General features: G+C 39.7%; 2 protein-coding genes and 1 pseudogene across 17 annotated transcripts; 2 read left to right on the top strand and 1 right to left on the bottom strand.

The window, feature by feature from the left end:
* Nucleotides 1-31,288: 31,288 nt before the first annotated feature.
* On the top strand, nucleotides 31,289-46,128 carry LOC112672029 (zinc finger protein 248-like). Of its 13 annotated transcripts, none has more exons than XM_049103588.1 (7): nucleotides 31,354-31,487; nucleotides 32,026-32,112; nucleotides 32,255-32,540; nucleotides 33,318-33,376; nucleotides 38,089-38,215; nucleotides 38,690-38,785; nucleotides 43,801-46,128. In XM_049103588.1, the coding sequence occupies exons 3-7, from the start codon at nucleotides 32,459-32,461 to the stop codon at nucleotides 43,872-43,874; spliced, it is 438 nt and encodes a 145-aa protein (XP_048959545.1). In that variant the 5' UTR covers nucleotides 31,354-31,487; nucleotides 32,026-32,112; nucleotides 32,255-32,458; the 3' UTR covers nucleotides 43,875-46,128. The 13 variants fall into 13 exon arrangements, 8 of the variants coding, with proteins under 8 accessions (XP_048959542.1, XP_048959545.1, XP_048959543.1 ...); XM_049103586.1 differs by lacking the exon at nucleotides 43,801-46,128 and adding an exon at nucleotides 40,221-42,090 and having other exon boundaries at nucleotides 38,693-38,785; XM_049103587.1 differs by lacking the exon at nucleotides 43,801-46,128 and adding an exon at nucleotides 40,224-42,090.
* A 7,044-nt stretch (nucleotides 46,129-53,172) lies between these two features.
* LOC112672627 (striatin-3-like) lies at nucleotides 53,173-69,197 on the bottom strand (annotated as a pseudogene).
* A 329-nt stretch (nucleotides 69,198-69,526) lies between these two features.
* On the top strand, nucleotides 69,527-126,715 carry BMS1 (BMS1 ribosome biogenesis factor). Of its 4 annotated transcripts, none has more exons than XM_025466470.3 (23): nucleotides 69,527-69,664; nucleotides 71,216-71,425; nucleotides 72,231-72,421; nucleotides 74,390-74,469; nucleotides 77,732-77,920; nucleotides 78,554-78,696; nucleotides 79,623-79,744; nucleotides 80,052-80,245; nucleotides 82,327-82,466; nucleotides 83,807-84,573; nucleotides 84,764-84,865; nucleotides 85,585-85,742; nucleotides 91,995-92,076; nucleotides 112,448-112,521; nucleotides 113,173-113,349; nucleotides 116,566-116,754; nucleotides 116,843-117,023; nucleotides 117,227-117,285; nucleotides 118,434-118,556; nucleotides 119,490-119,637; nucleotides 119,989-120,164; nucleotides 125,500-125,661; nucleotides 126,183-126,715. In XM_025466470.3, exons 2-23 carry the CDS (start codon nucleotides 71,250-71,252, stop codon nucleotides 126,411-126,413), a joined length of 3,864 nt encoding a protein of 1,287 aa, XP_025322255.1. In that variant the 5' UTR covers nucleotides 69,527-69,664; nucleotides 71,216-71,249; the 3' UTR covers nucleotides 126,414-126,715. The 4 variants fall into 4 exon arrangements, with proteins under 4 accessions (XP_025322255.1, XP_025322256.1, XP_025322254.1 ...); XM_025466471.3 differs by having other exon boundaries at nucleotides 69,530-69,664; nucleotides 71,211-71,425; nucleotides 112,451-112,521; XM_025466469.3 differs by having other exon boundaries at nucleotides 69,530-69,664; nucleotides 71,211-71,425.
* Nucleotides 126,716-144,179: the final 17,464 nt, after the last annotated feature.

The raw sequence follows: 144,179 nt of genomic DNA, 5'->3' as shown, positions 1-144,179 counted from the left end.
CACAGCAAATTTTTTATTAAAAGATCGTTTTTGAGAAACCATAACCAAGTTAGAATAAACAAAGTACCCCATCCCTTTCCAGGAGATGAGGATTTTCAAATTCAAGGAGCAAACATTGTTATTAGGCATGCAGAGAAATAAAGGCAATTTCTTTCCTGTATTGTTCTTTGTTTAATTAGTTCCCAGTGTTTTATTTTTTTTTACAATTTATTTTTTGTATATTATTTTATTGGAGTTCAATTTGCCAACATATAGCATATCACCCAGTACTCATCCCATCAAGTGCCCTCCTTAGTGCTCATCACCCAGTCACCCCAACCCCTCGCCCACCACCCTTTTCACCACCCCTTCTTGGTTTCCCAGAGTTAGGTGTCTCTCATGTTCTGTCACCCTCACTGATATTTCCCACTCATTTTCTCTCCTTTCCCCTTTATTCCCTTTCACTATTTTCTATATTCCCCAAATGAATGAGACCTTATAATGTTTGTCCTTCTCCAATTGACTTTCTTCACTCAGCATAATACCCTCCAGTTGCGTCCAAATGGTGGGTATTTGTCGTTTCTAATGGCTGAGTAATATTCCATTGACCACATCCTCTTTATCCATTCATCTTTCCTTCTTTTTTTAATAATAATTTTTTATTGGTGTTCAATTTGCCAACATACAGAATAACACCCATTGCTCATCCCGTCAAGTGCCCCCCTTAGTACCCGTGACCCATTCACCCCCACCCCCGCCCTCCTCCCCTTCCACCAACCCTAGTTCATTTCCCAGAGTTAGGAGTCTTTATGTTCTGTCTCCCTTTCTGATATTTCCCACACATTTCTTCTCCCTTCCCTTATATTCCCTTTCACTATTATTTATATTCCCCAAATGAATGAGACCATATACTGTTTGTCCTTCTCTGATTGACTTATTTCACTCAGCATAATACCGCCCAGTTCCATCCACGTTGAAGCAAATGGTGGGTATTTGTCATTTCTAATGGCTGAGTAATATTCCATTGTATACATGAACCACATCTTCTTTATCCATTCATCTTTCGATGGACACCGAGGCTCCTTCCACAGTTTGGCTATTGTGGACATTGCTGCTAGAAACATCGGGGTGCAGGTGTCCCGGCATTTCATTGCATCTATATCTTTGGGGTAAATCCCCAACAGTGCAATTGCTGGGTCCTAGGGCAGGTCTATTTTTAACTCTTTGAGGAACCTCCACACAGTTTTCCAGAGTGACTGCACCAGTTCACATTCCCACCAACAGTGTAAGAGGGTTCCCTTTCTCCGCATCCTCTCCAACATTTGTGGTTTCCTGCCTTGTTAATGTTCCCCATTCTCACTGGTGTGAGGTGGTATCTCATTGTGGTTTTGATTTGTATTTCCCTGATGGCAAGTGATGCGGAGCATTTTCTCATGTGCATGTTGGCCATGTCTATGTCTTCCTCTGTGAGATTTCTGTTCATGTCTTTTGCCCATTTCATGATTGGATTGTTTGTTTCTTGGGTGTTGAGTTTAATAAGTTCTTTATAGATCTTGGAAACTAGCCCTTTATCTGATACGCCATTTGCAAATATCTTCTCCCATTCTGTAGGTTGTCTTTGAGTTTGGCTGACTGTTTCTTTTGCTGTACAGAGGCTTTTTATCTTGATTAAGTCCCAATAGTTCACTTTTGCTTTTGTTTCCCTTGCCTTCATAGATGTATCTTGTAAGAAGTTGCAATGGCCAACTTCAAAAAGGGTGTTGCCTGTGTTCTCCTCTAGGATTTTGATGGATTCTTGTCTCACATTTAGATCTTTCATCCATTTTGAGTTTATCTTTGTGTATGGTGTAAGAGAATGGTCTAGTTTCATTCTTCTGCATGTGGATGTCCAATATTCCCAGCACCATTTATTGAAGAGACTGTCCTTTTTCCAGTGGATAGTCTTTCTTGCTTTGTCGAATATTAGTTGACCATAGAGTTGAGGATCCACTTCTGGATTTTCTATTCTGTTCCATTGATCTATGTGTCTGTTTTTGTGCCAGTACCACACTGTCTCGATGATCACAGCTTTGTGGTATGACTTGAAATCCAGCATTGTGATGCTCCCGGCTCTGGTTTTCTTTTTCAAAGTTCCCCTGGCTATTCGGGGTCTTTTCTGATTCCACACAAATCCTAAGATGATTTGTTCCAACTCTCTGAAGAAAGTCCATGGTATTTTGATAGGGATTGCATCAAATGTGTAAATTGCCCTGGGTAGCATTGACATTTTCACAGTATTAATTCTTCCAATCCATGAGCATGGAATATTTTTCCATCCTTTTGTGTCTTCCTCAATTTCTTTCAGAAGTGTTCTGTAGTTTTTAGGGTATAGATCCTCTTTGGTTTGCCTCTTTGGTTAGGTTTATTCCTAGGTATCTTATGCTTTTTGGTGCAATTGTAAATGGGATTGACTCCTTAATTTCTCTTTCTTCAGTCTCATTGTTAGTGTATAGAAATGCCACTGGTTTCTGGGCATTGATTTTGTATCCTGCCACACTGCTGAATTGCTGTATGAGTTCTAGCAATTCGGGTGGAGTCTTTTGGGTTTTGTAGGTATGGTATCATGTCATCTGCAAAGAGGGAGAGTTTGACTTCTTCTTTGCCAATTTGAATGCTATTTATTTATTTATTTATTTATTCATTTATTTATTATTTTGTTGACTGATTGCTGAGGCTAGGACTTCTAGTACTATGTTGACTATAGCAGGGGTGAGAGTGGCCATCCCTGTCATGTCCCCAATCTTAGGGGAAAGGCTCCCAGTGTTTCCCCATTGAGAATGGTATTTGCTGTGGGCTTTTCATAGATGGCTTTTAAGATGCTGAGGAATGTTCCCTCTATCCCTACACTGAAGAGTTTTGATCAGGAATGGATGCTGTATTTTGTCAAATGCTTTCTCTGCATCTATTGAGAGGATCATATGGTTCTTGTTTTTTCTCTTGTTGATATGATCAATCACATTGATTGCTTTACAAGTGTTGAACTAGCCTTGCATCGCGGGATAAATCCCACTTGGTCATGGTGAATAATCTTCTTAATGTACTATTGGATCCTATTGGCTAGTATCTTGTTGAGAATTTCTGCATCTGTGTTCATCAGGGATATTGGTCTATAATTCTCCTTTTTTGGTGGGGTCTTTGTCTAGTTTTGGAATTAAGGTGATGTTGGCCTCATAGAATGAGTTTGGAAGTATTCCATCTCTTTCTATCTTTCGGAACAGCTTTAGTGGAATAGGTATTGTTTCTTCTTTAAATGTTTGATAGAATTCCCCTGGAAAGCCATCTGGCCCTGAACTTTTGTGTCTTGGGAGGTTTTGGATGACTGCTTCAATTTCCTCCCTGGTTATCTGCCTGTTCCGGTTTTCTATTTCTTCCTGTTCCAGTTTTGGTAGTTTGTGGTTTTCCAGAAATGCGTCCATTTCTTCTAGCTTGCCTAATTTATTGGTGTATGGCTGCTCATAATACGTTTTTAAAATCGTTTCTATTTCCTTGGTATTGGTGGTGATCTCTCCTTTTGCATTCGTGATTTTATTAATTTGTTTTTAATAATGCTGGCTAATGGTTTATCTATCTTATTAATTCTTTCAAAGAACCAACTCCTGGTTTTGTTGATCTGTTCCACAGTTCTTGTGGTCTCTGTTTCATCGAGTTCTGCTTGAATCTTTATTAGCTCTCTTCTTCTGCTGGGTGTAGGTTTTATTTGCTGTTCTTTCTCCAGTTCCTTTAGGTGCAAAGTTAGCTTTTGTATTTGAGTTTTTTACAGTTTTTTGAGGGATGCTTGTATTGCAATGTATTTCCCTCTCAGGACTGCTTTTGCTGTATCCCAAAGATGTTGAACGGTTGTATCTTTATTCTCCTTAGTTTCCGTGAATCTTTTTAATTCTTCTCTAATTTCCTGGCTGACCCGTTCATCTTTTAGCAGGATGGTCTTTAACCTCCACGTGTTTGAATTTCTTCCAAATTTCTTCTTGTGATTTAGTTCTAGTTTCAAAGCATTATGGTCTGAAAATATGCCGGGGACAATCCCATTCTTTTGGTATTGGTTAAGACCTGATTTGTGACCCAGTATGTGGTCTATTCTGGAGAAAGTTCCATGTGGACTTGAGAAGAATGTGTGTGTATTTAGTTGCACTTGGATGTAAAGTTCTGTAAATATCTGTGAAATCCATCTGGTCCAGTGTATCATTTAAAGCTCTCGTTTCTTTGGAGATGTTGTGCTTAGAAGATCTGTCATTTGCAGAAAGCGCCGTGTTGAAGTCTCCCAGTATTAGTGTATTATTATCTAAGTATGTCTTTACTTTGGTAAAGACATTAACTGATTGATATACTTGGCAGCTCCCACATTAGGGGCATAAATATTCATGATTGTTAGGTCCTCTTGTTGGATAGATCATTTAAGTATGACATAGTGTCCCTCTTCATCTCTTACTACAGTCTTTGGGACAAACTTTATCTGATATGAGGATGGCTACCCTTGCTTTCTTTTGAGGACCATTTGAATGGTAAATGGTTCTCCAACCTTTCATTTTCAGGCTGTGGGTGTCCTTAGGTCTCAAATGAGTCTCTTGTAGACAGCAAATAGATCGGTCTTGCTTTTTTATCCAGTCTGAAACCCTGCGTCTTTTGATGGAATCATTACGCCCATTCACGTTCAGGGTTACTATTGAAAGATATGAATTTAGTGTCATCATAATACCTATTCAGTCCCTGTTTTTGTGACTTATTTCTTTGGGCTTCCTCTTTCTTTTACAGAGTCCTCCTTAATATTTCTTGCAGAGCTGGTGTGGTGGTCACATATTCTTTCAGTTTCTGCCTACCTTGGAAGCTCTTCATCTCTCCTTCTATTCTGAATGAGAGCCTTGCTGGATAGAGTATTCTTGGCTGCATGTTCTTATCATTTAGGACCCTGAATATATCTTGCCAGCCCTTTCTGGCCTGCCAGGTCTCTGTGGAGAGGTCTGCTGTTAATCTAATATTTCTCCCCATATAAGTTAGGGATCTCTTGTCTCTTGCTGCTTTAAGTAATTTTCTCTTTATCTTTGGAATTTGCAAGTTTCACTATTAAATGTCGGGGTGTTGAACAGTTTTTATTGATTTTAGGGGGGCGGATCTCTCTATCTCCTGGATCTGAATGCCTGTTTCCCTCCTCAAGTTAGGGAAGTTCTCAGCTATGATTTGTTCAAATATGCTTTCTGGTCCACTGTCCCTTTTGGCGCCCTAGCCCCAATTAAACGTAGATTTTTCCTTCTGAGGCTGTCACTTATTTCCCTTAACCTTTCCTCATGATCTTTTAATTGTTTTTCTCTTTTTTCCTCAGCTTCCTTCCTTGCCATCAACTTGTCTTCTCTGTCACTCTCTTGTTCTACCTCATTAACCCTCATCGTTAGGACCTCCAGTTTGGATTGCATCTCATTTAATTGATTTTTAATTTCGGCCTGATTAGATCTAAATTCTGTAGTCACGAAGTCTCTTAAATCCTTTATGCTTTTTTCCAGAGCCACCGGTAGCTTTATAATTGTGCTTCTGAATTGGCTTTCTGACATCGAATTGTAATTCAAATTCTATAACTCTGTGGGAGAGAGGACTGTTTCTGATTCTTTCTTTTGTGGTGAGTTCTTCTCTCTAGTCAATTTGCTCAGTGCAGAATGGCTAAAATCAAGTTGTACTTGTTAGAAGCACAAACTCTTCTCTCTGTAGTGTTCCAACTGTTCTCTCTTTAAATCTCAGGTCGGATTCATAGGTTTTCAGGATGATTTGAAAGTTGTCTAGGTAAGTTTTTAGGGATAGGTGACTTGGGGACCATACCCTACTCCTCCTCCATCTTAGTTCTCAGTGGTTACTTTATTTTATTTATTTTTCTTTTTTTGTAACGAGAGGGGAAGATAAATTCTTTCCATTAGGAAATTAGTAGGAAATGTTTACACTCATCAAATAAAAATTTTTATTGTAAGCTATCTTTGACCCATCAGAGTCAGCATAGACAGTGCTCCTCCACAGACTCTGTGCTGCCCTTGGGGGCTTTGTATGTAGCTGCTGTGTGAAGCTTGCTAGGCAGGTAATTCTGAGAGCTGCACAGCTCACCTGGTGGCATAGGACCTCATTTTCTTTCCTTTTTTCCCAGCTGTACCTTTACAGTTCTCTTCAGTTTTCCAAGAGCAACAGGAAATGAAAAAAACACAGATGAGTTGTTTATTCCTGCTTTGTTTTACAGTGGGTTTTGTGAGGTTGGTGAACAAATTAAAATAGAAAAATAGAAATAGATGAAAATTGACATCACAGATATATAGACTTTCAGGTCAAGAGCTGAGCAAAGTTAACAGATAGATATATGCTGGTCCTATAAAGTCCCAGAGTTATCAAAGGTGAACTGCAAGTTTGCCTCTGATCTTTCTGACAGCAAAGGAGAACCAGAGAAAAAAATCTGTTAGGGCACTAAAACACTGACACTGCTGTAACAAATTATCAGAGACTGGTGTCTTAAACAACAAACACTAATTTCTTATAGTTATGCAGTCTGGGAAGTCCAAGATCAAGGCACCAACACATTTGGTTCTTAGTGAGGACTCTTACCCAGTTCCCACATGGATCTCTTCTCACTGTATCTTTGCATGGTGGAGAGAGAGGCTAGGGAGCAAGCCCTCTCATGTCTTTTTTTTCAGGGCTCTAATCTCCTCAGGGCTCTATACTGATAACCCAATTACCTCCCAAAGTCCCCATCATCAAATATTGTCACATTGGTGCTTAGGGCTTCAATAAATGAATTTTGGTGGGGCGACACAAGTGTTCAGTTCATAACAGAGTTCGGGTACACAGTTTTCTAATGTCTAGCTTGGCGCAGCAGTATAGAACATTTGGAAGAAGGCTCAATGGTCTACATGTCCTTTACATGGCTCTGCATGAATTTCCCTCACCTAGACGGCTGCAGTATATTTGTGACTGCTACTTAACCCTGCTTACCTGTCAGCACTTGGTGTTGTCAGACTATGGACTTACTGCCAGCCAATCTAACTTCTGAGAAAAACTCATCATTTTAATTTGCTTTTCTGAGATTATTAATGAGCTTGTACACAATATATTTATTGGCTCTTCGTTGCTTTTCTGAATGACTTCATTTTTAATCATCTTTTTATATTTTTTAGAATATGTATTTTCGACAGTAATTCTTTGTCTGTTGTATTTGTTGCGAATGTTTCCTCCAAGTCTGTCCCTTGACCTTTACCTCTACAGTGCCTTTGGCCTTATTAGAGTTTTATATTTTTACATAGACCAATCTTTTTTATCTTTTCCATTTTCTTTTTTCTTCTTTAATTTTCTAAAAGATTTTATTTATTTATTCATGAGAGACACACAGAGAGAGGCAGGGACATAGGCAGAGGGAGAAGCAGGCTCCACGCGGAGAACCTGATGTGGGATTCAATCCCAGGACTCCAGGATCATGACCTGAGCCAAAGGCAGATGCTCAACCACTGAGCCACCCAGGTACCCCTTTCTTTTTCAATTTTAAAATTCTTCCCTAACTTAAGATAATGATATTTTAACTTTTTGTTTAATTAATATTAATGCTATTAAAACTATCTAAGCCTTGAATCAATATAGAAATCATTGTTGTAGATAATATGAGGAGAGAATCTAATTTTAGCTTTAAATGCATAAAGCACCAAGTCTTTACTAATGTTTTTCCCAATGAATTATAATGCCACAGCTATCCAGTATATTACTATGTTTGCATGTATCTGTTTCTGGGTATTCTAATTCATTTCATTAGTCCTTCATTCATTCTTCTTTAGGTTCATCTTGTCCTTTCTAACCTTTTTTCCAGTTTTGATGCACTTAGCATTCTTCCTTTGTGCCTAATTTTCAGAGATTACTCAGGAAGTGTTAGCAAACACCAGAATAGTCTCTGTGGGTTTTGGTACATGCTGATTATCCCATTAAGTTTCTTCCTACAACTTAAGTTGTGAATATCCATTATATCTAGTGGTTTTTCTACACCCCTTAAGGATAGATTTGATTACTTATATGATTTCTTGGATGGTTTATAGATTTTTTTCAAGTTTTCTGAACTTTTTGGTTCAATTTTGGACACATTTAAAAAATTGTACATTTTTAAAAGTTCTCCAATTTCTTTGCATAAGTATGTTTAAAAGACTTAACTTGAAATCTTTAATGAATGCTTATTTTTGTATTCTAGTTTTTATCAGTTATTAAATTGCACTTTGATGTAGAAGCTGCTGACTAGAAGTGGAAAAACTGTGGTCTGGCTGGTCATATATCTGGAAACCTACAATTATAGCATGTGGATATAGGATTGATATATTCAGATGGTAATAGCATTCTCAAAATGTTTTGCCAGGAGAGGACACATAGAGTTGCCATAGTGATGCCAACCATTAATGCATCCCAAGCTATTATGTTTTTATTTATTTTTTATCTGTGTGTGTGTGTGTATTGTGTAATGTATTAACATTACAAAATCAGTACAACCACAAACAATACAAATAGAAGTCAATTCTTACTCCCATGTCTGTCTTTCACTGCAACTTCTTCTTATAATTGCAGGGAACAAATTTTGTGTATGTGTATTTTCTCCATTTTTTTAAAATGCAGAATCAAGTGAATATGATTTTATAGCTATCTATCTGGGTAGAAATATATAAATACATATATAAAATATATACACCTAACTATGCATTTCATTTTCAAAAAAGAAAAAGCATACATATTTGTATGTATATATTGTGAATGCATATGTATATACATGTATATACATGTATATATATATGCATGTATTTATTTTTAATCCTTCTTACCCAAAGGATATAAGCATATCATATAATAACATGTTATTCACCTTAATTTTTGCATTTAGGAATATATACTGGAGATATTTTGAAATTAGTATATAGTAAAATTTATATAGTTAATTTAAAAATGTTTTATAGACATAGAATTCACATATCATAAAATTTACCTTTTAAAAGTGTTCCATTCAGGAGCACCTAGCTGGCTTTGTCTGTAGAGCATAGAGTGTGCAACTCTTGATATCAGGGTTGTGAGTTTGAGCTCTACATTGAGTGTAGAGATTACTTAAAAATAAAATCTGAAAGAAAGAAAGAAAGAAAGAAAGAAAGAAAGAAAGAAAGAAAGAAAGAAAGAAAGAAAGAAGAAAGAAAGAGTTCAATTTAGTGTTTTTTAGTATTTTCACATACTGGTGCAACCATCACCAATATCTATTTTCAAAACATTTTCACCATCCCAAAACAAGATACCATACCCATTAGTTGTTACTCCTCTATTTTACCTCAATCCCAGGCAACCACTGATTGGCTCTTTGTATATATTTTCCCATCATGGATATTTCATACAAGGGGAATCACAAAATCTGAGGTCTTGGGGCACCTGGGTGGCTCAGTGGTTGAGCATCTGCCTTTGGCTCAGGTCATGATCCTGGGGTCCTGGGATCGAATCCCACATCAGGTTCCCCAGGGGGAGTCTGTTTCTCCCTCTGCCTATGTTTCTGCCTCTCTCTGTGTCTCTCATGAATAAATAAATAAAATCTTTAAAAAAATCTGAGGTCTTTTGTGTCTGGTGTCTTTGACTTAGCATAATGTTATCAATGTTCATCCGTACTGTAACATGTATTAGTATTTCTTTTTTTTAATGGCTGTATTACGCTGTGCAGATATAGCACATTTGGTTTATCCATTATTAGTTGATAGACATCTGTGAATTTCCCACTTTTGTCTATTATGAACATTTATAAACAAGCTTTTGCATGAATATATGATTTCAGTGCCATGGGTATGTACTTGAGAGTGGGAGTGGAGTTGCTGGGTCATATGGTAACTTTATATTTAACTTTTTGAGGAACTACCAAACTGTTCGCTACAGGGGCTGCATAATTCTGCACTCTAACTAGCGATATATAAGGGTTCCAACTTCTCTATATCCTTAACACACTTGTTATTGTTCGTCTTCCTTATTACAGCCATTTTAATGGGTATGGAATGTAATATCATTGTGGTTTTGATTTGATTTTCCTGAAAGATTAAAATTGTTGAACATCTTTACATGCACCTGTTGGCCATTAGTGTATCTTCTTGTGAAATATGTCTATTCAGATTCTTTGCCCATTTTTAATTGTTTATTGAGTTATGAGAGTTCTTTATATAAACTGGATATAGACTGTTGTCAGATACATAATTTATAAATATATTTCCCATTTTGTGGATTGCTTTTCACTTTCTTTTTTTAAAGATTTAATTTATTTATTCATGAGAGACACACACACACACACAGAGACAGAGAGAGAGAGAGAGACAGAGACAGAGACAGAGACACAGGCAGAGGGAGAAGCAGGCTCCATGCAGGGAGCCTGATGTGGGACTTGATCCCAGGACTCCAGGATCATGCCCTGAGCCAAAGGCAGGCGCTAAACTGCTGAGCCACCCAGGGATCCCTGTCTTTTCACCTTCTTGGTAATTTTTTTTAAAAGATTTTATTTGCCCATTTGACAGAGTGTGAGAGAACACAAGCAATGGGGAGGGGCAGAGGGAAAGGGAGAAGCAGACTCCCTGCTGAGCTGGGAGCCTGATGTGGGGCTCAATCCCAGGACCCTAAGATTATGACATGAACCGAAGGCAGATGCTTAACCAACTGAGCCACCCAGGTGTCCCTTGGTAATGTTTGAGGCACAAATATTATAATTTTATTGATGTACAATTTATCTTTTCTTTAGTTGTTCATGCTTTAAGTGTCATACCCACGAAACCATTGCCTAATCCAAAATCTTGAAAATTCAACCCTGTTTTCTTCAAAACGACAATTGTTGTCTTAAAGTCTCTTTTACTTGATATTAATACAGCCGTTCTAGCTGTCTTTTGGTGACATGTTGAGCAGAACACCAGGCACAAATTACCAATACTGGGAAGACTGACTGTGTTGGAGATAGTAAATACCATCATTATACTAGTCTGAAGGACTAGAAGTTCAAATACTTCTGCCCCGCTGCATCTTGGTATTGAAGTCACCAAGGAAAACTGAAAAAAAGTGTCTTCTAAATCAGGAGAAAAAAAGAATTACAGATTAAAAAAAAAAAAACACATTTAGACTATTTTTTGCTTAGATAGTATTACCTTTACCAGTGCTCTTTGTTTCTTTGTGTGGATTTGTGATACTCTCTAATGTCCTTTCATTTCAGCTTGAACAACTCCCTTTAGTATTTTTTGCGAGGCAGTTGTGGTAGCAATGAATTCTCTTAGTTTTTGTTTAAGCCTCTGAGGTTTCTGAAGCAAAATGACCTGTTAATTTTATTAAAAATCCATTATACACAATGATTTGCTTTGGTTTTTCTGCTTCCAGGATTCTGTCTTTGACCTTTAACAGTTTATGATGTATGTAGTTAATTGATGTTTTTGAGTTTTATTTGTAGTTTGTTCAACTTTGTGGATGTGCGGGTTCCTATCTTACATTAAATTTGGGAGATTTTTGGCCATTGCTTTTCAGCTGTTGTTTCTGTCCCTGCCTCTTTTCTTTTTCTGGGTCTCCCATTATGCATATGTTTGTACATGTGATGCTCCACAGGTCTCCAAGGTTCTGTTCAACTCTTTGCATTTTTGCTTTCTAGTCTTCAGACTAGATAAATTCAGTTGAGCTCTCTTCCATCAAGTTTGTTGGTTATTTCTTCTACCGCCTCAAATCTGCTATTGCACCCTTCTAATGAACTTCTAATTCCCAGTTACTGTATTTTTTAACTCCACAATATCTTTATGGGTTTTTCTAAAAATAATTGTTATCTCTTTATTGGTGTTGTCTGCATAGTAAGACATTGTTCTCATACTTTTCTGTATTTCTTTTTTTAAGGCTTTATTTATTTATTCATGAGAGACACAGAGAGACAGACAGAGACAGAGAGAGAGAGAGAGACTGAGACACAGACAGAGGGAGAAGCAGGCCCCACACAGGAAGCCTGATGTGGGACTTGATCCCAGGTCTCCAGGATCATGCCCTGGGCCAAAGGCAAGTACTCAACCGCTGAGCCACCCAGGCATCCCAACTTTCCTGTATTTCTTTAGATGTGGTTACCTTTAGTTGTTTGAACATATTTAAAATAACTGATTTAAAGTCTCGGTCTAGCAAGTTCAGTATCTGTACTTCCTTAGGGACAATTTGTATCAATTGTTTTTTCCCCTATTGTATCAGACATACTTTGTTTCTTTGTCTTATAATTTTTGTTGAAAACTAGACATTTCAAATAATATTGTCAGCTTTCAGAATCTCTCCTCTCTAGTGTTGGTTGTTATTGCTGTTATTGGTATGTTGCTAGGTGAATTTTCTAAACTGATTATGTAAAGTCTGTATTCTTTATCATGGGCAGCCACTGAAATCTCTACTCAGTAGGTTAGTCAGCTAATGATTTACCAGATTCTCTCAAATGCCTGGAATTAATAAATCTCCTACTCTGTGCCCAGGGGCTCTCTGTGCAGTTTTGGTGCCCACCTTCAACACTCAGACATGCTGTGGACAACTCTGCCATAGTCTTCACTCCCTGCATGTACAGAGCTTCCAGGTTAGCTGAGGATAAGAGCTGATGGTCTTGTTAGGTCTTTTCTGAGCATGTGCATGCCCCTGGGCATGCATGCGGATTTCTAGATTCCCAGGAATAAATTGAAGCTTTCAAAGCTCCTATGGGCATCTCATTACTTGCTTTTCCCTTTTCAGCTTTTAAATTAGTCTCTTGCTTGCTCCGACTGTTATTTACCACTGCAGGCAGCTGTGAAGTTAATAATTTTCCTCTAATTCTTTTCCAAGTATGTCACCTGAGGAAAAGGTTATTTGTATTGTGGAAGCTCCAAGTTAGCTTAAAGACAGTAGAGTCTTCCATGGAATAATCAGCCAGGTAAATAATGACATTTCTCTGGGAATGAGGCTTTGAAAGAGCACCATCCTTCTTCTGTTCTCTCTGCTGGCTGCCTGGTTGCTGCTTTGAACTGTGATTACAAGCTGCTCATTTTCGAGGCTTCTGTGGAGCTGGGTTGTAAAGGATAGGAATGAAGCAAGTTAAAATGCCACAAATCTCACTTCATCAGTGTTTCATGAAACTAACAGTGTTTATTACAAAAGTGCTCCCTGGATTTATGCAAGTGTTTGGTTAGTTTCAAACTTAAAAAAAAAAGCTGATTGTTACAATTTTTGCTAGTTTTCCTAATTTTATGGAGGAATTTTTGAAATCTTTACTCTTTTTATTACTTTTGCTCCTCATTGTGTATAGCTGCATGGTTTCTGTTGTGTGCATTTGTCATCCATTTTTTAACCAGTTCTCTGTTGAAGGACACGTGTTTAGAGTCTTTTGCTGTTACTAACAATGTTTCATTGAATCACCTTATGTAAATGTAATTTCATATGTGTGAATCTTAAGGAAAAATTTTCTAGAATTAGAATAATTGGGTCAAAGGTCCAAAATACGTCATTTCTTAATTTTAATAGATACTAAAAAATTGCCCTGAACCACTGTATCATTTTGCATTTCCACTGAAAATTAATTTGTAACCCTTAGTTCTTTAACTGTTAATTGAGTTTTGCTTTTTGCCAGGCACTATTTTACATGTCCAGGATACTGGCAGTGGTCTGCGGGTAAATGTTTAACAAGTAGTTCTCTTAGGAGAATTCCACCCTCTGATGTAGTGTTTTCTGATTTTTGTAGTGTTAATGCACCCATCATTCCTAGTTTTAGGCTAGCAACCTGATGGTACTGAACATGGAGTTGAGGAGAGATATACACATCAACCCTTTCCAGCTGGTATGAGCTAGTTCTAGCAACCACTGGATGCAGCCATGAATAATGTTGACTAAAAATAATCCCATTCACCTAGAGGAGAGGGCAATAGGCAATACATGTCATAAGTAAGTAAATTATACAGTATTATTAGAAAATAAATGGTGGAAATATCAAGTTGTATAAGGCACATGGGAAGTTGCAGGGTTATTAAATAGGATAGTCTGGGTAAAACTAATAAGGAAGTGACATTTAAACAAAAACATAAGGAAGTGATGGAGTAGAGCAGTGATTCTCAAGCTTTAGCAGGCATTAGAATTACCTGGAGGGCTTGTTAAAACACAGATTATGGGTCCCATTCTTAGATTTCCTGACTCAGTATGTATGGAGTGGGGCTCAAGACTTTCCTTATCCAAAAAGTCGTCGGGGGGCGGGGCAAGATGGCAGAGGAGTAGGGTCCCCAAGTCACCTGCCCCCACCAACTTACCTAGGTAACCTTCAAATCATCCTGAAAACCTACGAATTCAACCTGAGATTTAGAGAGAGACCAGCTGGAATGCTATAGAGAGAAGAGTTCGCGCTTCTAACAGGTAGGAAGACGGAAAAAAAAAAGAAATAAAATAGCCTCCAAGGGGGAGGGGCCCCGCGAGGAGCCGGGCTGAGGCAGGGCGAGAGCCCCCAGGACAGGAAGGCCCAGCCCCGGAGAAGCAGGAGCTGCACCAACCTTCCCGGGCGGAAAGGGGCTCGCAGGGAGCTAGGGCAGGATCCCAGGAGGGGCAGAGATGCACCCCGGTTCCCGGGGTCACTAACAGAGTCTGGGTGGGTCAGTGGTTGGGCGTCTGCTTAGGCTCGGGGCGTGATCCCAGAGTCCCAGGATCGAGTCCCACATCGGGCTCCCTGAATGGAGCCTGCTCTTCCCTCTGCCTATGTCTCTGCCTCTCTCTGTGTCTCTCATGAATAAATAAATCAAAATTTAAAAATAAAAAAGAATTTCCTTATCTTTGAAGTTCCCGGGCAGTACTGATGCTTCTGGTCCAGGGACCATCCTTGTAGAACGACTAGAGTAAGGCATCCCAGAGAGTTGTGTCAGTCTTAATGTATTAATAGTGATGCTGTTGGCTAGGAATACCTGAGCCACTCACTTGGCCTATGCTCATTGAATGAGACACACACACTCATTTCCCTGACCAAAACCAGTGTTGTGGCTGGCCCAGCTCTTGCTGCTATGATAGTAGGACACACTTCAAAATCCACCAGGGAACTTTGAGGGACAAGATTTATTACTTATAAGTTCTGGAAGGTACACTGCATCCCCAGGATCACACAGTAGTGAGGTCACAGGTAAAGAAGAGAGTGGACCTCGGGCTCTGCCTTTATTAGGATTCAGGGAGGGATCCCTGGGTGGCGCAGTGGTTTAGCGCCTGCCTTTGGCCCAGGGCGCGATCCTGGAGACCCGGGATCGAATCCCACGTCAGGCTCCCGGTGCATGGAGCCTGCTTCTCCCTCTGCCTATGTCTCTGCCTCTCTCTCTCTCTCTCTCTGTGACTATCATAAATAAATAAAAATTAAAAAAAAAATCTTTAAAAAAAAGGATTCAGGGATAAAGAGTCTACAGTCCTGTGGATTTACTATTTATTAGCTAATTTAAATCATAAGGGCTGAAACGAGGACACAGGAGGAATAAGCTGAGTCACTAAGACTTTCAGTAGTCTACATTACCCAGGGCTTTCTGAAACAGGGTACTTCACAGATGGGGGCAGCCTAATGCCTTATCTGGTTGTTTTGTTAGTACTGCTAGAAATACTGCTAGAAATAGGTTCATTGAAGATGAATATATTTTGAAATGGTTGCCTCAGCAATCAAAAGCTAGTATTGGGCACTTATACCAGAGGGAACATGTAGGACAGAGAGGCTGTTATGTTTAAGGAGTAGCAAGGAGGCTGGTTGAGCTGGAATAGAAGAGTGAGGAGGGCATAACAGGGAATGAAGTGAGAGTTAATAGACCCAAGTCATGTGGTGCAGTGGAAGGCATTATAAGGACTTGGTTGCCTTGAGTGAGATAAGAGTCACTACAAGGTGTAGAGCATGATCTAAGTTATGCTTTTGAGAATCAATAGTTTCAATGTTGAGAGAAGATATTCTAGGCAAGGAAGCAACGTGGAAGCAGGAGTCTTTTGCAGTAATTTTGGTACAAGTTCAATAACACATGTATTTTGGATGTAGTACATATATAAGCATATGCATACATACATACATATATTCACATATACACGTATACATACGGATAGAGAGATACAAAAATAAGTAGAATGTCTGTGCATGCATGGGTTAGTATTCACATAGTATTTCCAAGCTCTGCCTATAAAGGGCCTAGAAGTGCTGATACCCCTATAACAGTGAGCACATTTCATACCAATTGCTTTGGGTCTCAATACCATTCTCCTATAAAAATAACCAGAGTTTCCTGGAGAAGTGATTGATTGCAAGAGTGAGACAGAAAGGTACTAGATAATCCTAGTTCACCTTGTGGTGTCTAGAAAATAAGGAAAAACTCCAGAAAAGGATAAGTGCATGTTGAATGGGTACAGGGGCCAACCTGAAAAAAATGAAAAAGAAATGGCTGAAATTTGATCAAGAAGATAAATGACAATTGTATTTGATTATAGCCCACAGAAAAATAAATATCCATAAGTCCATACTGATATTTATTTATTTATTTTTTGCTTATTTTAAAGTGGAGAAGGGACCTCTCTATAGAAAAATTTTAATAAATGTAGAAGGAATGAGGAAAACTGAAAAGTCACCATTGGTAAACCATAGGAACCATTACTGAAGGAAAGATTCTTCAATGGAGGCTCAAATTAGAATGTTTGAGGAAAATGAGATGTATGTATTGTTTCAAAGTAGCTTTCCCCCAAGATATGTATTAATTACAATGGGAGCAATAGTAAGTGCACTGAAGAGAAGTCCTGCAGACATCACCTTAACCAAGTGATCAGCATTAATATTCACGGTCACAAGATGTATTGATACAAAATAGACTTTTTTCATGTACCCCCATTCTGACACACAGAGAAGAACACATCTCTTTCCTGATATTCTTGCCAAAAATGCCTACTCAATGTAATCATGAGAAAGCATCAGATAAATCTATATTGAGAGACCTTCTACAAAATGACTGACCAGTGCTATTCAGAAGTGTCAAGGTCATGAAAAACAAGGGAAGATTGAGGATTTGTCACAATTTGGAATGTAGGATTATGGATTAAATCCTGGAACAGAAAAAAAGATATTAGTGGAAAAGCTGGCAAAATCTGAATAAAAACTATAATTTGGTTAATAGCACACCAAAGTTAATTTCTTAACTTTGGTAATTATGTTAATTAAGATCTTAACTTGAGCAAAACTGAGTGAGAGTATGCAAGAATTCTCTGCTATATTCGCAACTTTTCACTGAGTCGAAAATTATTTAAAAATAAAAAATTTAACTGTAAAGAAATCTTTAACTTAGTAGATCTGGTATTGGTATTGTAATTTAAGACTACTTTGTATCAATTGAATGGGTAAATAATACTGAAGTAGTTCTGAACTAGGGTTCTATTGGAAGGGAAGTACAGATATGGGTGGGAAAATTGTTGGATATGAATTGGAGAATCATTATGAATTCATGATTTTTTAAAACATGAATATTTTCTTGCTCTGGCTTCTTGAAAGGGCCTAGAAGCACTAACCCATCTATTGCAAACCTAGTGGCCAGATCTTGGTTTCCAAATACCCTTTTCCACTAAAAGAAACCTAACTCCAGAACATGTAAGGTATAAATTCATTCTGGAAGATAATTTTATGCTAGAAACAAGATGTGCTGAGAGAATTGACAAAAGGACACAGAAGGCCATCATTGACCAAATTGGAGCAGTCTAGTATTAAAAAGAGTGACTGGTAATGGGTTATTCTTACACAATGACAAAAAAAGGTCCATGAGTTTCTAGTGATACAGAAGAGACAAAAAAACCTAGGAGGAAAGGGAAAGCTCCTCTTTATTAAAAAAAGAAAAAGAAAAAAAAAGCAACTAGCAAATACGGAAAGAATAAGACTAAGAAAATCACCATTTCGTGAGCCCTAGGATAAATAATTTGGCAAGAATCATCCTGATACTAAAACCACTGATTTAAAGGTTGAAGGTGAACAGTATAATTTTATGGTCTCAAAATATTGCTATCTCTCCATGGATTACTTACCAATTACAGGGAAAATGTGCCTTACAATGGAGAAAAGTGGTGACCACCACTTTAACGCAATGGTCATACTAATTATCACCAAGAGAAAGACAGTGGATGTTTAGTTTCCCTATACGTTGCAATAAGAGGTGTGTAATAGCATCTCTTGTGTTTTTGTCCAAAAGATAAAAAGTTGATCTGCATTTAATCATAAGGAAACAATCAGACCAATCCAGAATATGGGATATTCTCTAAGACAACTTGCCTGGATTTTTGTAAAATCAATGCAGGGGCACCTGGGTGGCTCAGTTAAGTGTCTGTTTTTGGCTCAGGTCATGATCTCAGGGTTGTGGGATTGAGCCTGCATTGTGCTCAGCAGGGAGCCTGCTTCTCTCTCTCCCTGTGCCTTTCCTCTCCACTTATGCGCATGTGAGCATGTGCACATGTGCTGCACGTGCGCGTGTCTGTGTGTGTTTGTGTGTGTGTGTGAAAGAAAATATTTTTTTAAAATTACAAATAAAAAAATCAAAGCAAACAAAAAAGATAGGGAGGCTTGTTCTAGGTTAAAGAACATCAAAGAGGTATATAACAACCAGATGGAATGTGTGATACTTGGTTGAATCCTGGGTTGAAAAACTATTTTCTTTTTTTTTTTTTAATTTTTTATTTATTTATGATAGTCACACAGAGAGAGACAGAGAGAGAGAGAGGCAGAGACACAGGCAGAGGGAGAAGCAGGCTCCATGCACCGGGAGCCCGACGTGGGATTCCGGGGTCTCCAGGATCGCGCCCTGGGCCAAAAGCAGGCGCCAAACCGCTGCGCCACCCAGGGATCCCTGAAAAACTATTTTCAAATAGTTGAGAAATTTATTTATTTATTTTTTTTAGTTGAGAAATTTAAATAAGGACTGTGTATTAGACAATTTAAGTGAATTAACTTTAGTTTCTCTAGGTGTGAATGTGATGTATGAGAACATAACCATTTTCTTAGGAAATGCATGCTGAAATGTAGAAGAGTGAAGTGTCATGATAGCTGCAACTTTCAAGTGATTCAGCAAAAGATATGATTATATAGAGTAAAGCCAATATTGCAAAAAAAGATTTAGGTGATGATGATTTAGGTGTTCATTTTATGTTTTTTCAACTTTTCTTCAGGTTTGAAAATCTAAATTAGAGAGTTGGGGATAAAAAAAAACATCATGGCACACACCTGTTGTACGGAGCTTGGTGTCTAATACCATTCTCCACTAAAAGGAACCAGTGCTTGCTCCTTGAAAAAATGGCTAATTCTAGGCCTAAGGCAGGGTATACGTGAGTGTGGAATATCATTTTATGCCAGAAAGTAAGTACTCAAAGTAATTGTGGGAGCATGTCAGATTGAAAGGGCTTCTAGGGGCCAAATCTGGGACAATGTGAAGATCAAAATAATTAAGTACAGGGATCCCTGGGTGGCGCAGCGGTTTGGCGCCTGCCTTTGGCCCAGGGCGCGATCCTGGAGACCCGGGATCGAGTCCCGCATCGCGCTCCTGGCATGGAGCCTGCTTCTCCCTCTGCTGTGTCTCTGCCTCCCTCTCTTTCTCTCTATGTCTATCATAAATAATAATAAATGAATATTAAAAAAAAAGAGAGACCCGGGATCGAATCCCACGTCGGGCTCCCGGTGCATGGAGCCTGCTTCTCCCTCTGCCTGTGTCTCTGCCTCTCTCTCTCTCTCTCTCTGTGACTATCATAAATAAATAAAAATTTAAAAATAATTAAGTACAGTAATGAATTATAAACTATTAGAAGAAAATAAGAATTCATGAGTCTACAGTTATAAACGGGGCTGGAAAGAGGCTGCTTGCTTATGGTAGAATGCTGTGAGCTAACTGGTAAATGTGGAGGGAGTGCAGGAGTTAGAAAAGTAGCACTTTACATATGTCAAAGTAGAGGCAAAAATCATCCATCAGTGCTAAATATAGGGGGCAGTCTAATGAAGATCATGGGATTTGCATAGCCTTAAAGTCTCCCCACAGATTGCTTACTGGTTCTAAGGGAAATAAAAGGGCAATAATTATACAGTGGAGAGATCAGAGGGTTCATTGCCTGGATGATCAGAATTAGCATTTCCACTGAGGGACAGATGGTAGCATATGCCCCCAGATAGGATATCTGTGAAGGAAATGACATCACCAATGGTCTTTCTAGCTTAGATCACATAACCTGAATCTAACCATGAGGAAACATCAGAAAAATGAAGAGTGAATATTCTATTCTTCTTTCTTTTTTTAAAAAAATATTTTAGTTTTTTACTCATGAGAGACAGAGAGGCAGAAACATGTGCAGAGGAAGAAACAGGCTCCACACCAGGAGCCCGATGTGGGACTCTATCCCAGGACCCCAGGACCACACCCTGAGCCGAAGGCAGATGCTCAACCGCTGAGCCACCCAGGCTTCCCTCAATATTCCATTTTTCAAAAAAGAATGGAGAACCATATCTTTCAAAGATGCCAATGTTATAAAAAGTAGAAGATGTGGAAATGCTCCAGATTAAAGGAGACTAAAAGAGACATGACAGCGACATGCATGGGCACTAGACTGGATCTGTAGTGGAAGGGAGAACACAAAAGAGATTATTGGGTAACTAACAAAACTGGCATAAGAAAGATTACTTAGACAAAAGTACCGTACTCGTGTTAAATGTACTGAATTTGATAACTGTGCCATGGTTATATAGGAAAATATTCCTATTCTCAGCAAACACACCCTGAATTATTTAGGAGTAAAAGGACATGATGTATGTAACTTTACCTTCAAATGGTACAGAAAAAAAAAGTGTGTATATTTTCTTATTTGTGTGTTTGTATGTAGAGAGGAGGAGAGAATACATGCAAATGATAAAAGGGGTCAGATGTTAACAATAAGTGAGTCTGGGCATACGGGTGTTCTCTACATATTTCATTTGTGTTCTTTCTGTAAGTTTGATATTATCCCATTTTTAAAAAATAGCATTATTGAGTCTGGTGTATATATTTGCTAAGATGATTCAAATGTGCAGCCGGAGTCAAGAACCACCGTTCTAGGAGTGCCTGTATGGCTCAGTCAGTTAAGCATCTGTCTTGGGCTCAGGTCATGATCTCAGGGTCCTGGGGCTCCCTGCTCAGCAGAGAGTCTACTTCTCCCTCTCTCTCTGCCCTCCCTCCCATTCTCTCTCTCTGTCAAATAAATAATAAAAATAAAATCTTAAAAAAAAGAACATTCTAGAATGTTAAATCTAAAATTATATACATCCAGGGCTTATTCACATCTTTTTACTGGTTTCATATTTTCTGGAATGGAGGTCTCCAGAATAGAAGGTAGACATCCCAGGAGGTGTGCAAAACTATCCCATTAGGGTCTCTGAAAAATATATTGCAATCCACATTTTATTTTTATCTAAAATTAAGAAAGCAATTATGCTTTATAAATAATACTTGGACTGTCAGTATATGTACTTATGTATATATGCACAAATAGTATCAGTTTAAATGATGGAGTGGTGATCAAGGAGTGTTTGGAGACCATAGGAACTGGTCCAGAATTATTCCATATCTGACCCCCGAATAGGTATTCAGTATTAAATAGTTAGTATTTTATCTTACTATGTTCCTTCATCGTGTCCATCTAACACACTATGCTATTTGCTTTCCCCTGTACTTTTAAAATACTTCCATGCATTTTACCACATGGAGGCTAATGCATATTCTCCCATGATGCAACTGTTCAAAGATTTTCAGCATTATAGCACCCACCTCATAACATGGAATGGAACTAACTTTTCTCTCTTTATGTCTGTACTTATTTATGTATATACCCTATGAACATTTCTAACCTAGTTCCTATGATACTTTATTGTAAAGGTGTTTGTATATCTCCTTTACTACCAGAATATAAGCTTAAAAGCAGGAACAATGTTAACACATCTTGATTTTTCACAGCAACAAGAGTGTTTCTACATACATAGTAGAAAGCTCAATAGGAACTTTTAGTTTCAATAATTAGCACAGTGATAAAATATTTCTAATATAGTATCTATTTCTCCCATAAAAATGAAAACAGAGTATATTGTACGGATCAAATAGAAAATTTTTTCTAAGCCCTAGCAATACAGGCAGTAAGACCTGTTTCTCAGACATTTTGCACATCCTCCAGTTTTTTTAAAAAAGATTTTTAAAATTTATTCATGAGAGACACAGAAAGAGAGGCCAGAGACATAGATAGGCAGAGGGAGAAGCAAGCTTCATGCAGGGAGCCTGATGTGGGACTCAATCCCCAGATCCCAGGACTACCCCCTGAGCCAAAGACAGATGCTCAACCAATGAGCCACCAGGTGTTCCCATTCTCCAGTTGTTCATTCAGATTAGACAGACGTACTGTTGTTACAGGGACTAGTATCATTCAAGGATATGTCAGTAACTTCACCCAGGCAGAGTGGCAGTGGCTGGACGTGGCTCAGAAGATCCCAAATAGGGATGTGATGCTGGAGAACTACAGCAACCTGGTTTCAGTGGGTAAGCAGAGTTTCCCATGTAACCTCCTGGAGCATGAATTTTCACTCTCAGTTAATGAAACATGCCAAACCTCTGAAGGCTTGAATTGTTTATATATATATACACATAATATTTATTTATATATATATTTATAAATATATATTTATGTCTAAATTTATAAATATATATTTATATGTATTTGAATATATCTAACATGAATTCTTTTTATTGTTAAGGGTTTGGTTAAAAAGTATTCTTAATTGCTTTGGGGCTCCAGAAAGGATGTCAGTGTCTTTACCTCCAGTGAGAGATGCTACTCTGCTGAGGTTGAAATAAGCACTGTCATCATGCATGACAGTCCTTAAGTGTCATGAAGCACAAGTGTCTGGATATGAGCCTTGTGTCATTTCCCGTTGACAGGGTGTCTTACAACCAAACCAGATGTGATTTCCCACTTGGAGTAAAGAGAAGAACCATGAATAATAAAGGTGGCATTCTCAAGCCAGAACCTTCCAGGTGAATTATTGTGTACCCAAGAGATGGAGGCTACTGGAAATTAGATCTCATGTGGACAGTTGGTTGCTTCCTTGGCATCTATATTATTTTTCTGATAATTGTGCTCAACCTTCTAGACATTTATAAAAATCTTTTACCAGTGCATTCACATTTAACAAAATAAAAGACTACTGACATACTGTGGAAAGAAACAACAAAATTTAAGAGACACACATAGGCTACTTTTCAGGCCCAAGATGAGAACTTGACTCTTTTTGTTAGAGTTGCAATATATTTATACTGTACATCTTCAAGAGCTCTCTGAAGGGAGAGCTGTTTTTCCCCCCAGAAATAAAACATTTTTTCTTTCTTTCTTTCTTTCTTTCTTTCTTTCTTTCTTTCTTTCTTTCTTTCTTTCTTTCTTTCTCTCTCTCTCTCTCTCTCTCTCTCTCTCTCTCCCTTCCTTCCTTCCTTCCTTCCTTCCTTCCTTCCTTCCTTCCTTCCTTCCTTCCTTCCTTCCTTTCTTCTTCTTCTTTTTCTTTCTTTCTTTCTTTCTTTCTTTCTTTCTTTCTTTCTTTCTTTCTTTCTTTCTTTCTTTCTTTCTTTCTTTCTTTCTTTCTTTCTTCCTACCATAAGAAGCTATATGAACTAGTATTGGATAACAGTTAATTAAAAGTAGAACTTACAGTCATGATAGGGAAGACTGTAGAGGTCTGAACATTACAGCTTTGGGTGGAAATGAACAAGATTTCATAAAATTTACAGGTGAGGAAGCCAATGCTCTTGGATTAGCAATTGGTCCTTTAGAATATGAGCCTTGACAAGTAAAATACCTTGATTATTTTTTACCATTTTTCTTTTTGGTACAATGGAAAAAAAATCAATTCCTTATAGTAATTGTATGTGGGTGATCGTTACCACCAAAATGATAGTGATCATTTAAAATATATTTTAAAGTGAATCTTGCAAGATTGCAACGGCATTTAAAAATCTTTGCTTAGTTTGAGCATTTTCATTTGCTGTCATTTCTTTTAACTAATTGCTATTTCAAACAGTTCCTGTCCAGAATACTTATGGGTAATATAGCATAGGAGCAAATTTGAAGCCAACTTGAAAGAAAAAAAGGAAGTTCAAGAGACAGAAAGCTAAGTATAAAATAGGAAAACTTCATGATAAGTTTTTTTTTTATGATAAGTTTTAAACAGCATCTTGCTACAAATTCCCAACCCAATATATACTAGCATATTGGTCCAGGCAGGTTTTAAGCACAATAGAGAAGATAAGGCTTATAGTTCATTCATTCACTTCCTACTTCAATCGTTCAAATGCTGAAAATGTCCTAGAATTTAAGGAATTCTTAGTAGATTAACCTGAGGAATTTTTCTTTGTTCTAGTGTAGAGCAAATATTTGTTTATTGAGAAATCTATAGATCTTTTCACCATTTGCATAAAATTTGCCAGCATCCACCTGTAAAGAGATGAATACAGGCTGATAGTCTGTTCCTGCAGGCTCCTAACTCAACTCAGTGGATGTTACAGAGTCCTGGCTTGAGCTTTACAACTTTACCTCAACCTTTCATGACAAACAGATGAGATTTTTTTGAAGCATAGGATATCCCATCATATACTCTAATTAATTGTACCCATCCTTTTTACTTGTCTTAGACAACTTTAGATGAGTGTGATCACACCTGAGCATTGGCAGGAGGCTCAGTCCCACTTGGAGGGAAGACTGTAGCCATATTGCCCATCCAGATCCAAGCCAGGTAAATAAAGTTGGAGATACCATTGAGATTAACTGTAAAGAGGTGCTTCTCTTTCAGGTGGGAGATTGATTTGTTTACTTTCCATGTTTTGGGAATCCAGCTAAAGCAGTCACACATACTTTTTCTTGTCTGGTCAGCCGGAAATCCTGGATAATGTGATTGTTTTTCACCACTCACACTATAAAGTTTATTCTTAGTTGTAGTGACCTCTTCAGGGTCACTGGTCTGAATCCAAATTTTACATGTCTCAAAGTTGGGATTATAATGTGAGGAATCTTAGATACCAGAAAGGATTTGTAGGAGGGAAGTATACAAAGGAACAGTTATTAAGGTTTTATCAGCACAGTCAGACTCAAGATGACCAATCCAGCAATAAATTTCAGAGCCCCAGGAAAAGTATACAGGGAGTTCTTTTTTTTCCTTAAGCAATATGGGAACTATAGAATATCAGCAATAATATAAGTCTGAGGGGACTCATGCTTGTCCAGAAAATTAAGCTTGTTCTGTCATCTTGAGGTGGGGTGGCTATCCACTTCTAAAATTTGCAGGCCTCAGTGGAAGGACACCAGTAGAATAGAATCCAGTAGTTAAGTTGAGGGCAGTGGTGATAGTCTGAGATGACAGTCCAGTCCGGTGTTCAGCAGATGAGAACCAAGAGAATTTAATTGTCCTCCTACCAATCCTAGCCTCCCAAGTTCTAAGATGTTTCTTCCCCAACAGCTGAATATGTTCTACCTGCACGACCATATGATCAGTGTAACCAATCCCTGAAGTCTCCCCTTTTTGCCCCATCCTTAATGATTTTCAACCCACACTGTTCAATCAGATATACCATGTAACCATTCAGTAGTTTCTTCCTTGTACATTTTGTACCATCCTAGAACATATCCTTTTTATGTTATGTGGGTCACAGTAGGACCCACCTTATGTATTGCTATCTCATGTCTGTGAATACTGTCATCAATATTCAGAACTTTTGAGATGCAGTAAGTATAACCACATGGTAAGTGAAACACCAAGTTGGAATCTCCTACCATCAGCTCTTCTTTACTACCCATAAGTTTCTGTTTCTCAGAGGTAGGTAAGAGGAAAATATGAGTAAGAAGGGTTATTTATGTGGTTTGGGTTTCATACAGCTAGATGCCTCTTCTTCCCCCATATCCCAACATAATTAATCCTCATAATTTTATCCGGTAGGGAGGCACCCATTTGGAAAATTGTCACAGTGAGAGCTGATACTTTGTTTCAGTGTGTGCTCCACTAGGAGTATTAGCTGTCTACTTTGCTTTGTCTCCTTTAATAGTACATTTTATCTTTTAATGGTAACTGCTTCCTGGGGGGTGATATGGAATATATGTCTAGTGAATGCTGCAGAGATTTGCCTACTGCTGAGTATTCTTGGCAATAGAGACAGCACTATTCATTGACTGGATGTATTTGGGTACTGAAGGGTGTAATATAGTCCACTTAGGAACTCTTGAATAGTATGGCCTGCATCTGCTTTATGAATGAGAATTGCTGTGCCATACCTGAATAGTCAATGCCCATAGATATCCTCAAAAGGAAGGTATAGGATATGGATGGTCTATCTGCCAGGACCTGCCAGGTCTGATGCCCAGGCTGTATGCCTGGAGTTCCTTTGCCATTTGTATTAGTTTCCTTGGGCTTCCTTAAAGAAGTACCACAAACTAGGTGGCTTACACAACAGAAATTTATTCTGTCTTTTGGAGGCTAGAAGTCCAAAATCAAGGTGTTGAACTCTCTGAAGCCTCTAGGAAAGACTCTTCCCTTGCCTTCCTAGCTTCTGGTTAGATGCTGAGAATCATTAGTTCTCCTTGGCTTGTAGGTGCATCACTCTGGTCTCTATCTCCATGATCACCTGGTGTTCTCTCTTAGTCTAAATTTCCTTCTTGCAAAGATACCAGTCATTGGATTAGGGCCCACATCTTAACTTGATTATGTCTGCAAAGGCCCTATTTCCAAATCAGGTCACATTCACAGGTACCATGTGTTAGCTCTTAAAAATATCTTTTTGAGGGACACAGTTCAACCATAACAGTCTGCTCTCTAGCTCCCCCCAAATTCATGTCCTTCCTACATGCAAAATACATTCACCAAGTCCTAACATACCCCCCAAATCTTAATTTATTACAGCCTTAATTCTTCTAAGTCCAAAATCTTACCCAAATATATCAACCCCCAAATACCCCAATCCCAACTTCTAAATCATCTAAGTCAGAAATGGGTGAGACTTTGGGTATAGGCTCTTCTGGGGCATAATCATTCTTTGTCCACAGACCTGTAAAACTTGAAAACAAATTGTTCATAAAATACAATGACAGGGGACATGCGGCTAGAGGTAAGGCTACATTTGGTGGAGAGTAGGGGACTTCAGTGTTCTAATGCCCTCAAGAAGCATAAGGTTCTGACAGACTCTAACCTCTGAGAAAATCACATCTGCCCCACAAGATCCTCATAGATTGATTACATTGAACCTTGATGGGTTGTCAGTGATGCATCACTGCTGTTGACATTTTCATGTTTGGCTCTTCCAGCCTTTGAAACCAAATCATCTTATTTCATCTTATGAAATGGACGTTCTACACACCAAGTGGCTGTAACTGGATACTGCTAAATGTATTGTAGAAATTGATATTTTAAAAGACATGTGATATTTCTCTTAATTATAAGGAATCTCCAACAGAGGTACTGGGACAAGTGTACAGCCAGGCTCTTCCAGCCTGGCCATGTAATATCAGTAAAGCAGAACAAGACAGAGGGATAGATTAACATCCTGATAAAGATCTGGTAGAGATAAGAGTACTTAACTATTTAGCAAGTTCTATAGTATGCTCTCCTACTTGGGTCAATCAGTCCTAATAACCGTCTTGAGCTACAAATGTCAATGACCAACCACTTTGCACACTAAAGCACCAGTCAGGCATCAATCAAACTTTCCACCTACATGAAGGTGGACATTTACCTCTGTAGATGTGGCTTTCTCCAAGGTTGGAGTCTGTGTCAGAACCTATGCTTCTTGGGGGCATTGGAACGCTGAAGGAGGCCTGGACTTCAATGATAAACAGATTAGCTAAGTTAAAGGCTGATAGTGCACGGAACCAACATGGCTGTGTTACCACAGAGAAAACTGTTATAAACTTTATATGCAAAAGAAAATTCCACCAATAGGTCAAGTTACAGGCTGTGGTGCTTGTCCAGGAAAAAACTCCCCTAAAATACATGTTGCTACATTTTCACTGATTCATAAGCAATAGACAACAGGATGGCAGTGTGCTTCAGTGCCTAGCAGCAGGCACACACTGTTATAACACATTGTGTAGGATCCTTTACTCCTATTGTCACCCATGTGGACTCCAATGGAAAAGGATCCTTTGACAATGAATATCACTGAAACCAACAGATGTTAGTTTAGGCTGATCAGACCTGAGCCACCCAGATAAGAACATTGACATCTGGATATACCATCACATGGGATGTGCATCTACATCCCAGTATTGAGACCAAAATCAAAGTTGAGTGATTCAGCCTATGAGGCCCAGAAGCCTGACAAATATGCCTAGAGTACCAATACCACAGTTGAATGGTGTACTAATTTCCTAGGGCTGTCTTAACAAAGCACCACAACCTGGGTGGCTTAAAACAACAGGCATGTACTCTTGTGGAGGCCAAGAAAAATTAAGGCCATCCCACCTTAAGTTTAGCATTAGCACAAGTACAGCCATCTTAGGCCCCTGTGAATAAGAACTGAACTTTACGGGAAAAACTGCAGAATGTTCTCAATGTCCTCGGCAGGGAATCCCATATCAGAAAGACAATAGAGCTCAGAATTGCCCTTGGTAGAGAATCCCATATCAGAACGACAACAGAGCCCACGCCCATGGTAGAAAGTCCCATATTAGAATGAGAACAGAGCTCAATGCCCTTGAAGTTTTTTTTTTTTAATTTTTATTTATGATAGTCACACACACAGAGAGAGAGAGAGAGAGAGAGAGAGAGAGAGGCAGAGACATAGGCAGAGGGAGAAGCAGGCTCCATGCACCGGGAGCCCGACGTGGGATTCAATCCCGGGTCTCCAGGATCGCACCCTGGGCCAAAGGCAGGCGCTAAACTGCCGCGCCACCCAGGGATCCCGCTCAATGCCCTTGATAGCCCCATATTAGAATGAGAACAGAACTTGAGAAATTCCTCCACCCCTTCTGAAAATCTCCTAGACCAGCCTATAAAAAACCCAGCTGTAACCCACTTCGGGGTCCAAGTCCCTGCTCTGCTGTGTCCGGTATACTTGGACCCAAGCTCCAGCTTGCTAATAAACCCTCGTGTGCTTGCATCAGAGTTGGCTCCTTGGTGGTTTCTCGGCTTCGCAATCTTGGGCACAACACTCTCTCACAGTTCTGGAGGCTAGAGGTCTGAAATTATACCCAAACCAAACCAGTGTTTGTCTGTCCCATACACAGCAAGCCAGTAAAGACTGACAATGAGCTTCTGCAGTGAAGAAAGATAGGCTATTTATTGGTGTGATGACTTGCAAGAGAATGAGGAGCTAACACTCAAAGTCTCAAACTTCCTGATGGCTTACCGTAGGTGAGGACTTCTAAGGGCAAAATTTGAGGCAGGGGTCTCCTGAGAAGGTAGATGCTATTGATTGGAGGCCTAGGAAGTAATGTTAACAGATAGTTACTTCTGGTGCTACTTCATCTGGTCCCACAGAGGTGTGTTCTATCTCAGGAGACTTGGAATCTGAGAAATATTTTTATATATGTTAGAGATTTCATTAGGTACATCTGGTGATTATGTGTTTAGGAGTGTGGGACCCAGAAAATCTAACAAAAATCCCCTACCCCTGGACAAGCAGAGCAGGACTAACTCCATTTTGTGCTACACCCGCCACCTCCTGTATGACCCCCACAAGACCTGTTTATTGCTTAAGGCGCTGCCCCACCCTAGTCAAACCGCTGGGCACACCCTAATCGGAAATCGGCTCATAACAATGTAACCCTGCCTTGTGCCCGCCAAAACTGCGCCCGATTCTGACCAAAGTAATAGGCCAGCTCAAGTGGATACTATAGGGTAAGATGTAATTCAATCGGCCACCTGCGTGTGGACCGACACGACTGTGCAACTTGCTGTGTATCCCATTGGCCACTGGCCCCTATAAAGCTGCTACGCGGGATCCCTGGGTGGCGCAGTGGTTTGGCGCCTGCCTTGGGCCCAGGGCGCGATCCTGGAGACCCGGGATCGAATCCCACATCGGGCTTCTGGTGCATGGAGCCTGCTTCTCCCTCTGCCTGTGTCTCTGCCTCTCTCTCTCTCTCTCTGTGTGTGACTATCATAAATAAATAAAAAAAAATGAAAAAAAAAATTAAAGCTGCTACGCCTCTTAGTCTCGGGGTCCAAGTCCCTGCTCGGCTGTGTCGGGTGCACTTGGACCCAAGCTCGAGCTTGTTAATAAACCCTCGTGTGTTTGCATCGGTGTCGGCTCCTTGGTGGTTTCTCAGATTCACAATCTTGGGCACAACAGGAGGGTGCTGATCAGCTGCTTCTATCTGCTTGTATGTGCCTAAGCGAGTGCAGTTGCTTTCTTTCATCTTCCTGAAACAAACATTCCTATCTTTGTGTTCCCTGGATGGTCCAGCTGTGCCTGGGGACAATATGACCCCTAGTGTTCCTTATTTCATCTGAAAGATGGATGCCTGCTTCAAAATCAAGGTGTCAACGGGGTTGTTTCCTATTAGAGATTCTTTTTTTCTTTTTTAGATTTATTTATTTTTATTTATTTATGATAGACATAGAGAGGGAGAGCGAGAGAGGCAGAGACACCGGCGGAGGGAGCAGCAGGCTCCATGCCGGGAGCCCGACGGGGACTCGATCCCGGGGCCCCAGGATCAAGCCCTGGGCCAAAGGCAGGCGCCAAACCGCGGAGCCACCCAGGGATCCCCACTACTAGAGGTTCTAAGAAGGTGTCTGTTCCATGCTTCTCTCCTAACTCTTGATGGTTTCCGGCAATCTTTGACACCCATTGGCTGGTAGCTATATCCCCTCCAATCTGTCTCCATATTCACATGACATGCTCCCTTGCCTGTTTTGTTTTAACGGTGCCAGTCATTAGGGCTCACCCTAATCCAGTATGACCCCATTTTAACTAATGACACTTGCGAAGACCCTATTCAAAAGTAAAGTCACATTCTAGGGCTCCTGATGGACGTGAATTTGGAGGCAAGGAGATACTATTCTACTCTGACCAACTGACAAAATGAACCATTTCATGTTGTAGCCATGTAGTTCACGGTCCCCCCCCTAACGGTCCCTGACACGTTTTTTACAGCTTACTCTCTTACACGGATGCCTTCGACAGCCTCGCGTCACACTGCATCATTTGGCAGCGCCCCGCGGTCCGGAAACGACCAGGCCCCACAAGGCCCTGGGAGAAACCCTGAGAGCGACCTCTGCCCTTCAGGGGAAACTCCTCAAACCGGGCGTGGCGCCAGGGCTTATGGGAAACGTAGTCCCAGGCTCGGTCGCCCGCCCGGCGCGGGGTCCGCCCAGGGTCTTGAGGGGCTCCGAGGCTCGCGGCGCACATGCGTACTTCGTTCTCCGCGCGTCTGCCTCGGGTTCGCGCTCCCCGCCGAGGAAATGCCGGGGCGCTCGGGAGGCTGGCGCCGCGCGAGTGGGAGCGGCGGGTGAACCCGGCCGGGTGGGCGAGGGCCCGCGGGGCGGCGGTGGGGGCGGCCTCGGGGACGGTCGGCTGGGCCGGGCGCTGGGCCCCCGGCAGGAGCCGCGCCGTCCGCGTGGGGCCGCAGCGTCCTCGTGGCTGCGGGAGGGGACGAGAGCCCCGGATCCAGGTGGAGCCGGCTGTGAGTTGGCAACTGCCGGCAGGATGCCGAGCCACGTGAGACGAGGTTTCCTCCTCTGTAAAATAAGAATATCATATGCCACGTGGGATTGTTTGGAAGATTACGTTTTTTACACACCTTTTAAAAATACGTATCAAATCTCGACGTTCGGAACAGAGCTTAGTTGATATTAGCTGTTAAGGTAACAAGGTAGCTATTTGGAAGGTATTTTTCCTTGTCACTGGCTAAATTTTATTTAAACCCAATAACGGTCTTTATGTAAATGTTTTCTGTTTTGGCAAAAAAGGAAACTGAGGCTCAGCTGGCTCAAGTGAAATACTCAAGGGCTCACAGTTCTGGTAGACAACCTTGTCTAAAACCAACGTTGTATTTCTTTAGGTTCCAAGGAAGCAACCTCGAAGTGTGGAGCAGAATCGCACCCTGTGGTCATGTATTTTGGTATTTCTTGGCATCTCAGAACTCAAGGTCAGAATTGCCTAACTGTTGCTGGGACTATTGCACTGTCCAACTTTCAGCATCCTCAGTGGCCTTAGAGTTTAGGCAGGTAAGGCCTTTGAGATTTGGATCCATGAGTCAAACTTCTAAATAAATTGTTTTGTCTTTTAAGGCCAGGTTCCAGCCCCCTTGGAAGAAAGCAGCTTTTGTGAAGTAAGAATGAAGGAAGCCCCAGGAATAGGAATCCCACCGTGAAGATTGCTCCTCTGACCTCAGATTTCTCACCACAGCTTTAGAGCAGAGGCAGGAAACTGGTAGTAAGGAGCAAGGCCTTGGTTTTCATAATCTGAAGTAGCAGCTCTTTATTCTGCTCAGAATGAGCATGGCCTCACTTTCCCCATACTCAGAGGGTCTCACGATGATGGTGAAAAGTCTGGACCAAGCTTCAGAAAAAATAGGTGAGTGGGACACTGAGAGTAGTGGGTGAGGGGCAGGTTGCATAACAGAAAATATTAATTCATTAGAGGGTTCATGTCTGCATGGTCTGTAGGGAGAGAGCACTAGGCACAACTGAGGAATTCTACCTCCAGCCTTAGTAAATATCCCTTGCCTTCAACCTCCACTCACTTTTCCTAGATTTTGACCTGCTCTTCTATGTCCCTTTAGAGGTATACTACAGCTCTATCTACCCTGACATTATAGAGGCATAGAATAGGGTCATCTGTGTCTGCGTAATTTCAGGGCTGAGAAACCTTGACTCTTATCACCAGATTCTGTTGCAACTTAGACACGGATTTTAAAGTAGGCCTGTCCACAAAACAACTTCATTTCTACAGAGTGATTTCTAGAACTCTAAGGATAAATAACTTAGCGGGAATGTAAGTAAACAATTATCTTGAGTATTTTTTCCTACAACATTGATAATGAAAAATAACAATTTGTTTTTTGATATATTTGTTAAATTAGTTTTGCATTGGTTCTAAAAGAAACATGAAATTAGTAATGATTAGGAAGTAAACAGTGAAAAATTGCTGAGCCAGGCTCTATGGTTCTTGTCAGAGTCACACATGTGAATTCTCTCTGCACGTGGTTCTTTCTCACTCTCTCAGGAGCCAAAGTACTTATTCTTACAGGGTAACATTTAACCAGCTGGTGGGCATGGGGTTTTAGGAGCTGAATCTCAAAAGTCTGTAGTAGCCAAATATCATATGACTTACTGTTTTCTTTTCCCATAGCTGTACATTCAACCTTCTCTGTACTTTACCAAAAGGAACAGAAAAAGAACAAATCCCAGGTGAGCTGCTTTTCATTTCTCACATTGTTTTCCATTGTGTAAAACAATGAAGGATAAAAATGATAAAAGCTATCATAGAGTTAACAGATCTAAAGCAAGGAAAGGTCAACATGTTAATTGTGTGGCAATTTCTTTTCCATATTATGTAAGAGTAATTTTTTTTAGTAATTTTTATAACAATAATTTTGTGCAAATTTATCTTTGATACTCTGTCCAAAAGGAAGATGCTTTGATTTGACTACAAAAATAAACAAAAGTAATTCTTCATGGAACACAAAGTTTTCCTGGCCTAAAGTCTGAAAAACTTCTTTGCCTTCCTGAAAGTAAGGTAGTTGACAACTGCAGTTAACAAGTCTGAAATGAATGCTGCCCATCATCTTCAACTCTGATTGTTCTTTTTAGTAGGTGCAGAGAGAAGGCCAAAGCATAACTTAGATGATTCAAGTGGATGATTTTTTTAAAAGATGTATTTATTTATTTGAGGTGGGGAGGCAGACAGAGAGATTCTCAAGCAGACTCCTGCTGAGCATGGAGCCTCACGTGGAGCTCTGTCTCTCAACCCTGAGATCATGACCTGAGCCAAAACCAAGAGTTGGACACTTATTCAACTGAGCCATCGAGGTGCCCCTCAAGTTGATGATTTCTTTTGTCTGCTTCACACTATTGTCCTTTTCCGGTTGCCTTTTAGCAAAGCTTAATGTGATTATCTTTGGTCCATTATAGTTCTTACCTTATTTTTCTTGACTGATTTAATCATCTGTGGATTTTTTTTTTATAGTTAAAAAAGGATGGACAACCACCCAATTTGAAATTCAAAAGCTGAATGTTATGCTTGTTTAAGTGAGAGCTATTGCTGGTCAGATGTATTCCTACTGAGCAAAGCAAACTGTTGATTTTCTATATGGTTTTTGCAAAGAGTTGGTGTATTTGTTTCCTGTGGATGCTATAACAGGTTACCACAAATTTGGTAGCTTAAAACAGCAGAAATTTATTTATTCATGTCATGGAGGCTAGAAGTGTGAAATCAGGGTGTTGTCAGGGATGTGCTCCTGCTTAAGCTTCCAGAGGAGACTCCATCCCCTATCTCTTTCAGCTTCTGGTGGTTTTGGGGAGAGAGGCAGGAGAAAGAATGGATGGAATAAAAACTAAGATGAAGAAAAATAAATATTTTGTAAGCCCTGTATCCATGTTCCCCAGAGAAACAGAACCAATAGGATGTGTGTGTGTATGTGTGTGTGTACAGGTAGCATATAATATAGATACATGAATACACATAGTATACATTTGTTTTATGGAATTGGCTCATGTGGTTGTAGGTGCTAGCAGATCTAAAATTTGAAGGACAAACCAGCAGACTGGAAACTCAGGAGTTAATGCTTCAGTCTTGAGGCAGAATTTCTTCTTTTGAGGGAAACCTTAGTTTTTGCTCATAAAGGCCTTCAACTGTTTGGATGAGGTCCACCCACATTATTGAGGGTAATCTATTTAAAATAATTGATTGTAGATACTAACCACATCTAGAAAATACTTCATAGCAACACTTAGACAAGTGTTTTATGAAATAACTGGATACTGTAGTCTACCAAGTTGACATACAAAACTAACTGTCACAAGCCCTTTAAGAAGATACAACAGTTATCTGTTATGTGTGTGTGTATGTATACATATATACATATGTATATAGATATTTATGTGGTATGTGAATAAGTAAATACATATATACACATAAAAATAAGTATATACATACTTGTGATCATGTGACTAGTAAACAGCACTTGTCTGGATTATTTTTATGGGTGACATGAGATTTCATTTTATATTGGGAATTTAACTCATTCACATTTATTGTGGTCACTGATGATGTTTAGTTTTAGTTCCTCTATCTTTATTTGTATTTTTATTTATCCCATCTTCTTTCCTTTCTTTAATATTTCTCTTTCAATTATTTATTTCTCCCTTCCAGTGGTTTGAAAATTCAGTAGTCTACTTTTTTCCATTGGTTCTCCTGGAAACAGTTAACATAGTTTATATTTGTACTTTTTCTGTAAGCATCAGGAATTTTTATTTTCTGGACAGACCTTTTCATGTTTTACTTTCCCTTTCTTCCGTATCTCATGTTCTATAGAAATGATTGGAATTGTTTTTTAATATGATAAACATTTAAAAATCCTTTATTAACAGGTGCAGTGTGTAGACATGACTAAGCTATCTGGTTATTCTCTGTAATTTCCAGCCTCCAGAACTGTGAGAAAATAAATTTCTTTTGTTTAAGCCATCCAGCATGTGGTAGTTTATTAGAGTAGTTTAATAGGCAGTTTAATAAAGTCCCATTATTATTATGGGAGCCTTAGCAAACTAATAACAATTCTATTTTTAATTTTTTGAGGACACACCATACTGTTTTCTGTATGGCTGTTCCATTTTCTGTTCCCACCAATGTGCACTAGCGTTCCAGTTTTTCCACAGCCTCACCAATGCTTTTGTTTGCTCATAGGTGTGAGGTGAAGTAATGTTCTTTTGAGTACTTTCATCTCCAGTGTCTTTAAAACTCATGGAATCATAATAATTATATAGTTTGTTTTCTTCATACTTTCTCACTTTATCTGGTGCATGTCTTTTGTTTTACTGGTTCTAAATTTCTAGTGAACCTTCATTGTCTCTTTATATTTATATGTGAAGATTTGGTTTGATTCATGTATGTAGCTATTGTGAGTTTATTCAGAAATGTAGAATGCTGTTCCTTTATGTTTTCTCTCCTCGGTGAAAGAACTGACTTCAATATTTGTAAAGGAAATTGTTAGAAAGATAAAACCTGGTGAATTTCCTTTCAAGTTATCAGCAGAGAGTATATAGGCAACTTTAAGGGATTATTGATTTGTGAAGTGGAGATTTCCTATACTATACAGTTAGACCATCATGATCTGTCTCATCAGAAACCTGTCTTAAAACAAAGTCAGTATCCATTTTCTTCCTGGCTGATTGGCCATTGCCAGAGACCCTGAAGCATTTACCTAAAATATTTTTTAAATTTGGTTTATCCTTCACCATCAGCTGTGTTTATACAGAGTGGCAAATGCCCAGAGTGTCTGACAATACTTTAGTTAATTCCTTAGCCAATCAATCAGCGCACTGCCCACTTTGAACTTAGATGAATTTGGTGGCTATATGTACTATATACTGAATGTATGCAGACACATACATGGGACCCGTAGGTAGTTCTTACTTTGCACTATAGTGTGGGGCTATAAAAATTGGCATGTACACTGAAAACATACAAAGCAATCTTAATCATTGGGGTAGTTCTGCAATCTTTAAAAATATTTGTTAAAACATTAAAAATCTATTGATGATACATATGTATACATATTTTATGTATATATTCTACATATATATATAAAAATTAAAAAATACTGTAACTAATATTTAGTACTGAGTACCTCTTCATTAAGATTTTTTGGTTGTAGATCTAGAGTGTCTCAAATGGAAGCAGTATCAACATCCCCACAGTCAGGTGTTTCTTCTAAAACTCCATTTATATTTAGTTTGAGTTTCGCTTCTACCATAATCACTTCTCATTTCTTTGCTGCTTTTTCATTTTTGTTGGCCAGTTCTCTTTTGCAAACCATTTAACCATTTTTGCAAAATGCCATATTGCTAGGAGACAAGAAGGGGACATATGTTTTGTTGTTTGTGTGCGGACTGAGTAACAGATAAGCAGTGATCAGTCACTAGCAGACTTTGAAAAAAATGACACAATTGATCGTTGTTCATGTTTGTTATTTATGTAGTGATTTGTGGATTGAAGAGCATGCAGCAAAGTTTGTACTTTATGTGATTACTCACAGATACCATAGTAACTGAAATCTGATTGTATTGTTGGGGGACTGTTGTTACTTAAGTAAATAAATTGTGGTAATTGAAATTCATGTATGTCAGGACTATGCAAAATATGGACTACCTGTAGAGAGAAACATTCAGACATATCAATACATTGCCACAAATTTGTGCCAATTTGATGCTTAAAAGTTTTCCTCCCTTGAAGGGTGAGTCATCAAATACTTTGGAGAACTCTTATCTAAATGAAAAATGCCAAAATTACCAGAGATTAGGGCATTTTGTACCATTAAAGTCCCAAATTCAGTTCTCTCTTGATCTTATGCTATCATTTAATCCAGTTTGCATACCTACTAGATTGTAAGCTTCCTGAAAGTAGAAACAATGTTTTATGTATTTTAATGTCCACAGAAACCAGGACACTTTCATGTTAATAGCATTTTTTTTTTTTTAGTTTTTTTATTTATCTACGATAGTCACAGAGAGAGAGAGAGAGAGAGAGAGAGAGAGAGCAGAGGCAGAGGGAGAAGCAGGCTCCATGTACCGGGAGCCCGACTTGGGATTCAATCTCGGGTCTCCAGGATCGCGCCCCGGGCCAAAGGCAGGCGCCAAACCGCTGCACCACCCAGGGATCCCTATAGCATTTTTTATGCTTGTGTGTGTTTGTATGTGTTTACTGTTATTATTATTATTATTATTATTATTACATTTCTCATTCTCCCACCACATATAAAACAAAAGAGGGACTGTGGTAAGTCTCCTGTAAAAACTTTTTCTAATAAACTCAGTAGTAAACATGGTAAAGAATTGGTTCCTAAATATATTTCTTCTGTCATGTAGTTTTGACTACTTTTGATTGATCAGATACATGTCTACAGGGATCAATTTCATTTGAGGATGTGATTGTAAACTTTACCAAGGAGGAGTGGAGTCATTTGGACCCTGATCTGAGGACCTTGTACAGGGATGTGATGTTGGAGAACTATAGTATCTTCATCTCACTGGGTAAACAAAGCTTTTCTGAGTAACATCAGGCTTGTCCTTTTGCTGTTACCAAAGCATGTGGACCTTTTGTAGAGTTTAATGATACTTAGGTGTGGACACCAGGAATATTGTTTGTTTTTTCACATACCCATTGAAAGATTCCAGTGGGGGCAGCCCCGGTGGCGCAGCGGTTTAGCGCCGCCTGCAGCCCAGGGCATGATCCTGGAGACCCCGGATCGAGTCCCACCTTGGGCTTCCTGCATGGAGCCCACTTCTCCCTCTGCCTGTGTGTCTGCCTGTCTACCCCCGCCCCCCATCTCTGAACGAATAAATAAATAAATCTTAAAAAAAAAAAAAAGAAAAGAAAAGAAAAGAAAGATTCCAGTGGGTCCCTTCACTTCATTTGCAGCTCCTGAAGCTGGACCTTGGTTTTTCTTCTGAGTTCCTAAAGCCAGGCAGCTTTTCAAATGTCCTTTATAATTAATTTTTCATTAGCAGGACATTGCATTACCAAACCAGAGGAGATCTTCAAGTTAGAGCAAGAAGCACCATGGGTGTTAGAGAAAGAATTTGCAAGCCAGTGTTACCCAGGTGAGTAATCCAGAGGAAATTAGATCCCAGGTGGTTTCAGGAATATGCATCTTTGGAGTGTTTTTAAGAATCCTTTTTAAGAGTCTTTGTTTGGAAGTGACTAAGGATAATGAGGCTGTATACCTAAATTCACCACAGATACACTGTCACACATGTATGTTCTCTTTTCTTGCTTGGCTTTTTAAGAGTTTACTCCCTTTTATTTGTACCTTGAAATTCATTCCTGTGTCATAATAAATATTTTATGTTGGTCAGTCTCCTTCTTCTAGCATTCTTAGCTTCATATTCCTTTCCATTATTCCTAATTTTCCATATTCCATATTCCATTCCATATTCAATTTTCCATATTCCATTCCATTATTCCTAATTTTCAAGGACTTCTTTTCTTTTCAGAAATTAGTAAATTAGTTTAACCAGTATTAATTGAACACTTGCTCCCCATGCCACTCATGTTTTGTTTTGTTTTATTTTATTTAATTTTTTTAACTTTTTTTTGTTTTTTGTTTTTTTTTAATTTTTATGATAGTCACAGAGAGAGAGAGAAGCAGAGACATAGGCAGAGGAAGAAACAGGCTCCATGCACTGGGAGCCTGACGTGGGATTCGATCTCGGGTCTCCAGGATCGCGCCCTAGGCCAAAGGCAGGCGCTAAACCGCTGCGCCACCCAGGGATCCCGCCACTCATGTTTTAAATGAAAGAGATGGAGCAGTGGTGAAATAAGTTCTTTTATCTTATGGAATTCGTATTAACTGGAGAGAGAGGCAGGAAGCAGATTGCCATGAAAGTACAGAGTAGAAGGAAGGGACTAGTAAGGAAGAATGACACCCCAAAGACTAGGTTTGAGGTAACAGAGTGTGCAAAGTGATAGAATTCTGGCTATTTGTTGAAGGTAGGATTAACAAAATCAGCACCTAGACACTAATTCATCTCTGAACACTTCATTCCTCTAATAGTTTTTTGGAACAACAATCTTGTGTACCTGTTTTCCATGGCACATTTACTATATAATTTTTTTATTGAGCATATCTTACTGTGAATTCCACTCATTGTTACTCATCCACTCTTATTGAATCCTTTATTTTCTGTTCATTTGTGGATTATGTTTATTTTCCCCCTTCTATCCATTTTGAAATGTATATGCATGAAGGGCCCAATAAATATGTGTGCATTCATTGCCAATTTTACTTTCCCCCCCTGTCCACCACAGTAGCTTAATAGCTTTGGTTGGTTGGTTGGTTGGTTGGTTGGTTGTCACCTCCTTCTCCCAGCTGCTCAGAAAAGTAGAGGGAATGGAACATACTGATTTAGTATTACTTTTATCCCAAACGACTGGCTCTGAAACCAGAGAGCTGGGTATATAAAGGGTATTTGTGTATTAGACCAATTTTTTTAGAAGTAGTTTCAGATTCATAAGGTATGTTTTTCTTATTTCTAGAAGAATTGAAAGTTGATGGCATGATAGCAAAGAAAATCAAGACAGACATTTATGGCAAGATGCATTTTTCAATAACAAGAAAGTAATTACAGAGAGAGAATGTATTAAGGAAAACATTTAATTTGTACATAGACTGTATTTCTTCTAGAAAAATCTCCGGTAAATATAATCTAGATGGAATCAGTTTAGAAAATACGTCAGAGTTAACCACTAATAGAATAGAAACTATTCAGGAAAGAAATCTGATGATGCCAATGGGTATGAGAAATTGCTTTCTGATATTATTAATCATGAGAAAACTCATACTAGTGAGAAGTTTAATGAAATTAAGAAAAATGAGAGCATCTTCTATCATAGTGAGGATTTTATTCAACAACAAAAGATTCACACTGTGGAGCAACTGTTTGAATATAATGAATGCATTAAAGCCTTCCACAGTAATGCTCTCTTCATTACACATAAGGGAACTCACACAGGAGAAAAATCATGTGATTATAATGAATGTGAGAAAATTTTCAGGTATGAGTCAAACCTCATGTTACATCAGGTAATTTACTCAAGGAAGAATCACTATACATTTAATGGATGTGGGGTAACCTGTGATAAGTCAGTCCTTTGGAAGAAACGTCCTAGAATTCATATGAGTGAGAAATACCATGAGTGTGATATATGTGGGAAAACCTTCCTCCGAAAATCAAATCTCACAGTACATCACAGAACGCACACAGGTGAAAAACCCTATAAATGTAATGAATGTGGGAAACCCTTTTACCATAAGCCAGCCCTCACTGTACATCAAAGAATTCATACAGGAGAGAGAATGTGGGAAATATGGGAAATGTGGGAAAACTTTCTACCAGAACTCAGCTCTCTGTCAGCATCAAAGAACACACACAGGGGACAAGCCTTACAAATGTAGTGAATGTGGAAAATCTTTTTCCCAAAAGTCAGACCTGACTGTGCATCAGAGATCTCACACAGGAGAAAAACCTTATAAATGTAATGAATGTGACAAATCCTTTAGTATAAAGTCAAAACTCACTGTACACCAGAGAATACACTCAGAGGAGAAGCCCTATGAGTGTAGTGAATGTGGGAAAATGTATTACATGAAGTCAACCCTCAGTAAACATCAAAGACTTCACATAGGGGAGAAAATATAGGAATGCAGTGAATGTAGGAAGACCTTCTGTGGGAAGTCAATTCTCCTTAAACATCAGAACTCATACAGGGGAGAAACCTTATGAATGTGTAGAATGTAAGAAAACCTTTTCTGAGAAGTCCTCTCTCAGTAAACATCATAGGATTCATACTGGGGAGAAACCCTTTGAATGTAACAAATGTGGGAAGGCATTCTGCCAAAAGTCCCAACTCATTCAACATCAGAGAATTCATACAGGGGAGAAACCCTATGAACGTAAAGAATTTAAGAGAACATTTTGCCAGAACGCATCCCTCAACGTACATCAGAGAACACACACAGGAGAGAAGCCCTATCAATGTAATGTAACGAATGTGGAAAATCTATTTATGATAGTTCGACCCTCATTAAGCATATGAGGATTCATTCAGGGGAGAAACCCTATAAATGTAATGAATGTGGGAAGACCTTCAGCCACAAACCAATTCTTGCCACACATCAGAGAACACACACAGAAGAGAAGCACTGTAAAGATGGATGAAACTGTTGCTGTAACTCAGAACTTTTGGCCTGACAGTATATCTAGGGAAGTAACCCTATGGTTGTAATGAATGTAGGAAGAACTACCAGAAGTCAGCCTTCAGTTTACATTATAGGACTCCTACAGGAGAGATACCTGGCAATGTTTTTACCAAACTGGTCACAGAACAAGTCGTTCTCACCTGCTGATGCACCTGCTCTTGCATCCAGGTAGATGAGATGCATGATGATGTGCATGAGAACTGGCCAATGGGATGTGAGTATAATGATGTAATTCTCTTCTGGTCTGACATATAATGGCCTCCATGTCAATTCTTTATAGTCTCTGTTCTCTTTGGGGGTAGGATATAGAATTCCTTCTGTCGAGGGGTCAGCACTCACTGTATGTTGGTGAAGTCACACAAGAGTAGAAATTTCTTTCAACATCTTGATGTTTCAAAACCTAATCCACAAATGAAATTGCCTGTAACTGGAGAAATCAGAGTTAAGAAATCTTGAGATTGCAACAAATTTAGAAAAGCCTTTACAAGAAGGCTTGTATCTTGTTCAATTCTCTCATTGAGCCTCAGGTAAATAATAAACTAAAACCTTATAAGCACATGGTTTTCTGAAAGCTTTCAGAAACAAAAACATACTTTGTTGAAACAAAGGTGAAACAAAACATACTTTGTGGTATTTCAGAGAATGATTACTGAGGGAAACCGAATTTAGAAAATACATTTAAGTTGTAACATAGGAAATACAGAGGCCAAGTATACATTTTTCACTTCTAGCACAAGTCTGAATTTAAGAAACTGCTGTGAACAGAAAGCTAATTGTACTTATCACCATAAAATGTATTCATTAAGAAGCCCCATCATTGAATATCCTGAAATGTTTAATTGGGGTATCTAAGTAGGTTTGAGTGTGCCAAACCCAACTTAGTTGTAACTTGGGAACTGTTTGTATATAACATGCCATATGTTCTTTGCCTTCCTGGTATTGGCAACCATGATATGATGCAAGAGTTAGCAAACATTTTCTGTGAAAGGCTAAATAGTAAATACTTTAACCTTAGAGGTTACATATGCTTTCTGTCACTTTTTTTTTCTTTTTTTTTACAACCTGTTAAAAATGTAAAAAGTCATTCTTAGCTCATGGGCCATTGAAAAACAGACGTGGCCAGATTTAGCTTGTAGGCCAAGTTTGTGAGCCCCTGATATCATGGTTAAAAGCAAGGACTCTGGAACTTTATTTCCTAGGCTCAAGTCCCAGTTCTGTTGCACATTAGCCATGTGGCCTGGGATAAATCCCTTAACATTTGTTCCTCAGTTTCCTTATTTGCAAAATGATGATCCTGACATTATACTACTACACGGAGTTCTAGTAAGGACCAGGTAAGTTAATAAATATAAAAGTATTAAACCACTGTATAGAATACTACAAGTGTTAGCTATTCTGTGACTAGCAGTGGATTTGTTAGAGCTTTTACAGGCTTTTGATTACCTACTCAACAGCTGTCCCTCACTCCATGCTAGTAGACCAGTTGTTTTTGTTTCATTGTCCATCTTCTATATAATTCAGGAAATGAATAATAATTGATCTAACCTGAATTTTTTCCAGCTTATTGAGGTATAACTGACAAAATTATAAGATATTTAAAATGTATAATGTGATGATTTAAGTGTACGTGTAAAAAGATGCCCCTGTCAAAAAAAAATAAAATAAAATAAAAAAATAAAAAATTAAAAAAAAAAAAAAGATGCCCCTGTCAAGTTAATTAACTAACCATCATTTCACATTTTTACTAACCTCACTCCTCTTTTTTGGTGAAAACATTTACATTCCAGTCTTAGCAAATTTCAGTTATATAATACAGTGTTTTGTTTTGTTTTGTTTTGTTTTGTTTTTATAATACAGTGTTATTAACTCCAGTTACCATGTTATACATTTGGTCCTCATGGTCTAACCTAATTTTGAAAAATGTGTCCTGATTAATGACTCATTTGAAATATGCATCGGACCCAGCTGTGGCCAGTGAAAAACTCTGAAGAATATTCAGTGAAATACAGGGAAACAGGATTCCCAGGGGCTAACAAACATTTGATTAAAAAAAAGAAGCCCTTGATTTTGCTGGATGTTTTTATGTTTGGATACGATATCTGATTGCATTTTTGATCCTAAGGTAGTATCTGGGGATGGGAGAACACAAAGCTGGAAGACGTTGGGTCAGCAGTGTCTTTTGAGCAGGTGAATCAACCCCCCTCACACCGGGGCTTCTATATATGAGATCTTTTTTTTTCTAATTATGCCATTTGAGTTGGGATTTTCTATTTCTTATTTTATTTTAATTTATTCATGAGAGACAGGGAGGCAGAGACACAGGCAGAGGGAGAAGCAGGCTCCCCATGAGGAGTCTGTTGTGGGACTGGATCTCAGGACCCTGGGATCACGACTTGAGCCAAAGGCAGACTCTCAACCACTGAGCCACCCAGGTGCCTGGGATTTTCTGTTTCTTAGAGCTAAAGGTGGTTTAACCAACTTACATGTATATCTTTTTGAAAAGGTGTTAATTCAGAAATATTAACATTCCTTAGCCTCAGGAGAGGATATGTTCTCATGAGTAACTGGTTCAGAGGTGACTGTTTTTCAGTCCTGTAAATCTCCATGATGAATTCCACTAGAAATAAAGCTATTTGCTAATCCATTATATGAAACAAGTGTCTAATTCATTGAGCTTTCGTTGCATCTAAGCAAGAAAAAGCATTTAGAAAATAATTAGCTCATGTAGGTCTTATATTTAAAATAGGTGAAATAAACACTAAGTTAAATTGTCCATTGATCTGTCTCAATGTTATTGCCTGATTAGGTAAGGTGTGAGATGGATCTAATGTTTTCCCAAATGAATAAACAGTTCTCAACACTATGATTGAAGTTTGAACTACCATCTTTATCAAGTGCTAAGTTATCATTTGTAGGGAGTATTTTTGCTCAGGACTCCATCCCTTTATTTTTTTTTAATAACTAGCTTGCCCTCATGACATAGCAACTAGTAGATCTCCCAAAGATTCCACATCCTCTTGCCTTCACATTTACTCCTGGGAAAAACATTTGATCCAATTGGGCCAGTAAGAGCCCTACCTGAGACTTTTGTAAAAGGAGAACATCATGTTCTTGGATTGGTGACCATGGGACTCCTCACAGCCAGGAGAAAGTGTCTGCATGAAGGAAAATAGTTAACGTGGAGAGGAACATTTAAGAGAGAGACAGGGCAGCCCGGGTGGCTCAGCGGTTTAGCGCTGCCTTTAGCCCAGGGCCTGATCCTGGAGACCCAGGATCGAGTCCCACGTCGGGCTCCCTGCATGGAGCCTGCTTCTCCCTCTGCCTGTCTCTGCCCAACCCCCTCCATGAATAAATAAATAACATCTTTAAAAAAAAAATAAGAGACAGAATCTTGATGTTGCCCTAGACCAGTCAGTCCTGGACTCCCTTTTTCTACGTGTTCCAAAGATATACACTGTCATGTTCTTCTGGTTTCATTATTAAACCAACACGTGTTAACATCCTTTATGTACCATGATCAGTTTGATTCTGTTTCACTAAATTCTCTATTTATGCTTATGCCAAAGGTAACATTTTAATTAGTATGGCTTCCTAATACTTTTTATTATAGAGCAAGTCCTTTCACCCATAATTATACAATTAATCTTCAGCAAAGGAGGAAAGAATGTGCAATGGGGAAAAGATAGCCTTTGTTGAAATAAGGGTTAGTGAGGTACATAATTTTACATAAAATAAAATTCACCATTTTAAAAGTGTACTCTTTGATGAGTTTTGACAAATATATGTGATTGTGTAACTACCACCATGCTCAAGACACATCTGGCAGCCACTGATCTGTTTTATGCCCCTACAGTTTTACCTTTCCTAAAAGATCATATGAGTGGAATTGTAGATTATGTATGCAATCTTTTATGTCTGTATAAAAACTTTTGAGATTCATCCATGTTCTTGCATGCATCAGTAGATTGGACTATTACTCAGCAATACAAATAAACATTGTATGGACTGTTTATCCATTCACCTGTCGAAGGTCATATGATATATTTTCAACTTCTGTCTATTATGAATAAGCCTCCTATGAACATTTCCTTAAATCTTTTTGTGGACACAGACTTTCATTTATCTTGTGTAAATACCTATGAGTAATGGCATTGGATCATATAATCAATAAATGTATGTTCAGTATTTGCTTATTTCATTCCAATTTCAGAGATAAAAAAGTTATGGAACCACTGTATCCTGGTTAGGATTAATTAAAAAGATCACGCCTGAATATATCCTAGTAAAAATTTTGAACTTCAAGATCAGAAGTCTTCAAAGCTTCCAATCAAGGAAAATCAGTCACTTATAAGGAATGATGAATCATAGTGGTGTTTGATTTCAAAATCAGTAGGAATACTACAACATTTAAAGATATATGGCAGAAATGGACTATATGTGAGTGACTCAGTAACTGTTCAAAAGTGCCTGTAGGAAGGGAAAATATTTGGAAAGTGTACTTTAAAAATGTAAATTTCAGAGGGACAATCTGAGTAAGCTGTTGTATAGAGCCCAATTAAGTTATATCAAAAACATTAATAGGGAGAAATTGCAAGAGAAAATGAATGTAGTAAAAATTGTAGGTCTCAAAGGATGATAATAATGATTGCATTATATTTGTATATAAGTGTTAAATTTATGAAATAGAATTTAAGGTGTATGTATTAGACAGGATTTTTGTTGTGTGCAGCTCCTTTGAACAGAACAAGAGCTAAGTTTACAGATAGAGAAATTGGAATAAATACTGTGGTGTTGGCATTGTTAACCAACACGAATTTATGGCTTCCAGTATTAATAGATAAATATAAATATGCAAAAGTGCATATGGGGAGTGTACAAACACACAAATACTGTGGTGTTGGCATTGTTAACCACTGAATTTATGGCTTCCAGTATTAATAGATAAATATAAATATACAAAAGTGCATATGGGGAGTGTACAAACACACATTTCTTGGCTCTGTAGAGCTAAGTAGAGGTGGTACACACACACACAAAAAAAAACCAGTAGAAATAGACATGGCTAGTTCCTACATTTTGGTTTCTTTCTTCCTTTTCCTTTTCCTTTTCCTTTTCCTTTTCCTTTTCTTTCTTTTTTTCTTTTCTTTTCTTTTCTTTTCTTTTCTTTTCTTTCTTTTCTTTTCTTTTCTCTTTTCTTTCTTTTTTTAACATTTTGGTTTCTAAATCCATTCTTCACCAAAAGGAACTAGAGAGTTCTTAAAGAAATAGCTGATTCCAGGAGTGGGTCAGGGAAATTACAAGATAAGCCTGAACATTTTTTGTGTAAGAAAAATTGCTAAAGAATAATGGGACCATGTCAAAAGGACATGGCTTAAAAACAAAGAGACTTCTACTAGTAGACTATGGGACAATGTAAGAATTGAAACAATTGTACAACATTGAACAAAATAGGAATCCAGGAGTCTATGCTAATATAATGGGTACATGGGGAAAAGAATGTGTTTTTTCTTTTAGGATAACATCAATAAATGTAAAGGGAAATAATGGAACTGAGAAGTTACCATTTGGTTATCACAGTAATGATTACTTCAGGTAAATATCAGTGGATACTAAAACTAATGGATGAAAATGGATGAATTGTATGGTCTCAAAGTATCTGTACAAAATAATTACAAAGGGTGAAAAAATAATTCAAAGGATAACATGGCAGACATCCTCTTAATCAAGTAATCAAAGTTAACCCTCTCAGTAATGGTTTAACCACATCATGGGCCACTTGTAAGCAACATCATGTACACCTGGGTGGATACAGTACAAAAACCCAGCATTTCAATGACAATTCAGCCAATAGATCGTCTACTCATGAGAAAGTATCAGGCAAAGCAAAACTGAAGTACATCCTACAAAGTAGATTATAATCCTCAAAAATACCGAAGTTATCAAAATCCAGGAAATTGAAGAACTGTCTCAAATTGAGGGAGACTAGAAAGATCGGACACCTGAGCAAACCACGTGACCCTTGAAGGATCCCTCTCAAAAGGGCATTATAAGAACAATTGGTGAAACTTGAATTTGGTCTTTAAGTAAAATAAATGCATGAGTTTTTATACTGTACTTTCCTGAAGGTTCAAAATTTTTTCATAATTCAAAGCAAGAAAAAACACAAGGGAGCAAACATTAACATCATGGCAGCCTAAGACCTCCCTTGTTTTCATCCCCCCCTTTCAACACCTAAAATTCAGCATCTAGCCATGGCCAAAAGTGCCTTTGTGGGAGCTGTGAGATCCAGCACAATCCTCCCAGGGATCCAGGAGGAGTTTTCCCTGTCTGTATCATGCAATAAGCAGACAGATCCCCATATAGTCTGTGGAACTGACAGGAACCCGTGAAGTGATTCTAACACCTCTTGGCTGCAGTCCAGGAACACCTAGAAAACACTAAATTTTGGCAGACACCCACTGACGAAAAAGCCTTTGTAGAAGCCCAGGTCTCTAGCGGAGAAATCCAGTACTCCCCTGCACCAAAACCAAAATAAAATGAATTTGGACATATTTGTGAGAGGAACTTGCCTGCCTCACCCTTTTCCTTAAGGCAGCACAGCTTGGAGAAAGGATGCTGGGGGTCCCTCCAATGGGAGAAGAGGGAGAGGAGTGAGTCAGCAGCCCGCACAGCTGCTGTTAAACCCATCTCTCCAGTATCACCCAGAATATTAAAGCAGAGCTCCCAGATGGGGAGGAAGGAGATCTGGAAAGATGCAGATAAGAATATCAAAGGACATTAAAGAGATGCAGTTTCTACTGACTGCACTCTAGACTTCAACAGGAAGCCCACTCATGAATCGCTGGGAAAATGTCACCTGAGAGTCCCTCAACTGGTGCATGAGCACCACCAATGCTCCAAGTGCCAAACCCACATCTTCCCCCAGTTTGCAGCCGGCTCCTTGTGTAGACTTCCAAGGGCAGTAGTAAGAGCAAGATCAGGTGGATGGAGTATGTGCCGAAAGCAAGCCAGTGTCTGCAGGTATGGGAGAAACCACAACTTAAGCACTTTTGCCACATTTGGGAAAACAAAAAAAAATTACCATCAGCTGACTTGGTAAGTTGTAAGATCAAAAGAAGATCTGCCACAAGAGGGAACAAGATGAATGGAGCAGGTGTATTCATACAAGAGCAGGGAAAGCCCCCAGAACATAAACAGGATCAACAAAAGGTATCTCCCATCTAAAGGCAGCTAGTAAAGACTGGAGGAGATGTCTGCTATTTGAAATGTAAACACGGCAATGCAAAACCCCAAGGAAAATGAAGAATCAAGGAAATGACATCACTAAAAGATCATAAGACTCCTCCAATACCAAACCCAAAGACATGGAAATCTGCGATTGGTAAAAAAAATTCAAAATAGCTGTTTGAGGAAACTCATTGAGCTAGAAGAAATCCCAGACAATTCAACAAAATCAGGAATCAATACATGAGCAAAAATAGGAATTTAACAAAAATCACAAAGAAGGACCAAACAAATTCTGAATTCTCTCAATGAATGAAATAAAGTGATAGAGAACATCAACAGAAGAATAGGTCAAACAGAAGCTAGAGGACAGGCACTTCGGGATAACCCAGTCAGAGGAGAACCAAGGAAAAAGGATGAAAAGGCGCCAAGAAAACCTATGTGATCTGTGGGAAACCATCAAAAGAACGAATAACAGAATTGGAATTTCAGAAGGAGAAGAGAGGGAGAAGGGGGCATTTAAACTAATTTAATTAAACTAATTAGTTTAATTAGTTTAATTAAACTAATTTAAACTAATTTAAACTTTAAACTAATGATGTTTAAAGAGAATAATGGCTGAGAACTTGCCAAACCTGGGAGAGACTTAGATATCCAAGTTCATAAAGCTAATACATTAATCCATTATTTCAATTCCAAATGATCTTCTCCAAGACACATTAAACTGTCAAAATTCAAAAAGACCCTACAAGATCCAAAAAGATTAGGCTATCAGTAGATATATTCAAAGTCCTGAAAGAACAAAGTTACCAGCTAAAGAATATTATGTTGGGCAAAGATATCCTTCAAAAATGAAGGAGAAGCAAAGAATTTCCCAGACAAAAGCTCAGGGAGTTCATTACTACTAGACCTGCCTTATAAGAAATGATGGAAGGAGATCTTCAAACTAAAATGAAAAGACACTGAGTAACATGAAAACATGAAACTGATAAGGGTAAACATATAGTGAGATTCAGAAAACTAATTCTATAATATGATGTTGTGTTACTTTTTATAGCATAAAGGTTAAAGGAAAAAGTATTAAAATAACTATAGCTACTATAATTCGTTAATGAATATACAACATAAAAAGGTAAATTGTGACATTAAAAACGAGAGTAAAAGGGTAGAATTTTTATATGCAATTGAAGTTATGTTGCTATCAGTGTAAATGAACTATTATGCAACTATTATTGCATACAGATGTTTTATGCAAGCTGTATGATAAGCACAAAGCAAAAACCTAGAGCAGATTCACAAAAGATAAAGAAGGAAATCAGCATACCACCACAGAAGATCACCAATGCATAAAGGTAGGGGGCAAGAGAGGAGAAAAAGAATAGGAACCTATGAAGAAAGTATCACCATGTTAAATGTGAGAGACCAAATGCTCTTCTCCAAGACCAGTACAAAAAAAAAAAATGGGACGCCTGGGTGGCTCAGCAGTTAAGTGTCTGCGTTGGCTCTGGGTGTGATCCTAGGGTCCCAGGATTGAGTCCCATATCAGGCTCCCTGTATGGAACCTGCTTCTCCCTCTGCCTGTGTCTGCTAGTCTCTCTCTGTGTGTCTCTAATGAATAAATAAATAAGATCCTTAAAAAAAAAAAGTTTGCTCTCATCACTTGCATTGAACATTGTACCAGAGATTTTACGTTAACCATTGAACTAGAGTTAGTACAATAATGCAGAAAAGAAACAGAAAGCATCCACATTGTATCGGTAAAACCTATTCACAAAAACATGATCATCTATACAGAAAAATCCAGTAGTCAACAACAACAAAATCCAGAATACGTAAGTTTCACAAGATTGCAGGGTACGAGATCAATGTACAAAAATACAATTTCTCAATATCCTTGCAAAAATTTATCTTCTATTTTTAAAACTATAGCCATCCTAGTAGTGTAAAGTGGTATCACATTGTGGTTTTCATTTGCATTTCCCTAATGACTAATGATGTTGAGCATCTTTTCTGTTTAGTGCCAATGAATAATTGAAAACAATATAAAAATACAGTACCATTAACAATAGCATTAAAACATAGGAAAAATCAGGGATAAATCTGAGAAAAAGATAAATAAGACCTGTACATTTTGTAAAGTGGAAATTATTGATGAAAGAAAACCAAAAGACTTAAAGAAATGTAGGTATGGTAAACACTATTGATAGACTCTAGGAGTCATTATTGTTTTTTTTTTTTTTTTTTTGTTGTTGTTGTTTTTTAGTCATTATTGTTAAGATGTCAATTCTACCCAAACTGATATGTAGGTCAAATGCAATCTGAGTTAATATCCCAGCAGGCTTTTTTTTTTCCTCTTTACAGGCACATAACTTAATATTTATTATATGTATTTTTATATATACACTATTTTTCAGTAGCTATATGTTTGCTATGTGGTACAATCTTTTTAAAAATTTTTATTTAAATTGTTAATATATAATGTATTATTAGTTTCAGAGGTAGAGGCCAGTGATTCATCCGTCTTACAACACCCAGTGCTCATTACATCACATGCCCTCCTTAATGTTCATCACCCAGTTACCCCATCTCCCTCCCCCACTCCCCTCCAGCAAACCTCAGTTTCTATGATTAAGAGTCAGTTATGGTTTATCTCCTTTTCTAGGAAAAATACTCTCTTAAGCATTACACAAACAAAATCTTTAGTTACACCATAAAATTAAGCTTATCTGAAAAAAAAAGAAACAGGGATAACTAGTCTAACAGATTTCAGCAGTTTGATTCAACTATTTTTATATTTCGTTAGTAAATAGCAAATAAAATTTTAGTACAAATGGTTTTAAACAAGATAGTTTTGTTTAGAATCATGGTAAACCAAGACACATATCTTGGGGAATCATCTTGGTTTGTAACTTAAACTATAAAATATTCCATTTTTGGTCTATTTTAGAAGATTCAAAGAGTTCCAAAATAAACTAGTTCCTTTATCACATTAACAAAAGGATATAAAGATTAACAAAAAGTGAAATAAAAAAATAGGCTGTTAGCAAGATGGGTAATCCTTGATAAATGAACTTGTAAATACAGTAAAGTGTACAAAGTACACATAAGATGCCAAGATTAGGTTTTGTTTCATTTGGGGATTTTTTTTAGGAGTTCATTTGGAGTACTAAACTCTGTTGTTTCATTTTAACACAGTTAATAGTCCTTGGTTTATGAAGACAGTATGTGATGATGGTGATTTAACATCTTTAACAGATGACTTAGCTAAGCTATCTGTATTAGGGAAAAGAAGAAAAGAGGTGGTTACACAGCAGCAGGTCAGACAGCAGCAGGTCAGTGAGATCTCCGTGTAGGGTTGTGTAATGCATAAGAACTTCAATCCTGACCACTGTTGTGATAAGTTAAATATATAAAAAGACTTACAAAAACTAGAGTTTTATTCAAACATTTTCTGCAACCAATGCTAAAATATCTTAAGTTAAATTTTTAAGCAAAATAAGTTTAAAAAGAATTTGTGGCAGTCCTCTGATAAACAGAAGATCACTAAGAGATGAAAAAAAACCTACTCTTGGAGCTCACCTCCCCTTAACAAGAGCACCACATTCCTAACCCTAAGGAAGCATACAGAGTCCAAAATAAAAGTCTTTTTGTAAGATTAGACTCCACATTGGCTTAAGACACCTAAAAATCAGACATATGCAGTACAGGGCACAAATACTGGAGTCTTTTCCTTGTCCCACAAAATATAGTAGTTACAGTTAAATGAATGAGCCAGAAATTAAGAAGTGACTTCCACTGATTTATGTCTACCCCCAAATAATCTTCATCAGGCGGATCAAAGCAGTAACCTCTTGATGGCAGTGTTGCAGACCCTCTTTCTGTCTAAGCAAATCTGTTGTTATGATGCAAGTTTTTGTTGATTCACACAAGTACTTTGGCAAATGTATCAGCTTCTACACTGGTAATAAATGTTTTGATGGATGGCAAACAAAATAATATGTTGATTTATCTAATTTCTTCGTATGTACTGTCTAAATTCCACAATCTCATGAAACAGCCATGGCTCCAGACATCAGATTGATTCCATTAGGGTCTACTGCTATACTTGTAACACCATCAAAATGAACTACCATAGAATGGGTCATTTTACCCATTTTTATTGTCAAAATTTGATGTGTCTATTAGCATTTTTTTGTAACAGAAAGTGTGGGATGATTTACTACTCCTTTAATGTGTTTATTGGATTGTAAACCAGAATCTATGTGTGATGAAATCATCACCAAATGACTGATACTTCTAAATCCTAAATTAACTGTACTTCCAGCTTTGAAAGAGGTCACCATAAACTGAATCCCAGCTATAGAGTGAACTGATGTAGGTATTACACATTCCTTGTCTCTAAGTGCAAATACATGGCAGTTCTTCCTGGATTCTATAACCTAACAGTGCCATCTGCTGAACAAGACAGTAACTGATATTTTTTTATTCCACTACAAGCAAGACCCCAAACAGCAACTATATACTGCTAAAGTGTCAGGTAGAACATTTGGTTCATATGTATAAACAGGGCTAGGCATATTCTACAACTGGATGGTTGCATCAGTACTACCACTACATTAGAGCTAATAGCGAATGACAGAACATGGCCAGTGTGGGCTCTAAATGTGTAGGTAGGCTTTACATGTAAAGAGACACTCTTTTGAACAGAAGCTGTTTTCAAAGTTTCAGAGCAGTCCTCAGACGCAGTAACCAGCACAAGTTCTACAGGATGAAAAGCTAATGCCTATATTCCATCAAAATGTCTATGTAGTGTATACTTGGGGTTTCCGTATCTTTTGGAAGACATCGTTATTGACAGCAAACAAGCCATAACTATAGTCTGCATGGTTTATTACTGTCAAGTCTCCAAGGTCTCCAAGGCCCATTACACTAGACAAAACATCATCAGAACCAATAAAAAAAAATAGCCTCCTCCAGATGGAAACAGTATTGGTTCAGCCCATTCTGTAACATTCTTCCCTGCACCTCATGATTCTTCAGCTCCTTCACCATATTCAGCAGTCACAAAACACATTCTTTCCATATCAGGATCATTAGGCCAAACTTCGTTACCTATTTTGTGTTTATTCATACAATGTTTGTCTTTTCTTTCTGGGATAACTTCAGTCATGCCATTATCCTCTTCTTTATCCATATCATCAGCATTTTCTAAGAAACGGAATATCTCAAGAACACCATCAGAGGACCTTTTTGGCCTTTTTTTTTTTTTTTTTTTTTTGCTTAGGAGACTTACTTCCCTTCAGGATCGGTTTTAAAGTCTTTTTTTCCATGATCCATTTGGTTTTGGATTAGTCCAAGTTATGACCTTACCTGCTGACACTGTATATCTAATGTATATGTGTAACCTCCTTCCTAAAGATGTTGTCTTAACAGCTGTCTGCCTTGTTCCCACTCTAACCAACTCTTCTGATGTACGGTGGGAGCCTCTGTTATCTTTGGTTTCTTCACACCTAAAGAGTGGCATTTTCAAATCATCACGGTTCAGTTTTGTGCCATATAACTCGTGATATTTTACCCTCTCTTGTTTTAGTGCATATGCTAACATCATTATTCTCACAAAGTACTTCAAGTTTTCTTGATCTTTTCTTTTTCTTTGCAAAACTGCTATCTGAGTTTGCAGTTTGGCCCATTCCACCTTCTAGTGTACCCACTATATCTTCAGACAAACCCCTAGTGCTAGATATAGTGCAGTGTTCCCAGATTGTGTATTGTGTACTGCTGTGTGGACAACAGCCTGGGCCTGCCAAAGGACCCTCTCCATTACCCACCCCCTCTGAGAAAGGCTCATGTTTCTCCTAGGTCTCAGGTCTCCCCTGCTACCAGGGTACAGAGTGAGACGCCTACAGCTAGGGAGAGGGTCATTGCTATATCCTTCTGTAAATCAGAGCAAGGAGCTGCTGGAAGCCACCATTATAGGCCCTTGTCCATCTGCTTCAACAGGCTTTTATAAAAAAACAGACATTGAGAACTTGATTCTAAAACTCATATGGAAATGTAAAGGACCTAGAATAATGAAAACAACATGGAAAAACAAGAAAAAAATTGGAGGATTAAGATTTCCTGGGTTTGAGTTTTATAAAGCTACATCAATCAAGACAGGGTGGTATTGGCATAAATATTGACAAATATATTGTTTGGACAGAAAATAGAGTCCAGAAATAGACCAGAATATATATATTGAGAACTGTGTATGAGCAAAATGCAAAGGCAATTCAGTGGAGAAAGGGTAGTATATTCCACAAATGGCATTGGAACATTTACATATTCTTACACAAAAAAACCTTTGATCTATACCTTCTACAATATATAACAATAAGTAAAAGTGGATATAGACCTAAGTGTTATACATAAATGTATAAAACTTATAGAATAAAACCAAGGAAAAAAATCTTTGTGATCTTGAGTTGGAAAAGAACCCAAAATCTTGTGATTGTTCAATGTTTTGGGGTTGTTTGCTAGTGGCTATAGATAAAGAGAACACTGAATTTAGTAATCTCAAGGGCTGCTTCAGGACAAGCCAACACCAGTCATCATTTAGACCTACGTGACTACTGTAGGTCTGCCATATAATTGTCTCCATCAAGCACAGCTCTAAATACAATATTTATCTCATAATTAAGTTATCTGAAAGATACTGGGACAGCTTATTGAGTGAAAACAGATGTACTCATTGATAGAGCAAATGAATAGACTGCTTTTCGTATTATATCTGAAACCCTTTCAATGTCCCCTAGACCAAGTTACATGAGCACGGGGAGAAGGCCATGTAGTGGAACTAAGGGAGGCAAGTTTCTGCCAGAGGGGAAGCCAGGCAGAAGCCCCAGAATGAGAGTACTCGTTTCCATGCCTAAGATAAGCAGGTCCTTGTGATGGTTAATTTTATGTCAATCTGGCTGGGCCACAGAACCGATATTTGGTCAAATATTATTATGGATGTTTCTGTGAGAGTGTTCTGGATGAGATTTACATTTAGACTGGTGGACTTTGAGTAAAGTAGATTGCTTTCTGAGATGGGTCTCATCCAATCAGTTGAAGGCTTGAATTTTAAAAAGACTGACTTCCCCCAAGCAAGAAGGAATTCTCCAGAAGACTACCTTCAGACTTCATCTGCAATATTGGCTCTTCTTGGATTTTGAGCAGATAGTCCTCAGACTCAAACTGCAACTGTTTCCTTAGTCTCCAGTCTGCTAGCCTCCTTCATCAGATTTTGGACTTGCCAAGCCTCCTCAATTACATGAGCAAATTCCTTAAAATAAATCATATATATATATATATATATATATATATGTCTATCTCTGTATTTATGTACTCTTGGTTCTTTTTCTCTGGAGAACTCTGCTAATACAGTCTCCTAGAATGGTCTTGCTTGAGGGAAGCATGATCCTAAGATGGTGGGAAAGTTTCCAGCTTAGGGGTTGGGTATTAACACATCACCATCTCTTTGTCTCCCTTCCCTGATTTTTGAAAATCCTCTCATCATTTATTATATCCGTATATATTTCTCCCCAACATATGCTCAGGCCTTATGAAACTCTGTTGCCTAAGCAGAGGAGTACTGAGGAGAAAAGTCTAAACAGTGGTGTCTGGTGAAGAAGAGAATGTGTGTTGTGAAGCAAGTTACTCAGGGTAGATGCAATCTTGGCCTTAACTTCCACTGCAGATGGCATGTAATTTTATGTCCTTAGAGATCTCCTCTTTGATGTTTTTACTTAGATGTTTATTTCCTAATGGAAGTATAATTTTCTTAAGCACAATGTTACATGGTCATTTTAAGGGGGAAAGTAAGGTTTTGTGCTAGGGTCCTGGGATTCTAGACTTCCAGCTCTGGAGAGGATTGGCACTACAAAGGTTATCACACCTTAGCTGTATTAGCGTGTGATCAATAATTATGGGAAAACATTTTTCTGAAAGTGAAGATTTTGTTCATGAATATTAATGTATAATGAATGTTCTAAGAGCAGGTATGGATAGAGAGATGGAAAGAACACTATCCTTACCCACCTTACCCTATGTTTTAGCTTAAACTGTAGCAGGAGAATGTAGTTGTGAACTAAATGGAGAAGAGAAAAAAATCACCCTCAGTTGAAAGAGCCAGACTATCACTCTTGAGTCATTCAACATCGAACCCTAACTCTCCCTTTAACACCCCAAGGTAAGGGAAGGACAGAGTTTTCCAGGTGATTAAGTTTTATTTAACTCATGTATTTAGGGCTAAGAAGGTAGGTGCCTTGCTTGAGTTTATACACCTATGTGGTCTATGTAGGAATCTACTGAATTGGCTTTGTGCATTTTCTCTTCGTTACAGAGAAAAAGCCTTAAATCTTCTATTTCACTAAAGTTGCCACCATATCCATATTTATAAGGTTTTTGAAATCAGACGTAACTATTTGTCATTAGGGGAAGTAGAGATTCAGGTCTGGTCAATACTTCTCTTGCCACCACTGCCAGAAGAAGGTCCTTTGCAGCCTATGGTTCTCCCCCACCACCAACATCAGTCCCAGGTAAGGACATCCCAGAATCAGGGCTGCAGCCCCAGCCTACAGTCCAGCCACACCAGCTGCAAGGGCATCTGGGAAGGCTGGCTCCAGCTTCATCTCAGGAATGGACAACATGAAGTGTGGGGGAACTCTCAGACATGAAGAGTGGACAAAAGAAGCTAAATAGTGCCAAAGCCTGACAGGTGTTCCTCTATGAACTCCAAAGAATCTGGGAGCCAATTTACCATCTCATTGAGAACTATAAAAGTGTGAGGGTGCTTGGGTGCCTCAGATGTTTGGGAGTCTGCCTTCAGCTTAGGTCATGACCTCAGGGGCCTGGGATCGGGCTCCACTTCTTCCTCTCCCTACTTCCCCCTCCCATGCACGCTGTCATTTTATTGCTCATTTGGTTCAGTTTAATGGTGGGCAACTTAAGTAAATGCAAACAGCCCTTGGTCCAGTGGGCACTCAAGAACTCATGATCAGACCTGCAGTCAGGTGGCACAGTGAGCACTACCTGGGCTGGTAAAGGTGGACAGCCATTGTCTGCACTGTGACACTGGCCCCACAGTCTGTGACCTTCAATGACATAACTTTTCTGAGCCTCAGTCTTCACATCTATAAAATAGAGATAATAGTGCTACATCCTAGTCATTCTTGTGAAGATTAAGTGAGATAATATTTGAGAAATAGGCTACTCAGAGTCCTGACTTGGAGTGAGCTGCACACAGTGGCAGCTGTTTTAAGTCACTGGGATTATTCTAGTACACTGAGGGGACACCTCGATGTCTGTGTTTCCCTGATGATTTCCTTGAGGGGAGATTCTGAATTGGAGGCCATGAGTGTGTTCAGACTCCATACACAGTATTAGATTGCTATACAAGTGGTTTACATGTCATCTTTACTTAGATTCCACTTGAAATGCCCTGCCTTGTAAACCTCTACAGTCGATCAGTGGGAACTTCATTATCATTGAAGTTCCAACAGTTCCTCAAAGTCTTCTCCAGGTGACTCCATGCTGTCTCACATGCAGAAATAGGACACAGTTCACATTCCTGGATTTCTAGATGATTCAGGCTGTGAGGGGCCTTGGAAACAGGCTAATACAAGTGCCCCATTATACCTGTAGTCCTGGTTGTATCAGTCTGGGGAAAGGGCCCACTTGGTTAAGTGGCTATGTGGTCCACCACATGGCAGAAGTAGATGATCAAACTGAATTCAAACCAGGGCACCTAAAGCCTGGGATCTCAACTACCGTGTTCATGTCCTCAACAGAAGAACAAAAATAATCAGTCCTCTTGTTTCATATTAGTAGACATACGGAATGGGAGCTGCTGCCCAGCAATGCTCTGGATAGGTGTTCTCTGGGGGTTTTGGGGTACCCTGCACACAATAGTCCATCTGAGTCCCTTAAGCTCCAAATGTGTGCATGAGAGAAACACTATGCTTCATGATACCAAAGCAAATCAACAAAAAAATCTCATATGGATTTGAAGGCTGCTTTGAAATGATCATGCACCCTGCCTCTTATAACAGTGAAAGAGGAGAACCTACATATGCATTGTTCTTTGGCATATGGGAGATGTAGGGGTGGGGGTAAGATGATTCTGGAACTCTATACCTTGCACACTCTAGATTCAATGATCTGAGGTTGGCCCAAGACCCCTTACACAGGTAGGACAATGCTGGGCTTTTGGAGGGGAGGGGCTGAGTATGGGAAGTGGTAGGCAACACAGCACAGTAAACCCTGACTGGAGAATATGGCATTCTAACGGAGCAGTGCAGGCTTTTGTGCTCTCCCCAGTGTGCTGGCTCACAACTGGGAAAGGCTGCAGCTAGTGAGAGAGAGAGCTCATGGTCTTCTCGGTAGTATTTGAGGACAGACCTGTCTTATGGAGCACATCTGTGGGATCCTTCCTACAAACATCCATTCTGTGCTATGGCCCTGCCCAGGCTGCTGGAATGTGCTCCAGCTGCCTAGGGGGCATCCCCTGCATATGTCTATGATCTCTACCAGTGCTCCATCCCCCCTGAACTGAGATGAGAGCCTAAAAGCAAAAGCACATGAGCCTATTTATCTAAAAGCTGAGTTATCTGTAACAAAATCCTGCTCTACAACTATTAGTTCTGTGGCCCCGGGAGGTCAGCACCTGTCCCCCACAGCTGCTGACTTAGTGACTGCAGATGCTGAAAGACGTGCCCAACCTGTGCTAAGCATGTGGAATGTTTACACATGAAACGTTTTTTTCTTTAGTTTGCTCTTTTGACTATCACTTTCTACTGTATTTGTCCCAGGTCAGGGATTGGATTTTATTTCACCCCTTTGGGTTAAACTGTAGGGAGTGAGATCCGATCTGCGGGGGTCCTTCTGGGGTGCCCCATGATAGCCCTTCCCACAGGACATGCAGATCCAGACGACCAGAGGACAGAGCAGCACACAGAGCCAGGCTGAGAAAATCAGTCACCAGATTCTGGGGTGCAAAGGCAAACTTGACCCAAGTTCTTCTGCCAACAAGGCAATAGGCTGAAACCTGACTGCTCCCCTCTCACTGCTAATCTGTCCAGCCTTCCCTGCTGTTCTCAGGACCCAAAGCTTCACCTCCAGCAAGGTGACTCTACCATGGCCTTGCCTCCTCGGCACAGACAGCGCCTCTGCCTCTCACCTCAGCTCCCTCATTGACTCGGCCCAGTAGCTCAGCACTGCCTGTGCCTCGCTGGCCTAAGTGCAAATAAAAATAAAGTATTAAATCGAGGCTAAAGATGTGTTAAGTTTTTCCTCCAACTTGGTCCTTTTATCACAGAAAGATAGTTTTTAATTAGATTTTTTTTAGTCCTCATTATAGCCATTAGCCCAATGAGATCAACATAAGGTTGGCTCAAATTTCTATCAGCTATGGAAATGAAAGCACACCAGCCTGGACTTGAGAGTATCCCCCAGTGTGGGGCTGGGTGGCAACAGCCCAGTGTAGGCCTGGCCTGGCTATCCCAGGGCTTGGGGCTTATATAAGTTTCCTCAGGGTGCTGTAACAGATGCCAGAGAGTGGGTAGTTTAAATAACAGAAATTTACTTTTTCACAGCTCTCAGTCTGGAAGTTGGAGATCAAGGTGTTGGTAGGTTTTCCCTGAAAATTCTGTCCCTTTGCCTTTCATTTTTTTTTTTTTTTTTTTTTGGGGTCCCTTTGCCTTTCAGATGGCTGTATTCTCAATCTGTTTTCACATGGTCTTCCCTCTATGTCTGTGTCCTAATCTCTTCTTGTGATGACAACACTCATAGTGGATTAGGCCCATCCAGGTGACCTCATTTCAATTAAATTGCCTCTTCAAAGAGAAACACAATTCAGCCCATATTAGGGCTGAAGTGAGGAGGCCCCAGCTTTGGAACAAACCTATTAATGGTTTCTAAGGATCTGAGTACAAAGGAGAAGAGAAGTAAACATCTCCAGATGAAAAGCAGACGGGCTTGACCACGTTAAAATTCTATATATAACCTTCAGGTTGTATGCCTGGGTTAGGGAGGTCTGGAAACGGCTGGTATAGAGAATATTTAAAAGTAAAATCAAGAACATCTGCAAAGTCACATCTGAAAGCCACTGGTGGTGTTGGGTACATATGTGGTGAGGAGTGGGTGCTGTCCTCTGCCCCCTCTAGACCAGAAAGTATATATGGCTAGTTCGCCTGAGAACAGCACAGGCTCTGCCTAAGTGGCATGCAGGTAAGTCAAAGGGCTGAGTTCTCCAGCACATTTCAAGGCCAGAGTGGTGATGGACCCTTCCTGGGGGCCAAGTGCTCTTCTTTTCAGGAGTTAAGCAGGGATCTCTGGGCAGAACCTCCCACACAGGTCTGGGCAGTCACTGGATGCTGTTGGGCAAGAATGGTGCTGTGTTCACAGCTCTGCCTGGCCTTCTCTGAAGTCGGCTGTTGCCAACAGTGGTGGCCTTACCTGCCCCTGGGGCCCCCATCCAGAGGGGATGAAGAGTCACACTGACAAAGACCCAGGACTCTGAGGGAAATGGCTCTACAAGTTAAAATACATCAGAGTTGAATGGCCCTCAGGCATAGCCATCTTATCCTCTTGTGTTCCAAAAAAGAAAAACAAGGCCTAGAAAGGGAAAGAGATGTGTCCAGACCCTGTGAATCAGGCTCTGTGCACTGCTCCAGACCTGGTACAGAGATCATGCTGGGGACGGAAGAAAGGCCTCCTTGTTGATGAAGTGGGAAGCTTTGGACAGACACACAGGATGAGATGAGGGATAAGATCAGAGAATGAGCCCCAGTGGTTTGAGAGGTGAGAAAGATCTGATCAGTGAGGGGATGCCCCTTCTAGAACTTTCTAGGTCAACCACAAATGTGCCTTTTGCACAAGGCAGGGCTCTTCTCCTTTGTTGACATTACATCTAAAGGTTTCAGGAGACAGATGTCTTGAAAAGAGAAAGAATTCGATTTCCAAAGTGAGTTATAATTACTGCATATATAATATGCTATATAAGATGGATGGTGTATCTAAGATAGAATATGCTCAGAAGCTGCCCCTGTGCCAGGTGGTACGATTCTAAGTTTCCAGCTGGTCCTGTCCACCTCTCCATCATCTTGTTGCTCTTCAAGAGAACCTCCTCCATCATTATGTACAAACCTTTAGGGCCAGCAAGACTCAGACTCTGTTCCCACAGAATGCTAGGTCTTCTTTTAAATACAGAAAATAACAAGAGGAATGCCATATTCCTCTTTTTGGCCTATATAATTGTAAAACCAATGTTAAAAGATGATAGCAGTAACAAAGTAAAAAGGGAATTTGGGAAGCAGCCATTGTATCCGGATGGACAGACTTAGGTGCTACATGCCTATGATTCTGCATACCTATGTACCCACAATGGTTGCCTGCTCCTGAAACATCTAGTTTGCGAGACTAACCTATCTACTGAATGGCGAAGAGCATTGGCTTTGGGCTCAGATGCTCGCAAATCATGTTACTGGCACAAGTTTCTCTGATTTTCCACTTTCTCATCTACAAAAGACAGATGGTAATGCCTTAGTCATAGGCCGTTAGTGAGAATTGCTTGGGATAATGTAAAGTTCTTAGCAGATTTCCTGGCAGATGGAAAATACAATGCTGGTAGCTATTATTTCGATTGTCATTATCATTATTACTGCACCACTAATCCATGTTGTTTTTGCTCTGACCCCAGAACCTAGTTGGACTCACTGGCTTGGAAATGGTTCTCCATCTGTGTCCCAGCCACACTAGCCTTTTCTATTCCTTGGGGCCTACAAAAGGTTGCTACCAGGCTAGCCTTGAATGAACAGGTGGAAGGGATACTTGGATGTCACTCCTGGGTGCTCCCAAAATAAGTGATGGTTTTCTCTGATTTATTTCTACTTCATTTTCTAGATATCCATGATGTGTCTGCTTTTTTCAATTAGGTTGTGAGGTCACTGAAAGCAGGGTTGTCCCTATGGCTTCTAGATTGCCAGGGCCTCGTACCAAGTGGGCATTCATGGATGCTGGTAGGGATAGAGGGATGGGAAAGGGGAGCAGGGGCCTGGATGCACAGCTCCACCTGACTGGTCATGGCTCATTTCTCTCTTAGACCCATCCAGGTTCCTAGCAGCAGCAGACCCGCTGCCACCTCACACGCATTCAGGCAAGTGACCTTGCCTTGTGTCCTCCCACCCTGGCACTTTTCACAGTGTGCCCTGGTGTGCAGCTCAATGGAGAAAGCAAGGGTCTGGGTTGAGCAAGAGAGCTCAGAGTTATAGAGCACTAAAGAACAACGCAGGATTCAGACACTCTTAGTCTCCTCTCCTATCAACACACTGGATATGCTGCTTAACTGAGGATCACAGAGGGGAATTGTACCCCTTGGGCTACTGGACCTGCCCCATGGCCTCTGGTGCATGTCTGGGTGTCTGGCCCTGTGTCTGAGTCTTCACAGCTCTTGTGAGCATCTGCCTGCCTTCACCTACCTGAGACTTCAGGACGTCAAGCCAATGAGGCTGAGTGACCTGCCACCCATGGTGAATGCCAGGGCTGAATTTGGAGGCCAGATCCACACCTCATTCCCCAGCAGGTGCAAGAGAAAGAGAGGAGGCTGATGATACTGAGGGATGCTATGGAGATAGTAGCATTTGGCTGGCTTCTGCTACATCCAGGAAGCAGCTCTTACTAGCTCCTGGTTGTACTTTGTGCCATACAGAGGGATTTGGCAAGCCACAATTACGGGCAGGACCTGAGTCTCCAAGATTAACTGGATGGATAACACATCTATAGAGGTAGGGCCTCCTGCAAACTTGAAATCCTGTAGACCGGTGGTTCTCAATGCTGGTCCTAGGACCAGCAGCAGCAGCTTCTCCTGGGGAACTTCTTGAAATGCAAATCCTCACCCCCCACCCAAGTGCTACTGGATCAGAAATTGAGGCGGGACTGTCAATCTATGTTTTAATGAGCCCTAAAAGAGATTCTGATGTGTGCTAGTTTGAATACCATGGCCCTACACCAACCTCTTACTCACTTGTAGCCATCAGCCCTTCCAATCCCACCTTCCCAAGTCCTCCAGTCTGTTTCTGAAATTGCTCTGATGGGGCTTGAGTTTACAGGTGAGGAGCCCGGGTACTTCTGAGCACTTCTCCCTTCCAGGGACACAAGTCCCTTTCTTGCAAGTGGAAGACCCAGGAGGTAGATGGCTCTGTACCTCATGTGGAGCATCTTTATGCTACCATGGGACTGAGCTGGTGGTTGCACAATCTGACATAACCTGTCTGGGTCCCCCTGTCTGACCATAGCGTGCTCATGATAAACCTTTGATAGAGTGTTCCTACTGAGGTAAAGTGGTCCAGCAGTCATCCAGTGATGCCATGGACACCCTAGCAGCTTCTGTGACAGTTGAACAGCCTCACCTCCAGCTGACCTGAATAAGAGTCTCACTGACTGTCCACTCTCCCAGGCCTGCCCCTCTGGGCTAGGGACGCCTTGCCTCATGCTTGGCCCACTGCCCAGAAAGCAACAAATGTGGAGGAGACTGCCCCTTCTTCCCTGTAGGCCCATCTGGGGTTGGACACCAGCTCCTCTTCCTGCAGGTGAGCTCCTGGGGATTTCAGTAGACTCTGGAAAACTTTAACCTGGGCTGTTGTAGGCTTTCATGGGTCCAAAAATGTGTGAAATTTTAACAACTATATGTGAGGGTGAATTTTCTGGACAGGCATCAGATTCTCCAAGGGATCTATTACCCCAAATAGGCTAAGAATAACTTTCTTTAAGGAGCCCCTTGGCAATCTCTGAAAGATTCCTAGATGTAAATAGGGAATCTTAATCCATAATTAAGAATTAAAGAGAAAGAAAAATGGCAAAGAATGTAGAAAGATGGCAATTTATTGACTACAAAATATGTCTTATAAACATGAATAGAATATACATTCAGAAAATACACAAAGCTCAAATGTATCACTCAATAATTACAAAGTCAACAGCCCATTAACTAACACCCCGTGAGTAAAGAGAACATTACTAGGTACTCCAGAAGCTGTCCACAGACGAGCCTGATATGGGACTCGATCTTGGGACTCCAGGATCATTCCCTGGGTGGAAGGCAGGAGCGCAAGCACTGAGCCACCCAGGCATCCCACTAGTTTCAAACTTTAAACAGAAACAAACATGTTCTCCTTTGTGTCTTGTCTTCTTTTACTAAACATCATCTATGTTGTCCCTCATTGTAGTTTATTTTCATTGTTATGTATTATTCCATTGTACCAACATACTAGTTTATTCATGTTTTTGTTGATGGACTTTTGGAGTTTTCCTGGTTTGGATGATGCTATGAACACTCTTGTACATGTCTTTCTGTATATATGTCACTGGCTCATAGGATAAGTCTATGCTCAGTAATAATATACTGAACCATTTTCCAGTGTTTATACCAATTCGAATTCCCAATGGCACTCTTATGTTCACAGAATCACCTCTGGCTGCTGCATTGTGAATTTGCAAGGGCAAGGGTGGAAGCAGGAAGATCATCAAGAGGTTTTGTATTAATTTATGTGATAAGATGGGGCTCAGTTCAGAGTGGTGTATGAAAAGTGGTTGGATTCTGGTTGTATTTTAAAGGTAGAGTCAACAGGAATTTCCTGACATGTTGGATATGGAGGATACAAAAGAGAGGAGACACGGATGTTCTTAAGTATCTGGCCTAATCAACTTTATGGCTGGGACAGTCATCAACTGAGATAAAAACTTGGCAGTTTGAGAGAGATCATGAGTTCTATTTGGGCATGCACATTTGAGATGTCCATTATGCATCCAAATGGATATGTCAACTCAAATTTAAAGGCCCCGCCACACATCACAGCATACGTTAACTTTCTAGCAGGGGGAGAATAAAATAATTGGCAGAAAAGATTTTGGAAAGTTTTAAAAATGTTTCTTTTATTCTCATTTAAAGTAGATAAATATATTCACATCATTCAAAATTCGAAAGATTTGTAAATGCATGAAGAGTCCCCATACTTTTGTCACCATGCTATTTGGTTCCATTACCAGGACATAACTGATTTATTGTGTATTTTTAAGTGATTTGTAAAATTTTTCTTTTTTGGCATTAACAATTGGAGTTTCTATCTCTTTTTTTTTTTTAGATTTTATTTATTTATTCATAGAGAGAGAGAGAGAGAGAGAGGCAGAGACACAGGCAGAGGGAGAAGCAGGCATCATACAGAGAGCCTGACGTGGGATTCGATCCAGGGTCTCCAGGATCACGCCCTGGGCTGCAGGCGGCGCTAAACCGCTGCCACCAGGGCTGCCCTTGGAGTTTCTATCTCAAACAAAACAAAACAAATGGATATGTCAGGGAGGCAGTTGGAGTTCAAGAAAGAGGTCTAAGTCATTTATATAAATTTGGGAGTTGTTGGTAAATGATGGTGATTGGTAAGGGTCCAAGAAAAAGAGAAACTCACTGTAATTTGAACAGGAAAAGTTTACGTCAAGCATTATTTTTTTAAAAGATTTTTTAACATTCATTTATTTATTCATGAGAGACACACACAGAGAGAGAAAGAGAGGCAGAGACACAGGCAGAGGGAGAAGCAGGCTCCATGCAGGCAGCCTGATGTGGGACTTGACCCTGGGGTCTCCAGGATCACGCCCTGGGCCAAAGGCAAGCACTAAACCGCTGAGTCACCCGGGGATCTCCTACATTAAGCATTATTAACTACAACAGGTAACTGGAGCAATGGGAGGGTATGGCGGCTAATAAGAAGAGAATTCTAAAGAATATTAAGAATAGCAGATCTGAGGAGCAGCCACTACCCTAGGACAGGTATAGAAGGCCCAGGAAGAGTCCCTCTTCTCAACTCCACCCCCCATCAGCTGAGATCTAGACCTCACCGAAGGGGTGTGGCCATGGCCCACTGCTGTCAGGATGGTCCCTGTGATGCTAGACCGCTGGAACTTGTTGGTGTTCCCTCTCTAGGTGCTGGGGAAAGATAGGTGTCTCAGGAGAGTCACTCCATGACAAAAGTGCCAGGAGGTGGGGGTGGGGGAGAGAGTGAGGTGCTGCTGGCCAATGGATGCTTCTGGCCACCACATACTGGAGGAGCTGGCCCTGGAAGAATGACCCATCTGCAGGAGTCTGGCCAAGGAGCAAAGGAGAACCAGGCAGAAAGACTGCCCCTGCAAAGTCTCTCCATCGCTCCCTATTGACAAAAGTTGATATATATGCCAGTGTCAAAGGAAATGTTTTTAGAGTAGGCAATTAAGAATGAATTTGTAGCAAGAGACAATAAATTGTTAACTGATACAGATGACAAATAAAACTACAAGACACAATGAAATCATCCAGGGAATAAGTATGGACATAGAAGAGAAAAGCAAAGGTTGAGTCCTGTGGGCTGACATTTAAACACGTCAGGTAGGAGTGGAAGAACCTTTAGCAAAGGCTACTGAGAAGGAGCAGCCATGATTGTGGGAGGTGTGCTGGGAACAACGAGAATCTAAGAATAGGGGGAGAGGAACTGGAGAACATATTGACAATTCTTTTGTGAAATTTTGCTACAGAAGGGCATGGAGAAAAGGTGTATTATCTGTTACAGGAAATGGGTCTAGAGGTTTTGTTCAATTTTTGTTTTGAAGATGAGAGAAATAACTGCACATTGTAGGATGACGGGAATAGCTCCGTAAAAGCTGATGATGCTGGGGAGAGGACAGACTGGGCGGAGCGACACCCTGGAGATGACGGGATCTTGCACCCAAGTGCAGGATATCTTTAGGGGGACATAGTGGTAGTTCACCTACAGTAACAGGCAGGCAGCAGAGGGGGGCATGCGTGGATGTGGTGGTGGAAGTCTGTGACAGTGGGAGTCTCACTTCCATTTTTTTTTTTTTAGTGAAGTCAGAGCAAGGAAGGGAGAGGTGGTGGGAAAGACTGAAGAGAGAAGAGGAGATGAGAAAAACTCATTTGGAAGAAGACATAGACCAGGCAAAGTTAGCATTATTGAGCTGAGGGTGGTCAGCATGGCTCTGGGTTTTCCTCCAGCCATGTTTAGTTTCATATGTCGTAGCAAGGAGTAGATGGAGAATTGGGCTTACCCTGGGCTCTTATTTTACCAAGCAGACATGATGAAGTGATGGAGGTGAGGCAGCATACAAGAGGCTGACGGTAATGAGTGCCCTTGGAGTTTAAACTAGCTTACTAGAGAAGAAGGGTAAGTCACCAAGGGAGGAAGGAGTAAGATCTGGGTCAGAGGTACCGGCTGGATTAGTTGGTTCCAGGGCATTAGAGGGACTAACCTTCTAAGACAGGAAGTGGCAGTCAGGGTGGGAAGCTTTGGGGGTTGCAATCCTTGGACCTGGCAAGGTCTAGGGTTTATCACGGGGGTGAGGGGCTGACAGGACAGAGGACAAGCGTGGGACTCATGGAGCCAAGAGGATGTTGGGAAGATCGACTTACACTGAAAGCTCCAAGAAGATACTGTCCGAGGGAATTACAAAATTACACACTCTTCGCGGATGCGGGAGGTGTGTGTCCGGTAGGGCAGCCTCCCTAGCACTGCCGTGAGCGCCTGTGGGATGCTGACGGCGAGAACAAGCTCACTGTGAAAGGCGCGAAGCACCGAGGTCTCAACTACCAGAATGAGCCTAGTTTCGTGGGCGGCGGGCGGGGGCGGGGCTGAGTCTCAGGAGCACTGGTGGGTTCATACTGAAAAGAAAACCTAAAAAAAAAAAAAAAAAAGAAAAAAAGAAAAGAAAACCTCCAAGACAAGAAGGAGACACACATCCTGAAAATGTACACAGCTTCGTTAGTCACGAGGACGACCGGCTCACCTGAGACGGGGGTTAAGTGAACTTTCAGGCAGTCCCTCGGGTGGGAACGCGTAGGATCCTCCAGGCAAAGCCCCTCTTCCAGGCACAGAGAACCTGCCGAGACAGAGCGTGTCGCGGGCCTCGGTCCTGGTGCTGGCAGGAGGGAATCCCGGCACTGAAGGAGGCCGGCAAGCGCCCAGCTCCGTCATCCTCAAGGATGAGCCCGCAGATGAGCCAGAGACTCCCACGTCAGGCCACGCGGGGGCCGTCTAGACGCCGGCTGACCAGGACTAAATACGTTCCTTCGTCTTTCGTCCTCCCACAAGGAACCGGCTCCGGGGGCACCCGGGGGCGCACGGCGAACGCCGCCCGGAGCCCCGACCGAGTCTGCAGCGCCGCGGCGCCCTCGCCCGGCGGGGACTGGCGGGGACTGGCGGGGACTGGCGGGGACTGGCGGGGCGGCCGGGGCGGCCGGGGCGGGGCTCGCGCCGTCGTCGCCTGCGCCCGTCCTCAGCCAATCCGAAGCCTTCCTTCCGGCCCTCCCGCGAGTCGTCCCTCCGTCGGCCTCTTTCTTCGGCCTCCTGGTTTCCTGCCGGCGAGTAGAGTCCGCGCGTAGGGTGCATTTCCGTTTCCGGCGCTGTCCATGCGGGCCTGAGGAGCAGCGGTTGTGAACTCGGTAACGGCCACGGGCTGGAGGAGGCGGGGGCGGGAGGGTCCCGGGGCCTGGGCCCCGAGAGTTTGCGAGTCGTGCGCGGCACGGTCTGCCGGGACGGTCTTTGCCCCCCGAAGCGCGTTCAGGCCCTGGGCAGCCTCACCTGGTACCTGCCGGAGACTTGCGCCGAGGTCGTTGGAGTAGCTCCGTGAATTCGTGTCTGGAGTCCGGACGGGGTCGGCAGGCGGCGGGGAGAGGAGCGGGATCGTCCGAGCGGGTGACTCAGAGCTGAGCCACCTGTGTTGATTCCAAGCTGTGTTTTTCCCGTCTCTCTCCTCGCCCCCCAAGAAAGGGAGAAAAGTGTCGGTACAAATTTGCGACTAAAATGTGGTGGAGAAGAAAAATAATGCCCCGAAACCACAAAGCTATTTAGTTTGAAAGTGTTCCTAGAAGTCGGCCGTCCTAACTCTTGGATAGTCTCTCTTGACATATGTGGACTTTGTGTCTGCGCTGGTGGGATGTCTCCGACGGATGCAAGCGCAGCCGCTCAAGGGCCCGCCCTTTACTGCGCCCCCGGAGGTGCTAGTTTGCATCTCCTCGCTAGTCGGATCACAGTTGTCCTTTCCTCACACCACGCCTAGTACATCATAGGCAGACACAAATACTCCTTGAAATTAATTCGGTACCTTAAATGAAAGAAGCGACTTTTTTCTTAGTTTCTTTTCTCTTCTTTTCTTTCTTTTTTAATTGGCCAAGCGCTCAGATTGTATGCAGTCTAGTTTCCTAAGAAAAGTCACTAATCCAGTGGTTCTCAGTTTATGGGCCATGAATTTCTGGGACCCTCAGAAAAATGTTTGTAAGGGTTTCTGCACATCCATGTGGTCCCCAGGCAACACCCATAACCAACCGTATGTCACACAGCTAGATGTTAACTGATTTTTAAGATGTATATAAATGATTATTATAATTTAAAAGTTTTACAGAATAAACAGGTACTAAAAGCAACGCATGCCGTCACGTTGGAGGATTATTAAAATGCTTTAGTTTTTTGAACTTAAGTATCTTAAAGATAGTTTAAGTTTGGAAACCACTTCTTTAGTCCAGTTGAAATTTTGGGCTGAGCTGTCCAGCATGGAAACTCCTAGTCACATATGACTATTTAAATTTAGAATGGAGTTAAGGTTAAGTACAATTTCAGTGTCAGTTTCTCAGTTTCACTGGGTACATTTTAAGTTCTCAGAAGCCACATGTGGGTAGTGGCCACTGTGTTGAAAAGTTTATGTAAAGAGTATTTCTATCATTGCAGAAATGGTGCTGATATAGACACTTAAAATGAATAAAAAGTAACTTAAGCAGAAGTAACTAACAAATCTGCTGTATAGCATAACAGAGAAATGAAACTGGGGATAGTATGAAACAGTTTCTATCCGTGATCCGTGTTGCAGGAATACATATCTCTTAATAGAGAAATAAGAAAAGTACTGTTTTTTCTTGGGTGTTTTCTAGATTGTAAAATGCTTCCGCCTCTCTCCCCACTTCACTCCCCCCTCCCCCACCCTTGCCTCATCAGTGTAGGTTAGAGTTACTTGTAAATTGGTAAAAAGTCACTATGGAGACTAAAGACCAGAAGAAACACAGAAAGAAACACAGTGGGCCCAAAGCTGAGAAGAAAAAGAAACGGCATCTGCAGGATCTCCAACTTGGAGATGAGGAAGATGCCCGGAAGAGAAACCCCAAAGCTTTTGCAGTCCAGTCTGCTGTGCGGATGGCTCGATCCTTTCACAGGTATGTTTATCAGGAGTCTAGTTGCTCCTCCATTTACTTTTTTTAAGCAGTAGGAGCCTGCCTAGATGATGTTTGGATTCATGAGTCTAACAGCTTTGAAGGACTTGAAGATGCATGCCATACTCCTTTTACTAAAATGTGAGCGGGGCACCTGGGTGGCTCAGTTTGTTAAGCGTTCAACTCTTGATCTCTGCTCAGGTCTTGATCTCAGGGCTGTGAGTTCAAGCCCCACATTGGGCCCCACACTGTGCGTGAGGTCTACTAGAGAGAGAGAGAGACAGAAAGAAAGAAAGATTGTAAACTTTAAACAGTTTCTATGGTAATAGGTGTGCTTGTGTTTTTTTCTGGATATGTTTTATATAATAATGTAATAAATAGCTTTATTTAATAAGTTTTTGTTATATGTACTTTAAACATTATTGAATTAAACTCTAATAGCCAAATTTAATTCCAAAGATTCTGCTTTTATTCATTATGATACACTGCCTGCATGTTTATCTTTTCTTTTTTAAACTATTATAATAGTCAACTAATAGTTTAAACTAAACTAATAGTTTAGTTAACTATTATAATAGTTAATGAAGCAATCAGATTTAAGGTGTGTGTAGTTTTAAAATTCTCTGTACTGTTGAAGTAAATCTGTTATATGTTTACTGAAGGGGTTATTTGGATTAGGTCTAGAAGTTAACAAGTTAATTGTATCCATATTGTCTCTTCTGTGGTCTTTAAAGACCACTTTACTTACAAGGATGATGCCTTTTGTATTTTAAAAATTGATGTACTTTTTCTTTCTTTTTACAAATAGGACTCAGGATTTGAAGACAAAAAAGCATCACATTCCAGTGGTTGATCGAACTCCATTAGAGCCCCCACCAATAGTGGTGGTGGTGATGGGACCTCCAAAAGTTGGAAAGAGCACTTTGATCCAGTGCCTCATTCGGAACTTCACCAGGCAGAAACTGACAGAGATCAGAGGCCCTGTAACAATCGTGTCAGGTAGGAGTCTACTACCTCAGGCTGATAGGGCATGTGTCGTCTGAGGGACAGGCATATCTTTGTCGAACATTTTCTTGACTGGTAAATATTGAAGTAATGTTCTCACTTTATTACCTTTCCTGTACTTGTACTAAGTAGGAAAGGATAGTTTAAGAAAAGGATAGATTCCAGATATAACAATGATGTAGATGTACACCTTATTTGGACTGCTGTATGGATTTGCCAGGTGTGTTCCTCTGAAAGGTTTGGCAGGCCTGGGCAACCTGAGTTGGTCATAGTGATCACCTTTCTTTAACAGGTAGTGAGTATCTGCTGTGTGTCAGGCACACCTACTTGCCCTCATAAGGCCATATCGTTAGAGAAATGAGAGGGTTTTCCTCTTTTTCTGTGAGAACTTGCCTGTTCTGGGAGATGGTGACCTTTCTGTTTGAGGGAAGATGAAAAAAAAAAAATCCCAAAATGGTAATGGAAGAATCTGAAATTTTTTTCCCTTTTTTTTTTTTTAACGGTTTTATTGAGTAATTTCTCTACCCAATGTGGAGTTTGAACTCACAACCCCAAGATCAAGAGTCACATGCTCTACCGTCTGAGCCCTGGAATTTATTATAGCAATGCTATAGTTGGATTGAGGCTTTTCTTTTTCTTTCTTCTTCTTCTTCTTCTTCTTCTTCTTCTTTTTTTTTTTTTTTTTTTTAAGATTACTTATCTTAGAGAGAGAGCAGCATTCAAGAGCAAGTGGAGCAGGGGCAGAGGGAGAGAATCTTTCAAGCAGGTTACCTGCTGAGCACAGAGCCTGATGCAGGGCTCAATCCCAGGACTTCAAGATCATGACCTGAGCCAAAACCAAGAGCTGAACACTTAACCAACTGAGCTACCCAGGCACCCCAAAGCTTTTCTTGATCTTAAAGGCATTACTGTTATTTTTACTGACTTTTTAATTTTTTTTTTTTTTTTTAAGTGAACTCTATCCCAGTGTGGGGCTTGAACTCCTGACTTGGGGATCAAAGAATCACATGCTCCACTGACTGAGATAGGCAGGTGCCCCACTTTTATTTATTTAAAGTAACCTCTATTCCCAACGTGGGGCTTGAACTCACAACTCTATGATCAAGAGTCGTAGACTGATTACTTTTAAGGTAATTTTGGAATAACAATTGTTCCATAGAGATTTCTCTTACGTTAGGTTTGAGGATGTTTTTAGCTCTAGTAAGAACATGCAAAACGTTGATAAAGATAGAAGTGTTGGCCTGCTGAGCTTACCAGCAGGATCACAGTCACCACGGAGCTTGCTTGTCTGCCCATTCCAGTCAGAATTGTACCTGCTTGAGCACTTTATTCATGTGGATAGACTTTTGATACTATTTTAAAATTAGGGAACATAGCAAGAAAACCAAGATGGTATTTATCAGTTTGCTCCTATAAAAATGAACTCCTGGCATATTCCTGTAAGTGTATATTGTGTTTTACTGGATACAACTTAAAATGGTAATTAGAGTAAATGGATATATTTTTTCAAGGTTTTTATTTTTGTTTATTTATTTTTAAAAGATTTTATTTATTCATGAGAGAGACAGGGAGAGAGAGCCAAGACACAGACAGAGGGAGAAGCAGGCTCCATGCAGGGAGCCCAACGTGGGACTTGATCCCGGGTCTCCAGGATCAGGCCCTGGGCTGACGGCGGCGCTAAACCTCTGAGCCACCCAGGCTGCCCTATTTTTTCAAAAGTCTTATTTCGGGGGGTCCTTGGGCAGCTCAGTCAGTTAAGCATCTGACTCTTGATTTAGGCTCAGGTCATGATCTCAGAGTTATGAGACTGGGCCCTGTTTGAGGTCACATTCAATGCAGTCTGCCTGAGATTCTATCTTTCCCTCTCCCTCCACTCTTCCCCTTGCTAGTGTGCGTGCTTTCTCTTTCAAATAAATAAAATATTTAAAGAAAAAAACTAAAATCTTATCTCTTTACTTACAGGTAAAAAGCGCAGACTCACCATTATTGAATGTGGGTGTGACATTAACATGATGATTGATCTGGCTAAAGTGGCAGATTTGGTAAGTCAATGGGAGCAGTGTGAATTTCTAATGAGGATTTAGCAGTGTGGTAGATTATCCCATTTGAAGGAAAGAAAGACTTATGATTATTAAAGGGATGACGAATATAATCAGGGATACTATAGATGTGTTTGAATTGATAATGAGGTTGATGGTGATATTGATATAATAAAAATGGAATGTGCAAAATGGAATGTAGTCTCAACTCTGAAAGTAGAGAAAAATCCTTTAACAAACGTAGTTAATTAATACAGATAGACATGTACATAAAAACATATAATAGTAGGGCCATTTATTGGACCCTTACAAGGTACTGCGCTAACACCTTTCTTGAAATTTCGCTCATTAAATCCCCCAATATGCTTTGGAGGTAAGTAGGTATTATTATCTCCAGTTTACATAGGATGAAATTGAGGCCCTAGAAGTTAAGTAGTTTGTCTAAGGAAGGGAACTTTGCTCTTGGTGGTGCCAGAACCTCCAGTTCTTAATGATTGTGACAAAGTAAGTACATGAGTTGCCTTTGAGAAGTTGTCAGGGTTTATAATAGAAAATCTAGACAGCACATAGCATATGGAAATTGTGCAACTTTGATTGCATTGAATGGTAGTGTTCATTAATTACATTTTAAATTAGCAAAAATAAATCTAAGAAAAAAGCCATATTGATTAGGAAGAGTCGGGTAACAGAGGTGGTTTGTTTGTTTTTTGGTTCAACAATTTCTAAAAAACTGTTTGGTGACAAAGAGCTACAGATTTTGTCCTTTGGCCCAGGAAGTCTCCTAAGATACAAAATAAAAAGTAATTTAATGTAGATGTTATAGCTATGCCATTCTAATATCAGAAAACTCAATGACATTCAAATTTTGAACATATAATGCTACTATTAATAGAAATAAGTGTCAATTGTCAACATAAAATAGTATAAACTTATTAAATCTTGTGTTTTTGAAATGATTAAAATAGTTTACAGAGTCCCTAATTTTAAAAGCATAGACATGTTAAGAAAGATGTCTTTCATATATATCTTTTTAAGACTTAAAAAGGAAACCGTGCATTTGGTAAAATATTCAAACTATATTACAGAGTACAGTGCTTTTTTTCTCTTCCCTACTCTGACCCCTAATCTCTTAGGTTCCCTCAAAGCAATATCCTAGATATGTATATGAATACACATTCAACCCTCATAAAGCACATACTGTTTATTATACATACTATTCTGTACTTTGCTTTTTTTCACTCAATGTCTTTTTTTTTTTTTTTTTTTTTTAAGATTTTATTTATTTATTCATGAGACACACAGAGAGGCAGAGACACAGGCAGAGGGAGAAGCGGGCTCCATGCATGGAGCCTGATGTGGGACTTGATTCCCGGGTCTCCAGGATCACGCCCTGAGCCGAAGGCGGCGCTAAACCGCTGAGCCACCCAGGGATCCCCTGGCTTCAATTTTTAATCTGTCAAAAATGCTAGCAATACACATACTCTATTTTACTATTTTTCTAATGCCACCTCAATTTCATCCAACATCTCCTTTGTACTCCCATTATTTGAAATGAAATACATAACAATACGAATTTTAAGTTAGAGGATAAGTCATGTTCCAAGGGCACAATAAAAATCATAACCATCAAACTGAGATTTTAATTGTGTACATACGTTGATTATGCATTTCTAACACTTTGTTTTTTCATTCTTACGCTACCTCGATTTTTACCAGGGCTGAAAACAGAAGGAGAAAAAAAAAATATGTGAATTTTTCAAATTCAGAAGTTGAAAAGGGCTAGAAAGGGACTAAGGAACCGATGTGAAAATAGCCACAGGTGATTAATAACACATTTTTGAAAGGGACATGAAAAGTGGCGACAAAAGCTATTTTCATGGTAATCTCACATCCCACAAATACTGAAATGAAATCTGTCACGGATTGCGATCGTGGTTCAGGGGCGAGGAACATGTTCTTCTTTCTGATTCACAAAGATTTTCATCGAAAGGCAGAGGCCGTGGTGATGCAGCATAAGGCCGGGAAACCTGGGGGCAGCGGGAGGGAGAAAAGCCAGGTATCCCCATTGAAGATGCTCTGCTTCGCTCGTGAGGCTCGTCCAGTGGGGAGTGACTCGGAGACGGGATCCTAATGCCCGGAGAAGCGGACATCCTCCGGCCGGGCCGGGCGAGCCGACCCGCGCAGGCCGCGGAGAGCCTGGCGGCCTCCCGTCCTTCTCCACTCGCCGCGAGCTCCTCGGGCGCTCTCGCTCCGAGAGTCACTCAATGTCTTAAATGTATATAAGTAGTATAGTTCAACCTCATTCTTTCTTAAGTATTCTGTTGCATGTACCATTTATTTAACCTGTTTTATGTTGATTGCTCTGAGTTGTCATAAAGCCTCCTGAGTCATAGCAAAGGTGTGTACAGTACATGGATTTGTGTGTGTATGTATGTGCATAGAAGGAATAATATATAGGCTTCATTTGTCTTTAATTGACAAGGTTGTCATCTAAGGGCCTGTTGCCACCTGTACTGTTTCTATAACGAATTGCTTGCCCCTTGCCACTTTATGGTGTCAAATGGAGCAGGCTCCATGCAGCGAGCCTGATGTGGGACTCGATCCCGGAACTCCAGAATCACACCCTGGGCCGAAGGCAGGCACCAAGCCACTGAGCCATCCAGGGATCCCTGAAGTGGAAATTTATATTGTGGTGGATATTGTTTCATGCTTGCCTTTTAGAGAAAGTCAAAGGGTGGTATTTTCTCTTATCAAAATGATCCCTAATCATTTCATTTAGTCCGGAGTAGGAGTTGGGAAACTTTCTGTAAAGGGCCAGATGGTAAATATTTTAAGCTTTGGGGTCATGGTTTCTCTTGCAAATGCTTAACTTTGTAGTTATAGTGCAAACACAGTTGTAGACAATACATAAATAATATGGGCAGCCCCGGTGGCTCAGTGGTTTAGTGCCGCCGTTGGCCCGGGGTGTGATCCTGGAGACCAGGATCGAGTCCCACGTCAGGCTCCCTGCATGGAGCCTGCTTCTTCCTCTGCCTGTGTCTCTACCTCTCTCTCTCTCTCTCTCTCTCTCTCTCTCTCTCTCTCTCTCTGTGTGTCTGTCATGAATAAATAAATAAAATCTTAAAAAAAAAATAAATAATATGGCTGTGTTCCAGTGAAATTTTAGTTATAGAACAGGTTATGGGTCAGATTTGGCCCATAGTCCATAGTTTGCTTATGGTCTGTTTTGAGTAGCTTCCTTGAGTAATTCTGTTTTCTGTTTTAGGTTCTGATGCTTATAGATGCCAGCTTTGGGTTTGAAATGGAAACATTTGAGTTTCTAAATATCTGTCAAGTACATGGCTTTCCCAAAATTATGGGCATTCTCACTCACTTAGATTCCTTCAAGTATAATAAGCAACTGAAGAAGACAAAGAAGCGATTAAAACACAGGTTCTGGACAGAAGTCTACCCGGTAGGAAGAGAATTAATTTTTGAATACTAACACTATAATCTTTCAAAAAAAATAAGATAAGTAGGATAGATTATAAACATTGCTTCAGGATTCACCTATGGTATATATCTGTTCATAGTCCCTGCAATATTTCCTCAAAATAGTCTGTATTTCAGAACTCTTGGTGTGTCTCATTTGTCTTTGTAGCTCCCTAGCACCAGGCAGTACCTGGCTCTAAGTGTTTTAGATTTGTGATTGTTTAATAGTTTATCCAAAATTTCTCCTAGTTGCATGACTAGGAACGATAGTGCACACATACTGTCACTCCACCCTCCCCTGCATGCTGCTGTGGCCCATTGGTCATAGAATTTTTTCTGTGCCCAGAAGCCTCACTGCTCTCTCTGTGTAATACTCCAGATAGATGCCATCACTTGACTGGAGACCAGTCCTGAAGCTAAGTGTTTTGGCAGTTCTGCCTTTCTTAAGTCCTAACAACATGAGTACTGAAAGAAGGCAGAGAAGTTTGGGAAGCATTAATAATAAGTGGCTTGCTAGAAGTCTGCCTTAGGATTGCTTCTTATTTAGAGGTCTTTATTTGATGTAGTATGACAAGAATTTAATTGAAATTTAATTTTTTGTTTTCTTAATGTTTAGGGTGCCAAGCTGTTCTACCTTTCTGGAATGGTACATGGAGAATATCAAAACCAAGAAATTCACAATCTGGGCCGTTTTATTACAGTAATGAAATTTAGGCCTCTTACGTGGCAAACCTCTCATCCTTATATCCTAGCAGACAGGTAAAAAGTGCATGTAAAGTTTTTCTTCCTGGCCCATGTATTTCAAAGCTGCAAAGGTTAGAAAAAGAACAATAAGAGAGCTTATTTTGTACTTCTTTTTGAATACTGAGGGAGAAATGTAGTTGGAAATACCTCCTTTTTTGTATCATTACCTAAAGATGTACTGGCTTCAGGAGTAAAGTATGAAATGTTTAGAAATATGTGAGGTTTTTGAAGTATTTAAGGCTACATAATGTGGTCTTATCCTGCTTTTTCATCTTAATCTTCAGTGATCATGTCTATAGACCATGGTGCTCCAGTCACCCAGACATACCCTGGGCTTTCTTTCCTTTATATTTTTTTTCATACTGTTTTCTCAGCCTGTAATCCCTTTCTCTACTTGCCAGAATCCAAGGCACACCAAAAACCCAGATCAAAGCTTAATCCTCTCCCATAAAGGGTTTTTTTTTTTTTTTTAATTTTTATTTATTTATGATAGTCACACAGAGAGAGGGAGAGAGAGGCAGAGACACAGGCAGAGGGAGAAGCAGGCTCCATGCACTGGGAGCCGACATGGGATTCAATCCTGGGTCTCCAGGATCGTGCCCTGGGCCAAAGGCAGGCGCCAAACCGCTGCGCCACCCAGGGATTCCCCATAAAGGGTTTTTATGTTTTCATCTCTTCCTTAACCCCAGGTGCATGTTATTTTCCCTTTTTGGTGTCTTACAGCATGTATATTTTATAGAGCCTAAGAGCAGTGCAATCCTGTGTTTGCTTCTTTTCTTTTGGTAGATGGTGAACTGTGCTTCCTTCCTTCTGTATTTCCTAGAAGTTTCTGAACACTGTGTTTAGTGCACTAGTGAATTTGACCAGTCTTTGACACGTGAAGGGAGATGCAAAAATTTTGACATTTACTTCTGCCATATGATTGGGTTTTATTTTTCTAGGATGGAAGATTTGACAAACCCAGAAGATATTCGAACAAATATCAAATGTGACCGAAAGGTGTCTCTTTATGGTTATTTAAGAGGAGCACACTTGAAAAATAAAAGCCAAATTCACATGCCAGGTATCCTTTTGTTGTAAAATGTACCAAATTTGTAGAACTTGTGGGATGACTTGCTTCATTTCTCAGGAAAACTGAAAAATGGCCAAACAAGATAGAGCAACATTGCTAGAAGTTTTAAGACTCAGCTCTGACTCAGCTAGCAAAGTTGAGTTGACCAAATCTCCTCTGTTCTGATGATGTTGGTTAATTAGAGAGACACAGTGCCAGTAACCAACAATTCACTTGTGGTTGAAGTCTTCCAACTGGGGGCTACTTTTGTTGATAGTTGATAAACTTGTATCTGAAGCTATCTTCCTCTGTCTTCCAGGTGTAGGAGATTTTGCTGTGAGTGATGTCAGTTTCCTCCCGGACCCCTGTGCACTTCCTGAACAACAAAAGAAGCGCTGTTTAAATGAGAAGGAGAAGTTGGTTTATGCACCTCTGTCTGGAGTTGGTGGTGTGCTCTATGACAAAGATGCTGTCTATGTTGATCTTGGTGGCAGCCATGGCTTCCAGGAATTGGTGAGAGGAAAGCCATAGGAAGTAATGTACTGTAATGTACTTCAGCTTTTATATACTGAAACTTTTTATTTGTATTTGGTAAAAGCTACAATGTACATTGTAAATGTACAAAATACTTAACTGCACCAGGCAGAAAGTAAAAGTCATGTTCTCCATTCTGTTGCCAAGACACACAGGATCCTAGGTCTTTTAGTGGGAGCATTGCAGGCAGTTTGGTGCTTGTACTTTCCGTCTCTCTTTATACAAGAATACCTCATTTTATTGTGCTTCGCTTTATTGCATTTCGCCAATATTGCCTTTTTAACATATTGAAGGTTTGTGGCAGCCTTGTATCGAATAAGTCTGCTGGTGCCTTTTTTTCAAAGGCATTTGCTCACTTTGTGTTTCTCTGTCACATAATGTTAATTCTAACAATATTTCAAATGTTTTCATTATTATTATATTTGTTATAGTATCTGTCCTAAGTGATGAGCTCTCACTGCAACCTCAAATAATGATTGGCGTTTTTTAACAATAAAATATTTTTTAATTAAGGTATGTACATTTTTTTTTTATTTTTTTATTGGAGTTCAATTTGCCAGCATATAGCATAACACCCAGTGCTCATCCCGCCAAGTGCCCCCCTCAATGCCCATCACCCAGTCACCCCAACCCCCTGCCCACTCCCCTTCCACTACCCCTTGTTCATTTCCCAGAGTTAGGTGTCTCTCATGTTTTGTCACCCTCCCTGATATTTTCACTCATTTTCTCTGGTATGTACATTTTTAGACATAATGCTATTGTACACTTAATAGATTACAGTATAGTATAAACGTAATTTCTATATGTACTGGGAAACTAAAAAATTCATTTGACTTGTTTTATTGTGGTGGTTTAGAACCAAACTTACAATATCTCTAAGGTATGCCTAGATAATATCAATGTGTTTTCTAGCTTTCTTTGGTCTATTTCTTTTTTTTTTCTGTAAATATTTACATATTTATCTATTTATTACATATTTAGATTATTGAAATATTATATGTAAATACCATGTATTTGTATCCATATATATGGTCTTTGTGTGTCTGTGAGAGAGAGAGAAGTAATATTTCTTTATTTTATTTTTAAATTTTTTTAAGTAGGCTTCCTACCTGAGCCCAAAACAGAGCTTGAACTCACAACTCTGAGGTCAAGACCTGAGCTGAGATCAAGAGTTGGGTGCTTAACTGACTGAGCCACCCAAGTACACCATAATATTTTTTATATGGGCTCCAACTTTAAATGCTCTTGCAACTTTTGAGGGGCACCTAAGAATATGTGATCCCATTGCTCCCTATTAGTATTGATAGAGCTGCTTTGGTCTTTGTTATAGCTGTGTGGTATTTCATTGTCTGGATAAACCTTATTTATTGAACCAACCCAACCCTTGGAAATCTGGATGGGGGGAGTTTACCCCTACTTCCCCTTGTTTTTAACATTGCTGCAGTTGGCACCCTCAAACATGAGGTTTTTGGTCATTGGGAGGGATTTTCTTTTTTTCTTTTTTTTTTTTTAATTTTTATTTATTTATGATAGTCACAAAGAGAGAGAGAGAGAGAGAGAGGCAGAGACATAGGCAGAGGGAGAAGCAGGCTCCATGCACTGGGAGCCCGACGTGGGATTCGATCCCAGGTCTCCAGGATCGCGCCCTGGGCCAAAGGCAGGCGCCAAACCGCTGCGCCACCCAGGGATCCCTGGGAGGGATTTTCTATGCAGTAAATTCCTTGAAGTGAAAATTTTGGATTTTTAAAAAAATGAATTTTCATTTCTTTATTTGGCAGTGGAATATTGGACAAACTAAATGTTTATTAGCATTGGCGCTTAAAGTTTTTCTAGCTAAGTGTATAGGTTACCAGGTTGTATACTCCATGAACTTTGGAAAAGTTTAATGAAGACAGAGGTCAAATTTAGACTTTAAGATTTTTTTTTTTTTTTTTGAGACAATAGAAAATGTTTTCAGGAACCATGTTTAGGATAATTTTGAGAAACTGATTGAAACCAGTATGTCCCTCTTCAGAATTCTTGTATGTTCCTCACTTTCCCTTTCTTGGTGGCCTTGACAGGACGAGGTGAGGCCCACCCATGAACTGGTACAGAGTCTCATTTCTACCCATTCCACTATTGATGCCAAGATGGCTTCAAGTAGAGTGACACTTTTTTCTGATTCCAAACCACTGGGCTCAGAAGATATAGATAATCAAGGGTAAGTTTGCCATTTTTTTGGTTTTTCATAAAAAAAATATTATAGAAGTTATATCACCTATCATTCTGCCATAAATAACATTTTAGTGGGATTCATTCCAGGTTTTTTTGTTCGTTGTTTTTGCTTTGTTTTATACATACACATGTTTCTGAGAGCTTTTCAGTTATGTGACCTTACATGTAAATATTCTTGAAATATTATATAGGATTCAGTTTTTGGCAGACCAGAATATTCCTCACATATCACAAAATATTTTCTATAAGTTGCTTTTGGTTTCTTACTTGGCTTTCTTTTAGTGGCCAAATACTAGTCCCAGCAGAGTAAGGAAGCTTATTCAGGTGGTGTTTTGGTTTTATTTAGTGGTTTATGTGTGACTCCTAATAAAAATCAGCCTGAAAATGATTGAACTTACTATTTTTAGTTTCTAGTTTATAATTTATCATAAATGTATACAAACAAAGGAACAGTTTTGGAAAAATTTATCTGCTGCCCTGTAACTAGCAAATGATATAGATGATAAGTACAGTATTCTTAATGTGTTATTCTTTCTACGTTTGTTAATTGACATTCTTTAACAAGAAGTTCTCACTTCTACCCCTTTATTTTAAGATCACTGTTGGCTAATTGACTTTTTAAAAAATTCCATTTGTTACCCCATTATTATTCTTTCTGATGCCTAGATTGTTCCTTCAGTCTGTCTTGTCTTGTGTGTCCTTTTGGCACTTCCTTGTTAGCCTTTGAGCATTTCCTAGCTTTCTGAAACAATAGGGTATTCCAGGCTTAACTTTGTACCTTCCTTGCCTTAGATCTGGAGTCAGTCATTTAAGGATCATCTGTTTCAATTTGGAAATGATCAGTCTTCTAAAAAGATTGATCAAACATTCACTGTCCTTTAGAGCAGTTTTTCCCTAATGTTAGACATACATTTATTTATTTATTTAAAAGATTTTGTTCATTTATTCATGAGAGAGACAGAGAGAGAGGGAGAAGCAGGCTCCCTGTGGGGAGCCTGATGTGGGACTTGATCCTGGATCCTAAGATCACACCCTGAGCTGAAGGCCGATGCTCCACCACTGAGCCACCCAGGTGTCCCAGACTTTTGTTATTTAAAGGTTACCTCTTTATTCTCTATAAGTTCTTTTGAAGATGAGGGAACTGTTTCATGAGTTTGCTTATTATCTATTCCAGTGTTTATCAAATCATTCTTTTCTGTGCTATGTTATTTAAAACCTTAGCATTCCTTGATATTATCTTCTATTTGCATAATTATTGACTTGCCATGTCTAGTGTAGCCAGTTACTGTACAAATTGAATTATTTTGTACTTACATGGTAATATAGGCAGTGGATGCCAAAAGAGGAAAAGCAGGTGGATCTGAAAACTGGTCGCGTGCGTCGGAAAGCCATTTTTGGAGATGAAGAAGATGAGTCTGGAGATAGTAATGATGAAGATGATGAAGAAATGTCTGAAGGGGACAAGTTGGATGATAGCTGTAGTGATGATGAAACAGAAGATGAAGCAGATACCGAAATGATGGATATGATGTACGCAAGGGAAAAAGGTGTCAAACGCCAGAGACTCCAGGAGATGGAAGAAGACCTCGAGGCGGATTTGCCAGCATTTGCTGACAGTGATGATGACCTTGAGAGGAGCTCAGAGGATGAAGGAGAAGCAGAGGAAGCTGATGAAAGCAGTGAAGAAGAGGATTCCCCTGCAGAAGAGAGGGACATTTCAGAATCTAAAGTTGTTGGAGACTATAGTAAAGCAGGACTTTTACAAACTAATGGCTTGAGTAAGAGTTTGAATCTAGAGAGTTCTTTGACAGTCAACAAAGCAACCCTCACCATTTCAGATTCAGGCCATTGCACAGCTGAAGAGGCATTTGCATCTGAAGATGAAACTGAGGAAAGCTCCTCTCTCAATACAGAGGAAGAGGATTCAGAAAATGAAGAGGTTATTAGGAAAAAGTTCCCAAAGTCTTCTCAAGTGGCTGATGATCAGAGACTGGGGTCAGAGAACTTAATTGGTGAGACCAGTGATGTCGAAGACTTACTCAAAGAGGAAGAAGATTACAAGGAAGAAAACGACTATTCCACAGAAACTTCAGGTATGCTTAAATTTAATGTAACTTGTGAACTTGGCACTGAAAATGTTCTATTTGGAAGTCTGCTGTTTTGGAGATTTTGTTAACTTTTCAAATATTGCACTCAGAAGGATTTGAGGATGAATGAGTAGTCAGCTTGAAGCAGAAAGGACAGATAAACACACTTAACCGATGTTGGCATTGGTCCTTTCAGGTGCCCTCAAGTGGAAGGAAGACCTTTCCAGGAAGGCAGCTGAGGCCTTTCTGAGGCAGCAACAAGCAACTCCAAACCTTCGAAAACTTATTTATGGCACAGGTGAGGGAGCTCTGGTTCAGATCTAGAAACGTTTTTGTTTCTTAGACCGTTTTCTGGAAAGGAGATGAGGAAATGGTTGGAGGATTTCAGTGGTACTTTTGAAATCCATATGATATCCTTGGTTGTCATAGTTCCATATGTGGCAGATATTTTTAGTCATCAGCTCATGGGCTTGCTATAAAACTTTTGATGAGAATACTCTCCATTATGTCATTTTATATCTGGCATACAAAATCCTTCATGAGATTTTTTGGGGGGGTAGAATTTAGTGCCAGAAAAGAACAAAGTGGTGCATTTTATGCTGTGGTTCCCAATTACTGTTTGATTAGAACAAGGCCAAAAGAGTATATGGGAGCTAGGAGCATTGAATTGACTGATTGTTGTGTACTGATTTCCATTCTATTCAGGTTTTGCCTAAGTACTCTTAGTGATTAGAGACTTTGCCATCTTCAGAAGAAACTATGCTAATTAAAAGCTCTGCCTTTAAATGCCCCTTCCTTTTCCCAGCCCCCAACATTCTGTTTCCTTACTGGACTCTGTTGCTTTCTTGTAGGAGGGCCTAAGTCCTACAGACACATTGAGCAGTAGTTCCTTGGCCTTTTCTTTGTAGCTGATGCACTCAGGGGCGTCACATTACTTACTACAAACAGGGACCCTTAGTCCCAGGTCCTTTAGGGTGAATATTTGTTCTCATGTTTTCATCATGGTGGTCTCTTTAGTGACAGAGGATAATGAAGAAGCAGATGGTGATACCAGGGAAGAACTTGGAGGGTTGTTTCGTGTCAGTCAGCCTTCAAGAGAATGTAAGCACAAACTTGACTCTTTGGACTGCTCCAGATTTCATGTGGAGGCGCCCCATGATTGGGATTTAGAGGAGGTAAGGTTGAATGTGAATCATATGTTTGACTTATGAAACTATCAGAAAATTGCTCTAAAAGAAGATGATGTGATTTCAGTAATGCCTACCTATTATTAGCTTTTCATTTTTATAAGATAATAGGACATTCCCCCAGATATTGGACTGGATATTTCATGCATCCCAAACAATAACGTGTTTTGAGTTTAGGCAGACTGTATGCATATGTTTTGGAGAAAGGAAATGTGGATAGTAGTGTTAATCTTTATTTTGAAGCATTGCACATAAATTTTCATTTATTTGAAATATTTTTTTTTTTTTTTTTTTAATTTTTATTTATTTATGATAGTCACAGAGAGAGAGAGAGAGAGGCAGAGACACAGGCAGAGGGAGAAGCAGGCTCCATGCACCGGGAGCCTGATGTGGGATTCGATCCCGGGTCTCCAGGATCGCGCCCTGGGCCAAAGACAGGCGCTAAACCGCTGCGCCACCCAGGGATCCCAATATTTTGTTTTATAACTAGGATATACCTCATGTCCCTGAGTTAACATTTATAATTTCTACTATTTGTAAACAAAAAAATCATGACACTGGTAAATTTTCTTCCCCTGCTCACAATTCTTTTTTTTTTTTTTTTTTTTCCTGCTCACAATTCTTTAGTCACACTGAAATTTATTGAGTTCTCAAACTTGTAAGGCTTAATCCCTTCTTAGACCTCGTGCCCCTCTGTTTTCTCTTCTAGAATGTTCTTTTTTTTCTCTCTCTCTCTCTTCTAGAATGTTCTGACGTTCTTAAGGCTGGCTTCTTTTGAGCATTTGGTTTTGCTTAAATTTCACTCCTCAAGAGAGTCCTGATTACAATCATATTACTTGGTTTATTTATTTATTTGTTTGTTTATTTATTTATTTATTTATTTTTTAATATTTTATTTATTTATTCATGAAAGACACAGAGAGAGAGGCAGAGACACAGGCAGAGGGAGAAGCAGGCTCCATGCAGGGAGCCCAACGTGGAACTCGATCCTGGGTCTCCAGGATCACACCCTGGGCTGAAGGTGGTGCTAAACCGCTGAGCCACCCAGGCTGTCCATTTTACTTGGTTTAATTCATGAGTAGCACTTAAGCACTTTATGAGATTTCATGTAACTTTTTTTGCAGTATAGCTTCATACAAATTATAGAAAACTACATAAAAATAGCTGTTTAAGTTAATGGATTTATAGGTGAGGACCCCTGTAACCACCGTGTGTCTGTCCCAGTGATAATCCTATCCTCCTTGCAGAAGGAACCATGATTCTTATGGTAATCATTTCTTACTTTTCTTCATAATTTCATCCTCCAAGTTTGTGCCATTGTCTGTTTTATCATATTTTGGGGGGTTTATTTTTCCACTATGCCTTTCCTTTTTCTTAATTTACAGTCCCCTCCATCCATCTTTTTTTTTCCCTTATATTTTATTTGTTTAAGAAACTAAGTGTTTGATGTGTAGAGTTTCTTATATTCTGGTTTTTGTGGATTGCATTACATCCTTATTTGCAGTTTATCAGGCTCTTCTCTTCTGTATTTCCTGTAAAATGATGCAAAGCAATACTAATAGAACTGTCTGTGATGATGGAAATGGAAATGATCTATAGATCATTGAGTATCCATTGTGGCTACTTGCGTCTGTTGAATACTTTAAGTATAGCTAGTAAGACAGAAGAACTAAATTTTAATTTTATTTTAATTTTATTTAATCTTAATTCATTAGAATTTAAATAACCATGTGGTTGTAGCTACCCAATGGACATCTCGAGATTTGATTAGATTTAGGTTTGGTTTTTATTTAGGGGAAGATTGCTTCCTAGATGATGGTGTTTGTGCATTAGGAGGCACATAAAATCATCTTATGATGTTAAAATCTGTTGATCTTCAATGCCTGGATCCATTAATTTATTAAGGATGTAAAATGGTGATATTCTGTTCAAATTACTGTTTATTGTCTGGAATATTTCTATAAAGAGAAACTTCCCCTCATCTACTATTAGAGCGGGATAAATACTTGATTCTTTTTATCAGTTTGCAGAATGGTTCTCCAAAGGTGACTCTTTTTTCTTTCTTTTTAAGTATCATTTTGAACTCATAGAATTTAATATAATTATTTCCTTCCACTGAACTTGTTATCCTTATGGATACTCATATTTATCCCATTTCTGGCCAGTGGGAGTCTCTTTAAGTTGGTTTCTGAATTCTTTGACACATTCTCCTAGTAGTGTTTGATTGCTTCTTTGCCATCTGATATGATGAGGTGTTCCAGGATCATCATCTACATTTCTGATGCCCGACTTGGAAGCAGCCATAAGAAGTCCTGATTTCTTTTAGTGCAAAGTGATATTCTGGTGTCATAATCTAGACATAGGAATACACACTGCTATGAATTGGTCATTGTTTCTAGGCCTTTCAGTGACCAGAGCTAGGAGAATTCATATAGTTATTTCCAATTCAGATTCAGAATTGTAAGGTTCTTATTTAAACTCTTTTAGCTTACATTTGTCTGTTTTTCCACTGGGGAATTAATTCCATTTGACTCTGAAGATGATGAAATTAGAAAAGTGTGTAATTTGCTTTATCCCACTTATGCACAAAATAGTGTCAGAATAGCATTACACATGTTACTGTTTCTTTTTTACACGTTACTGTTAATATGATTACTGAAAACAAATTTTTCCTTCTTATTTTCCCCCATTTTTCTTTTCAGAAGTAGCTACATTTCCACCAGCAGTGTATGTGGCTTCTGATTTCTCTACATCCTCACCAACACTTGTTATTACCTGTTCTTTTAATTATTATTATTATGGCCATTCTGTTGGTATGAAGTAGTACCTCACTACAGTTTTGATTTGCCTTTTTCTGATAGCTAATGATATTAGGCATCTTTTCATGTGCTTACTGGCCATTTGAAGAAATGTCTGTTCAATTGGTTTGCTCATTTTAAAAATTGTGTTTTTTGTCATTGAGTTGTAAGAGTTTTTATATATTCAATTTGTCAGATATATGATTTACAAATTCTGTAGGTTGTCTTTTCTGTGCCCTTTGAAGTGCAAAATTTAAAAGTTTTTTTAAAGTGCTCGCTTCGGCAGCACATAAAATTTTTTAAAAAGATTTTAATATTAATTAGAGTGAGTGCGTGAAAGAGAGCATGAGTTTGTGCGGGGTGGGGGGGAAAGTGCAGAGGGGGATGGAGGAGTAGGCTGCCTGCTGAGCAGGGAGCCCCATGCGAGGCTGGATCCCAGAACCCTGAGATCATGACCTGGGCCAAAGGCAGACACTTAAATGACTGAGCCACCCAGGTTCCCCAACAAAGTTTTACATTTTGATGAGGTTTAACTTATATTTCTGCTGTTTATGTTTGGTATCAAATCATTTATTTATTTATTTATTTATTTATTTATTTATTTATTTATTATTTATTTATTTATTTATTTATTATTTATTTATTTATGATAGTCACACACAGAGAGAGAGAGAGGCAGAGACATAGGCAGGGGGAGAAGCAGGCTCCATGCACCGGGAGCCCGACGTGGGATTTGATCCCAGGTCTCCAGGATCACGCCCCGGGCCAAAGGCAAGCGCTAAACCGCTGCGCCACCCAGGGATCCCTGTTTGGTATCAAATCTAAGAAACCATTGCTGAATCCGAGATCCTGAAGCTTCACTCCTATGTTTTCATTTAGTTTAGTTCTTACATTTAGGTCATTGATCCATTTCAAGTTGATTTTCGTATTTGGTGTGAAGTAAGGTCAACTTCATTCTTTTATCCAATGTCCTAACACCATTTGTTGAAGAGTCTGTTCTCCCCATTCCCTTGTCTTGACGCTCTGAATGAAAATCACTTGACCATAGGTACGAGGGTTTATTTATGGACTCCTAATTATATTTCACTGACTTATATCTTTCTTTATGCTTGTACCTGACTGATTACTACTGCTTTGTAGTATGTTTTGAAATTGGAAAATGCGAGTCCTCCAGCTTTGTTCTTTTTTAAGATTGTCTTGCCTATTCTAGATCCCTTGGGTTTTCTATATTGTAGGATCAGCTTTCCTATTTCTCCAAAGAAGCAAGTTGGGATTTTAATAGGGATTGTGTTGAATCTTTAGATCACTTTGGATAGTATTGATATCTTAACAATATTAAGTCTTCTGTTCATTAATGTGGGATGCCTTTCCATTTATTTAGATCTTTGATTTCTTTCAAGAAGATTTTGTAGTTATCAGAGTATATGCTTTGCATTTCTTTTATTGAATTTATTCCTAGTATTTTATTGTTTTTAGTGCCATTGTAACTGTTTTCTCAATTTCGTGTTTGGATTGTTCATTGTTAGTGTATAGAAATAAAATTTGTTGTTATATATTAATCTAGTATTTTGCAACCCCACTAAACTCATTTTTTCCGAAAGTTTTTCAGAGGATTCCTAGGATTTTTTATATATAAGATCGTATCATTTATGAATAGAAGTAGTTTTCCTTTCTAAAGTAGATGCCTTGGGCACCTGGGTGGTTCAGTGGTTGGGCGTCTGCCTTTGGCTTAGGTTGGGATCCTGGGATCAAGTCCCACATCAGGTTCCCTGTGGGAAGCATGCTTCTTGCCTTTGTCTCTGCCTTTCCCTCTGTCTCTCATGAATGAATGAATAAAAACTTAAAAAAAATAGATACCTTTATTTCTATTTCTTGCCTAACTGTCTTAGCTAGAATGTCTAATATGGTGTTGAATAGAAGTAGTGAGAAGAGACAGCCTTGTCTTACTCCTGATCTTAGGGGGAAAGTTCTCAGTTTTAACCACTTAGTATAATGCTAGCTGTGGGTTTTTTATGGGTGCTCTTTACCAGATAGAGGAAGTTCCCTTCTATTCTTGGTTTGTTTATTGTTTTTATTACAGAGGGTCTATTTTTTAGTTTTTTTGGTCTTTGGTTTCCTGAAATCAATTGTGAATCTTCATGAAAGTAAGGATTTCTTTTTTTTTTTTTTTAACAGTTTGCCATCCTTCAGTACCTACAAACCTTCTTGGTATAGAGCAGATGTTCGGTAAATATTTAGTGAGTGATGATAGGAATGAGTAAATGAACAGATTTGCTTTTGCATCCATGGTAATGCTAGTCTCAAAGCTTTTCTTTGAGAGTGAGAAAAATATGATTCATGACCAAAATGTGATTGAGATGACCTATCTGAAGATTTCTCTAAGTGTACTTTTGAAGTCTTGGCATTGAATGACATGTGCTGTCTGAGGTCAGTTTCCCCAAGGAAAGAGATTCTGAAACAGAGTTGTATATAAAGTTTTACTTTATATTTAAGCAGGGCACCCAACATCCACTACATGTATATACTAGATGATCTAGCAGGTCTGAGACTGGGAACCTCATCAGTACTTTCTGCCCTGTTGTTACCAGGACATTTAGTCTTTGTCAGAATATTATCATTGGTCAAATAATTAAATTTTCAAATAGCCACAATAAGTCTGGATTAACAAATGGTAAGACCAACTTTCTAAATACTGTCTGCATTGCCTCAGGAACACTAATAAACTTTGAAAATCAGTTGTATTAGTGAGTATCTGTTTACTTATGAGAGGTCAATGAGCTAATAGTACCTCTTCATCCACTGCTTAATGTTAGGACATTTAAGTCTTTACCTTTATGGTTATACCATCTATATCAAAGATAAAGTTATTTCACTTGTCTACTTGGAATGAGAATTTCCAAAAAAATGTGTCTTAAAAAGTTTTTTTTTTAAAGATTGATTTATCTATCTTATTTATTTATTTATTTGTTTATTCATTCATTCATTCATTCATTCATTCATGAGAGACAGAAAGAGAGAGAAGTGGGCAGAGACACAGGCAGAGGGAGAAGCAGGCTCCATACAGGGAGCCTGGCGTAGGATTTGATCCAGGGTCTTCAGGATCACGCCCTGGGCCGAAGGAGGTGCTAAACCTCTGAGCCACCCAGGCTGCCCTCTTGAAAAGTATTTAAAGGCAAGTTGTCACCGACTATTTTTTTTTTTTAAGATTTTATTTATTTATTCATGAGACAGAGAGACAGAGACATGGACAGAGGGAGAAGCAGGCTCCCTGTGGGGAGCCTGATGCAGGGCTCCATCCCAGGACCCTGGGATCACAACCTGAGCTGAAGACAGATGCTCAACCACTGAGCCACCCAGGCACCCCACCTACTACGGTTTTAATAGCAATTGTTTTATTGAGTGATTGGAGTATATCAACTAAGTGCTGACTTTTCTGTGTAAGGTTATGAACAGTATCAGAGATTGCTTCGTGACTGGGAAGTGGGAAGAAGATAAAGATGCAGCCAAGATTTTAGCAGAAGATGGTAAGTAAAGGGCCATGTTCTTCAGAAAAGACTGTCTTCTCTAGATTTTATTCCGTATCTTTAAAAGTTAGAAATAATACACAAATGTGAAGTGCTTTGGGGAATGCTGATGGAAGAGTTTATGGGTAATATTCTGGTTCTTCTTTTTATGATGATCTTATTTTCTTCCCTTAGTTAACTGACTTATTAGATAGAGACCTTAAAGAAAAATGGGAGGCTTTCCATAAACTTTATCATGTGTTAAAAATGAATTTTTGTGTGCATGAAAGATATACTCAAATAACATTTTTCTTTTAATAATGAAGGTGTCACACATTGTAGAACATCTAGAATAAAAAGTTCATGTCATACCATAACCTTCACCATCTGTTAAAAAAAACTTTGTTAATTTTTTGAGGTTATTTCCTTTCAGTCATTTACAAATTTTTAAAATTTCTAGTTATAATCCTGCCTTATATAAATTGCATCATTAAATTTTTTTTCAGAGGTTTAATGTTTATGATTTAACTCTATCATATCCTAAGTTAATTCAGTTTCTCATTTAAACAATGTCCATGTTATAAATAACTTTGTCCATATTATAAATAACTGCATTGGACCACCTTTAAAAAACTCTTAGATCACATTTTTTTATTTTCTAAGTTAGATTCATAAAAGTTAGAATTGTTGAGTCATTTTTATGGACCACAACTGCCAAAAGGTTTTTCAGAAAATTGTGCTTATTTATGTGCCCATAAGCATTGTACTCACATTTTACCGCTTTCATTCAATATTGAATACTACCCATAAAAATTTTTTTGGCAATTTGATAAGTGAAAATTGTTTCTTCTTGTATTTATGACTGACATTCTTTTGATTACTAGTAAGAGAATACTTATGATATATTGGCTCTGGCATTTCTTTGCTGAATTCTTTGTGTTCTTTGCTCATTTTTCTAATGGGATATTCTTTAACTTCTATCAGCATAATTATTTTGAAATACTCCATCTTGTTGCATTTTCGTTCCTTTTTATTGCTGAATAGTTGATTTCTTTTATTAGTAGTATTCCATTGTATGTTGCACTGCAGTTTATCTCTTCACCTGTTGGTGACATTTAGGTTATTTCTGGAATTTGGCTATTGCAAATAAGTCTCCTGTGTACATTCTTGTATGAGTTTTTGTGTGATAACTGCCTCCATTTCTCTTGAGTCCATACCTCAGAGTGGGCTAAATGGATCATATGGTAGATGTATAATTTTTATTTTATTTTATTTATTTTTTATTTTTTTTATTTTTTTTTTTAAATTTTTATTTATTTTTGATAGTCACACAGAGAGAGAGAGAGAGAGAGGCAGAGACATAGGTAGAGGGAGAAGCAGGCTCCATGCACCAGGAGCCCGATGTGGGATTCGATCCTGGGTCTCCAGGAACGCGCCCTGGGCCAAAGGCAGGCGCTAAACCGCTGCGCCACCCAGGGATCCCTATAATTTTTAAAGAAATAGCCAAAATGTTTTCCTTTTTCTTTTTTTTTTTTTTAAGATATTTATTTATTTACTTGAGAGAGAGAGCATAGAGGGAGAGGGAGAAGTAGACCCCTGCTGAGCAGGGAGCCTGATGTGGGGCTCCATCCAAGGACCCTGGGATCATGACCTGAGCTGAAAGCAGATGCTTAACTGACTGAGCCACCTAGGTGCCCCCCAAATTGTTTTCCTAAGTGGTTGTACCATTTTGTATTGCCATTAGCACTTTTTGAGATTTCCAGTTATTCCACATCCTTGCCAATACTCGATATGGTCAGTCATTCTTTTCAGTTTTGATCTTTGGGTGTAAAATAATATCTCATGGTTTTAATGTGTATTTTCCTAATGATTAATGATGCTGAGCATTTTTGTGTGCTTATTTTCCATCTCTTTGGTGAAGTGTTCAAATCTCTTGTCCAATATTTTAATCTATTTAATTTATTTAAGTCCTTTATCACTTGTACTTTTAATTATTTTTGCCCAGTATGTGGTTTGTCTTTTCATATTTTTAGCAGTGTCTTTTGCAGAGCACAGGTTTTTAATTTTGATGAAGGCCAACTTTTTTTTAATGGATTGTGCTTTTGATAATGTATCTGAAAAATCTTTGCCCCACTTAAGGTCATGAAGATTTTCTCAGATATTTTCTTCTGTGACTCTTAGGTTTTAGGTCTATGTTTAAGTATGTGATCCATTTTGAGTTAATTTTTTATGTGGTATTAGATATGGATCAAGGTTTCTTTTCCTTTTTCTTGCTTCTGGATATCCACTTTTTCCAGTATTATTTGTTAAAAGACTATTCTTTACCCACACTAAATTGCCTTTCATTTGTTAACTATATATGGGCGAGTATTTCTGGACTCCATTCTGTTTCATTCATATATTTATTTATTTTAAAGATTTCATTTATTTTAGAGAGAGAGAGAGTGCACGTGCAAGTGGGCAGAGGGTTGGGGGGGGGTGGAGAATCCCAAGCAGACTCCACACTGAGCATGGAGTCTGACACAGGGCTAGATGCCAGGATCATGAGTGGAAGATCATGACCTGAGCAGAAATCAAGAGGTTGGATGCTTAACCAACTGAGCCACCTAGGCGCCCCTGTATTTGTTTATTTTTATATCAATATTTGACTGTCTTGATTAATTATCACTTTATAATTAATCTTAAAATAGGGTAGTTTATGTCTTCAAACTTTATTCTTTTTCCAAAATTGTTTTGACTGTTTTGGGTCCCTTGCACTTTCAGATACATTTTAAAATCAGCTTGCCAATTGCTACCAACAAAAGCTCCCTGCAGTTTTGATTAGGATTTCATGGAATTTGTAAAAAAAATTTTGGGGAAATTGACATTTTAGCAATATTGAATTTTCTGACTTGTGAACATAGTAAGTCTCTCCATTTATTTTGGTTTTTAATTTATCTCAGCAATGTTTTCAGGATAGAGTTCTTATCTCTTGACAAATGTATCCCTAAGTATGCAATATTATTATAATTAATATTTAAATGATATTTTAATTTCAGTTGGCATTTGTTATAAATACATAGAAGCATGATTTTTGGATATTGATCTATCCTGCAGCCTTGCCAAATCACTCATTAGTTATATATAGCTTCTTTTTTTGTATATTTCACAAAATTTTTCTACAAAGACATATAATCTGTGATTAAAGACCATTTTACAAAAAAAATAAAATAAAAAATAAAGACCGTTTTACTAAAAAATAAATAAATAAATACAGTTTCACTTTTTTCTTTCCTATCTGGATGACTTATTATTTTTCTTGTCTTGACACAGGCTTAAACTTCCAGTGCAACATTGATTAGAAGTCCAAATAGACATCCTTGTTTTGTCCTGATTTTGCTTATTTTTCCCTCTGAACTTCAGAATCTTTTCTATTTCTAGAAGAAAAATTGGTGTTTTTTTTTTTTATCTAATAAACTTCTTGTTTTGAGATAATTGTAGACTGAATTAAATTGACATGCATGTCTAAGAACTAACATGGAGAGATCTCTTATATCTTGTACTATGTCATATATAGTACAAGACCACAACCTAAATGTTAATGTTGATACCATCCACTACTCTATAATTTTCCCAGTTTTACTTGTGCTCATGTGTTTTGTCTATATGTGTTTAGTTCTATGCTATTTTATCACATGTATAGGTTTATGTGTCTATAAACAATTATGATAAAAGAACATTTTCATCACCATAGTAGGATACCTTGTATTGCTCTTTTATAAACACATTTATTAGCTCCTTGCTATCACCCATCTCCAGGTTCCCACCTGTCAACCACTTGCCTGTTTTTCATTTCCCTAATTTTATAATTTTTAAGAGTGTTAAATAAACATCATATTGTATGTAACTTTTTATGATTGATTTTTTTTTTCTATTCATCTTAATTCCCTAGAGAGGTTCATCCAAGTTGTTGCATACGACTGTAGTTGATTCCTTTTTATTGCAGAGTAGCATTCCCTGGTATGGATATAGCAGTTTAACCATTCACCCACTAAAGTATATCTGGGTTGTTTCCAGTTCTTAGCTGTTGAGAATTGAATTACTATGAACATTTATGTACAGGTTTTTTTTTTTTTTAAGATTTTATTTATTTATTCATGAGAAACACAGACAGACAGACAGACAGGCAGAGACACAGGCAGAGGGAGAAGCAGGCTCTATGCAGGGAGCCCGATGTGGGACTCAATCCTGGGACTCCAGGATCATGCCCTGGGCCGAAGGCAGGCACCCAACTGCTGAGCCACCCAGGGATCCCCTGTGTACAGGTTTTTTTTCTTTTTTTAATTTATTTTTTATTGGTGTTCAATTTACCAACATACAGAATAACACCCAGTGCTCATTCCGTCAAGTGCCCCCTTCAGTGCCCGTCACCCATTCACCCCCACCCCCCGCCCTCCTCCCCTTCCATCATCCCTAGTTCGTTTCCCAAGAGTTAGGAGTCTTTATGGTCTGTCACCCTTTCTGATATTTCCCACACATTTCTTCTCCCTTCCCTTATATTCCCTTTCACTATTATTTATATTCCCCAAATGAATGAGAACATATAATGTTTGTCCTTCTCCGATTGACTTCACTCAGCATAATACCCTCCAGTTCCATCTACGTTGAAGCAAATGGTGGGTATTTGTCGTTTCTAATGGCTGAGTAATATTCCATTGTATACATAAACCACATCTTCCTTATCCATTCATCTTTCAATGGACACCGAGGCTCCTTCCACAGAGTGGCTATTGTGGCCATTGCTGCTATAAACATTGGGGTGCAGGTGTTCCGGCGTTTCATTGCATCTGTATCTTTGGGGTAAATCCCCAACAGTGCAATTGCTGGGTAGTAGGGCAGGTCTATTTTTAACTCTTTGAGGAACCTCCACACAGTTTTCCAGAGTGGCTGCACCAGTTCACATTCCCACCAACAGTGTAAGAGGGTTCCCTTTCTCCCCATCCTCTCCAACATTTGTGGTTTCCTGTCTTGTTAATGTTCCCCATTCTCACTGGTGTGAGGTGGTATCTCATTGTGGTTTTGATTTGTATTTCCCTGATGGCAAGTGATGCGGAGCATTTTCTCATGTGCATGTTGGCCATGTCTATGTCTTCCTCTGTGAGATTTCTCTTCATGTCTTTTGCCCGTTTCATGATTGGATTGTTTGTTTCTTTGGTGTTGAGTTTAATAAGTTCTTTATAGATCTTGGAAACTAGCCCTTTATCTGATACGTCATTTGCAAATATCTTCTCCCATTCTGTAGGTTGTCTTTGAGTTTTGTTGACTGTATCCTTGGCTGTGCAAAAGCTTCTTATCTTGATGAAGTCCCAATAGTTCATTTTTGCTTTTGTTTCTTTTGCCTTCGTGGATGTATCTTGCAAGAAGTTACTGTGGCCGAGTTCAAAAAGGGTGTTGCCTGTGTTTTCCTCTAGGATTTTGATGGAATCTTGTCTCACATTTAGCTCTTTCATCCATTTTGAATTTATCTTTGTGTCTGGTGAAAGAGAGTAGTCTAGTTTCATTCCGCATGTGGATGTCCAATTTTCCCAGCACCATTTATTGAAGAGATGGTCTTTCTTCCAATGGATAGTCTTTCCTCCTTTATTGAATATTACTTGACCATAAAGTTCAGGGTCCACTTCTGGGTTCTCTATTCTGTTCCATTGATCTATGTGTCTGTTTTTGTGCCAGTACCACACTGACTTGATGACCACAGCTTTGTAGTACAACCTGAAATCTGACATTGTGATGCCCCCAGATATGGTTTTCTTTTTTAAAATTCCCCTGGCTATTCGGGGTCTTTTCTGATTCCACACAGATCTTAAAATAATTTGTTCTAACTCTGAAAAAAGTCCATGGTATTTTGATAGGGATTGCATTAAACGTGTAAATTGCCCTGGGTAACATTGACATTTTCACAATATTAATTCTGCCAATCCATGAGCATGGAATATTTTTCCATCTCTTTGTGTCTTCCTCGATTTCTTTCAGAAGTGTTCTATAGTTTTTAGGGTATAGATCCTTTACCTCTTTGGTTAGGTTTATTCCTAGGTATCTTATGCTTTTGGGTGCAATTGTAAATGGGATTGAATCCTTAATTTCTCTTTCTTCAGTCTCATTGTTAGTGTATAGAAATGCCACTGATTTCTGGGCATTGATTTTGTATCCTGCCACGCTGCCAAATTGCTGTATGAGTTCTAGCAATCTTGGGGTGGAGGCTTTTGGGTTTTCTATGTAGAGTATCATGTCATCGGTGAAGAGGGAGAGTTTGACTTCTTCTTTGCCAATTTGAATGCCTTTAATGTCTTTTTGTTGTCTGATTGCTGAGGCTAGGACTTCCAGTACTATGTTGAATAGCAGTGGTGAGAGTGGACATCCCTGTCTTGTTCCTGATCTTGGGGGAAAGGCTCCCAGTGCTTCCCCATTGAGAATGATATTTGCTGTGGGCTTCTCGTAGATGGCTTTTAAGATGTTGAGGAATGTTCCCTCTATCCCTACACTCTGAAGAGTTTTGATCAGGAATGGATGCTGTATTTTGTCAAATGCTTTCTCTGCATCTAATGAGAGGATCATATGGTTCTTGGTTTTTCTCTTGCTGATATGATGAATCACATTGATTGTTTTACGAGTGTTGAACCAGCCTGTGTCCCGGGGATAAATCCTACTTGGTCATGGTGAATAATTTTCTTAATATACTGTTGGATCCTATTGGCTAGTATCTTGTTGAGAATTTTTGCATCCATGTTCATCAGGGATATTGGTCTGTAATTCTCCTTTTTGGTTGGGTCTTTGTCTGGTTTTGGAATTAAGGTGATGCTGGCCTCATAGAACGAATTTGGAAGTACTCCATCTCTTTCTATCTTTCCAAACAGCTTTAGTAGAATAGGTATGGTTTCTTCTTTAATTGTTTGATAGAATTCGCCTGGGAAGCCATCTGGCCCTGGACTTTTGTGTCTTGGGAGGTTTTTGATGATTGCTTCAATTTCCTCCCGGGTTATTGGCCTGTTCAGTTTTTCTATTTCTTCCTGTTCCAGTTTTGGTAGTTTGTGGCTTTCCAGGAATGCGTCCATTTCTTCTAGATTGCCTAATTTATTGGCGTATAGCTGTTCATAATATGTTTTTAAGATTGTTTGTATTTCCTTGGTGTTAGTAGTGATCTCTCCTTTCTCATTCATGATTTTATTAATTTGAGTCTTCTCTCTCTTCTTTTTAATAAGGCTGGCTAATGGTTTATCTATCTTATTAATTCTTTCAAAGAACCAACTCCTGGTTCTGTTGATCTGTTCCACAGTTCTTCTGGTCTCGATTTCGTTGAGTTCTGCTCGAATCTTTATTAACTCTCTTCTTCTGCTGTGTGTAGGATCTATTTGCTGTTTTTTCTCTAGCTCCTTTATGTGTAAGGTGAGCTTTTGTATTTGAGTTCTTTCCAGTTTTTGAATGGATGCTTGTATTGCGATGTATTTCCCCTCAGGACTGCTTTTGCTGCATCCCAAAGATTTTGAAGGTTGTATCTTCATTCTCATTAGTTTCCATGAATCTTTTTAATTCTTCCTTAATTTCCTGGTTGACCCTTTCATCTTTTAGCAGGATGGTCCTTCACCTCCACGTGTTTGAGGTCCTTCCAAACTTCTTGTTGTGATTTAGTTCTAATTTCAAGGCATTATGGTCTGAGAATATGCTGGGGATGATCCCAATCTTTTGGTATCGGCTCAGACATGATTTGTGACCCAGTATATGGTGTATTCTGGAGAAAGTTCCATGTGCACTTGAGAAGAATGTGTATTCAGTTGAGTTTGGATGTAAAGTTCTGTAGATATCTGTGAAATCCATCTGGTCCAGTGTATCATTTAAAGCTCTCGTTTCTTTGGAGATGTTGTGCTTAGAAGACCTATCAAGTATAGAAAGAGCTAGATTGAAGTCACTGAGTATAAGTGTATTATTATCTAAGTATTTCTTCACTTTGGTTATTAATTGATTGATATATTTGGCAGCTCCCACATTCGGGGCATATATATTGAGGATTGTTAAGTCCTCTTGTTAGATCCTTTAAGTATGATATAGTGTCCCTCTTCCTCTCTCACTACAGTCTTCGGGGTAAATTTTTATCTGATTTATCTGATATAAGGATGGCTACCCCTGCTTTCTTTTGTGGACCATTCGAATGGTAAATGGTTCTCCAACCTTTTATTTTCAGGCTGTAGGTGTCCTTCTGTCTAAAATGAGTCTCTTGTAGACAGCAAATAGATGGGTCCTGCTTTTTTATCCAGTCTGACACCCTGCGCCTTTTGATAGGGTCTTTAAGCCCGTTCACGTTCAGAGTTACTATTGAGAGATAGGAGTTTAGTGTCACCATGATATCTATTCAGTCCTTGTTTTTGTGGATTGTTCCACTGAACTTCTTCTTAAAGGGGAATTTTAAGAGTCCCCCTTAAAATTTCTTGCAGAGCTGGTTTGGAGGTCACCTATTCTTTCAGTTCCTGCCTGTCTTGGAAGCTCTTTATCTCTCCTTCCATTTTGAATGAGAGCCTTGCTGGATAAAGTATTCTTGGTTGCATGTTTTTCTCATTTAGGACCCTGAGTATATCCTGCCAGCCCTTTTCTGGCCTGCCAGGTCTCTGTGGAGAGGTCTGCTGTTACCCTAATACTCCTCCCCATAAAAGTCAGGGATTTCTTGTCTCTTGCTGCTTTAAGGATCTTTTCTTTATTTTTGGAATTTGCAAGCTTAACTATTAAATGTCGAGGTGTTGAATGGTCTTCATTGATTTTTTTAACGGTTTTTATTGATACCCCCCCCCCCCCCCCATCTCTCTATTTCCTGGATCTGAATGCCTGTTTCCCTTCCCAGATTAGGAAAGTTTTCAGCCATGATTTGTTCAAATACATATTCTGCCTCTCTGTCCCTTTTGGCGCCCTCGGGAACCCCCATTAAATTTTCCTCAGTTTCCCTCTTTGCCATCAACTTGTCTTCTATGTCACTCACTTGTTCTTCCACCTCGTTAACCCTTGTCGTTAGGACTTCTAGTTTGGATTGCATCTCATTCAATTGATTTTTAATTTCTGCCTGATTGGATCTAAATAATGCAGTCATGAAGTCTCTTGAGTCCTTTATGCTTTTTTCTAGAGCCACCAGTAGCTGTATAATAGTGCTTCTGTATTGGCTTTCTGACATTGAATTGTAATCCAGATTTTGTAACTCTGTGGGAGAGAGGACTGTTCCTGATTCTTTCTTTTGAGGTGAGGTTTTCCTTCTAGTCATTTTGCTCAGTGCAGAGTGGCCAAAAACAAGTTGTATTGGAAAAAGGAGAAAAAGAGAGGAGAGAAAGAAGGAAAGAAAAGAGAAAAAGAAAAAAGGAAAAGAAGAAAAAAGAAGAAAAAGAAAGGGAAAAAAGGGGGTGGGGAAAGCAAACAAATCAAAAAGCAAACAAAACAAAACAAAACAAAACAAAAAACAGAAAAAAAAAAAAAAAAAACCAGGGGAGTATCTTCTGATTCAGTATACTTTAAGTCCCTTGACTTCCCTCTCGAAGTTGTCCGTATGTATAGTTGGTCTTCTGGGGGAGGGGCCTGTTGTGATTTTCAGGTGTTAGCACTTGGGGGAGCTGCTCAGCCCCTGCCTGGTGCAGGGCTCAGCGGGGGTTGTTTACCCCGTGAGGCCCCAGGAGGAACAACCCCAGTGGCGGCGGCCAGCTCTGGAGCCCTGGAGTCAGCCCCCGCAGTAACTCCAGAGCTCTCGGTCTGCAGGGCCTGGAGGCTCAGGGGCGGGGCCGCTGATCTGCTCAGCTTGGGGCAGGAGCATCCTTGCGTTCCTGGGCCCTCCCGGCCTCTGCCTGTCCCGGGGGGACGCCGGATCCTGGGCTATGTCCCGGCGCCCTGTGCTCCGGGCCTGTGCTGTTGGATTCGCGCTCCCGGCCGCGCAGCCGCCTCTCCGCGGAGCCGCCGTCCGAGCCTCTCTGAGCTGCTCCCGGAGCCGCGCAGCCCCCTCCGCACGGAGCCTCTTCCTCTGCCCGAGCCCCTCCGAGTTTCTCCCCGGCCGCACAGCGCCCCCCTCTCCGTAGAGCCACCGCCCGAGCCCCCCCGAGCTGCTCCCGGAGCCGCGCAGCCCCCTCCGCACGGAGCCTCTTTTTCTGCTCGAGCCCCTCCGAGCTGCTCCCGCCTGCAGCCCCCTCCGCGGAGCCGCCCCCGAGCCCCCCGAGCTGCTCCCGCCCTGCAGCCCCCTCCGCGGAGCCGCCCCCGAGCCCCTCCGAGCTGCTCCGGGTCCCGCCGTGCGCGCTGCAGCCCTTAGGGAGCTCGGCGCACTCTCCCGGGGCGCAGGTGTCTGTTAGTGTCCCAGGGAGCCCGAGGGCATCTGCCCTCATGGGGTTCTGCTCCACCCCCCTGCGGGCCCCTTTCCGCCCGGGAAGGTTGGTGCAGCCCCTGCTTCTCTGGGACGGGGCTTTCCTGTCCTGGGGACACTCGCCCTGGCCTCAGCCCGGCTCCTCGCTGGGCCCCTCCTCCTTGGATGCCTTTTGTTTATTTCTTTTTTCCCCCGTCTTTCTACCTTGATAGAAGCGCGAACTCTTCTCACTGTAGCATTCCAGCTATTCTCTCTTTAAATCTCAGGCCGAATTCGTAGATTTTCAGGATAATTTGAAGGTTATCTTGGTAATTTGGTGGGGACAGGTGATTTGGGGACCCTACTGTTCCACCATCTTGCCCCTCCTCCCTCCGTACAGGTTTTTATATAAATATGAATTTCCTATTTTTCTCGGGTAAATGCCTAAGAGTACAATTGCTGGGTTGTATGGTAATTGCATATTTAGCTTCATAGGAAACTGCCAAAGTAATTGGCCATTTTATATTTCCACCAGCAATATATTAATGATCTAGTTTTTCACATCCTTGCCAATATTGGCATCCTTACTATTATTTATTTAGACAATCTAATAGTGGTATTTCACTGCGGTTTCATTTTATATTTCCCTGATAGCTAATGACGGTGAACGTTTTATCATTTATTTGCCACATTTTATTATTTGCAGTGTATTCTTTTATAAAATGTTTTTGGTGTCTTTTGCCCTTTTTCTTATTGGATTCTTTTTTTAAATGTTGAATACTGGGAATTCTGTATATATTTTATTCCATTATTGGAGATGTAGTTTGTAGATATTTTCTTAGTATGTAGCTTGTTTTTCCATTTTCTTAATAGTACCTTTCATACAGCAAAAGCTTTTAGTTTTGATGAGGTCCAGTTTATCATTTTATCATTTTTAGGGATCATATCAAGTCTAGGAATTATTTTCTATTCCTAGATCCTGATGATTTTCTCCTGTGTTAAGAATTTTATACTCTTATTTTCTGTTTATGGCAGCAATCTATTTTGATTTCCTTTTTCTAATTTATTAATTTATTTTAGAGAGAGATGGAATGCACCTGCATGTGAGTAGGGACCGAAGGAGAGACTCTTAAAGTAGATTCCCTGCTGAGTATGGAGTCTGACGTGAGGCTCTCACAGCCCATAAGATCATTACCTCAGCCGAAACCATGAATTGGCTGGTTAACTGTGCCAACCAGGCGCCCCTATTTTATTTTCTTTATAAGCTGTAAGGTATAGGTTAAGAGTTATATTTTTGCCTAGGTGTGTATTCCTCGAGCATTTTTTGTTCCGTTTACTTACTTTTACACCTTTGTCAAAAATTAGTTGAGCATCTTTGTGTGGATTTATTTCTGGGTTCTTTGTGTTCCATTGATTTCATGTGTCAGTCCCTGCACCCATACCACACTATCTTGGTTACTGTGGTTACATAGTAAACATTAATACTGGGTAGAGTGATTCTTCTCACTTTATTCTTTTTCAAGATTGGTTTATCCTAGGGCCTGTGACTGCATATAAATGTTAGAATAAGCTTGTCTGTGTCTACAAAAAAACTGCTGGGATTTTAATATGAATTGCATTAAACCTAGAGACCAATTTGAGGAGAATTTTAACGATTTTGAGCATTTGAATCCAGGAGCATTTATTTGTCTTTAATTTCCTTCATTAGTATTTTATAATTTTCAGCATCCTAAATGGCAAATATATTTTGATAAGTTTATACTAACGTATTTCATTTTTTTTAAAGATTTAAAAAAAATTTATATGATAATGTGAGAAAGTGCACAAGCAGGGAGAGTGAGAGAGGAAGAAGCAGGCTCCCTGCTGAGCAGGGAACCAGATGCAGGACTCTATCCCAGGATGCGGGGATCATGACCTGAGTCAAAGGCAAACATGTCTTTGACGGATCGACCCACCCAAGCACTTCAAAAATATTTAATTTTGATTTTTATGTGTCATCTTTTATTCTGCTGACCTCACTTATTAGTTGGGAGGGGAATTTCTTTGTTGTAGAAACCTTGGGATTTTTTATATAGACAGTTGTGTTATCTGCAAATAGGAACAGTGTTACTTGTTTCTTTGCAACCTATGTGCCTTTTATTTTTATTTATTTATAATCATTTTATTTATTTATTTTTTTCATCATGTTAAGTGTACTCTTTAATCCCCGTCTCCTCACCTACCGCCTCTCTGATAACCATTAGTTTGTTCTCTACAACTAAGAGTCTGTTTCTTGGTTTCTCTTTTTTGCTCATTTATTTAGTTCCTTAAATTCCACATAGAAGTGGGATCATATGATATTCATGATATTCATCTTTCTCTGACTTATTTTGCTTAGCATTATACTCTCTAGATCCATCCATGTTGTTGCAAATGGCAAGATTACATTCTTTTTGATGTCTGAATAATATTGTAGTGTGTGTGTAATAGAATATATATTATAATATATGATAATATAATATAATAATTTATTTATAATTTATTATATTATAATATATATTCTATACGCACACCCACACACACACATCTTTACCCATTTATCTATCAATGGACACTTGGGCTGCTTCTATTGTAGATGCTGCCATAAACATGGGGATGCATGTATTCCTTTGAGTTAGTGTTTTTATATTTTTGGGGTAAATACCCAGCAGTGCAATGATAATTATTTTTATATGTATATTAAATATGTTTATTTTTTTTTCTTATATATTGACTAGGATTGGTGCTAAGAGGGAATCTTCCCTGTTCCCAGTATTTTTCACTGTTATGTATGATGTTACTTTGATTTTTCTGTGGATGCTCTTTTATGGGCTCTATTCCTCTATTCCTAGAATGTTGAGAGGTGTTTTTTCTTTTCTTTCTTTTTTTTTTAAATAATAAATGGGTGATGAATTTTGTAAAATGCCTTTCACTGTCAGTTGATATGATCATATGAATTTTATTCTTTACCCTTTTGATACAGAGGATTACATTGATTAATTTTTGAACTTTGAAACAGCTTTGCATACCTGGAATAAATCCCACTTGGTCATGATATATGATTCATTTTACATATTGTTGAACTTTATTTGATAGTATTCTATTATGGAATTTCACATCTAATTTTATGAGACATATTGGTCGATAGCATTGTTGGCTTTTGTTTTTTGAGGGTTTTTTTGGTACTGTCTTCATTTAGTTTTGGTATCAGAGTAATACTTGCTTCATAAAATGATTGCAAAGTATTCCCAATTTTTCTGTTTTCTGGAAGAGATTGTGTAGAATTGGAATGTTAATTTTTAAAATGTTTGGTATAATCTCCAGTGAAATGGTAGGGCCTGGAGATTTCTTTTGGGGGAGCTTAGAATGACAAATTTTATTTATTTAATGGTTATTGAATAATTTAAATAATTTAGTTTTTTATTCCATCTTGGCTAAATTTTACTATCTTAAGTTTTTCAAGGAATTTCAAAGGTGTTTGGCGAGGTGGAAATTTCACTAAGTGCCTTCTCCAAGAAGCTAGCTTGGGTATTCTGAATCTAATACTCAGAATATTTGTTTAATAACCTTTCACTGGCTGCAGGATCTATTGTGGTAATCCCATTTCATTTTTGGTACTGGTGGGTTGTGTCCTCCTTTTTTTTTTTTTTAATTTTTATTTATTTATGATAGTCACAGAGAGAGAGAGAGAGAGGCAGAGACACAGGCAGAGGGAGAAGCAGGCTCCATGCACCAGGAGCCCGACGTGGGATTCGATCCCGAGTCTCCAGGATCGCGCCCTGGGCCAAAGACAGGCACTAAACCACTGCGCCACCCAGGGATCCCGTCCTCCTTTTTATCTTTGTCAGTGAAGTTTATTAATTTTGATTTTTTTTCAGATAATCAGCTTTTGGTTTTATTAATTTCTGTGTTCCAGGCTTTTTATTATTTCTGTTCTTTGCTTCTTTATGGTTATTTTGTACTTTTCAGTTTTCTTAGATTATTGGTTTGAGACCTTTTCTTATTTCTAATGTGCGCATTTAGTGCTGTAAATTGCTTTCTCTGTACTGCTTAGCCTTTTCCCCCAAATGTTTGTCGTATTTTCATTTTCATTCAGTTCTATGCATTTTTATATTTCCTTTGAGAATTCTCTTTGACTCGTGCATTTAGTGTGTTGACTACAAAATGTTTAGAAATTTTCTTGTCTGTTACTGATTTTCAGTTTAATTCTAGTATATTGTAAGAACAACTCATGATTTCATGTTTAGATTCACTTTATTGCCCAGACTGTGCCTTGTCTTGATAGATGTTCTGTGGCTGCTTTAAAGATTTTGTATTCTGCTGTTGGTTATCATGTTCCATATGTCTTTAGATTCTGTTGAGTTGGCTATATTGTTCAAATCTTTTTTATCTTTGCTGATTTTCTGACTAATTTTATCAGTTGCCAAGAGGAGGATATGAAGTCACCATGTATTATTTTGGACTTCTCTTTCTCTTTCAAGCTCTGTCAGTTTTTGCTTCTTATATTTGAGGCTCTGTTTAGTGCACACACATTTAGGATTGTTATGTGTTCCTGGTGGATTGTCCTTTTGTTGTTACATATTATTGTCCCCTCCTATTTATCCATTGGTGAAGGAGAGATTCCAGGCCTAAGGTTATGGATATGGATGAACACACAACATCTGACACTGCACAGATAAACGGTTGACAGCAATTTATTAGTCACACACACTCACAGCTTGAGGGAAGAGAACACTGCATGCCATGAAGAGATTGAACAAGCACGGTCTTTGGGAGATAGGCTTTGTACCTAAAGGAGCATAGGATGACCATTAGTTCCCTTGACAGGATGTGATCAATGTGTTTGAATAAATTCATGGGCTGGCAGAGAGGTGAAGTGAAATCAGAGAGGGATAGGTGGGGTGCAGGTGGTCCAACTGAAAAAAACTATCAGGATGGGGAGCCTTTCCCATAGGGCGGGAACATATCTGGCAGGCATACTCACAGGTAGACCTTTGGAACCCTGTGAAGCTCTAAAATGTCAAGGCAGCCCATGAAATTTTAGGTCTTCCAGTTAAGTCCTTCTTTGGCTCTGATAATCTTCTTTGCTCTAAAGTTTATTTTATGATTGAATAATTTAGCTATTCTTGCTTTTTTAAAAGATGAGTTGTACAGTGTATATTTCTTTTTTCTTTTGCTTTTAACTTGTTTGTGAGTTGTTAATTCTAAGGGGAGTTTCTTGTAAACAGCATATATAGTAGGTTATGTGCTTCTACCCTCTCTGTCAATCCGTATTTTGATTGGTATATTATGCCATTTACACTTAAGGTACTTACTGATATGCAATTGTGTAAGTCTGATATTTTACTATTTTGTTTGTTTACTCTGATTCTAGTGCTTCTGTTTTTCCTCTGTTTTCATTTTCTTTCTTCTCTCATGACATATTTACAGTGTTTTTGAGTGTCTCTGTCTAGTTTTTATAGTGGCTGCTTATTGTAATGTAATAGCCTGCTGGTGCCAACATTTTATTATTTTGAGTAACACATGGAAACTTTTCTTCCATTTCAGTCTCTTTATCTTTCACACTTTTATTTTTTCTTTCACACTTTTAAATATTATTGGCTTCAGTATTAGGTAGTGCTATAATTTTTTCTTTCTTTTTTTATTATAATTTTTTTCAATAATCAAATATGACTTTAAAAAGTCATAAGAAGAAGGCTATTTTATTGTATGTATCCGTATTTCTGGTCTTTTGTCTGTGTTTTCTTTTTTCCCAATGGTCCCAGATTTCTTTATCATTTACTCACTGCTTAAGAACTTTATTTAGCCATTTTTATTTTTTTTAATTTTTATTTATTTTCTTTTTTTTTCAAGATTTTATTTATTTATTCATGAGAGGCACAGAGAGAGAAAGAGGCAGAGACACAGGCAGAGGGAGAAGCAGGCTCTATGCAGTCCTGACATGGGACTGGATCCCAGGTCTCCAGGATCACACCCCAGGCTGAAGGCGGCGCTAAACCGCTGAGCCACCGGGGCTGCCCTATTTAGCCATTTTAAAAAAAATATTTTATTTATTTGAGAGAGAGAGAGGGAGCGAGAGTGAGCAGAAGTGGGGGACAGAGGGAAAGGGAGAAGCAGGCTCCTCACTGAGCAAGGAGCCCAATGCAGGGCTCGATCCCAGCACCCTGAGATCATGACCTGAGCCAAAGTCAGACACTTAACTGAGCCACCCAGGTACCCCACTTCAGCCATTTTTAAAGGGTAGGTATGCTAGTGACAGATTCCTGTAGTTGTTCTCCATCTGAGAATGTCTTTATTTCCAACTCTTCCTTTCTGAAGGATAGTTTCACTGGATATAGAATTCATAGCTGACAGTTCTTTTCTTCAGCATGTGAAAAATGTTGTACCACTTCTTCTGACCTCTGATTTCAGAAGAGAAATACACTGTCATTTTGAATTGGTGTGAGTCTGTTCTTTCTTTCTGGCTGCTCTCAAGATTTTTATCTTTGTTTTCAGTTTTCAGAAGTTTGATTGGTGTAGATTTCATTGGGTTTATTCTTTTTGAAATTTGCTCAGCTTCTTGAATCTGTTAAGTATATGTCATTTACCAAATTTGGGAAGCTTCAGTCATTATTTCTTTCAATTCATGTATCCCATGTAAAATCATATAAATTGTGGATCTCTTGTTTCTCGTGCCCCAGGTGCACGAGGCTCTGCTCATTTGATTTTTGGCTATTTTTCTCTGTGTTGTTCATACTGGACGAATTTTCTTGATGTGGCCTCAAATTCTCTGATTCTGTCCTCTGTCATCTCCACTCTTACTATTGAGCGCATCTAGCAAGCTTTTAAAATCTATTGTTATTTTTCAGTTCTGTAATTTTTATTTTGGTTCTTCAGTTTCTTTGCTGAGATTTTCAGTTTTTTGGTTATTGCCAAAGGATTTGTAGTTACTTGATGAAGTATTTTTGTAATAGCTGCCGTAAGATATAAGTCAGTTAGTTTCAAAATTTGATTCATTTTATTGTTGGTGTCAGTTGTCTTTTCACATTTCAGTTAAAATTTTATCAATTTGGGGTATGACAGGTGGTTTTCTATTGTATCCTACACATATTGAATAAGTTAGGAGACAGTGGATCCTATGTAATCTTTTTATTTTAGCATGCAGTCATCTTGTTTAGGTTTAGTGTACAGGTCCTGGTCTACTTTATGGGCTATGGTTCCAATGATAATTTAATTTTAGAGCCTTTATGGTACTCTTTTGATCTGCTTAGTTTATCTGATGCCACTAGTCTGCAGATGCCACCTGAGGAGACAGAGAAGCTTCTGTAATCTGGGCCCCCTGTTGTGGCTAGGTAGGGGAAGGTTGTCTTGGCCTGTGGGGCTAGTTTGCTTGTTGTGGGGGGATCTTTGCTGGTCCTGCCTGGGCACACATGAGGAGGAGAGCCTCATGCCTGGCACAATCTCCCTTTGCCAATAACCTTTCACCACCTGGTATATCTTGGTGGAGGAAAGGAGATTCAGGATCTTTGGAGAAGGCAAACTTCCCCTCATCACTTATTGTCAGTGGGGCTTTGAAAGAACCCCCCTTGCCAGTGCTGCCTGGTTTACCTGGTGTTGCTGCTAAGATTGGAGTTTGATTTGGGAGAAGATTGAGTCTACCTGGTCTACCTTCTGTTGCTAGCTTGGAGATTGGGAAATAGTGGCTCTGAATTGCCTTTCTGTGGGTTGTGGTATAGTGAGCCACTGGCCATTATGTCATTCTTCCTGTCCTGGGGCCCCTCACCAGCCCTTTTTTCTTTATACCTTTCAGAGTTCTTTGGTTTTCCTTGGACTTTTGGGTTATTTTTGGAGTTGGTTATACTTAGATGGGAGGAACGGAGGAAATAAGTCTATACTATCTTTTCCAGACAGAAATCCGTGATGGTATTTTTTTTTTTAATTTTAGTTTTAGTGTGGTTAACATACATTGTTATATTAGTTTCAGGTGTACAATATAATGATTCAACAGTTATGTATATTACTCAGTGCTCATCATGACATGACATTAAGTGTACTCTTAATCCCCCTATTTCACTCATCTCCCGACCACCTCTCCTCTGGTAACCATTGATTTGTTCTCTATAGTTAAGAGAGATTTTTGGTTTGTCTCTTTTTTTTCCCCCTTGCTTGTTTGTTACTTATATTCTACATATGAATGAAATCATATGGTGTTTGTCTTTCTCTAACGAATTTTGCTTAGCATTGTACTCTCTAGATCCATTCATATTATTGCAAATGGCAAGATTTCATTCTTGGATGGCTGAATAAAATCCATTATTATATATGTGTGTGTGTGTTTGTGTGTGTGTATACACCACATCTTCTTTATACATTCATCTATCGATGGATGCTTGGCCTACTTCCATAATTTGACTATTGTAAATAATGCTACAATAAACATAGGGATGCATATATCCTTTCAAATTAGTATTTGCATATTTTTTGGATAAATACCCAGTAGTGCAATTACTGGATCATATGGTAGTTCTATTTTTAACTTTTTGAGGAACCTCTATACTGTCTCCCTGCACCAGTTTGCATTCCTACCAACAGTGCACAAGAGTTCCTTTTTTTCCATGTCCTTGCCAACACTTGTTTTCTGTGTTTTTTATTTTAGCCATTCTGACAGGTGTGAGTTAGAGCTCATTGTGGGTTTGATTTGCATTTCCCTGATGATGAGTGATGTTGAACATCTTTTCATGTGTCTCTTGGCCAGTGGAGAAATGTCTATGTCTTCTGCCCATTTTTAATTGAATTACTTGTGGTATGTATGTATATGTATATATATGTATATGTATGTATGTATATGTATGTATATGTATATATGTATATGTATGTATGTATATGTATATATATAGCTATATAGAATCATATGTATATATATATATGATTCTAACCCTTTATTGAATATGTCATTTGCAAATATCTTCTCCCATTCAGTAGGTTGTCTTTTCTTGATGGTATTTTTTATTAGAACTGTGACAAAGGGAGAATTGACATCTTTCTGATATTGAGTCGTCTTTTTCCAATATATGCAAATCTTTGTTTGTTCAGTAGATAATGTTAACAATACCTACTTCATTGGGTCATGTTGAAGAATGTAGTTAATGGCAATTAAAATATTTAGAGCAGTGCCTTGTCTGTAAAGCACTTGACAGTGTTAGCTCATGTCTATTCCATGTGTTTGGTAGCATATTAAAGTTTTTTAAGTTTTTAAAATAAAGCTCCAGCACATTTCTTGTTAGGTTTATTCCTAAGTATTTTATCCTTTTTTTTTTTTTTTACAACCAGAATCTTCCCATCTATTTTATTTTCTTTGGTTCTTTGGTTCTTTCTTATATGAAAATGTTTTATCTAAACATTGCTTCCCAAAGGAGTTTTAGTGTCTTTTTCTTTTAAGGATAGAACCCATAGCTAAACTTAGAGCTTTAAAAACATGGAATTAATGAGTTCTTCATGTGGTTCAGCATTGTTTTGGGTATGATTCTTACTCTAATTACTGTAATTTATTTAATCTAAGATTTTTCCTAGGTATGCCATACATCGTTTAGTGTTGCTCCTACTACTGAGACTCTTTGCCCTATGTGCTGTTAATCAAGCCATGGTTTTTTCATGTTTTGTTTTTCTTTTGTGTGTGTGTGTGTGTGTGTGGTTTCTTTTTGTTTTTTTTTCATGTTACTGTTGATCTCGGGGACTCCCCTCTAGGGCCATGCATGTATCTCTGTGCATCTCTGCTATGAAGTGTTTACTACCTATATTAGAAAAATAGCTCTTGGCTAAGTGGGATATCAAAGAAAAGTAAGGAAATATGGGTTGAGTCCATGTGCTTCATCCAAAAAGGTGATGAAATACTGACAGTTTAACAAGAAAAAGAAGCCAGTGTAAGTACAGGATTCTCCTAGGGTGTGTAGTAATAAGAGGGATAAAAACGAAATTTGGGCTTCAGAGTACACAGTGAACCTGGTGGTGCTGCAGTGTCATATGCAAGCCCTATTCATAGAAGACATTTGGGTGTTCTTTTCCCAGAAGAGCTCTATGGTGACTTTGAAGACCTGGAAACAGGGGACGTGCACAAGGGAAAATCAGACCCAGATACTCAGGTATGATTTTGCCATGGCTGGCAGTCAGTCACTGGTCACTATGTTCTGAGAGGGGCCCATATTAAGAAATGCAGATCTTACTTATCTGTGTAGATTATAGAGTGGATAGATTCCTTCCTAAAAATATGGAGATTGGGAACAAATCAAAGTTGTTAGTTTGTTATTCGTGAATTTTTGGGTGACACCTACTTACTTCTTGTTGTCATTATGATTCTTCAGTCATTGAAAGTTTAGCTCCCGAGTCACCATCTTTCTTTCTACCATTCCTTTTGCCATCATTCTCCTCTTCTTAAATTTAAGTACCATTTAAAAGAATTAAATACCTATTCTCCCTAATATTTCTTTAAAACCATGTCTGGGGAGTATCTGAGTGGGGATACTTGCTGTTATTTTTATTCATATTTGGCATTCCCAGCAAGATTAAGAAGCCACACAGTTTATTGTAATGTAGATGTTTAAATGTCTCTTACAGTAGTACATGTTATTTAGAACCAAAGGCTGTGTTTTGGTTTGGTTTGTTTTTTGTTTTGTTTTCATGATGATCATAACCAAGATTTTTGCAGCTCAGATAGAACGTTAAAAATATGCTTTAATGTATAAAGAAAAGATTTCCACAGACTTTTACAAAATTTTGTCTTCTCTAAATTTAAGATTGAAGATGTAGAAGAAGTTAATAAGGAAGAAATTGACCCCAGTACAGAGGAAAGTGCCAGGAAAAAGCATTTGGATAAGAAGAGAAAATTGAAGGAGATGTTTGATGCAGAATATGATGAAGGAGAAAGCACATATTTTGATGATCTTAAAGGAGAAATGCATAAACAAGCACAGGTAAGAAAACTTGGTTCCTATCAAGTTTTATTTCAAGCCTTTATTTCAAGGCTATAATTGTGTTGTGAATACATAATTTTGTTTAGGTCTGTGCTTCCTGACCTGCTTCTGTGCCTCTGGTTTGGACTCTTAGGTCAAGATGCAGATGAGTCTGTTTATTCATGCAGTCATCTGATTATGATCACTGGCGAAGATATCGGTGTCTATTTTGTACCAAGCATTGAGGAAGCAAAAATGACTGAGACAGGCAGCAAGTGTTGAGGATTTCATGCTGTTAGTGACTTGAGACAGTGTGTTTCATTAGTGCAGGCATTGCCAAAGCATTCTCATTACTGCTCCCTGGAACCATAATTAATTTGAATGGCTGGGTGATTCTTGCACCTACCAGTGCTTGTGCACACACCTGTGCTCTCCAGGGAAGCTTTTCTAAAAACTTACCTTGGGACGCCTGGGTGGCTCAGTGCTTGAGCGTCTGCCTTTGGCTCAGGTCATGATCCCGGAGTCCTGGGATCGCGTCCCACATCGGGCTCTCTGCAGGGAACCTGCTTCTCCCTCTGCTTGTGTGTCTCTGTCTCTCTCTCTCTCTGTCTCTCATGAATAAATAAATAAAATTAAAAAAAAATAAAAACTTACCTTGATCAGAGTTCAGAGGATATTTCAAGTGCCAGGTTAGATGAGGAGATAAAGGGAACATGTGGAATACTGAAAAGAAGATGGTCTGGCCCCCCTGCCGGGGTGCAGAACAGACTGAGTTGATGACGTGCCTCTGAAGGAGACACAAAGATGTGTATGCAGTTGATGGCGAGTGTTTGAGTTGTGCTTTGACAAAGGGGTCCCAAGGATTCCTGTAAGCTAGAACATACCTTAATACACTTATATAGGTTAAGGATATGATTTGTGAAAATGTGGTCACAGGCTTTGCCCAACTTAGGCCTTCATCTATTCAAAGAAAATATCTCTTGTTTAGTCATTAACATAGTGGCTCCAACTCTATACTGGCCTTTGATAGAAGTAACTAAGACATGTAAAGCTAGTTCTGAAGCCTTTGCTTCAGTCCATTTGTAACTTAAAATCACCTAGAATCTTGTGTCCTGTTGTAAAGGGCTTTGAATTTTTTATTCTGAGTGAAATGGGGTCCCATGGGAGTTTTTCTTTTTTAAAGATCTATCTATCTATTTATTTATTATATATATATATATATAGAGAGAGAGAGAGAGAGCGAGAGAGAGAGGCAGAGACACAGGAGGAGGGAGAAGCAGGCTCCATGCCAGGAGCCCGATGTGGGACTTGATCCCGGGACTCCAGGATCGCGCCCTGGGCCAAAGGCAGGCACTAAACCGCTGAGCCACCCAGGGATCCCCCATGGGGGGTTTTGAACAGAGGAAAGACATGTATGACCTGCATACCTTTGAAAGGATTGCTGTGGCAAGAGTTCAGTAACATTAAGGTGATTCACCCTGGGGGGTAAGGAGGTATGTGGAAGTGAAAGAGAAAGAGTAAAATTCTGGATATACTTTTGAAAGGTATATCAAAGGTAGTTTGACTGTGGGGCATGTGAGAGGAAACAAGGATGACTTGCTGGAAGGATTGAATTGTCAGTAAGGTAGGAAAGACTCTAGTTAGCGTAGGTTTGTCTAGGAAGATGAAGTGTAGAGCTGTCAGGTTGGAGGTCTCTCTCAGACAAGTGGAGCATCAAGTAGTCAAGGAGGAGCCCTTGAGAGAGGTTGGGGCCAGAGACTTAGATGGACAGTTCTCAGCATCTTGATGCTGCTTAAAGCCATGGAATAGATGGAATGCCCTGGGAAGTGAGCGTGGAGTCAGGAGAGGACTGATAGTGGGTACTCCATTGTCAGAGGCTGGGTGGAGAGGATAAAGCAGCAGTGGAGATTAAGCAGTGTTCAAGAGAGAGAAAGCTAAGAGAACACAGAGTATGCTGGAAGCCACTGGAGAAAGAGGGATAAAGTATTTAAATCCTGCTGATGTGTTAACTACAATGAAGATAAAATTGACAACTGGATTAGAATGTGGAAGCCTTATGTGCTTTTGGGAAGCATTTTTATGGAACGTGGGTTAAAGTCCAAGTTGGGGGAATTTAAGAGAATGGGAGCAGAGGAACTGGAGACTATGAGCACAGAAAACTTATGAGCCATTTTACTTCAGAGAGAAGCAGAGAAATTGGGCAATAGTTGGAGGAAGTAGAGTCAAAAGAAGATGTTAAGAAGAGAGAAATAATAGGCAAGACCTGTTGGAATGAAGTTCAGTAGGAGTGGATATTATCTAGTACATAAATGAAGTTTGGCATAAAATAATCTGTAGCAACTGCCTAGTAGAACTTTCTGTAATAATGGAAATGTCCATCTGTGCTGACTTATATGATAGCCACTAGCCATGTGTTGATACTAATCACTTGAAATGTGACTGCTGTGACCAGGGAACTGAATTTAAAATTTTTACTTAATTTTAATTATTTTCATTAATATAATAAGTAATAAATATTATAATAATAACAAGATATAATAAAAGTCTGGATGTGGGTGTAAACCCTGGTAGGGGTGGCTGTGGAAATTCTCTTAGACTGGTTAGCTTTGGGGGCGCCATGGTGGCTCAGCTAGTTAAATGTCTGCCTTCAGCTCAGGTTGTGATCTCCGGGGCTTGAGGGTCTTGTGATCAAGCCCCATGTCAGGCTCCCAGCTCAGTGGGGAGTCTGCTTCTCCCTCTTCCTCTCTCCCTGCTTGCTCACTCTCTATCTCTGTCTATCCCTCTTTCTCAAATGAATAAATAAAATTAAAAAAAAAAAAAGACTGCTTAGTTTTTCAGTGAATTAAGAAACAGTCAACAGCTGAGAGTGAGGATGAGGGAGGAGATACTGGATATTTGAAGAAAGGAGAAATATGAAATAACTTTTTGGAGAGTAAGAATAGAAAGTGCAGACTGGGAGGTTGAGAGTATTGGCTGACCAGCATTAAGTGTTGCTTTCAGAGTGGTTTGCATTTGCTGTACCTTGGAACAACAAAGAAGAAAACAGGTGGGACATATACTGAACAAACTGTAAAGATAAGAATGTATGTTATTTTTAATTAGGATAAAGCATAAGTGATATGTCCATGTCCCTTTATGAGACAGTGCTCATTTTTTTAAATGTAAATTGTATATTTATTAAAGATCACAGCATTGTGGGTTTTTTATTGTTTTTTTTTTTTCCGCTCTCATATATAGCTTAACCGAGCAGAATTTGAAGATCAAGATGATGAAGCCAGAGTTCAGTATGAGGGTTTTCGACCTGGGATGTATGTTCGAATTGAGATAGAAAATGTCCCCTGTGAATTTGTGCTTAACTTTGACCCCCATTACCCAATTATTTTGGGTGGTTTGGGCAATAGTGAAGGCAATGTTGGATATGTACAGGTAGGTATCCTTTGCTGCATGCTTGACAATTTGGGTTCTTCGGCCATGCTTCCACCAGTAATCTAACTGAAATCTCTTCTCCCCTCAGATGCGTCTGAAAAAACATCGCTGGTATAAGAAAATCCTTAAGTCCCGAGATCCAATCATTTTTTCTGTAGGGTGGAGGAGGTTTCAGACTATTCCACTCTATTATATTGAAGACCACAATGGAAGACAAAGACTTCTAAAATATACCCCACAGCATATGCATTGTGGAGCAACCTTTTGGGGTAATATGTGATTAGAATAACTTGCTTGTAGGTTAATTTAAGCCTTTTAGGCTTCATCATTATAGTTTTGCTTTTCTCCATTAAATCCCAATTCATAAGAATTTTCTCTTTTTTTTTGGATTGAAGTACATATATATGTAAAACAGAATCCAAAGTTTGTGATTCACTGTATTTCTTTCTTATTTTTTTCTATTTTCTGTAAGGTCCGATCACTCCACAGGGAACTGGGTTCTTGGCAGTACAGTCTGTCAGTGACATAATGGTAAATATCTTGAATGTTTTATTTTCCACATTGTGTCTGAGAAGTATGTTTTGGATATGGAATATGTACATGAAACTCTTTAAGTTGAAAATGACTCATTTTAATATTTATAGCAAAACTTCTCTGCTTTTAATTTTCCTACATCCTTTTTTTTTAAAGATTTTTATTTATTCATTCATGAGAGATACAGAGAGAGAGAGAAGCAGAGACACAGGCAGAGGGAGAAGCAGGCTCCACGCAGGGAGTCTGATGCGGGACTCGATCCTAGGACTCCAGGATCGTGCCCTGGGCCAAAGGCAGGCGCTTAACCACTGAGCCACCCAGGGATCCCTTCCTACATCTTTTTAAGTAGGATGTGTGAGTGAAGAAGGGAGAGGTAGAATTATTAGGATACTGATGACATTTTATATTCTTACACATTTTTTGGACTTTTAAAATTTTTTTAAAAGATTTATTTATTTTAGAGAGGGAGAGTATGCACGCATGAGCAAAGAGTGGAGCCAGAGAGAGAGAAAAATCTTCAAGCAGACTCCCTGCTGAGCTTGGAGCTGAATGTGGGCCTCAAATCCCATAACCCTGAGATCATGACCCCAGCTGAAATCATGAGTCAGATGCTTAATTTGCCCAGGCACCCTTATTTTTCTAAAAATTTAAGTAGTGCTCACCATGTGCTAAGCATTGTACTAGGTTCTAAGGATACATTGGATACGAGCTAGACATAAGACTACTCCGCTAGTAATTCTGGTTTAGCAAAAAGTATGTTCATACAGACTTCATTTGATCAATCAGTATGTTTTATTGACTCTATTGACAGAAAACAGAATAATGAGCAGATGAAACTGCCCTGAGGGTCTCAATTTATTTTCTTAAACATTGTAACCAAATTTTCATATTCCTTTCCATTCCAAATTGGCCATTGGTTTTGAAATGGTGTTATTGTGAAATCACCCTCCCAAGAATACTCAAGATACCACCATTAGTTTGGCTTATATATATATTATAGCTTCAGATTGCTTTTGTTAAAATACTACTTTCTTTCTTAGGTGGTTGTAAGTGAAATGCACTTTGGTAATTTATTGCATCATAGAATTATAGTTTTTCTCTTGCTGTTATTATTCCTATATTCAAGTTTTGGGGGTTCTTCCTAGCCTGATTTCCGGATAGCTGCCACAGGAGTTATCCTTGATCTGGATAAATCCATAAAAATTGTGAAGAAATTAAAGCTAACTGGTTTTCCATATAAAATTTTCAAGAATACATCATTTATTAAGGTTCGTATATCTGTATACTCACATATTTATAAATGTGTATTTTATTGAAGGAGGAATGAAATATTTCTAAAATACAGTCTGATGTTTTCAAAAGAGTATTTACAATCTTGTATAAACTTGTTCTTTGATATTTTTGGTTTACTTCTTTGTATTAGTCTTGTCTATGTTACTTAAATATGCTCAAAATTTTAAGGTGAAGTTAATAGGGATACTAATCGAGGGGCTATTCCTTATTCTGTGTGAGACTGACAGAGCTAATATTGAAAATACATTATCTCGTTCACTTGGTTTTGTTTCCTGCCTTTTTGGTTTGTATTAAGAAAGGGAGAATCATAGGTTTGTTAAACAGCTCAGTAGAAAAATAGACAAAGGTATTTTGTAAAATACTTATTGGCAGGGGTATGGAGAAATGGATATACTCTGTTGTGCAGTTTAATGTGGGAGGGTAGTTTGAGTGACATTTATTGAGAATTTTATTATTAGAGTTTCCATAAAAGTACAGAGTTAAGATGATCATAAAATATTCTTGTAATATCAGGTAATAATATCACCAGCACGTATCCAGCTCTCTTATCTTCTGAGCACGTGCACCTGAGTCATAGGATATGAGCTGCAGCCCAGCTCTGGTTGGTGACAGCAAAGGCTATCTAAGCCAGTTCAGTCCAATAAATATCTTTTTGATCTTTTCTTCTACAAAGGCATCAGTGATGAGCTTGCTAATGAACCTACAGTAGAATCTTGACTAATGTTATTTTTGGGAAGATGAAATAGAATTGTATTCTTTTTGACCTAGTAATTCCACTCATAGTGGGGAAAAAGCATTTTGATTATTTTATCACCATTAAAGAAGTTTTTGTTTTTTACCAACTATTTGTGAACTAAGAAGTAAAATATCTGATTTTGTATGTATGATTTTTTTTCATATACCTATAGGGAATGTTTAATTCTGCCTTGGAAGTGGCTAAATTTGAAGGTGCTGTGATTCGAACTGTCAGTGGCATAAGGGGACAGATCAAGAAAGCACTCCGGGCTCCAGAAGGAGCTTTCCGGGCCAGCTTTGAGGATAAGTTGCTAATGAGTGGTAAATATAACTTTCTGTGGCGTAATCTTAACAGTGTGTTACCATTCATTATTGATTTCTAGCCAGTGTGGATTAGAGGTTGTAGTTCAGGTTTTAGAAAATTGGAATCAGCTCTAGCTCTCCCCAGTTGAAGCATCTTATGCAGTATGCCAAGTCATGCTGTGTATGGAACCATGTGGTTCACACCCAGTAAAAGTTTTGTGATATTTAAGAGTAGTTTACTTGGTGAAGTTTCTTTTCAATAACTATGCAGCCAATTAGGATTTGGGGTGAATGTTTTGTTCTTTTGTTTGTTGAGATGGTTATGAATCTTCTTTTGAAAATGTTAAAGTAAGTTATCTTTCTTTCCAGATATTGTCTTCATGAGAACTTGGTATCCTGTCTCCATTCCAGCCTTCTATAACCCAGTAACATCTTTGCTAAAACCAGTTGGTGAGAAAGACACCTGGTCAGGAATGCGGACAACTGGTCAACTCCGGCTTGCCCATGGTGTCAAACTAAAGCCCAACAAGGATTCTTTGTATAAGGTACAGTCACTCACACATGTGCTCCATAGATGGGGGTCATCCAAATGCTCTGTACATAATGTTTTCTATGTTTTGAATTTTCAAGTAGGAAATCTACCATTAAATTTGAATGAACATATATATTCATAGAGTATTTTGGAAAGAATGCAGGAAAGTTGTAATAGTGGTTTTAATAGGTTGGAAAGGAGAGAAACTTTTAATTGTATACTCTTTTTTTTTTTTTTTTTAAATTTCAGTGATATTTTATAGAAAACAATTCATTATATTTATAGGGCTTCTCACCAGTGTGAATTCTCTCATGTATAATGAGGTGTGCTTTTCTCCTAAAGATTTTCTGGTAGAGCTCACATTAATAGGGTCTCTCACCTGTATGAGACCTCATGCATTTCATGAGGGAGTAAATGATCAATAAGTAAAGGTTTTCTGATACCTGTTATATCCATAAGATTTCTTCCCAGAATGTAGTTTCTGGTGTCCAGTCAGGTGTAATTTCAGACTGAACACAGCTGTATTCACCATATTCATAGGGTTTTTTTTACTTTTGTGAATTTCTCATACTTGATTTGAAATTAACTATAACAGAACAATTTTTTCATCTCTGTTAAATTCATAAAGGTTCTTTCTTCTACAGTTAAGTAAATCTTTTTCTTGGTGCATCTCTATTTGGTTTGCATCTCCCCATTACCTCCTGAAATAGCTCCCACATTCGGGGCATATATATGGAGGATTGTTAAGTCCTCTTGTTGGATAGATCCTTTAAGTATGATATAGTGTCCCTCTTCATCTCTTACTACAGTCTTCGGGGTAAATTTTAGTTTATTTGACATAAGGATGGCTACCCCTGCTTTCTTTTGAGGACCATTCGAATGGTAAATGGTTCTCCAACCTTTTATTTTCAGGCTGTAGGTGTCTTTCTGTCTAAAATGAGTCTCTTGTAGACAGCAAATAGATGGGTCCTGCTTTTTTATCCAGTCTGAAACCCTGCGCCTTTTGATGGGGTCATTAAGCCCGTTCACGTTCAGAGTTACTATTGAAAGATATGAGTTTAGTGCCATCATGATATCTATTCAGTCCTTGTTTTTGTGGATTGTTCCTCTGGACTTCTTAAAGGGGAATTTTAAGAGTCCCCCTTAAAATTTCTTGCAGAGCTGGTTTGGAGGTCACCTATTCTTTCAGTTCCTGCCTGTCTTGGAAGCTCTTTATCTCTCCTTCCATTTTGAATGAGAGCCTTGCTGGATAAAGTATTCTTGGTTGCATGTTCTTCTCATTTAGGACCCTGAATATATCTTGCCAGCCCTTTCTGGCCTGCCAGGTCTCTGTGGAGAGGTCTGCTGTTACCCTAATACTCCTCCCCATAAAAGTCAGGGATTTCTTGTCTCTTGCTGCTTTAAGGATCTTCTCTTTATCTTTGGAATTTGCAAGCTTCACTATTAAATGTCGAGGTGTTGAACGGTTTTTATTGATTTTAGGGGGGGATCTCTCTATTTCCTGGATCTGAATGCCTGTTTCCCTTCCAAGATTAGGAAAGTTTTCAGCTAGAATTTGTTCAAATACATATTCTGGCCCTCTGTCCCTTTCGGCGCCCTAACCCTCAGGAACACCAATTAAACATAGGTTTTTCTTCCTCAGGCTGTCGTTTATTTCCCTTAATCTATCTTCAAGGTCTTTTAATTGTTTATCTCTTTTTTCCACAGTTTCCCTCTTTGCTATCAACTTGTCTTCTATGTCACTCACTTGTTCTTCCACCTCGTTAACTCTCGTCGTTAGGACTTCTAGTTTGGATTGCATCTCATTCAATTGAATGAAATTTAATTTCTGCCTGATTAGCTCTAAATTCTGCAGTCATGAAGTCTCTTGAGTCCTTTATGCTTTTTTCTAGAGCCACCAGTAGCTGTATAATAGTGCTTCTGAATTGGCTTTCTGACATTGAATTGTAATCCAGATTTTGTAACTCTGTGGGAGAGAGGACTGTTTCTGATTCTTTCTTTTGAGGTGAGGTTTTCCTTCTAGTCATTTTGCTCAGTGCAGAGTGGCCAAAAGCAAGTTGTATTGGGAAAAGGAGAAAAAGAGAGGAGAGAAAGAAGGAAAGAAAAGAGAAAGAGAAAAAAAGGAAGAAAAAAAGAAAAAAAAAGAAAAAGAGAAAGAAAAAGAAAGGAAAAAAAGGGGTGGGGGAAGGAAACAAATCAAAAAGCAAAACAAAACAAAACAACAAAAAGAAGAAAAGAACCACGGGGGAGTATCTTCTGATTCTGTATACTTTAAGTCCCTTGGCTTCCCCTGGAACTTGTCCGTCTAGCTGGTGTTCTGGGGGAGGGGCCTATTGTGCTGATTTTCAGGTGTTAGCACTTGGGGGAGCTGCTCTGCCCCCTGCCTGGTGCAGGGCTCAGTGGGGGTTGTTTACCCCGTGAGGCCCCAGGAGGAACAGCCCCAGCCAGCTCTGGAAACCTGGATTCAGCTCCCGCAGTAATTCCGGAGCTCTCCGTCTGCAGGGCCTGGAGGCTCAGGGGTGGGGCCGCTGATCTGCTCAGCTCCGGGCAGAAGCGTCCTCGCAGACCTGGGCCCTCCCGGCCTCTGCCTGTCCCGGGGGGAGGCCGGATCCTGGGCTGTGTCCCGGCGCCCTGTGCTCCTGGGCCTGCGCTGTTGGATTCGCGCTCCCGGCCGCGCAGCCCCCTCCGCGGAGCCGCCGCGAGAGACCACCCCCCAAGCTGCTCCTGGAACCGCGCAGCCCCCTCCGCACGGAGCCTCTTCCTCCTCCCGAGCCCCTCCGAGCTGCTCCGGGTCCCGCCGTGGGCGCTGCAGCCCTTAGGGAGTTCGGCGCACTCTCCTGGGCCCGCAGTTGCTCTGTTACTGTCCCAGGGAGCCCGAGGGCATCCCCTCCCTCCTAGGTCCTGCTCCAACTCCCTGCGAGCCCCTTTCCGCCCCGGGGAGGTTGGTGCAGCTCCTGCTTCTCCGGGCCGGGGCTCCCCTGTCCTGGGGACACTCGCCCCGGCCTCAGCCCGGCTCCTCGCGGGGCCCCCCTCCTCCTTGGATGCCTTTTGTTTCTTTATTTCTTTTTTCCCGTCTTCCTACCTTGATAGAAGCACAAACTCTTCTCACTGTAGCATTCCAGGTGTTCTCTCTTTAATTCTCAGGCCGAATTCATAGATTTTCAGGATAATTTGAAGGTTTTCTAGGTAATTTGGTGGAGGCAGGTGATTTGGAGACCCTACTCTTCCGCCATCTTGCCCCTCCCCCCGTATACTCTTGAACTGTTTTTTTCTTCACCATATACATGTATTACTTTTAAAAACATCAATATGCTAATTTTTATTAAGCAGTATGAGTGGGTTTTTGTGGAAAGTTATAATAAACCTTGTAGTGAAATATTAACATAAATATAGAAAAATACACAAATCGTAAGCTCATGAACTTATTAACACACCCCAATTGCTATCACCTGGATCAAGTAATAGAATTACCAGCGCAACAAAAGCCCCCCCCTTATGATTTCTTCTAGTCACTACCCCACCTCCACCTCAAAGATAGCCATTCTCTGGACTCTTGACATGTAAATTAGTTCTGCTTGTTTTTTAGTTTTATAAATATAGCATATACTGTTTTGCCTGGTTTCAATTCATTCAGTTTTATGAGATTCATTCATGTTCTTGAAGATAGCAAGTATTCATTTGTTATTATCGAGTAGAATTCTGTTGTGTTACAGTGTCCGTTTATTCATTAATGAACATAATTTCCAGTTTTTGGGCATTATAAATGTTGCCCTGGGGACACCTGGGTGGCTCAGCGATTGAGCATCTGCCTTCAGCTTGGGGTGTGATCTCTGGATCAGGGATTGAGTCCTGCATCGGGCTCTTTGCAGGAAGCCTGCTTCTCCCTCTGCCTGTGTTTCTGCCTCTCTCTCTCTCTCTCTCTCTCTGTCTCTCATGAATAAATAACTAAAAATATTTTTAAAAAATAAAATAAATTAAATAAATAAATAACAAATAAATGTTACCCTGAACACTAGGTGTGACTTGTTTGATGTATATGTGCACACATTTCCTTTGCATAGATTTCCAGCCCCCCCGCCCCAACCAGGTTGGGATTGGCAGATACAGGGTATGCATGTGTTCAGCTTCACTGTAGTATGCCTGTAGTATTGTGGTGTAGTATACCAGGTTAAACTCCCACCAACAGTAGTTGCTAGTAGTTGGCATCATTCAGTATTTTTTAAATACTAAGTTCTCAGTGCCTTTCAAAATCCCATTTCATTTGGATTTTGGTAGTTGAGAACTTTCATTATTTTCTTCACAGGTTAACAATGAATTTGAAATAATTTGTTTTAATGCAGGATAAATATAAATTATTCTATAATAAGAGGGGGTGCAGGATACCAGTCTGCCATTCTGCTAGAAACTGAAGTTTCCCATGCATTGCTTTTTAAATAAAACAGTAATAAAATTTTGAATCATGTTACATGAATTTCTAATAAAGCACGCTACAGGACATGGTATCTATTGTGTGGTGCTTACTCTTTTTCAGAATGTGATTTCTCTGAGTTCCTTCATTCTAAGCATTTTAGGTTCTTCCTAAACAGAGAATGTTGAATATTATTGTGGATGATGTCTTTAATAATAAATTTAAAGACATAGCAGAAATATTCTCAATATAGTGGACGTTGACCTTGGTAAAAATCTAGGGCAAGACTTTCCACTTATTATTTTTGAGGCAGGTAAAAATTTTGGTCTTCTCAATTTAAGCTTAGGAATTAGATAACCTTAAAAATTGAATGTAGAGAATGTTTGGCCTTTATCTGTCATTTAAATCTCCTTGTTCTCAGCTGGCCTTCCATTGGAAACAGAATAAAGTTAAACTTCAATGAGGATCAGGTAGGGGGACACTTGAGCTGCTGCTGATTGGAGGAGGAGCTATGTCTTTAAATCCACAGAAGTAGATAGTGAAGATGAACACCTAGGTTATTAGGCTAGAAGAAACCACCTCAGTGCCCCCCCCTCCCAAAAAAAAGGGGGTTTTAATGGGTTTTCCATTAAAAGAAACTTTGGATCTGTTTATCTGCTCTGTTGAGCTCCCCATAGTTCATACCATAAATGTGGACACAGTTGATTTTTTGGGAGAATTTAAGTATATTCTGTGTATTTCTCTGTTTTGCCTACAACAGTGTACATCCATTGAGGCAATCACATTTGATGGATGATTGAATCCTCATTTCTGATGATTAGTAGACTCTGATATTACTGATGATGTGGAAAAGTCAATCCATTGAGAAGATTTTTGGCACGTTTTAAATGCATATAGATCATAATTAAAATAACATTGCGGTGTTTCTTTTTCTTTTTAGCCAATCGTGAGGCAAAAGAAACATTTTAATTCACTGCACATTCCAAAAGCCTTGCAGAAGGCCCTGCCATTTAAGAACAAGCCTAAGACGCAAGCAAAGGCAGGCAAGATACCGAAGGACAGGCGGAGACCAGCTGTCATAAGGGAACCTCATGAGAGGAAGGTACTGTTGATGGATGGCTTCCTGCATGTTGCATTTAGATGTGAAAATAAAGCTTTCAGAAGCACACTTGGTTTTTCTATTGCATTCTCATTTTCATCAGGAAAGGAGAAGAGCCAGACTTATTCGAGGCACCAGAACCAGAAGTTAGAGGAAAGGCCAGAGTCCATTTCCCTTCTTTTGTTTAATCATGCTGTGTCTTATGCATTTTAATGGAGAGAAATAGGTACCCAGCTAGCAAATCACTGTGTTTTAGTTGTATAGTGTCCAAAGTGATTAACAAAGGTGACTTTGTGGTGAAGGCCATTATTTCAGTATTTTGCTCAGTAAATACACTCCTACTTACGCCTCCATGCAATATGATTTCCTGGTTCCGTATAAATTTTCCCTGAGTTAATACTCATTTGGATCATGGATTGATTCTAGCTTTGATACATCAGCTGAGGTGTTTAGGTTCTCTGAAACTTGGAAGGAATGCACGATGTCTGAGTATTCTGACGCTCACTGGGTTTTGTCCTTGTCAGATCCTTGCACTGTTGGATGCTCTGAGTACAGTGCACAGTCAGAAGATGAAGAAGGCCAAGGAGCAACGACATTTGCACAATAAAGAACACTACAAAGTGAAGCAGAAGGAGGAAGAAGAGAAACTGAAGCGACAGAAGGACCTCAGGAAGAAGCTCTTCCGAATTCAGGGTCAGAAAGAAAGGAAAAATCAAAAGTCCAGCCTGAAGGGGTCTGAGGAGCTATCAAAATGAGCTTCGGACAGATACTGTCATTTGGATCTGCAGAGAAGGATGGTTTCAAATATGACAGTATTTGTAAACTGGCAGCAGGGCACTAGAGCCCAAGAAAGACCTTTGTTGGATTTGTTGCCTAGACTGTGCCTTGGAGAAGATAAATGGAAACTCTACTGATAGAACAGCTATTCATTCTCAGCCTCTAGGTTATGTCAAGATTTAAAGGAATATTATTTATGCTTTTATAGATTCCTTCACATTCCTCTTACCTGTCTAATTTTTGTGCTCACAAAAATACCATTAAAATACTTTCCTGTTAATTTTGGCTTAATAGTTTTCATTAGGGATGAATGCTTGAGGATTGTGGACAATTGCTCATTCTGCCACTTTCATGATGATTTCCCCTTCCAGAGGGGGGAAAGTATTAACTTGAAAATTTAGCTTTAAAATTTTAGAAAAGGGATCCCTGGGTGGCGCAGCGGTTTGGCGCCTGCCTTTGGCCCAGGGCGCGATCCTAGAGACCGGGGATCGAATCCCACATCGGGCTCCCGGTTCATGGAGCCTGCTTCTCCCTCGGCCTATGTCTCTGCCTCTCTCTCTCTCTCTCTGTGACTATCATAAATAAATAAAAATTGAAAAAAAAAATAAAAAAAAATAAAAAATAAAATTTTAGAAAAGAGTATATGGTCCATTGCATAGCTGAGTTTCCCAGAGGCCATGTGATGTGCAATAGCACAGTAGGCTGACTATAAATGAGAGAATTCAGCTGCTTCTATTAATTTATGTTACCATGTAATGGGCAAGTTTTTGTTCTTTTAAAACAAAAAATACTTTAAAATTTTCTTAGCTTTCATTTCTTATATGGTGAAAATTGATGGATACAACCTACTTGAAGAAAAAGTCTTTGAAGTCCTCATTTTTAAGAGTATAAAGATCTTGAGATCCAAATACCTGGAAAGTGCTACCCTGAACTACTCCCTCCTGAGGTGGCCCCCTGTGCTGCTCACCAGCTCACAGTTCTGTACCCAGAACTTAATGCTAGGAGTTAGGCACCTTACAGGAGTACAGTAAATGCAGGGATGAATTAATTAAATTCCTGCTCTATCACTGTGAATGTACTTCGATTTTTTCCTTAGCTGCTAAGATGCTATGGCCTGGCAGCTAGAGTACAGGAAGACAGAAAAAGAGCTGCTGCTGAGCTTTCTGCCTCTTCCCTGTACCTTTCTAAACACACTTCACCTGCCCAAGACCAGGCAGTAGGTGGCCTGCCAGTCTCAGGGTTGGGGGGACTTAAATGTGATAGTGTGCTTTACAAACTAAGTTCTGGCAAAGTTAACTGTGTAATGAGATCCTCATAGGGAAGTTGTTATTTAAGTGGGAGTTATTTTACCATCATCTTAAAATTTCTTTTCCCTCCCATGGACTCCTGACTGAAGAGACAGAACTGAAGACTGACCTGGTACACAGGGCTGGCTCAGCTCAAGGAGACAGATCCCGCCCCACACAACTTTCTGCTCTCCACTGAGGGTAGGCAGCAAGAACCGCAGGCTGGCGGGCCAGCATGGGCAGGCTTTCCCCTCTGGACAGTGCCTTCTGAATCTGATAGAAATATGATACTACCACATTAACTAATGCAGAGGAAGAAGAAACAGGTGAAGCGGACTTTATTTTATTTTTAATTTTTAAAATTTTATTTAAATTGATTTTGTCAACGTATAGTATAATATCTAGTGCTCATTACATCACATGCCTTCCTTAATGCCCCTCACCAAGTTACCCCATCTCCCCAGTCACCTCTCCTCCAGCAACCCTTTGTTTCCCAGAGTTGGGAGTCTCTCATGGGTTGTCTTCCTCTCTAATTTTTCACTACTCAGATTCCCCCCCTTCCCATATGGTCCCTTTCACTATTTCTTATATTCCACATATGAGTGAAACCATATGATGATTGTCTTCATTTTTTTGATGGCTAAGTAATATTCCATTGTGTGTATGTATGTATGTGTGTATACACACACACATACAAGATATATATATATATATCACATCTTCTTTATCCATTCATTCATCTGTCAATGGACATCATAGCTTCTTCCACAGCTTGACTATTGTGGACATTGCTGCTATGAACATTGCAGTGCAGGTGTCCTGTCGTTTCACTACCTCTGTATCTTTGGGGTAAATACCCAGCAGTGCAGTTGCTGGGTTGTAGGGTAGCTCTATTTTTAACTTCTTGGGGAATATCCATACTGTTTTCCAGAGTGGCTGTACCAGCTTGCGTTCCCACCAACAGTATAAAAGGACTCCCCTTTGTCCACATCCTTGCCAACATTTGTTGTTTTCATCTTAATTTTAGCCATTCTCACTGTGTAAAGTGATATTGTGGTTTTGATTTGTATTATCAAATACATCACTTGTATTTGATGACAAGTGATGTGAACATGTTTTCATTTGCTTGTTGGTCATCTGTAGATCTTCGTTGGAGAAATGTCTGTTCATGTCTTCTGCCCATTTCTTGACTGGATTGTTTGTGAAACAAATTTAGTACCTTTATTTTTAAGCCAATATATCTAAAATGTTATCTCAACATACAATCAGTAGAAAAATCATTAATGAGATATTTGGCATTTCTATTTTTTGCCTTCTTTAAAATTTGTGTCCTTTACTCTTACAGCAACTCAACTCAGATGTTAAATTTTGTGAAAAATACTTGATTTATAGTTAGATTTCATTAAATTTATAGTTTAAAAACTAAGATTCACATACCCTAGTTGTTTAAAATATAATTGAACTTACTATCATTTTTAAATTGAAATTAATTACAATTAAAACTAAACGTCCAGTTCTTCAGCAGAAGTCACACATTTCATTTGCTTGATAGTTTGCATAGCCCAGTGGCTATGTTGAGTACAGTGTGGCTCTATAGTGTAAGAGGTCTGGGAAGGCTCCCTTAAAGGAAGCAAGTAACCTTTGATGCATGATCTGAAGAAGCAGGTTAACTTGGCAAAAGGTAGGAGTGGGAAGGGGAAGAGTGTATCAGCTAGCAGGAATGTATGTACAAAGGCTCTGTGGCACAAGGCAGCACAATACCTGTAAGCCAGTGTGTTTGGAGCCAAGATGGGCAGAGGGTTTCAGCAAGGTGAAGGTGCAGAGGAAGGTAGAGAAGGAAATGGAGAGGCAGGTGATGAGGTTGCATTAAGATACTGTGTTTTATCCCAAGATACTGGAAAGCCCTTTGGAGGATGCTTAGCTTGAAAAACATGGTCAGATTTGTATTTTTGAAAATGTCTCTTTACTGCTGGATAGAGAATAGAATGGAGGGAATCCAGAGGTAAATCCTGGAAGGAGGTAGTTAGGAATACTGTCTGAAGCTTACGTTGACACACTGTCTGGGTTTAAGATACATTCCAAAGAGACATCAACACCTTCCTGGAAGTGGACTGTTACTAGTGAGGGGTCAAAATTGAACACAGGTGGATCTTAGTCTAGTATTCTTCCTATTAGTTCAGTATTTAAACACCTTAAAATCACCAAGTCCAACCCATATAAGCAGAGCAGTGCTGCCCAAGAAGCCCAGTGATTATCTTGCAGTTCACTTGATTAGAGCTGAGCAAGTTTAGTTAAGCAAGGCTGTGCACAGAAGCTAGACGTGTAAGTGACATCAACAAATAGGACAGCCTGTCTTTCCCATGCTGGAGTGTAGTTAGGGTCTGGGTAGTGGACTCTGGGCTCTGCCACTCACTGTGATGTGACTGGGCAAGTTCCTGAGTATCTCTGAGGTAGATCTTAGAAGGAGATTACATGACATTCTCAAAACAGAGCTGTGGTGTCCAATAACATGCCAGTAGTTAGTAGGGTGGTGTGAGGGATGGTTGGGAGGGCTACCTTGCATAAGTTAGTACTTGAGAGAGACAGGATCATTTGGTATCTTGATTGCAGTAGAGGTTGCATGAATATATGTTTTAAAATATTATTCCCCACCACAGCTTTGTTCTGAGAATGCCATGTAAGTAGAATCATGAGGCATGTAATCTCTTGTAATTGGCTACATTCGATAAGCATCATGCCTTTGAGATTCATCCCAATTGTTCTGTGTATCAGTGATGCTTTCCTTTTGATTACTAAAGAGTATCCAACTGTATGTACTACGGTTGGTTATCCATTCACTAATGGAAGGACACTGAATTTTTCAGTTTGGAACAATTTATAAATAGAGCTGCTATACACATTTGTGTGGAGGTTTTTGTGTGAACATAAGTTTTCATTACTCCAGGGTAAATACCTAGGTGTCAGAGTAGGTCAGACTCTTCCAGAATGCCTGTACCATTTTTGCTTCCCCACCACCAGTGTGAGAGAGAGTTCAGGTACTCTGCCTCTTCCCTGTCACTTGGTACTACCAGTACTTTTCATTTTAGCCATCTAGTGGGTACGTAGTGGTACTTGTTGTGGTTTTAATTCACATTTCCTTAATGACCAATAATAGTGAACATCTTTTCATATGCTTACTTGACTTTCATATACAGTGACCTCTTTGGTGAAGTTTAGGTTCAAGCCTTTGCCTTCTTTTTATTTGTATTGTTTTCTTAATGTGGATTTAAATAGTTCTTTGTACATTTTATTCCAAAGTCCTTTGTCAGATACATGATTTGCAAACATTTTCTCCTGGTCCACAGCTGTCTTTTCATTCTCTTAGCAGTGCCTCTTGCAAAGTGTTTTAACATTTATCAAGTCTAATTTGTTAATTTTTTTTCTTTTATGGGTTGTGTATTTGCTGTCATGACTAAGAACTCTTTTTAGTCCTAGATCAAAAAGATTTTCTCCTGTTCTCTTTCTTAAGGTTTTAGAGCTTTATGATTTTCATTTTGAGTTAGCTTTTGTATGAGGTATAAGATTTGAATTGGGATGGGTTTTTGTTTTTTAACTTACAACCAGTTTTTCTGATGCCATTTGTTGAAAGACTATCCATTGAAATACCTTTATATCCTTGTAAAAAATCAGTTGGGCACATTTGTGAAGGTGTATTTCTGGGCTCTCTCTTCTGTTCCACCGATTGAGGTGTCTAACTCCTTGGCACACAATTTATTATTGTAGCTTTATTTTTTTTAAGATTTTTTATTTTTTTATTTATTCATGAGACACAGGGAAAGAGAGAGTGAGAGAGAGAGGGAGAGAGAGGAAGGCAGAGACACAGGCAGAGGGAGAAGCAGGCTCCATGCAGGGAGCCCGATGTGGGACTCGATCCCGGGTCTCCAGGATCACGCCCTGGGCCAAAGGCAGGCGCTAAACCACTGCGCCACCCAGGGATCCCTGTAGCTTTATATTAAGTCTCAAAATGGGGTAGTGAGATTTCCTTTAAATTTATTACTCTTTTTCAAAATTGTTGGAGCTCATCAAGGGCCCTTCCCTTTTGATATAAATTTTAATAAACTTGCCTACATTTACAAACAAAAAAAAATCCTTCTGTGATTTTGACTGCATTAAATCTGTGAATCAATTTGGAGAGAGTTGGCAACTTTGCTCTGTTGGGTGTTCCAGTCTGTGAGCTTGCCATATTTCTCCATTTACTTAGAACTTCTTTGGTTTTGTTCACTATTTAATAGTTTTCAGCGTACAGATCCTATGCATGTTTTATTAGATTTATGTCTAAGTTTTTAATAATTTAATAATTTGGAGCCATTGCAAATAATACCAATTACTTAAAATTGTGTTCATATTGTTCACTGCTCGTTTTTATAGAAATGATTGATTCTCCCAAAAAAAAAAAAAAGAAATGATTGATTCTTGTGTGTTGAACTTCTATCCTGCAACTTTACTAGAACCATTTATCAGTCCTAGATCTTTTGTTATTGTTGTTTTTAGTTGATTCCATAGGAATATACATAGACTATCATGTTGTCTGCAAATAGGGACAGTTGTTATTCCTTCCCAACTGTATGCCTTTTTTTCTTGATATATTGGACTAGGTAGGACATTTCATATGTGGAACTGGAGTGATAAGTGTGGACATCTTTGCCTTGTTTCCAGTTTTTTAGTAGATGTTCTCTCTTTCTTAGTTTAAGGAAATTCCTTTCTATGTCTAGTTACCTGGGAATATTTTTTTAATCACAAATAAGTGTTGAATTTTGCCATGTGCCTTTTCTGTGCCAACTTGTATAATCATGTGGTTTTCATCTTTAGATTGTTAATGTGGAGGATTACATGGATTTATTTATCAAATAATGTGAACCAACATTGCATTCTTGGGATAAACCTCACTTGGATATGGCATAGTATTCTTTCATATGTGGAAAGAATTTTGTTATATTTGATGCACTGATGTTTTATTGAGTATTTTTGCATTCTGTGTTTGTAGAGGATATGGAACTGTAGAGTTTTTGTGTCTTTTTTTTTTTTTTTTTTTTTTTTTTAGTTTTTGTGTCTTTATCTGATTATGATATCAGAGTAATGCTGGTCTTATAAAATGAATTGGAAAATGTTCTTTCCCTTTCTATTTTCTGGAAGTGATTATGTGGAATTGATGTTACTTCCTTAAATATTTGATAGAATTTGGCAATGAACCACCTAGGCCTTGAGATTTTTTAAAAATGCTTTTAACAATAAATTTGATATCTTTAATAGTTATAGGACTATTCAGATAGTCTATTTCATCTTCAGTGAATTTTGATAGATTATGAAATAGAATTAGTTTATTTCATCTAAGTTGCCAAATTTATGGGCATAGAGTTATTTGTAGGATTCCCTTACCACCATTTTATCATTTTTGAGGTCTATAGTGATAACACCTCCTTTATTCCTAATATTGCTAACTTGTGTCTTTTTTTTTTTTTTTTTTTTTTTTTTTTTTTGGTAACTTGTGTCTTCTGTACTTTTGTTCTTTGTCAGTCTTCCTAGGGGTTTATTAATTTTATTGATTTTTTTTTAAAGAATGAGCTTTTGGTTTTATTGATTTTCTGTATTGCTGTTTTCAATTTTATTGGTTTTTGTTCTTTATTCTTTCTTTTCTTGTGCTTACCTTGGTTTTATTCTGCTCTTCTCTAACATCTTAAGGTTAAAGCTTAGATTAATGATTTGAGGCCTTTCTTCTTTTCTAATAGATGATTTAATGCATTACATGTCCTTGTAAATGCTTTTTTTAAAAAAAGATTTTATTTATTTATTCATGAGAGACACAGAGAGAGAGAGGCAGAGACATAGGCAGAGGGAGAGGAGAAGCAGGCTCCATGTAGGAAGCACGATGTGGGACTTGATCCTGGGACTCTGGGATCAGGCCCTGAGCCAAAGGCAGATGCTCAACTGCTCAGCCATCCAGGCATCCCAGTCCTTGTAAATGTTATTTAGCTGCAAGTCCCAACCAGCCTTCTGTGAGTTCTGACAGTTTTCAGTTCCATTTATAAAGCTCTAATGGGGGATGCCTGGGTGACTCAGTGGTTGAGTGAGTGTGTGTGTGTGTGTGTGTGTGTGTGTAGATCTGATGGTGTTATTTGGACATTGATCTATCTTTTAGGTCCATTCTCATAGTCAGTGATACACTGTTTAGGGTCAGATCTATGTATGCACGGCTCAGGAGGGAGTGCAGGTGCTCATACACACTGTCCTGAACTCCTCCCACTCCATGATTTCCCTAGGACTTTCCTGTTCCCTGGGCTCTCCACTTCCTAATGGCTAATGATGTTGACTATCCTTTCATGTCCTTATGCTATCTGTATACTCTCTTTGGCCAAATATCTGTTCATTTCTTTCGTGCAGTTTCAATTTTGGTTAATGTTGAGAGTTCTTTATATATTCTAGACACAAGTTCTTAGGTATATGATTTGCAAGTATTTTATCCTAATCTGTAATTTTTCTTTTCATCATCTTAATAGGATCTTTTGCAGAGCAACAAAAAACTTAATTCCAATGCGGTCCAGTTTTTCAATTTTTCCTTCTATGGATTGTGCTTTTTGGTGTCAAGTCTAAGAATGCTTTGCCTAGTCCTTTCTCTATCTTCACCTCCCTACCCCTTACATCCCCTTTCTCTACTCCCCCCACCTTCTACCAGTGTTTGATCTTAAACTTCCCAGCCTCCAATACTGTGAGAAAGAAACTTATGTTGTTTAAGCCACCTAGTTTATGGTATTTTTATAGCAGTCCAAATGGACTAAGACAATGAGAGATAAAAGGAAAACCCAGGAATTTACCCCTCAAATCATTCCTGTGCCTCCTGGCCAGTCTGTCTTCCTCTTCCACCTTATAGAGTCCTTTTATGATTGTCTGTTAGATTATTTCCAGCATATTTAGCAATATTTAGAGGGAGGGAGCAGAGACAGGCAACTCTACACCATCCTATCATGGAACATCCAATCGATTTTTTTTGTCATTTGGAATATGTTGCCACAATACCTTGACAACTCCATCAAAGGGCGTAACAGTTCATATTTCCACCACCAGCAATGCCTGCATACACCCATTTTCTTTACCAGTGAAAACATCTGATGTTATGACTTTTGTTTGTCAATGCTTCTGGTTCCTAATAAGATGATGAATTAATATGGGCTGCTAGCTGTATATCCTATGAACCCAAACCTTACAGATGTCACAAAAGGGATAATTAATTGATAGAGCCCAGAACCTAAGATGAAAAGCCATGAGAAGCCCCTGGGGAGATAGAGCATGAGAAGAGTAAACCCGGAGAGGAAAAGACCACAAACTGAACTCCAGAGGGAACAGATAAATAGACAAGACAGGAAAAGCATTTATGTGTGCATAATAAATATCCTCAGGGGGCTGTTGGAAATAGGTGGCTAGAGGCAGTTATGAGGAAGAACCAGCTGGGGATATTGTGTATGAGTACAATGATGAACTGTGCTGAAATGATGAACTTGACGGGAAGTTTAAAGAGCAGAAGAAAAAAAATGAACGGGGATCAGGTTGGGGCTCTTCTAGAAGAGATGAGGAAAGGCCAAGGAGGTGGAGAGTTAAAAGAGAGACATTCATCTAACACAAGTGCCAGGAGAGGAAAAAAGATCAATAGATAAGAGGAATTACTTGAAAAATAATTGAGAATTTTCCTAATTCTTGCCAGTGGTAAATGTGCTCAATACTTTTAATTTTTGCCAGTCTGGTAGGCACAAGAAATGTTTCATTATTGCTTAAATTTGCATTTTTATTAGATAACCAGAAGGCTTCAGCATGTTTTCCAGTGTTTATGGGCCAATTCTCATAATCTGTGATTTGTGCATATCATTTGCTCATTTTTCTGTTGGGTTGTTTTGCCATATTAATTTTGTAAAACCTCCTTATATATTTTGAATATAAATCCTATGGTTGTTTACAAATCTTATATTCCCTAGTATGACACATACTAGTCTTTCAACAAATCCATGATGCTTTTCTTTATATAGAGGTTTTAAATGCCCATACAATCAAATCTAGTATTTTCCTTTACTGCTTTGAGGTTTTGTGTCCTGTTTGAGGGAGTCATTCCTACCCTTTAATTTAAAAAATGACCTTCTATTTTAAATATTGCCTATTATAAAAGATCTTTCCTTATGTCTTCTAAATTTTTAATTTTTGTTCTTTAGCCTAAAAATAATTAGTAATTGTTAAACTCTTACTTTTCTTGGAACACCTGGCTGGCTCAGTCTGTGGAGCATGCAACTCTTGATCCTGGAGTTGTAACTTTGAGCCCTACATCAGGTGTACAGATTACTTTAAAAAAATCTTTTAAAAACTATTAGTTCTCTTTTCAAATTAATATTACAAGTTACTAGTTATTGGTTTTATTTACTTTTATTGATTAACATTTAATTATTTTGAAAAAAAATATTTTGAAGTAATATATGAATATATTCAGTTTGTAAACATTCCAACAGTATAGGAATAGTGTAAACAGAACCAGTTTCCTCTGTAATTCCCTCCTGAACCTCTCATTATCCTGCCCACAGCTGACCGTGCTGATCTGATGTGTATCTTCCATATCTCTTTTAGACACTTACATTTACATACTGCCATTTCCTCCATATGATGTCTTAAAAAACAAATACATAGAATTGTTTTGTTTGGAAACTTGATATTTTTAACTATTATACGTGTCTTGGGGGACCTTTCTACATCATTGCAATGTGTGCCTGCATGTGTATGTATATGCATACATGTGTATGTGTGTGCTCATGTGTACACTCATGTGTGCAGGCGTGTGTGTGTGTGTGTGTGTATGTGTGTGTGTGAGAGAGATCCTGTAGGTTTGTTAATCTTGTAGAGAGGCCTGGGGAGCTTCCCATTTTCTTCTGTGCTTTGGTAACTCCATAATGGCGATCCCCTGTCCCTGCAGGCTAAAGGAGTCCCTGTAATGCCTTCATGACCTGTTTAGTTCATTCTATATTTATTGTTCTTTTCAGGTTTTCTGCCTCCTGGTAAGCTAATTTTGGTGATTTATGCATTCCAAGAAAATCTTCCTCTTCATCCAGATAAAACAAAATCAGAATGAAGCTGTATCTACTTTCTTCTTGTGGTTTAAAAATATGTCCTTCATATCTGTAGTCATACCACATTTTAATCTAATGTTTTCAAACTTATACCTTTTTCTTTTGCTTGGCTTCCCAGAGATTTGCTGATTTTAACGATCTTTGCAAGGAGTCAGTTTTGGACTTTATCAAGTCTACTTTTACTATGGTTGTTTTTTAAGTTAAATTACTTTATTTCTTCATTTTTTAGAATCTTCTTGTATCATTTGCTTAATTATATCTTTCTTATACTATTTAGATACATGCATATTAAAACTATCCAATTTCCCCTGAATACTTCTTTGGGCATATTCAACAGGTCATGCTTTTATAGTAGTCTGTTTCTTTCTTTCTTCTTCTTCTTTTTTTTTTTTAGAAGATTTTATTTATTTATTCATGAGAGACACAGAGACAGAGGCAGAGACATAGGCAGAGGGAGAAGCAGGCTCCCTACAGGGAGCTCGATGCAGGACTCATCCTGGGACTCAGGATCATGCCCTGGGCCAAAGGCAGACGCTCAACCGCTGAGCCACCCAAGTGCCCCATATAGTAGTCTGTTTTCACTTTAGTTTTTATTTTCTTTTTCACCCATCAGCTTTTTGCCTTCAGCTTTCTCTTCTGTCCCTTTCTTCGTGTTTATTACAAATTCATTTGATGATATAAATTTCTATCAGTTTTGTTGAATTCCATAATTTTTATATGAATACCTTATTGTCATGGAGTTCCAAATGTTTTATAATTTCCATTGTGGAAATTAATTTTGTTTCTAAGATGTATTTTTAACCTTGTCTTCTTTTTATTTCTCATTTTATTGAACCTGGTGAGAGACTGTGGTTTGTGGAAGGTGTTGTGGTTTCCTTGCTCACCCAGTACGGGGCCAGTGTTTCCAAATGCTCTACATGAGCTTGAGAATACATCTTCTCTGTTGGATAGGAGTTCAAATATTTCTGTAACTCGAGTTAGATAGTCTCCTGTTTTTTAACAGCCTCATCTGTTTAGTTGGCCCAGATCTTTGGAGCTCGTGAATCTTTTAACATCTATGATGTTTCTCTGTTTGCTTAGGCTGAGGGGAGTGGAGAGAGGCCAGAGATCTGTTTGTCCAGGCTGGAAAATTTCATTTGCTCTCATCGTGCTTTGCCAGGTTAAATGCTCCCCGGCTTCAGAGAGGGTAGTGAGTGCAGTTTTCAGTAGTTGCACAGCGAGGTATGCTTGCCCTGGGTCGGAGGGAATCCTGCCTCTGTTGTTATAGTGGAGACTGTCTATTTCTCTGATAGATTTTGCTTGTCAGCTGCCTTCCACTTGGCCTGGGCTACTGGCTAGCCCACTGTGTGAAGATAAGCAGAAATAAAGAGGAACACAGGCTTCTGCAAGCTGCCAACACCCACCCCCCATTGCTGGGACCACTGCTGTTCTGACACGGAGGGTATCTCTGGGAGGTAGGCCCCACACACCTGTTTCCTAGCAGGCTTTCCTTCTTCTGTGGTGTATTTCAGAGCACCTCCTCAGCCTACAGCTTTCTCTCTTGCACCAAAACTCGTCTGCTCTCTCATCTCTCACTCTCTGCCCTTCCACACTGATGCCCATCTTCCCTGGAGTTTATGAGAGCTGATTCTGCATGGTGCTAGAGTGTAGACTTTTTTGAAATCAAGGATATTTGGAGGTGCCTGGGTGGCTCAGTCAGTTAAGCATCTTTTTTTTTTTTAAGATTTTATTTATTTATTCATGAGAATACACAGAGAGGAGAGAGAGAGAGGCAGAGACACAGGCAGAGGGAGAAGCAGGCTTCATGCAGGGAGCCCGATGCGGGACTCGATCCAGGGTCTCCAGGATCACACCCTGGGCTGCAGGCAGCGCTAAACCGCTGAGCCACAGGGGCTGCCCAAGCATCTGACTCTTGATTTTTGGCTCAGTTCATGGTTGAGGGTCATGAGATTAAGCCCCACATCAGGCTCCATGCTCAGCATGGACTCTGCTTGAGATTCTTTCCCTCTCCCTCTGCCCTTCCCCCTGCTCAACCCCCGCCCCCCACACACTCTCTCTCTCTAAAATAAATAAATAAACCTTTACAAAAAAGAAAGCAAGGATATTTGTGCACCCATGTTCGTAACAGCATTATTCTCATAGCTGAAAGGGGAACACCACCTAAGTGCCCGTTGGTGGATGAATGGATGAACAAAATGTAATATAGTTAGACATCCTTAAAAAAGGAAGGAAAATCTGAAACACTGCAACACGGATGAACCTTGAAGTTATTAGGCTTAGTGATATAAACCAGACACAAAAGGACAAATACTATATGAGTCCATCTACATGAGATACCTAGAATAGGATAATTCATGGAAACAGAAGGTAGAACAATGGTTTCCAGGGGCCACAGGGAGGGAGAAAGGGGAGCTGTTGTTTAATGGATTTGGAGTTTCAGTTTGGAAAGATGAAGTTCTGGAGATGGATGGTGATGATGGTCGTAGAACAGTGTGGATTCACTTAATAATACCACTGAACTGTACATTTAAAAATGCCTAAAGTGGTAAGTTTTATGTATATCTTACCATAATTTTTTTTAAAAAGGGGTATGGGTTTTGGAGACAGTCCGCCTGTTTCAAATCCTGCCTTTGCCATTAAGTTGTACAGCTGTTAGCAGGCTCCTGAGCCTCCTTGCGCTTCAGTCCTCATCTGTAAAGTGGGAATACTAGCTATATTAAAGCACAGCTCTGGAGGCTGACACTGGCAGAGCTGTGCTCCTGGCTCCGTGTTCGGTGATGGATGCTGCATCCTTTCCTGGGTGCTTGTGTGGGGGTTGGAAAGGGAGCTCAGTTTACCATCCTGTTGATCCCCAGCCTTCTTCCAGGGGTGTGTGGCCATGCTTCCCCTCCCACTCAAGTCTCAGCACCGTCCTCCCTGCCCATTGTGCTCTGCTTGTTTCTTGATCTCCAGTAACACCCTGTTTTTCACACTCAACCCCAGAGTCCCCTCCATCAGCCCCTGACCGCTGGGTCCTGGTTCCTGAGGGCTCTGAGAAGGTGTCCGTCCTATATCTCTTGATACTTTATTGTGTCTGTTTGTTGAAACACCTGCTTCTCCTATGGATGCTAAGGTCCTGGACAAAGTCCTTCCTGGCCCCAGGGCGCTGTTTTCTGAACTGGAAACTGACCACAAATGGCATATTCCTTGCTGCCCTAACATGTGGCCCTGGTGCACAGTCAGCAAATACTGTGTCCTCTTTTGGGGCCTCAGTTTCTCCATCTGTGTAGTCAACAAATGATGTCATTATAGCTCTGATACAGTGTGCCTTTATGATGGTAATTGGTGTCAAGCCAAGTATAAGTCTAGGGGACCCTCTCCTGTGAGAGGGAGAGTGCAAGAGTGTGTGCATGTATTGTGGAGGAACGTGGGTGTGTGCATGTGTGTGTTCAGACAGGAAACAGCCTCAGCTCCCAGCAGTGTGGAAGACTTCCTTTCTCTCACGATCCTAAGGGATAGAGGTGGAGGACTGTCCGACCTGCCTGAGTGACTGGGTGTTCAGTGTCCTGCGGTAAGAGTGTTGCTCCTGGTCCTCATCACCGGGAGTTACATGCAGAAGCCAGGAGGGGGCACCAAAGACAAACAAATGCAGAAGGCAGCGGGTGGGCTCTCAGCTCCACCTCCTGCCTGACTGGGATGGAGCTGGGAGCCCTTGTCTCTGATCCAGGCCTCTAGCGGACAATGACAATAACAATTATTACTCACTACAGTTATTGCTTATTTAGTATTTATACTCCCCAGGACTGGGCTGACTGCATTATGTGGATTTTCTTGTTTTATTTCCCTATTATGGAACCCTATATTTTTGTAAATCTGTTATTAAAAACACCCAGAGTAGAGCTAAAAGCACTAAAAAGCCCTGAGTCCTGCCTCTCAGTAGTCATGTGACTTTGGACACATCTTTCAGCCTGAGGTTTTTCTACATAAAAGAGATTTTTTAGCACAACTCTGTGTTCAGATATATGGGAATATGTGCATAAATGTGTACACATGTACATGCCCATGTGAGTGTGTGTGTTTGCACATGTACGTTAAAGCCCCAGGGGATGGAGTTGGGGAGTGAAGGGGAGATGCCCGGAGGCAGTTGACACCAGGAATTTGGTGCCCATGAGAGACGATGAGATCCAGATGCATTCTGGGGGTCGTATTTCAGAAGAGAGGCCAGGGAGCACGTTTACAGTACAGAGAGGAGAGCACCAAGGGCAGGCCCAGGGCAGTCCTATGCCTCAGGAGAGGTGGAAGGAGCATAGATGAAAAGCCAGAGAGGGTGCTTATAGAAAGAAGTGGGAATGGGAAGCATCAGGATATGCACAGGTGGTGAAAAAGGCATCTTGGTGCCTGGGTGGAAACTGTCCCTTGGGGAGGAGACTGCCACAGGGTTGTGCTCAGGTGATGGAACAGGGCCCTACAAGGGTGCCCCTGGGGTATGGACCAGCAGGCAAACCACAGTGGTGGTGCCACTTCAAGGCACTACTGAAACTGGAGAGAGATGAATTACTCAACAGGTATGCTTGGGACACTCATCAGTCCATTGAAAAAAACATCAAGTCACTCTTCACACTACAAAATAAATTCTAGCTGTTAAAGCTTTAAATGTTAAAAAGGAAAACACAAAAGCCTTGTGATCAAGTGTTGAATTTGAGAGTGATCCCAGGAAGCAGGGGTGATGGAGTGGACACAATGAGGGGTGGATAAGTAGCTGACCGCAGGGCCTCTGACTGAGGACCACACAGAACACACTGGTGGCTGGGGGTTGGCTTCTCCTGCCACTGCCCCCAGAAATTCCTCTGAGGTGTGGATGGCTTGCACATCCGGGCGCCCTGAGTGAAGAGAGAGGAACACAGGTGACACAGAACTTTTGAAATCACAGGGCCCTGAGACTGTCCTGGACACAAGCACCACAAACAGGTTTGAGGAAGAGAGAAAAGTCCCCACTCGCAACCACGGGGTCTACGGACCTACGTGAACTTGCATAGACCCTTCCGTGCTTTTTCTCAGGCCTGTACATTTTCCCCATAGTTGCATTTATGGAAAGTTGTGCTTCTAAGCAATCTTTACTTATCCACTTAATTTTAATACTCGGATCTTTTTTTTTTTTTTTTTAATTTTTATTTATTTGTGATAGTCACACAGAGAGAGAGAGAGAGGGGGGCAGAGACATAGGCAGAGGGAGAAGCAGGCTCCATGCACCGGGAGCCCGACGTGGGATTTGATCCCGGGTCTCCAGGATCGCGCCCTGGGCCAAAGGCAGGCACTAAACCGCTGTGCCACCCAGGGTTCCCTCGGATCTTTTTTTTAAAAGACCACTTAGTCCTGCTACTGCCGTTGCTGGAATCCGCCGTGACTGGCCGTCCGCTCCTCCGCATGCTGCTCTTGGTGTTGGGAGGCCCCGGTGGCTGGCACCGGCTCCCGGCTCCCCTGCGGGCTGCTCTGCCGTCTGCGTCCCAGCCTCCGTCAGCATCCTCGCCATCCCTCCGGCATGGACACGGAGCTTTCCACGCAGTGATTCCAGTTCCGTGAGCTTGACGGCACTTGGTCGGGCCTCTTGCTGGGCAGGGAGGCGTGGCTGCCTCCCGCGGATCGCGGATCGGTGCGGCACCGCGGCTCGCAGAGGCTCGCTGGCAGGACCAGGGCTCACCACTTCCATCCTCTCCTCTCCCGTGTGCCCTCAGCCCAACCCTTCTCCCCACACCCACTTCCTTCTGATCTTACCAGAGACACCACCAGAACCTCCTTGGGCCCACCGGGGGCCTTGGGGTGCTCTGTTGCACCCTCGGCCCCCGGGCGTCCTTGAGGTGGGAGCTGCCTGGGCTCTCCCGTCCGAGGCTGCAGACTGCGCGCACGTGCTGCCCGCGGGGCTTCGGCGGGGTCTGCACGCGGCGTGTTCCCGGGAAGGGAGCCGCAATGCCCGTCCAAGAGACATCTGTCCTGCTGGCTTTAGGCTCAGGGTAAAGTCCTAGAGAGATCCTGTTCTGTGAGCCTCACAGTGCACTCGGCCCCTGCCCTGGCGCACGCATGGACGCACGTGCACCCCCCCCCCACACACACACTCTTGTCTCTGTGCCTTGAACTACAGCCCCCCTGCCTGCTTGCCCATCCTTCAAAGCCAGCTCAAAACCCATCTCAGAATCTCCGGTCCTCTTTCCTTCCCCTCCTCTTAGAAGACGTGATGCTCTCCTCAGCCACCAAGTATTCATGAGGCGTTTAGTGAAGGCGAGGACCTCCTGTGTCTGGCGCAGCTACCGAGCATGTTCTATGAGCCAAGCCCAGAATCCTCTGTGAGTCCAGGGCAAGGTGAACCTCATCGGACAGAAGAAGAAACTGAGGCACAGAAAGGCCATCTGGCCGAGCTGGGTTCACACTCAGGCTTCCTAGCTGAGCCTTCTCCCAGAGCTCGGGTGGGCAAGGCTTGGACACACGCTCGGGAGGTGTGCGGCTCGGGAGTGCGGGAGCAGGCAGCGGGGAGCGGTGCGTGCCAACAAGGGCATCCTGGAGTCCTGGAGCAGGAGCTGGGGAGAGCATAGGAAGGGGGCTGGAGGTGGAGGTGGAGGAGGGCAGGACGAAGGCTGGCCCAGGCGACAGAGGCTCTGCTGGACAGGACAGGGAAGCTAGGAGTCCAGCTGGGTACGAGGCCCCGGTGGGCTGCCGCGTCACACCAGCAGGTCAGCTGAGCTGCTCTGTGACATGGTCTCTAGGCGCGTTCTTTCATCCCTGTGCCTGTATATTTGTTCAACGAACCTATGTTAAGAAATCCTCATATATACTTTCTTTCCATGGCCCAGGACATAGGAATATGATTAGCTGCCCTGGGAGTTAGAAAAGAAAGTAGGAGGCATCTTTGTAGGATGTTGGCCTTGGGTGTATCCCTTAGTCTTCTGTGGTTGGGTTCGTAGGAGTTGTGCCCCGAAGGTGCTAAAACCGAAAAGTGACGGAACAGACTTTGAGATCACCACTCATGCCCCAGCCACTCACCCTGCTGAGAGTGGACCTGTCTTCTCTTTCTAACAACAATAAACTTAGCAATAGCCACTCTCACCTACTGGGTGCTTTCTCTAGGCCAGCCTCTGTGTTTAGTGCTTTGCATATATTCTGTTATTTTGAACCTTAGAACAACCCTATGATTATTCCTATTCTGTGGACAAGGAAACTGAGCCCCAAGGAGGTCAAGTAGGTTCCCCAAGGTCTCTTAGCTAGAAGGTGACAGTGCCAAGGTTGGCCCAGCCCCAGGAACTCTGACACTTATTGCCACAGTCTCAAATCATATAATCTCTGTTCCAGAGTTTTC

Source organism: Canis lupus, chromosome 28, assembly GCF_003254725.2.
Source record: "Canis lupus dingo isolate Sandy chromosome 28, ASM325472v2, whole genome shotgun sequence".
Lineage (NCBI taxonomy): Eukaryota > Metazoa > Chordata > Mammalia > Carnivora > Canidae > Canis > Canis lupus.
This window is presented reverse-complemented; position numbering and strand designations above follow the sequence as displayed.

Bases quoted from the DNA above. Each gene is read 5' to 3' on its own strand.
- LOC112672029 (XM_049103585.1), top strand. From the start codon at position 32,459: ATGAGCATGGCCTCACTTTCCCCATACTCAGAGGGTCTCACGATGATG. The intron at 33,377-38,088 runs GTGAGCTGCTTT...ACATGTCTACAG, and splicing joins AGAAAAAGAACAAATCCCAG to GGATCAATTTCATTTGAGGA. The intron at 38,216-38,689 runs GTAAACAAAGCT...ATTTTTCATTAG, and splicing joins TAGTATCTTCATCTCACTGG to CAGGACATTGCATTACCAAA.
- BMS1 (XM_025466470.3), top strand. From the start codon at position 71,250: ATGGAGACTAAAGACCAGAAGAAACACAGAAAGAAACACAGTGGGCCC. The intron at 84,866-85,584 runs GTGAGGGAGCTC...TGGTCTCTTTAG, and splicing joins AAAACTTATTTATGGCACAG to TGACAGAGGATAATGAAGAA. The intron at 125,662-126,182 runs GTACTGTTGATG...TGTCCTTGTCAG, and splicing joins GGGAACCTCATGAGAGGAAG to ATCCTTGCACTGTTGGATGC.